Source organism: Ailuropoda melanoleuca, chromosome 1 (assembly GCF_002007445.2).
Source record: "Ailuropoda melanoleuca isolate Jingjing chromosome 1, ASM200744v2, whole genome shotgun sequence".
In the NCBI taxonomy this organism is placed as follows: Eukaryota; Metazoa; Chordata; class Mammalia; order Carnivora; family Ursidae; genus Ailuropoda; species Ailuropoda melanoleuca.
The window spans coordinates 164,884,488-165,028,666 of NC_048218.1; the positions used below are offsets into that span (position 1 = coordinate 164,884,488).

A 144,179-nucleotide genomic window follows, 5' to 3' on the forward strand; every position below is an offset into this window, starting at 1 on the left:
AAAAAATGGTGTCATTTCCAACCTGGAAACGGCATTGCTCATTAAGGTTGAAAAAGTGACTGGGGTTGCTGAATCCTATGCAAATCAGTCCTGATGAGCCCTTAACTAATCTGTTTACAAACCAGACCTGCTAGACAGGCCTCAGTGATTTTCTATCAAAGCAAAGCACTGCTCTTTATGGGCATCTGGCTGTCCCTGAATGGGCAGTTTAAACATAGACTCTTTCCTTCAAAGTAAGATCAAAGGCTTTATTACTCCTAAATGAGTGCATTATTTCCACTTACTACCTTCTTGTTTGCAATTTGTGTTTATTAACAGCACTGTCTCAGGTTTACTTTGTGAATTACTAGTTTCTGAAAACAGTATGGCAGTTTTATGGAGCACGGTATCCATTTGTGCAGATTATGTAGCATATAATACATAGAATGGCCCATCAGATAGGACATCAGGCAAAGAAAATTCTCTACAAAGATGACAATACCTGACCAAGCAGAATTCATTTATGATTTTTTATTTTATTTTTTTTAGAAGAGGAAACCATCTGGCGTAACAGGCTAACACAGGAAGAGATTCCCCAACTCTAAAGAGCTGGAGATTAGATAACTCTTGGACTGCCCTGAGAATTTTCTTTGAAGTTTTGTTTCTTTCGAAGAAAGCAAGTATGTAAAGCTGTCCTGTGGACAAGGGATGCCATCACTACCATTCCCGGAGAAGCACAACGAGGTATTTTCAGAAAAGAAGAAGTAGGGGCACCTGGGTGGCACAGCGGTTAAGCGTCTACCTTCAGCTCAGGGCGTGATCCCGGCGTTATGGGATCGAGCCCCACATCAGGCTCCTCTATTATGAGCCTGCTTCTTCCTCTCCCACTCCCCCTGCTTGTGTTGCCTCTCTCGCTGGCTGTCTCTATCTCTGTCGAATAAATAAATAAAATCTTTAAAAAAAAAAAAAAAAGAAGCAGATTGTTTCAAAGCACAGAAGTTCCAGCATGGGCTAGACCCTCCTCTCGGAGCCGTCAGCCAGCGGCCTGCCCGGAGCCTGTGTGAGGGAGGACAGAGGCATCCGCCCTCCCTAGTCCTAACGTGGAGATTAGAGCCCCGGCCTTCACTCCCATCCTCCTATTCATCTGAGGAGGATGGAGCTGCCAAGAAAACTGCATGGTTTAAGATTTGTGGTGACACAGGTATATAAGCTCGAGGGTGTCGCCGACCTAGAGCAGGAGCCAGGCTGAACTGCTTTGAGTACAATGCAATGCAGGGAACACCCAACCTCGGAAGGGGCAGCTTTTAATGTCCCTAGTTGGGCCAGCCTGAAATTAAATGGGATGGCCAGGAAGGGCCATAATCAGGGATCGAGCCACCGCTCAAACTCATACCACTTTTTCATAGTTTTTTTTTTCTTTTTGACATTGAAGCAAGCATAAATTCACAATGATAAAAACACGATTATCAGAACCCCATGGTCAGATCCCTACCTATCCAAAATGAGTTGGGCTGAAAGTGGTAAGCTCAACGACAGGGAAACTAAACCCATCGTAAATCTCTTTTAAAGAGTCTCTTCCTGCTTATCACCTTGTATGCGTCCTTGATGGCCCAGTTCTGCCACTGCCACATTGGGTGAAAAAAATCAGAGTTTATGTATGAAACACTAAGTGAAAAACCCATTCCTGCACACACAAACAATCGGATTGCAAAGACACCAGCACAGAAATGCATGACTGGCAGACACTGGGAGTCCTGGAGCTCCAAAGGGGAGGAGTTCTGAGTAGGAGGGCATGAGGCAGCAACTGCGGAATAAACTACATTCTCGGTGAGCACATATATGCATCTGTAATGTGGCTGTTGAGGCACAGAGTATCAAGTCTCTCTCATTCTCCAACAGTTTGTTTTTTCTTTCTTTCCAGGGCAGTGTCTGTCTCCTGACTTGCGTGTTAACGTTCACTGTTTGAATCTCCTTTGTCTAAAACATGGACCTTGCATCTCTGAGACAAAGGGTCAGTTCTAGGCAAAAGTAAAAGCCAAATAAATGAGTTAGGAGTTAACTAGTAGAGCACACTTACATTAGCACAAATAAGCTATCAGGTCTCCCTGGTCATCTTGGCTTATTAAAGGGACAAAACTAAATCAAGCAAGGAGAATGAATCATGTTTGGCACTTATAGAGAGCAGACCTGGGGTCAGGGTTAAGGTCATTAAGAGGAGGAGAGAGACAGGGATTGAAGCGACATTTGCTCTTAGAGTCTCTGAGATCGGAGCTCTAAGGTGAAATTTCTGTGAAAGGCCTCAAATAGTCTAAAATGACCATAAGATATTTCAAATTCTATCCATAAATGGAATGAAAATTAAGTTCAACAGGCCCAAAACAAATAGAACAGTGAACTTGATATCATCTGAACTCTCGCTCAGAGGGGCTGAAAAACTCCATCTGGAGGTGGATTAACTCTTTCAGGGCACAAAGCTATCTCTTAATGGTGTCGGGAGGAGTAATTCACCTCCAAAAGTAAGTCACTTCCAGACCATTCATTTTCATAAGGAGTACTGGCAACAATTATGCCCAATTTCATATGATTTAAAGGGAAAATAACGAAGGTTTTTTTTTTTTTTTTTATACTTTCTGGTTTGACAACGTCAGTGAGAAGTTTCCAACTCTAAGATACTGTTGGGTACTGAAGCAATATTTGTTCTAACCTACAATAATCCCAACTCTAAAGCATTTTAGGCATTTATCATTTTTAATGACTACAGCAAATGCCAAATTTTGTCCTTTTGAAGATAAAATGCTGCACTCAAAAAGTCATGGGATTTGCATATACAGCCAGGGCTGGGAAGTACACCCCAAACCTGCCCTTTGATTTTATGAGTCTGGCTGTGAGGAAGGTTTCCATCGTCTTTCCCTCTGCCAATGTCATTATTTTACAGAGAGGCCTGCCAAAATGCAGCTCGTAGCTAAGCCCGCGTGTCAGGTTTATTCAAGTGGCTCATTTTAGATGAGCTCTCTTGCCATCTCTTTACCAGGCATGACGGACCATCATTAATAAAAATGTATTGATCTCTGAATCTATTCCCGGCTATAAAAAAAACCCTAATAAATGAGATGGCTATATGAGCAATAAATAATACCCGACCAGAGAGAGTCCAAAAACTGTCAGCAGCACATGCCTCACATCTTCTCAAACCCTTAACTAAAAGGAATCAGAATTTCAGAGCTAAAACAAACTTTGGAGATCAGTGCACTGCTCTCGTTTTCAAAAGAAGGAAACTATCCACATGCTATTGCACAGGTTGGTGTGGACCTGGGACACAGGTCTCCTGTCTCCTCACCGGGGACAGTTCTGGTAACCCAGACACTGGAAAGCACTCCCTGCAGGCTGGCTCCAAAGTGCTTCTGCTTTACTGTATTTTCCTATTCATGGTCTGAAAGAGGCAAATTCTAGTTAGAATGAAGAAGTCTTCATCCCTTTTAGATATTCTTGAACTATGAAATGATGAATACAATTACATAGTAAAAGGTCATCTTCAATCTCTCTGCCACCAATGAGAGACAATTCCATGTGTGCACTGGTGCGATGGACATGCTAGTTTATGGGTCTGACACCTCGTGCGGAATGTTACAAATCCCTCTGATGTCCTTAAGCTTCCTCTTCAATTGAACTGAAAGATGGCTAAAAACCCCACCCGGGCAGATGACTCCCCATGGGCTGGCCATCCAAGAATGCTCAAGGGTGCGTTACTGTGGCTGAGGCCGGTGGTAGCTTGTGCTGTTTCCCCCCTGAGCAGCAGCAGACTCCCGACAGTAGCCTGGGTGGAATTTATGCACATGGATAACGCTGTCCCGCTCTCTGCTCAGATCTGCTTTTCTCCTCCTCGCTTCCCACTCCCCATAAGAAGTGGACAGATCACACACATTTCTTTTTTCTTTTTTCTTTTTTTTAAAGATTTTATTTATTTATTCGACAGAGATAGAGACAGCCAGCGAGAGAGGGAACACAAGCAGGGAGAGTGGGAGAGGAAGAAGCAGGCTCATAGCGGAAGAGCCTGACGTGGGGCTCGATCCCATAACGCCGGGATCACGCCCTGAGCCGAAGGCAGACGCTTAACCGCTGTGCCACCCAGGCGCCCCAGATCACACACATTTCTGATCGCCTGGAAGGTAAGTCAAGTTCAAAAATTCACGCCACGAGAAAAATGACCAAGGAGTAGGCCCCGTCCATTTGGGGTTCACTTAACGTTGGGACTTAGCTGTGGCTGAGCTTATGCTTCCTTATCATGATGTCAGAGCAACAGGATAGTGAAAGATTCTCCCAAACAGCTAACTGGTCACAGAACACCTTGAATAAGTCAAACCTGTGTTACTATGAAATTCACCTATGCCTCGAGGTCCATGTAGCATGTACAGAGATTACATCTGGAACCACTGTGCTTTATAAAGGGGCATGTGTCGTGCAAGTTGACATTTAAAGTACATAAACAGGGGCGCCTGGGTGGCTCAGTCGGTTGGGCGTCTGGCTCTTGATTTCAGCTCAGGTCATGATCTCATGGGATCTCATGGGATCAGCCCCACATTAGGCTCTGTGCTCAGTAGGAAGTCTGCTTGGGATTCTCTCTCTCTCCCTCTCCTTCTGCCCTGCCCCCACCCCACACTCACTTGCTCTCTCTCAAATAAATCTTTTTTTTAAAGATAAAGTACATAAAGAGACAAAATCTTGCTACCAAGAATGCATATTTTGGGGCGCCTGGGTGGCGCAGTCGTTAAGCCTCTGCCTTCGGCTCAGGGCGTGATCCCGGCGTTCCGGGATCGAGCCCCACATCGGGCTCCTCCGCTGGGAGCCTGCTTCTTCCTCTCCCACTCCCCTGCTGTGTTCCCTCTCTCGCTGGCTGTCTCTCTGTCAAATAAATAAATAAAATCTTTAAAAAAAAAAAAAGAATGCATATTTTCCCCCCAGAAGTTTCTTTCAACTAAGAACAGTTTGTCAAAGTTTCACATTCTGCAAGACTTCTTGGGCAACCGTGTGTAACAAACTGCATCATTTATAACACAGAGTAAAATAAACCTGATCTGCTAAAGAAGAATCTTTAAGAAAGAAGTTCACATGGTTAGTTCACCCAACACAAATGCAATGTCATAGCTTCCACTGACTCAGTCATTCACACATTCAGTGAGCTCTTACTCACATGCAAGGTGCTGAACTTGACACAGGACTCAGAGCTGAACAGGACACTTCGTATGCCCCCAAGAGCTCACCAACTGGTGTGGAAGACAGGAAAGCCAGCACATATAATGTAATAGGGTAAGTCCTATGTTACAAGAGATATCATCAAAGAGCTACCTATGGAAACAGAGGGCAAGTGACTCGGCCTGAGGTGGCCGAGGAAGGCCTTTTAGAAGATATGGTGCCTGAGCTGGTCGATTAGGAATGGAGAAGGGCATTTCAGCTGAAGGAAGTGGCACGTGCAAAGGGACTGAGGTGTGACACACGTGGCATCCTTGAAAAATGGCAAGTGCTGTGGTTCACAACCCTTTGGAACCCCGGGTACCACAAACAGAGCTGAGGGCGACGATGCCGGTGAAGTGTGACGGGAGCTGGAGCCTTCAGGGCCGAGAATGCCACGCTGCAGAGCTCCGGCCACATCCTGCCTAAAGGATTTTCTGCAGGGGAATGACAGGACTGGATGTCAGTCTTAGAAAGACATCTCTTGCAGGGGTGTGAAGGACGAACCGAGGAACCAAACTGGTGGCCAAGAAGCAGCTGTGAATCTATTGAGACAGAAAGATGAGCGGTTGCCTCTCGCTAGAGGGTGGGGTGAGAACAGTCAACGACAGTGAATGGGCACAAGAGACTGGGGAGGGGGGTGGCGCGGTGATGGAAACGTTCTAAAATTGGATTGTGGTAATGACTGTACAACTCTGAAAACTTACTAAAAGTCATTTAATTGTACATTTAGAGTGAGCAAGTTTTACTGTATATGTTCAATACGTCAGGAAAGCTGTTAGAAAAAAAGGAGAGCAACTGCAAAGATGCTGAGGCATCCCAGACAAGGCGTGATGAGGGCCTGAAGCAGGCTCTAGGGGTTTAGATCTCACGATGGAGAGCGGGTGGAGGGAGAAGGGAGTCAGGTATGGCTCCTGGGAACCGGGATGGGACAGGGACCAGTCAGAGAAGCAGGTCGGCTGGGTGAGAGGATGGGGAGCTCAGGTGTCAATATACCACGTTTGAGGTACCCGTGGAACCCACACCTGGCCGGGGTTTCTCAAACTCCGCATTATGGACATTTGGGGGAGGCTAATTCTTGTTGTGGGGCGTGGCCAGTGCCTTGTAGGGAGGTTAGCAGAGTCCCTGACATATACCACTGAATGCCAGGAGCACTCCCATCCCCCTGTATGGCAGCCACAAATATGCCCGGACATTGCTATATGTCCCCTCAGGGCAAAATTGCCCAGTGGAGGGCCACTTAGGAAGAAAGATTGTAACTCATGATATTTTTCCTTAGTTTTTCTTTTTCATAGGGATATAATTCACACACCATAAAATTCACCATTTAAAAGTATACGATTCAGTGGTTTTTAATACATTCACAAAGTCATGCAACCATCACTATCTAATTCCAGAACATTTTCATCACCCTCAGAAGTAACTCCATACCGAATAGCAGTCACTCCCTATTTCCCCCTCCCCCATTAGTCCCTGGAAACCACTCATCTACTTTGTGTCTGTGGGTTTGTCGATTCCTGACATTCCATACAGAATCATACACTCTGCGGCCTTTTGTGCCTGACTTCTTTCACTTGGCATCATGTTTCCAAAGTTCATCCATGTTGTACCATGTGGTAGAACTTCATTCCTCTTTATGGCCTCTGTACGGCTTTGCCAGTTTGTTTATGCAGTCATCAGTGGGGGGACATTTGGATTGCTTCCACTTTCTGGCCCTATGACAAATGCCGCTATGAACATTTCGTATACAAGTTTCCGTGCAGGCACATATTTTCATTCTTGAGTATGTATCTAGGAGTGGAATTGCTGGGTCCTGTGGTAACTCTCTGCTTAATTTTTCGAGGAACTGCCAAACCATTTTCCAAAGTGGCTGCACCACTTTATATTCCTGGCAGTAATGTAGGGTTTTACTTCTCTCCACACGCTTGCCAACACCTGGGATTGTCCTTCACGCATATTTTTTTGTTTCAAGTTTCCAAGCAAGCATTTCATATTCAGCTCCATTGTTTATGACAACTTTATAGATGAGAAAACTAATGGTCAGAGGAAGGCAGACTTCCACATGCTGGTAGAGAGGCCGGTGAAGTCCTTTCTAGCACTAATATCCTTCACGTAAGACACTTACAAGTCTGACACATGATCTGTTTGTGCTGGTTTTTTGTTTTCAGAGATCCATCCCTGCCTGTCCCCTTTCCTCCCCACTAAAAGATACCACTCGGCAGGTGTCCTCTCTTTCATGCACTACTTCTTTCCCTTACCTCATCACCCCACTTCCATCAGCATAGCCTCATAGTACCTCTAATCTTAATAATATCAATAAAATTTCCCTTGACCCCAAATCCCTGCATCTACCCCATTTGTTTCCTCCTACAGCAAAACTTGAGAACTGTCCCTACTCTTCACTTCCAATTTCTCTCCCCATTCCCTCATGCTCAATGTCATTTCCAACACACCCCAATGTCATTTCCAGCACACCTGTCAGAGCCACCAACGACTATGCCAAATCCAAACCATTAATTCTTAGCTCAACTTATCAATAGCTTTTGATACAAATAACCATTCCTCCTTAAAACACTGTCCTCATTTGGCTGCCAGGTCACGACTGCCGTTGTTTTTGTACTGTCACTCCTCCTCCGTCTCATTTGCTGGCTCTGCCCCATGTTCCCAACCACTGAAAGTGAGAGTAACACAAGGCATGGTCTTATACCTTTGCTTTTCCCCACTTAGGTGGCTACGAGGCACCTCAAATACAGGGTTCTTTTCTCTTAAACCTCCCACATCTTCCCCACAGTAAATGGTTCCTCCCTTCCTCCACTTTCCCCACCAACCTTGGCTTCTTCCTTGGACTTCTCCCTTTCTCTCTCATCCTATCCATCAGTTAGTGGAACTACCTTTTATATGCAAGTCTGACCACTCATTTCTTGCCTCCTCCATCATTAACATTCTGGCCCCAGCACCTACTGCTTCTCATCTGGATTATTACAATTCCCTCCTACCTGGTCTTGCTGCCACCCATGCCCCTACACTCTACTCTCCACACAGCAGCCAGAGTGATCCCTTTAAAGACTAGGTCACACCACATCAATCCTCTAAATGAAATGCTCAGTGGGCTGGCGTGACAGGATGCTTGCAAAATGGCCACCCTAATGCCTTTCTTTGTGTCTATACTCTATGTTGTCCACTCCTACGTGGACTCTGGGCTTGGCTGTGTGACTTGCCTTGGCCAATGGGACAGTATACTGAAACAAGCAGAACCCTGCAAAGTGTCTGTTCACTGGAGCTTGTCCTCTGTTGCTACTGAGAGCCCTTCCACCACCACGTGAAGAAATTCAGATTAGCCTCCTGGACCATGTGGAGAGAAGCCCCAACCGTTCTAGCTCTCCCAGCTAAGTGAGGCCAAACTAGACCCTCCAGTTCCAGAGTTGGCCCAGTGTAGAAGAATAATATAGCCAACCTAGAAAATCTGGAAAAATGATAGACATGTGTTATTTTAAGCCATTAAGTTTTGGGGTGGCAATATAGCAGTTAGCTTTTGCTTTGGCTGATACCATGCTAATTTTGCTCAGAATGAAAGCCAAGGGGTGCCTGGGTGGCTCAGTTGGTTAAGTGTCTGACTCTTGGTTTTGGCTCAGGTCATGATCTCAGGGTCTTGAGATCGAGCCTTGCATCGGGCTCTGTGCTGAACGCAGAGTCTGCTAAAGTTTCTCTCTCCCTCTCCCTCTGCCCCTCCCCACCTCGCTGTCTCTCTCTCAAAAAAAAATAAAATAAAATAAAAAAATAAAAGCCAATATCCTAACATAGCCTACAAGGCCCTACAAGATCTGGCTCCCCTCATCTCATGACTTCACTTACAGCCTCCTTGTTATTCCTCATATCTAACATTATCCTACCTCTGTGCCTTTGTACTTTCTGTTCCCCGTTCCTACAATATTCTTTCCTCGGACACCTGCATGGCTTGTTCCCTCACTTCCTTGTTATCTCTGTTCAAATGCCACCTTACCACCCTAACGAAATATGCTGGACACTTCTCAACCATCCCCCTTATCCTGCCTTCTTTCCCTATTATTATCTGACATATGCATTAAACATTTATTTTTTGTCTGTCACACCCCCTCACACATGCACGAGACACCAGAATTTATGGTCTACGAGGGCAAGATTTTGTTCTGTTCGTCACCATAGCCCCGTCACCATGGAATTTTTTATGACCAAGAAAATGATGAAAACTGTAGTACTTCTGCCAAATTTGGTGTCTAGGTCTACCAACAAGAATATTCCTAGGGGCTGTGGTAGGGAAAGTGGCAACTGCACTCAACACTGGGGGACATTCCATTTAATGCAGGCTGAATTCCCATGCACCCACAATGTAGAAAACATTCAAATGAATGCCCATTAAGGATTCAAACAGGGCCCAGCAGGATGCTGACTTGCCACTGCCCAATTGAGACTCCTTTCCTTTTGACCTCCCCTCCCTTCTTTTCCTTCCCACTGTTTCCCCATTAGTCTGTAATACCAGTTTGTCAGATCATTTAGTTGTTCACCAAATGGCTGGGAAGACAGAAAAACTCCAAGGATGTATTATTAGCATAGAAATTTATTTGAATTCAAAATAATACAGTTATATTTAGAATATTGTAATAATTATCTAAAGCAAATATCATCATTGGCTCTGAAACAGTTCTAAAGATGCCATTCTTTTGAAGTCAAAAAATATGTAGTAAGAATGTACAAGGAAGCAAAAATATAAAAAACAAGTTTGCTGAGTATTGGGAGTTGTAACAAGGACACACTAAGGTAATGTAACAGAGTCCAACTTATAAAACATGCAGCAAGGAGTTCTCTAGCCTTATCAACTCCCTGGAAAATCAGTGACCTCAATAGTGCAAGAATACTACCACCTGGTTAACAGGACAAACTTCCCAAGGGACCCAGGTAGTCATTCACCACGCTTCCCCTTTTCTCTACCTCCTTTCCCCACACCAATTTCTTTTCTTTTCTTTCAGATCGGTTTCATCCTGTTGAAAAAATATTTGGTTTTTTCTGTGGAGTAAATAATATCCTGATTGAAGTATGCAACAATGTCGTTGAAGAGGCTCAGGGATCAAACTTTCGAAAAAGGTTCATCAGCTAGCTAGCAGAGACCATCAGTGGCTTGCAGGGAAATAAATTCAGGTAACACGTGTTTGCTAAATAGGTAGAAAGAATAAGCAGTTAAAAATGGGTGAAAAATCCTAGGATTTACTGGGACCTAGACAATCAAAAGCAGACAGGTGACCTTTGATTAAACCCATTTACTTGTGGAGTGAGCTCTAAGGAGGCTCCAAGATAGAGTTTGGTGGTCCAAGAGTGTCCACGGCCAAGGGCAGACTCAGAAGCTCTCCTCCTCTCGTAGAAACTGGAAGACGGACGAGAAGTCTTTCTTTGAGTAACCCTTTGCACACATCATCCTGTAGATCTGATGGGCCTGACTGCCCAGAAGGATTGGGCTCTTTGTGCTGGTGGCAGAGTCTTGCGCTAACCCCAGATCCTAAATCAAACAAGGGCAGGAGGGAACACATTGAGACTGGTAGTTAAGGCCACTTTGGAACCGTGGCTCCTAATGCTTTGGTTTCAAAGAAGGAGAAACGAGGTCTGAAAAAATAGGATACTTACGAATATTGTGGTAAGTTATATATATTTTTATAAGTACTTTCAAATAGCTGCCAAACTGCTCCAGACAGAAATCTTAATTTCTGAGTGTCCTCTCCACTCCTCCACGCAGACCTGTTTGTTTTGTTTTGACTTTGGACAGGGGTTACTATACAGATGAGATCATATAGGGAAATGCTTTTTCAAATCTGCAGAAGCCTATAAGCCTACGACAAACCCCATTATGGAATTACTGAATACCCATTCAATCTCCTACTCAACAAATATTTAGCAACTGCTGTATGCTGGACACTGTTCCCAGGGCTGGTGGTACAGGTACGATAAGACCAAGTCACTGTTCTCATGCAGCTTGGGGAAGATGGACAACAGAACAAATACTAAAATTTCAAACAATGACAAGCACTATGAAGAAAAATAAAACAGGGCAAGGGGCTAGGAAGTGGCGAACAGCAAGGCTCTGGTGGAAGGAAGGGAGTCCTGGTAGATGAAATGTTTAGGGAAGACCTCTTTGAGGTGAAGACACCTGACCTACAATCTGAATGTTAGGGAGTAGTGAGTTCTTTGGAGAGTAGGAGGAAGAGAGTTTCAGGTAGATGGAACAGCAACGTAAAGGCCGTGTGGGGGACATGGCTTGGATATTCAAGAAATAGCAAGGAGGCCAATGAGGCTGAATGAGAGTAAGCCAGGGGGCTGGAGTGGGAGATGAGTCCGGGATGGACACAGGCAAAACACGGCAGCTTTAATACGTTTGGTAAGGAGTCTGGATTTTAAGTGCAGTGGGGCATCCGCCTTCATGACAACATCTCAGTGAGCTAATGCTTCATTCTGAGGGTTTCAGAAAACTTATGGCTGTTTAAAAATAGACAAAAGTTCACATTATAAATCTTTTAGAGTTAAACGGTAGCTAATGAATACCCACTACCATAGAAATGGAATCTTGTCCAAACCTGAAATATCTGGGGTTGATGGAAGACAATGAAGGCTTGGATAATTGAAATAATATCCTCCACATTTCATTTTATTTGTGATTTTATAAGAGCTGCAAACTAGTGGCAAAACCAACTAGATCTTCTTCTTACCATTACCACCCTCACTTCTCCCACCAATGGAAAAGTCAGCAAACGATGAAAGGGGGAAAACAAGAAGCAAGATGAGAAACAGTTCTACTCTCAAGGAACATCCTTGATAACGGAGCAGTTATCGATACCGTCCACTCAAAGGAAAAAATTATTCAAAGAAAAAATAAGTTTCTTGACTAGTATGATCGTATAGGTGCACACAGGATTTTGTGCTTATTTGTATAATTTTCACAGGTAGACAACAGATTTGAAAAAACTGCTTAACCTTAAATTCTTCTATAGCTTCCTAAAACTAAAAAGGGAGTTTGTCACCTACACAGTTAACAAACATACAGCCGCGCTACTGCTCATACCCAGACAAACCTCTCTTGTTGACATTGTTTTGCAGCATATCTGCAAGATGTGTTTGTTTTCAAAAGACGGAGAGAAAATCTACTTAAGACTGCATTCAGCTTTTAACCCAGTTAGTTGGAACAGAAGAACTCGGAGTTAAACAGAACATACCAAGGAGGACACAATACTATCGAGAAGACAAGTCTATAGTTTTTCAAATGGGCAAGTACATACCCCAGATAAAACCTAACAAAACCAAAAACACGGACGGTAAAATAGCTTTGGCGCCTGCTACCTTAAAGGATGCACATTCTAAAGAGAGAAAAGTGATTAGTCTCTCAAAGTCTGAGAGGCCTGTCTATCTTGAAATGTTAGAAAAAGAAGGCATCCTTTGAAGCTTATGATATATAATTTAAAATAAACAGATTTTCCACTTCACTAATCAAATAAAATATTTATGAAGCCATGAGCTAAGTGGGTAGTTCAGGAAAAAATACAAAACAATTGTAATAAGGTTTCAACAAGTTAACGGAGGAACAAGTTGTTATGTTTTACAAGGAAACAGGTATACCGGGGGGAGTATCAAAAGTCGTCGTGTACTGTACGGTGACTAACATAATATAATAATAAAAAAAAAAGTCGTCATGATTTTCCATACGTTGTTCTGTCGTGGCTATCACAGACATCCAGGTTGGAGAGTGCAAAAGAATGTTCTAGTTTTCATATTGACTGTGTTCTGATTATACACACATAACGTGTTAGGATTTTATGATGTAAGACCTAGAACTAAATATACCGGCCTCTACTTCAGCGACACACTAACATCATATACATTTAATGGCAGTTGAGCAGAACATCTCTTAGGAAGTAAAGCCTTGATCTGCCCAAGCAGGTATGGCTGCTTTAATCAATGTGGCATCGATGGGGATTTCTTTAACCTCCATCAGTTTCTCTATATGAATCTAATTAGTGATGGTGTGTTTTTGTTAACAGCACTCTGAAGTGATGGAAGATTTTTTTTTAAGTTCCTAAGTACTCTCATTCCGAGCAAAATTAATAAGTCTTCCTCTTTATAAGAGAAATCACAACTGCGTTTCATAGAGGAAATGAGAATAAAGGAGAACAGTAATTTCCATATGTTTTATTCCCATACTATCTCATGCTGTTAGTTGAGAATGCTACCGTTTATTACCAAGAAAATCGTTTTAAAGGGAAGACTTTAACCGTGGCAGATTCTTCCTGGGCAGAGCCACCTCAGCAAACGGCGAGAGCTCAGGTGTACCACACAGGGGAGACAGCGAGGGCAGAGTCCCCAGACAAAGCCAGCGCGGCAGAAGACCAGGAGGCCAGACCAGCTCATCTGAGCCTTTTGATGAGAAGACTCCCACTTCTTACTACACTCTGCCTGTTAGCTGCTTCCTCTGTTCTGACCATTAGCGGTATTACAGGAACTGAATACGCTACTGGCTCACAACCCACTTCATAGGGAGAGAGAATGGAAACTGAGCATAAATGCGATTCCTCCATTCTGCCATGTGCCCTAATAAATCACCTGCAGCTTCAATGAAAACAGTACACTTAAGGAGCTCCTTCCTGTTTCTAACAACAGCCACACAGCACAATTACAAAAGCCTGTGTGGAAGGTATGCAAACCTAAATACAGGATACAGATTGGCATAAAAATAAGTATTTTCTTAAATGACACATGAGGGGGAACCAAACTGCAAAATAAAAAATAGTTCAAACACTGCTTTATCCAATAAATATTTAAAACACACTGACGATTCGCCAGGAACAGTGCCAGAAGCTGGGATGGAGGGGGCAAGGACAAATGGGGTGCAGGCAGAGAGAAGAGCCAGCCTGGAGGTCTGCGAGTGAGGGATGAGAGGCAGAAATGAGTTCAGTGTGGCTGAAGCGAAGAGCGGGGCTGCGAGGGCAGAAACGAACTGGTAGGACAAGCAAAGGCTAAATCATTGAGGGCTTCATAAGACAACTTTCAGATGGACTTTCATCTACAAGTGATTGTAGAGAGAGAGAGACTTAGTAGGAGAAAAGGCACACCCAGGTTTTTACACCCCAGAGAGCCCGCTCTTTCCCATGATGTAGAAAATGAACCGGAGAGGGCTATGAAAGGCAAGGAGACCAGTAAAGGGCTGATGTGGAATAATCTAAAGGAGGCTCGGCAAGGTAGTGGTAGTGGCAGGGGAGGGGGCTGCATGAATTCAAGGCATATTAAGAAACAGAATGGACAGAATGTCATGGAGAATAAAGGAAAGTAAACTGAAAATGGTGTCTGCGTATAGGCTTTATTATTTTTGTAATGGGGGTTGTGTCAATTATGGGGGCAGGGTGGTGGGTAGGTAACAGCTCTATGCAGAAATCTGAAAGTCTATTTCCCTAAAAAGTATTTTCTAAAGTTGAGATCACAAATAGGAGGAGGTCAATAATTTGCTTTTCAAATGACTTTACACATAAATACACACATGTTCTTAAAACAGGAAGACGTATTTAGAAATCTACTATCATGAGAAAGATCCTCTCTTCTTTTGTGATGGGGGTACCCAAGGTCAATGTATTAAGAAAATTCTTACTGCTTCCATTCTAAGGACTTGGTAATAAAGAAAATTTCTGATGAAGAACAAAATGTTGCCATCTCATATTACAAACAAACCCAAAACCGCACAAAATAAAACCCCCAGCCTATTCTGCTCATCTGAAATGAACAAGATAAGGATTTTTATCGAAGCTAAGTTTTAACTCCTTTCCAGTGAATGAGTGGGTCACTGTTTTAGTAATCCTGCCTTCTAGGATAGACATATGTTTTGTTAAAAGGGGGTGAAGGATTAGACCATTAAGCATTTCTTCCCCCTCTCTTGGGTCGTCACTGCATTTACCATACCTTAGCCATGAGCGTTGCCCCAAATCCGCCCTGATAGTTATTAGCCGACGGAACTCCATCCATCACCCCAGGTACGGGATTGTAAGTGTCGCTTGACCAACACCGTCCTGAGCTCATATTTAGGATTTTAGCCAATAGTTTTGGGTCAAGCCCTAACCTGTGAAAGGTCAAAGAAAAGAAGTGTTAAATGTCAAAATGTACAAGTCATGCGTGACTTACTTACGTATGAGGATGCTCCATCTTCTTTCTCCATTTATTATATGTCTTCAAAAATCAAAGCAGATTGATGAGCGCAAAGAACCCAACCTTAAATTATAGGGCATTAAAAGTGCGTGATTAAACATTTCAGAGCCAGGAAGTTCTGCACTGAGAGAAAACCCCCTGCACTATCTTACTTTTCAGAAACACCACACAATTGCCGAAGTGTTGTTGGTTTATCACACACATGGGTTTTCTAGTCTTTTGGATATTATTGCATTTATGTGTCACATAAGAACCTTAAACCAATGTGATAATCTAAATTCTACATTCTTCACTCACAAATGATATATTTCAGAAATACTGACAGATAAACTATGCATCATGGGAGTCCGTGTGGATGCATTTATATGTATGTTTATTCTTTTAGCTTTTATGAGAATGAAGGCAAGAGATGAGCCATGGGCAGTAAAATGAGCTTAAGAGAAGTTATCATTATGAAAGAAGACCTTTCTTGCAGCAAACTTTTCCTTATTTATTAAATCTTCATTAGATGATCTTGCTTATGAAGCAAGTCTGCACAGAGCTGTGACATATGCTATCTATTCAGAGACATGCATTATAGTTCTGGGTCAACTGCTGATAAGGTTACTGATCCTGATAAAACAAAGCTTGCCCAAGCGGAAACATCATTTGTTCTATCACTGAGCTGATGGCATCAACGGCTGTTCAGTGTGGACCCAGAAAAAAAAGAGAACCAAAATGCTGCAATACTTTGATTCTGAGTACCTTAATGCAGTTTGGGAAGCAGAGTCTTGCTGAGTATCACTGAATCAAGTTTCAAATAAAACTTTCTACCCAGCAATTTATTGGTTTCTTTCATACAAAGAGCCATTATAAAACAATTGTCATAAAAGCTTTCTGCTTTTTCTTAGAACCAACCTCTTCCAGAATTAAAAAAAAAAAAAGACTGAAAAGAGACACATGAAAATGTGAAACAGATTGTGTATTTTGGCATGCCTAAGTTCCTGTTTACTTCCTGCATTTGAAACCTATGTTTGTTTATTTCCCAATGTGAGTATCACGACCAGTACAACATTCTTCCTATGCTACAGCAGGGGGCGAAGGCTGACAGCCAGGATATGTATGGATTTACCACATAATACAACTGTTATATAATCAGGCTTTCAACCAGCAGCCATGGTTCAAGGAATATATATGGCATGCCACATATGTGAATTCATATGGTGGGCCGTGTTATCACAGGGGGTTTTCTTAAGGATTATAACAGAGAAGATTCGCTCTAAATCCACTGCCATACATTCTGTTCAATGGTAGACTGCCAGAAAGGAACCCAACATTCATTCATTCCTTTATAAAAATCCAAGTCTGTTACTGGTCTAGTTTGCTATTGCTGCTTTCTTTCCCCTTTTAAATTAAGTGAGGTTATCAGTATGTTGTTATAGTGGATAACTTGGGAAAAGATAAAGCCAGTGTACATAGGGAATAATAAGAAAAGTAAAACCCTATATATATTAACAATTAGTTAATCTGTATAACTGCAAATATATTCTCTAAGCACAACTGTTCAAGAATGCCTATGTCTAATGTGTTCCGTGAATAGGAGACCTTTTTAAGACCCCAAAACATGGTTCTTCCATTGCACTTGAAATATAATTTAGGTGCTTCTGAATTTAGGTTTTCTTTTAAAATGGCTCATCACATTCAAAGCAGCAGAGATGCTCCTCTCTTGATCATCGACCTGGTTATATTCAACAGTTCCTCACAACAGTCTTTACTGCTAAAGCAATTCATGCTGTCTCTAGTACTCACCAAAATGGTGAGCAAAAGCTTATTATCCTTTGTAAAACCCTACATTTCATTTTTCTTGAGTGTTTGAGGAAAAATACTGGCACCGATTCACGGAACCCTGTTTGGTGAACATATTACTATTCAGAAGCATCCCGAGGGGCACGCAAAAAAGCCAGGTGGCGTTTGTTACGTGCTGGCTTTCAAATCTGATGCTTCCCCACTGTGCTGACTCCCCTTTAGGAGACGGCTACTCCCTCTCCGCTTTTCCTCCCCCGACTGCCCACCCTACAGCAAAGTGTATCATTAAAAAGAGCAAGTTAGAAGTGTTTTGCATTTCATCTTTCTGAGGATTCTTTCACTGGCACATATATAACTGACAGTTAAAATTAGACATAATATTAAAATCAGTTACTGAAGTCCTCTGTCTTCCACTGTGCCTAAGGCTTGTAATGGTCTGAAACCAGCTAGAATACACAGTAATTGTCATTCAGAGAGTCTATCCTAGAACGTCATGCTTCACTGGAGAAGACTGAGTTTCCATTTGAAATCAACAAATTAATCCAAGACAGGTATCTGAAAGGGCAAGTTTAATAGGAAGCAGCTACTGGGCTCTCAACCATGATAAAATGTTATTGCTGTTTCCCTGTAAATTGGCTGGGAACATATGATACTTTCTGCATAAGAGCCCCATTGCTGTTCAGGAGATATACAGCTCAAGCCATCAAAAGGATGACAGTCTGTCAGTCCCCATAATAACTTGCCACTGGATGTGGTTCGAGAGTGTGCGCGTGCATGCATGTGGCTTTACAATTGCTGGAATGTTCTCTGATATAAACAGAGAATGAATTCATTGCTCTGACCGCATATATAATGCAACTCAAATAAACGTCACTGTGTCAAATCTACTCACCTTTAAATCACAAGAATTCTAAATGAACTTTTGAGAGAAGTAAAAATGATGCATACACTGTAAAAAAAAAAATTAAAGAGAATCCAAATGTGCCTTCACTATAACCAGGGCTTTTAAAAAGGAACAAAAAAGTTTGTTCACCTTATAGTCTCAAGAAGTATCTATATTGTCTGGTTTTACGTAAGAACAAAGCAAATTATGTCACTAAACTGAGACGTTTGTATCACAGAAACAGATCTGGAAATGAAACACTTAAGACTATGTCAGTTTTAATCAATCATTCACTTACTCATCATTGTTTACACAGATCTGCCACGTGCAGGCGCTGTGCGTGGAGCCAAGGAGACATAGTAAAGAAGCTAAGAAGAGGCTGTGCCTGCCTTCCAAGAATGGGCCAATTAAGACGCACGCAGGTAACTTTTACCTGAGGCAGGAGAAATGCCTCCCTTCTCTCTCTCTCCCACTTTCATCCACTGAGTACCTACTATGTGCTAGGTATGTCCTTAAGATACAGCAATGAGCAGATAAAGCCAGCCCCTTTCATGGAGCATGCGTTCTAGTGGGGGAGACAGGCAATAAACAAACACGTCAACAGACATGCCAGCGGGTGAGAAGTGCTATGAAGAAACCACTTTACAAGTACAACCAATTCAAATACTAACCACCACCACCACCACCATCAATCGCATCAATAACTACCATGTTGAGCACTTACAACGCGCCAGGAACTGTTTTAAAAGCTTTACGTGGATTAACTTATTTAATCTTAGCAACAATCCTGTAGATAGATACTATTATTTTTGTCATTTTATTGATGAGAAAAGCTTAAGTCTGTGGCAGAGCAGGGATGCAGGCATTGTCAGACACCCAAAATCCCACCATTCTGAGTCTCACTGGGTCATGTGGGTAGTGAACTTAACAGTCAATAAGCCAATACGATGATGTTTTATCAGTTTGTTAAGAAATTTGGTCCAACTTTTATTGTAAACCTTTTGCCACTTGGTATCTATTGTATATGTATATATTAGGTTATACACCAAAGAGGCTTCAGGTCATCATCACCTAAATGAAAATGCAACAGAATCCTAAGGGCAGTAGCCAAGAAACTAAAATTATGCTTGTGGGAAAGTTCTCATCTTGAAAGGCCTTCCAGAAGTTCAACTGTTTTAAGTTTCTTTTAAGGTGGAAGAAGACAATACGGTTGTTGCTAGAGGGGCCTGGTCCCTGGATGGTAATGCAAATGACCTGCTATACCACCAGTGTTGGAAAAAAAGAAAAACAAAAAAGTCAATTCCCAGTGGAGCAAAAATAAAAACATAATAACAAAACTTCCATAATCAACATTGTTCCTTTGTGATACACAGGGACAAAACTTCTCTAATGCAAGCAGGGCACCTTCGGTGCCATAAACCTATGTTCTAAGTCCCAACTAAAACCCAACTGGAAGGTAGAAAGGTCCAATAAAAAAGATTCTCAAAATATATTGTATACCCGTATTTTTTATGCTTTACTTTTTTAAAATAGCATTTTAAAATTTCACTAACATCCATAAAGAGTCACTGTAAAAGATCATAGGGTCAATAAGAATTTTAAACTGTAAGATTTTATTCTTCTATTTTTTTTTAAATGGGAAACAGTGTTCTAGAAAAAATACTGACTTACAAGGATGAAATTAATCAGAAATGATCACTTCATAGGAATAGGTGACTCAATTTGTAAATGTTGACATTAATGCTCTAAAAAAATTTCACTTCAGAGTGAACAGAATATAAATGTGGCTGAGCCACTCTGATGCTGTACTACTTTGTGGGAATTTACTACTTGGGAATTTATGCTTGCTGATGCCAATTTTCTCTTTCACCTTGCAAAGCTCAATAAATCGTGGCCACTCTCTATACTCTATTAGAGAACAATCCTGTCATTTTAAACCATGTCTGTAAACCATGGAGAAAAGACAATAGCAGAAGCAATCATTTTTAGGACTTTCAAACCACTGAGAATCTTTGCAAGATAAACTGATAAAATCCTAATGTTATGAAAATAAGCAATTCATTAGTATGATCTGAAGCACCAGAAGCTCACAAATTATTATAATAGTAAAGTAAAACTAGGGAGTTCCTAATTTGTGTCCATTCTTTATATGTGATATATGCAAATATATAAATACTGATATACATATATATGTATCTATATAGATACATATATACGTATATACAGGTAACTAATGTATGTACAGTTTCAGAAACATTAAACATTTAAAGGTTCATCTTTCTAAACACTGTTTCTATCATAGTGGATTAAGGCCAATAATAAAGGGATATCTATTTGTTGCTTTTGCTCTTAACATTTCTATTTGGAAATTTTATTACTTTTCCTCTTCTCTTTGATAACAAACTCACTGTAGTAGCCAATGTATATATTTCATTGTATACATTTTATTCAATTCGTTTGATTCAAGGGACTTTCATACTATTCTTGATTAGCTGGTGTTTGGAGTTAGACTTCTATAAGCACTAATCATACAAAGATTTCATTTTAGAATAGCAAGTGATCAGCTAGTAAGAGTTTCGCTAGGAAAATGATCCGAGGAAGACCAGAGGATTCATCACTACACCTAAGGAATACCCCGAGATCCAGTGATGTTCAGAGTAAGAAGCAGGATATGAAACAAACTGGCAAAGATAAAGAGGGAAATTTCAGCACAGCATAGCCTTGGTTATCTACGCGTTTGCTTTTTTATCAGATATTCATTTATACCCAGAAGAATGAAGATAGAATTCTAAAGATGCATACGCACACTAATGCTCTAATCCTATTGTCAACACCAATTAATTTTGTATGAAATTTTGGTTCCGGAAATTTACATCTTCCTCTTCCATGAAATTAGCCTAGAGGATGGACATGAAAACAAGGTACTGGTAACAAGTTTTTCATTTATGAGTAAGAGACCCATAGCCTAAAAACTGGCTACGTACAGACATAGCACTCTGAACAGCTTCCTGTATACTACCAGTTTTATTAAGGCTTTGTACAGATAGGCCTTACCATCTTACAGACATTCAATTTTAAAATGTAAATGGTACAGGATATTGATAAACCAATTAGCACTGATGCAAAGCAAATTCCTCTTTTATCTCAATTACAACATGACAACTTAATAGGTCAAGATAGTTTAACATCTGAGACAAGGGCAATTCAATAAACAACGGCATCTTGATATGGTAATTAAGAGGAAATGTGAATCCATTACTGTGTTTTAAAAAATATCTCAAGCACTCAGGCTCTTTTTATTGCTTTTATCAAAAGCTGTGATATGAAACACTACTCTGATTTGTGATATATTTGGTAACCAGCTTGGGGAAGTATGAAGAAAACACCTGAATAAAGCATCTTGCTAATTAAGCATTTTCTAAAGTAAGAAACGTGTATTTATTATCATGAAATACAAAATATTCAAAAAATTAATTAGGTGATTAATCATATGTAACATTCCCAACCCAAAAGATTAAAGGCTAAAATTAAGACATTAACCTTAAGCATCCTGAAGAATGATGATCATCATAGGAGAAGGAAAATTCCTGAATCACTTTAAGCAAAGTATGAATGCCATTTTATTTTAATGGAAAGATATATCCTTAACGTAAAGTAACAAAACCACAAGCAAGTTAAAATGAAAGAATTATGCACGTGAGTTGCAGCTTTATGAATGCCATTCAGTTTATCCCAAGACCAAACAATCAAGAACCCTTTTAGCGTAGATTTTGGAGACTATATTTAAAGTAGATACATAAAATCAGTCATGTGGTAGGATAATACTTGAATTTGCTATACATTAAAACACTGTTTTATACAAATTTGCCCTACACTGCCAAAGTCCGTTTAAATTTTATAGGAAAAGTGTTTCTTGCATTTCAGTACAAGAGAAGAAATGGAGCTCCCATATAAAAAGGATAATGTAACTTCGAACACACAGCACGATACACTTTATGGCTATGGCAAAGAGTATTCATGCTCTCCAGGGTCCTGTTGGTCGTCAAATAAGCAAAGTCTATTAAAGTTCAATAATGAAGTACTTTCAGAATGTTCCTGGATCAACTCATTTATCTCTCATGAACATTTTTTTCAACATCAGAAAATCAAATAGGGAAGCTCATAAAAATTGTTAGTACATGAAAATGTATTTTCAACAAACCTGATTCCAAGATTCATAGCTTCAGCAGTTCCAATCATACTAATAGCTAACAGCATGTTGTTGCAGATTTTTGCAGCCTGAAAATAAATGGAGTACCTATTAAATATCTTCATTTTCAAGTTGTAGCTCACAGGAAGGTGTTCTTTCCCCAGCTCCACAGGTTTCTTTCTAAGAGTCAGAGCGTTTAACTGTTGATTCTCTCAAATGGGCAAAGGAGCGTGGTGCCACATGGCTCCTTCTGAGCCTATCAGGCTATCTGGGAGGAGACTCTTCCACTGGGTAAGAACCCCACAGTGGCGGCCAAGCTCCTCCTGTGGGCCCAGTCTGTAAGGAATACTGATCTATGTGGCATGACTGCTCTTTTTTTCGCAGTTTCATCGAGACAGAGTTGACACGCAGCATGGTATAACTTCAGGTTGTGGAGCACACTTACACATATCGCGCAATGCTTACCATAAGGTTAGTTAACATCCACCATCTCATACAAATACAAAAAATACATGTACATATATAATTCTCTCCTTATGGTGAGAACTCTTACGATTTACTCTCTTAACAACTTCCATATATATCATACGGCAGTGTTAGCTCTAGTCATCATGCCGTACACAAGATCCCTAGCGCGACTGCTCTTTATGGAATGGGGCTTACAATCTAATTGGGGCAAAGGAGTAACACAGTGAAGACAGAGGCAACAAACAAACAAACAAACAAACACTACTGAGTGGAAAATTGTATGGCTACAAGACAGAGACAGTAGGAATTCCAAGTAGGAATTCCAGAGGGCAGGAGCTGAAAGGAAATGGAACCTAAACCCATGTCCTGGAAGCCCAGGCAGGAATTTAAATAGGCAAGAGAGAGAAGGGAGGAGAGCAACGAAAAAGGTGAATATATAAGAGGGATTAAATATATCAGAGCGTGGGATGTTCTTGAGAACAGAAAAAAACAGACTCATGTTTTAATGAATAGTGAGAAATTTGATAGTTAAGACTAGGGCAAGAGCTGTGAAAGCTAGGGTAGAGAGTTAAAATTTGACCTGACAGGAAACAGGCATCTATTCAAAGTTTCAGAATGGAGATGTCTATGATGATAAAAACATGTTAATGGAGTTGGCTTTGGTTACAGTGTTGGGCAGAGTGGTCAACTTGGCATCTAGGGTTTCTGAGCAGTACACAAGGTATGAGCTAATGAGAGATTGGACCAGGTAATGTGAAGAATGGAGAAGACTGTCAACAATGAGAGATACTGAAGCAAAAATCAGCAGAACTTGGAGACTGGACAAGAGAATGGAGACAATAGGTATATCCGAGATAATACCAAAGTCTTGAATAAGATACAGAGGGTGCCAGCGACCAGGACCAAAGATTAAGAGGAGGGGATATCTAGAGTCTGTGTGTTGGTGGGATGGGACAACTAGTTTGATTTCAGAGTTCAGTGTTGTCATTCACCTCCAGCTGATTACAGAATTGATATATTTCAAATGAAAATTATTTGCTTGTCAAGAAAAAGATTAAAGTGTGTAGGTTACTTCTTCCTGACTATATTACAAACAGAACTGTAGCAAGTAAATAGATTGAGGATAACAGCAACTCAGACACTATGAGCACTTCATATGGAAGAAGTTTTAAGAATGACTTCAGTGGTCACTAGGATAATATATCAGAATCTGAATGATGGAACTTTCAATACATTTTTAATAAGTTAATTGGCTCATGCCTGCTTAATTCCAGAAGGAATGATGGAAAACTAATTTATTCCAAATTAATTAAAGAAAATCTGAGCAAATAAAGGGGCACCTGGGTGGCTCAGTTGGTTAAGTAGCCAACTCGATTTTGGCTCAGGCCATGGTTTTGGGGTCGTGGGATTGGGCCTCGAATTGGGCTCCACACTGGGTATGGAGCCTGCTTGGGATTCTCTTTCTCCTTCTCCCTCTGCCCCTACCCACCACCACCACTCCCCCTCCCCCACCCCATGCGCTCTCTCAAAAAAACAAAACAAAACAAAACAAAAACTCTGAGCAGACAAAAAATCCATATATTGAACAGAGTAGGGAGGAATAAGAAATAAGAATGTGGTCAGGAAAGAGAAATAACATTAGCCAATTTTATATCATCAAATCAGTGTCATTAATGTGAAAATGTTACCTGCCCGGTCCCAACAGCTCCACAATACACCACATTGGAGCCCATGCACCCCAGCAACTCCTGGGCAGCAGCAAATTCATCTTCGACTCCTCCCACCATAAATGTGAGGTTCCCAGACCGAGCAGCTCCCACACCTGAATGGTTTGGGGGTAAAGGGATAGAACAAAAGGATACATTTCTTCAAGTGTTTAAGTAGATAGTAAAATAAGAGAAAATCCCAAAACAAATAAAAATATCTTGCCTCCAAACTGTATTTATGTCAGGCACGTATAAGACACTCTAAATCTCTCCTGAAGAATGTGTGTGTGTGTGTGTGTGTGTGTGTGTGTGTGTGTGTGTGTTTAAGTAAGCTCTACACCCAACATGGGGCTTGAACTCACGACCCCGAGATCAAGAGTCACCTGCTTACAGGCTGAGCCAGCCAGGTGCTCCTCTCCTAGAATATTTTAAAAAGTAAGTATTATGGAGTTTAATCATAAACCAAAAGGGACATATAGATTCAAACTCTTATTCTCAATTCATCTCAAATATCTGGCACAATCATGGCATGAGAGATAGGGGACTCTGAAATGTGCATTTTATTCACATGTACCTATTATTCTAAGAAATCTGTTCAGTAATAGAAAGTATATGAAAAAGGTAACTTGTGCCCTGACCAGTGCAAGAACAGCCACAGGGGTCGGCTGCCTGAGTTTGGATCTGGGGGTCTCTGGTCCATTAGCTTGCTCTCTGTATACTATCTGCAGATGAGATCTACAAAGAAGAAGACCTGGCTTTTTCTCCAACAGACAAGTAGGCATTTCAGATGGTAAGAGTCCTTTTTAAGGTAAAGAAAACAGTTGCTTATTTAGACAGATTATTCTGATGTGCACTTTCCAATGTTATTTGATTTTTCTTTTCCCTCCTGCTATATAGTTTTTGAACAATTCATTCCTAGTGATATGAGCAGGAAGACGAAATGAGCTTTGGTTTGGCTACTCCTTCACAGCTCTTAACAAAGGTCTGATACATATTCATGGATTGAAATGATCGGTTAGCACACAAAACATGTCCTAGACTTGTCCTAAAAAGGGGGGGAAGCCTCATTCATCTAAATTTTTTATTAACTATAAATAAAACCAAGAGTAGTATTATTGCTTTTAATATTAGAGAAATTTTAGTTCATAATTTTCAAGTTAGGTTTTGTTGACCAAAACCAGGAAAGTATGTGGAAGAGCTGTATTAGTACAATTTTTGCCTTTACACTTCATTTTATAGTACAGCTAGGAATAAAGAAATCGTAATTGTCTGTGCTATGTATCAAACCTGGCCATTAGAACAGACAACTGCAAGTAATGGCCTACTTTTTAATTTAATTTATTCAATGAAATACATAGTTTATATATATAAAAAGCCCAAGTGAAGAAATCCCTATTTCACTGAAATTGTGAATATTTTGCTACTGCCAAGTCAAGTAGCCTTTTCCATTTTACAGTTAATGCTATTTTAACTAATTATTAAAAGCAAAAGAGGTCAGCACTATGTTAGCCAAATAATTATGGAAGAGGGAGTGCCCATGTGTTATGAAAGCCTGAGATTCTCACACATAAGGTTAAATTACATTATTTCAAAATATTTCAGACACACTTTGGAAATCATTATGTACAAAACCCCAATTATAACAAAAGCTTTTAATTAGCCAGTCTGTGTCCTTTGAACATTCTGATAATGTTGAAGTTTAAGTGACTGTCACTTTGTTAGTTTCTAATTTACTTCACTAAGATGGTAGATCATCACTACTGTTTTACAATTATTTGGCTCAATTTCTATAGCCATTTTTATTCAAACCACATAACTATTCTTACCCTAATCCTGTTGATCTGACCTAGGAAAATTAAGTATACGATTTAAGTCAAAGCTTACAAACAAATCCAGCGCTATCCATCATAGGTCAATAGCTTTGTATCTAGATTACGGATTGCTAAATAGCTTCAGAGAGTCATTTACTAAAGGAAAATTAATGCTGACAATGGTTAATCTTTTGACAGGTATACTTTCTCACTTGTTCAAACACATATTTCAAAAAGAAGAAATAAGTTACTTAAGCAAGAGAAGACCACAGAAGAATAACTCATCTTTTAACTCAGAGATCTGTGGTATTTCCACTCTCCTTCTCTCAATGTGGTGGCATCATTATTGGGACTTTTTCATAACCCACACTCCAATGTCAGGGTCTGACTAAACTGCTAATTCTAAAGGTTCAGCATTCCTTGGGACCAAATCCTGTCTTTCCATACATACTCCTCTACATGTATGACACTATGAAGCCTGGTCCCATTGCAAAGGCAAAATTAAGACCTAAGTAATCCTAAAATAAATGTAACCATTTTGAGTTTAGGAAATAATACTAGGAAGGTGAAACTCCAAAGTTATGTAAGACATCCTATGGATTTCAGAAGACACTGTACAGATTTTGATGACTATCAATAATAAATAATACATTTATTATATTGCCATGCCACTTTAATTCAAGTCCACTTCCTGAAACAGGAAAATAGGGACGCCTGGGTGGCTCAGTCAGTTAAATGTCTGCCTTCGGCTCAGGTCATGATCCCAGGACCCTGGGATCAAGTCCCGCATCGGGCTCCCTGCTTGGCGGGAAGCCTTCTTCTCCCCTCTCCCACTCCCGCTGCTGGCGTTCCCTCTCTCACTGTCTCTCTCTCCCTGTCCAATAAATAAATAAAATCTTAAAAAAACAAAACAGGAAAATAGACTACTACACACTTGTGCAGTTGCTAGAATATTGGGAGAAGTATTTTAACCTTACATTTAAGTAAATGTATGTACAAAATCAAAATACATCCTGTACTTAGTTGTATTACAGCATTTACAACTCGAGTGCTTTTCTCCCATGACTGCAGAATCAGAAAAACTGAACTCGGGGTGCCTGGGTGGCGCAGTTGTTAAACGTCTGCCTTCGGCTCAGGGCGTGATCCCAGTGTTCTGGGATCGAGCCCCACATCAGGCTTCTCCACTGGGAGCCTGCTTCTTCCTCTCCCACTCCCCCTGCTTGTGTTCCCTCTCTCGCTGGCTGTCTCTCTCTGTCAAATAAATAAATAAATATTAAAACAACAACAACAACAAAAAACTGAACTCATTTGTACAGATGAAAAGGCAAATGGCCAAACCATTCAAAATAGGTGGCTGGACTACCCTGTTTTTAAGGGGACAGCCACCTACCACTTGTCCTGGCGTCTGCTTCAATTTCAATCAACCTTAGAGGGGAGAAACACTTTAAATCTAATCCAAGTCTCAAAGTCAGCCTCTCACTCTTTTTCTCTCTCAAAGGTATCACAGGAAGCCTCCATTACCTAAACTGTCTTCCTTCTTTCTTTCCTTCCACTCCTATTTATGGTGGACATAAAAAATTTGACCACTGGAGAGCCATTTGTCAGTGGTTTTTAACCCTGGGAAGGAAGAAGAAATAGTCCTTGTCCTGAAGGAGTTTGAAACCTAGTGTTTGTGGTAGTGGAGGTGAGTGTGTACGTGTATATGGAGATGGGAGAAGAGAGAAGGCAAACGATTATAAATAGTAAAAGACAGATGCATACTACAGGAAACATCTACATACAGTCATCTGGAGATTCAAAGAAGAAAAATATCATCAGCAATTATCTGCTCAGTGCCTTTAACAATTTGCTCCATCCTTGTGCTTGGGAGAATATCTGAAATACAACTATTCCAGAAAGTCCAAAATGTAAGGTCACAGTAGGTATAAAACACAGTCTTTGCCCTCAAAAGGCGTAAAATACAGTTAGGGAAAAGAGACATATACTCAGAAGTAAATGCCAAAAGGTAGCATCATGTACCAAGTGTCATGGATGAGGACAATAGCCACCAAATCCTGATTCCCTCTTTCCTTCCATGGTTTGACCTTCGTCATTGAAAGACTAATGAGTTCTCAGAAAGAGAAAGGGTGAAAAAGGAAACAAATTGTTCTCAAAGAGTAATGGTCTTGCCATCAACTGTGGGTAGGCTTTGATAACTTTGATAAGAATACAGGTATTCTGGGGGCGCCTGGGTGGCTCAGCTTGTTAAGCATCTACCTTCAGCTCAAGTCATGACCTCAGGGTCCTAGGATTGAGTCCTGTCTCGGGCTCCCCACTCAGTGGAGAGCCTGCTTCTCCCTCTCCCTCTGATACTCCTCCCCACTTGTGCTCTCTGTCTCAAATAAATAAATAAAATCTAAAAGAAAAGAAAAAGTTTACCTCCCACTTCCTTAAAAATAAATAAATAATAAAAAATTTTTAAAAAGAATATAGGTATTCTCAATCTATGTGCAGATCATGTTCAGAGCAGTTTAAAACAACATGAAACAGACTTAAGTTTGCTTATTAGACGAAAACAATTACAAAACAGAGAATAAGAATTAAGAACAAATACAAAAATGAAACCATAAGATTTCACAATGAATTTCAAATATGGGTCTGAGTATCTTAGTGGTCCTGGCAAACACTATTTGGGAGAGGAATAAAGTAGCCTCAAGGAAAATGGAGTTTTTCCTTACATTGAGTCACACGGTTTAAAAAATTCTCATTTGGAACTTTATGCAGGAGATGGTAAATGAAATAACAGCCAATCTTCATCACATTTTTATATCAAAAGCAGTAGAAATTTTTTCAAGGTAATTCAATTCTTGTTTTATATCTTTTTCTAATCTCAGCCTGCCTGCAATAGAGGTCAATATTAACAATAATCATCTCAGTCTAATATTTTATGCTTATCTGTGTCCCAATCTGTGGCAGTTTTATTTGTTATAAGAACCAAAACAGGCTTAAGTCTCAAAAATTATGCATTGACACGAACATAACCAGCAGCTGAAGACATTATTCACTATTACTTGGCATTTCTATAGAGCGTCTCACTATTGTTTTCCCTTTCTTTTTATTTTTAGAGCGAGAGAAAGCATGTGCATGCTCGAGGAGGGGGTAGGGGCAGAGGGGGGGAGAGAATCCCAAGCAGGCTCCATGTCCAGCGGGGAGCCTGACGCAGGGCTCAATCTCACAACCCTGAGATCATGACCTGAGCCAAGATCAAGAGTCGAACGCTTAACCGACTGAGTCACCTAGGCACCCCCACACTATCATTGTCTATTAAGTAAAACTTACTCTTTCTGAAGTACTTGTATGTTTATGTTCACCAAAGAAGAACTACATAACTCACTGTATCTTCCCTTTGGTCTTGAGTCGTGGAAAACAATGAACTTTCTTTTTTTTCTCCTAAAATGGTTTCTGACTTTTTAAGTTTTACTTCCCTTGTCAATGGGCTCTAACCACTTCTCTGGTTTTCTTATCTACTCCCTGCAACAAAAACCACCATGCTAGGCATACCGAACTATTTACAGTAGCTGGAATGTGCTATGATTTTTTTTTTTTTTTTTAAGTATCCGTGCCTTTTCTGGGCAACTCCCTTGTATGAAATTCCCTTGTCTTCCTTTGCCTGGCTAACTCCTGCTTATCTTCCAAAGCTCAACTCATGTGAACTCTAAGAAGCAACTCATGATCACAATCTCCTTTTTCTACTTTTATAACATTTCTAGTGGTATCTGTAATAAGAACTTACACTACTCTAATCAATGATTTTTCTGGTGTGTCTTGTAGGGATCTTATGGGCAAGAGCTATTTGAATCTCAACACCCAGCATATAACATGTGTGTGATAAATGTTCATTGTCATTGTAGGAGGTGGGCAGAGAAGAAATCAATGGTTACTAGAATAACCAAGAATACAAATTAAGACTAAGTAAGACAATGTTTTCTAGCTTATCAAAAAAGCTCAGCTTTGGCGCAGGATTATTCTTCATACGCAGTAATGGCATGTTCACTTAGTGCTGCAGAAGCATGCATAAGCACAAGTGCCCATGTTTTTATGTATTTGTTAAAAAGATATTATTATCAAGACACAAAAAATGAAGAATACGTAATCTGAGTTAAGAAGCCTGGAGTGAGGTCACAATTCAAGGTCACCCCACTTGGACAAGTTATAACACCTCTCAATCTTGGTTCCTCCCTCTGAAGATAGTGATAAAATCACTGGCCATACATACTCTGAAGCTCAAATGAAAGAATACTTGGGAAAGGTATTTGACACAGTTATCACACAAATGTTACAAAAAAATTAAATATAACAAGTAAACCTACTCAAATACGTCAAGGTCCATGGCCTAAGAGCAGCAAAGAACTGAAATTTGGAATTCAGCCTTACTGAGAAGCTGAACCAAGGGTTATGACAGAGCCAATAACTTAGAATAACCATTTACAAGTCACAAATAAGGAAATCATTTTCAATTCTATGACTATCAGAAAGAGGCCTTCAAATCCAGAGAGGGAAGAGATTAAAATCTAAAAAGTACAATCAAATTATATTTGTTTTTGATACTGTAAAAAATCTTGCCACCAAAGCACTCTCATTGATATATAGCAAAACGTAGTAAATCACTTAATTTACTCAAAAGAACTTAAATGTTTTAACCAGTCTGCCATCAAAAGAGATCAAGAAGAGGACCAATGGGACTTGGGCTGCAATGTGAGCCGTCTTTAAAATGCAATTGTTCTAATCATTTTCTACAGATGCAGCCTCACAAGGGGCTGCTGTCACAGGGACCATTTACGACTTGTTATGGTGTCTCTATTGTTTACCGGGGACATTCGCTGAAAAAGGCGACAGCTGGGACAGAAAGCTGCTACTCATCGAACAATATAATCCCGTGAAAGTAATCAACAAATTTAAGGGTGTTAATTAACTTTACACTTTATCATGTTCAATTAGTTGTCCTTTCTAGAAAAGATTGCCGTGCACAATCAGTTTAGAGCGTGCCATGTTTGATTTGTAAGTGATCACTGTTTCTGTTTCAGAGTCCATGTCAGATGTTCTCTTGGGTTTTGGTGACACAGATGAATGGCTCTGCACATGTTAGGGGGTGATCTGGTTTAACATAAGCCAGCATAACATAACCCCTTGTTAACACTATTTCTGGCATTATCCATGCTGGAAACAGAAAAGCAAAAACACTCTCAACACTATTCTAGAGTCAGATAAACAAAGTTTAGTTAGTTTTTCCTGAAATAAACACAGACACAAATACATGAGAGAAATAAACAATTTTTCATCATTATTTTTCAGAGTAAGACTTGTCTTTCAGGGGCATGTTTGGGATCACTTCCTCCCAGCAAGATCTCGGAGCTCTGCTGCATTATGCACAAAGCACCACTGTACCCTCATGCTTTACATAATGCAGATAGCCTTTTCCGTGGCAGGTGAACAAATGCTGGGGTTGTGTTGTTAAGTACTCGCTGGTGTTAAATTCTAGAATGTGACTTTTAAATTCAGAAGCTATATTCTGTAAGTGTGGGAAATCTGCAGGAAAGCATATTAATCTACGAATGCAATATGCCTTTTCTCTCACCTTTAGGCACCTGTCCCTACTTGCTAATAGGACAAGGAAAAGCTCATGATGGAGTGACAATATAGTCAATATTGCATTTTAATGAAAGTCACTGAAGTTTCTCTGCACTGATAGAGCTTTTGCATCAAAATATTTCAGAAGTCACTGATGAGGTGAACCAAACCGGAAACCGAGGTTTGGCAGCAGGTGTCTTATCTTTAAGAAAACAAAAGCAGGGGATAGGCATCTATCTCTTAAAAACAAAAACAAAACATCTACACAGGATTCTGAAACATCTTCATAAAGCTATACCTTGTTCTTCTATGACTAGCTGCTTCCTGCATAATATAAATGAAACACATAAATAAACTATAGCTGGTTAGCTAGTTACAGCATGCATAAGGACAAAGCTGAAATTCTTCAAAATAGAAAAGTTGTTAACTCTGAAAGCTAATAATGTCCTAAGTTAAATATTAAAGAAGGAAATTATAGGCTATATCTGAAACAGCTGAAACCACAATACACAGCAGCAGAAAACATTAGTTTTCTGCAGAAGATCTGCAGGGAGAAGGGAAGCGGTCGATAGATCCTTAAATTGGAAGCAATAGCCGTTCTTCTATCCCAAGTTGGCAGCTGCTACATTTGCAGACCTGGTTCATTATTTACCCATAATGACCATCAAGCTGCAGTCAAAGTCAGATCACAACAACTGTCAGCAGCTCTTTTAATTAGCCTTGTTTGAATTCAGATAAATATCACAATAGACCTGCTTATGCTGAAAGCGCAACAGAACGTTCCACATGGAGCTGGGCGGGCTTGAGAAGGACCAGTGAGTGCGGTATGGAAGCCATCAGACAGAAGCAGAGTGGGGTTTTTAGAGGGTAGGGTAAATCAGAACAAAATGGTTTGCTTTCATTTTGAAAATCACTTTAAAAACCAATTCCTGACATTCACCCCAGATGAAGATGGTGCACAGTGTTGGACTGCAATGAAAGTCTAGCTTCTGAAAGCTTCATGTCTGGAGTCCAAGGAGAAAGTTAACTTAATGCCTTCGGAGACTGTGATTTTAAAAACTCCAAATCTTGTAGACAATGTATCTCTCAGCTTTAAAATTAATTTTTAAAAGCCAAGTAAAAAAAAGTCTTTAAATAGCTTGCAATTTTATTAGACTTTTCTATTTTACTTTCTTTAGGAGCTGCATAATTTGCAACATTTTTCTATGATAGGAATCTGCTCTCTTCTATACATTCCTTATGTTCAGCATTAATAATCACAAACTAAAAACAAGGCCAACAACCAAATTTTGAGTAATCCAATCACTGCCATATTCCACCCTGCTCTCGGGCTTTCCCCCCTCCATTCTGCTTGAGAAGAAAAACAAGGGCGATGATCACCAGCCCTCTATTTTACAGAAAAGTGATTGTTTGCATATATTCTGTTACAGCTTTGGGGGTAGGTAAAAAGAAGGGAGGGCTGACACAGAAGGGAGGGTAGAAAGTTAAGAAGGAATAAGATAAAGCAAGATGATAACCTCGTAACAAACCAAAATAAACTGAGGACAGCAAGAAAACTAAAGAGAAGGCTGTGCTAAAAAGCTATACTGAGCAATTATCATCTCTGGAAACCACTCAGAAATCCGTTTGAGAATCTGGACTCTTGCATTTTGGAGTGGGCATAGTTGAAGAAGTGGTGCTTCCAAATAGAAGCTGGACACAGTCCACTCTCATTCTTTCTAGGCCCTCAGTGATTATGTGTTGTTCTGTAACCATTTCTGATGCTGCACAACATAACATTAAGGAAGAGTAGCCAGATTTGCGTGAGGATCAAGGACACGCTGTTTACACAGGGTTTGGATCTCACTTACTATTTCCTTATTGAGTAGAAAAACACTCCTATAGGAAGTAATAAAAAATCATTATATTTGTGGTCGACTTCAAGTACTAAAACCTGTGTAATAAAACTTTTACAAAGTGTTGTGAGACCAAATATGTGATAAAGGCAACTACTGAATGTTGACAATATAAGTGGGGAGAATACTTCACCTGGTTTGCTAAGAATGAATCATAGCAAAAAGGAATATTTCTTGTCCCTTTTTTTTGAAAATAAAAAATAAACCACATACATCACCATCTCATAGACAGCCTTCCCTCCTTACCCTTTAATGCACCCTACCTCCTGACTACATGCACAGCCAATAGTTTAACTTGCTCAGTATGTCAAGTAAAGACAACAATCAACTTATCGTTCCAAGTCTAGACTCTGGCTCATTATATGTGAATCAGAATTTATTCTGTAAGAATACCAAACAAAGCTTCATACCCATTAGGATGGCTACTGTTGGAAAACAGTATAGTAGTTCCTCAAAAAAATAAAAATAGATTCACCATATGATCCAGCAATTCCATTTCTGGACAGATACCCCAAAGAACTGAAAGCAGAGTCTTAAGGAGATATTTGTACACCAATGCTCATAGTGGCATTATTCCCGATAGCCAAAAGGTATAAACAACCCAAATGTCCATCAACGAATGAATAAACAAAATGTGATACATACACACAATGGAATATCATTCAGCTTTAAAAAGGAAAAAATCCTAACACATGACAAAATGGACGAACCCTAAGGACATCATACTAAGTCACATAAACCAGCCACAAAATGACAAACACACTGTCATGATTACACTTACATGAGGTACCCAGATAGTCAAATTCACATAAAGACAAAGAAAGTAAAATGGTGACTCCCCCCAGGGGATGGTGGGAGAGGGGAAGAAGGGGTTGCTGTTTAATGAGAATATAATTTCAGTTTTGGAAGATAAAAAGAGTTCTGGAGATAGATGGTGGTGACAGTTGCACAATAATGTGAATGTAGTTAATTCTACTGAACTGAACTGTATACTCAGAAATGGTTAAGATGATAACTTCTATGCTATGTGTATTTTACCACAATTAAAAATAAAATAAATTTTAAAAGAAAACCAAAACAATTTTTTTTTATTGGTGGTATTCTGATTCTCACATACTAAAAGACCAGAGAGTTTCAGTGAGATGGTGTTAACTTTTAATATACTGATAATGTTCAATAAGATTTTTATGAACCCTTAATGTAGTTATCTAGAGAAAATTGAGGAAAGCCACACTAGTCTTATAACCTCCATTTAAAAAATAACAATTAATAGAAAATAAGCAAATGTATACAGTTGAAGCAAATGGGTAAAACTAAGATCCTCCAATTCCCAGTATTATCCTAACTTCACTAGGTCCCCAAAGACAATATGCACAAATTCTGCTGAGAGGTCATCTAGGAGTTACATTGAAAAAAGCAAAAGACTGACAAAAGCACAAGACCTATAATCAAGAATGGGTTAAACCAAAAGCTTAGGCTAAAGAAAGAAGCAAATGATTATAAATCCATAGGAACTGGTATTTAAACTTAAGCCACAAACGTAGTAGGGGAAAAAAGTCCCAGCATGTTATATGTGCCACAGATACATACACGCCAACATTCATAAAAATGAGATGCCACCTAGAGTCTTGGCATGGTTGGGCTGAAGAGTGGGCATATAAAATACAAGAGGATGTAAAGTGAAGTGAAATGGCTCCAAGATTTAAGAAAAGGCAATAATCTCAAGATAATAACTGGGGACAATGTGAGGGCTGCTGCTCTGCCTAATTTTGAAGCCAGAATTAGGCCAAGAGGCTACAGTTATTTAATTTCCTTTTTCCCTATAGGCATGAGAAATGGTGGTGCCTTTGTATGAATTGTACAATGTTACAATTCAAGGTAGACCAACTACAAAAAGGCAGCCCCTGTGCAGAAGCAAATCAGAAAAAGGCTGTACCCTAAGCAGGCAATTAGAAGGTAGGAAGACCAAGTCTGGCCCGTGGAGAGTAAGCAGCAGCGTAGGGAAGGCACAGCAGACCTCGGTTCAAGCTCCAGTTCTGACACTAACAGTATTATTTTGCGCAAATCGACAGCTTAGAGCCTCACCGCCCTCACCTATAAAATAAATCTCATCTCCAATTCTACTAATTTGTGAAATTGATCAATTCATCGCAGCTAATCCATAAATCCATTCAACTTTACTGAACTCCTACTACAGTACACAGCACTATGCCCGGCAGCTTCAGGGCAGGATGGTATTTTAATAGTCTCTAGGCTTTGTGCGATGGGGCGCCTGGGTGGCATAGCGGTTAAAGCGCCTGCCTTCGGCTCAGGGCGTGATCCCGGCGTTACAGGATCGAGCCCCACATCGGGCTCCTCCACTATGAGCCTGCTTCTTCCTCTCCCACTCCCCCTGCTTGTGTTCCCTCTCTCGCTGGCTGTCTCTATCTCTGTTGAATAAAGAAATAAAATCTAAAAAAAAAAAAATAGTCTCTAGGCTCAAAAATCTTCCAAACTAAAACAAAATATTTCCAGTCTAATGAGGTCCACATGTTCAAACAACTTTTGTCTTCCCATTCTCTCCTCACACAGACCCCAAACTGGTTCTTCCTCCTATGTGTCCTCTCTCAGTTAAGACACTACTACGATTCGCAAGCACTAGAAATCCCATGGCAGCATTTCTCAAGGTCAGTTCCCCAGAATATGACTGTCACAAGGTATTAATGGATGTTTACAGTGATGTGGTAGCCATGTTTTGTTTCCAGCCGATAAGCATTCCCATCCTCCTTCTGTTAACAAACCCAGCCCCTCTGGCCAAAGGGTTGTATTCATGGGCAATAAGGGCATCCCATCCTTAGGGCAACAGGGGCCAAGCAAATCCAACAAAACCGAGAGTTCTGCCCTGAGTTGCTAAGCTATGGCTGCTGAGGGCTCCCATGAAGAGTGTGTGCAGTAAGATAATGAGGTTGACATGCAAAGCATAGCAGAAACAAGCAAATAATAAAGACAGAAAAAAGGAGAGTGTTTTTAGCAGCACCAAGTGCTCAATTCTTGGTTCCTGAAGCTCTTCTTTCCATTTGAAGCATTCCTAGTCATTTCCAAATCCCCACCTAAAAGTCCCTCAATTTGATTAAAGATTTTGTGGTAAAAGATATATAGCTGGCTAAACAAAGTTAAACATCTAAGAATTTAAGAACTTATTTAAATATGCAAATATGCACCCTGAATATTTCCAAGAAGTGGATGGGAAAATGCACCATTTCTCAAATTTATTTGATCACAAAATTCCTTTTTTCAAGGAACATCGTCAGAATTAATTTTCTCTGGGGCTATGCTCCAGAAAATGCTACCTTAGAGTCACTTGACTTCTTCCTATCTTTCTATATCCAGCTACTAATTTCTGTTGATTCTAGTCTGAAATTTCTCTTTCAGTTAATATTTTCTCAGTGGGTTATTTTCTTTCCCTTTTGACATAGCTTTTCCTTTTTAAAGACGTTTGGGCATGTCCATAAAGAGTAGATAGCTGGATTTTTAAATTATAACTTCATGAAATATGAATTTAATTTGCTTACATTTATTGTGATTAATATTTCTAGTACATTTTTTATATTTACTTTCATTTTTCCTCAAAATTTTTTTCCTTCCTCTCTTGCCTTTTGTTGGATTGATAAAAGTCTTCCAAGTTCCTTTTTATTTTCCTGTGGGCTTTGCAAGCTATCGATCACTTTTCTATTCTTCTAAATGATAATCCTCTAAAACTTTAAACATATATAACTATGAATTTTTCTAATAACATCGGAAGTTTTTCAGGATTTCTATTTTCTCTTAAACATGTGAACCTTAGTATGCATTAAGCCAGGGGACATCACTCTACTCCCCCAAACACAATAAATCTTATTGTCCAGAGTTTTATTTTTACCTTTTTTAAAAACACACACAAAAACAGGCTTTTAAAATAGTCAATAAAGTTAAAAATTTGACTTTACAAAATCATTTTGTGCTCATGACTGTTCCTTATATTCTCTTTCTCTTTAGACTGATTTTTTTCTTCTTACTAAAGTACATAATTTAATAATTCCTTAGGTACAGTTATTCTGTTGACTATCTTCTTTTTTATGTACGTAGAATTTCAGTTTGCAGGCTGATTGTGAATAGACAACTTTTTGTTAACTCCCCACCCCTTGCCCTGGCCATCTGTGCTCACTTCTCCCTGTCTACGATTTTGCAGTTGTCTCTTTTGGCTTCCCTGGGCCCCAGTTCAGTACCGGTTCTTACACTGGCTGGGGGTTGGGGTGCCTGCTCTGTAGGGATATTAGGGAAATCACCGATCCCGTCATGGAGCCAACAGATGGCTTGGTTCAGTGCCTGGTCTTACCACTGTAATGTCTTTCCATGTCCTAGGTTCAAAGCTTGCTAAAAACTATAGCCCTAGGCAATGGTCAGTGGGGGATTTGAGCCTCACTGTCTGCCAGCTGTGTGCCTGGGACCAGTCCCCATTACTCACATGGAGTATTTTTTACCCAGGAACAGAAATCCCAGCCACTATTGCCCAGTTCTGGACCCAGAGCTTAGCTAGCTGGTAGCTTTAGCATCATTATTCAATACACTATTACTTCCACTCTGTTTTTGCTCCATGAAGACATGTATCTTATCTTGGAGCACAACAGTGTCCTACTTATTTTCTTGTATAATCTATCACTATATTCTATGATTTTCACACACTTCAAACAGAACAGTTGCATCAAAACATGAATTTACCATCTTAATGAAACATATTTTCTTTTTCTCCCGTTTTTCTTTTCTTTCCATTCCCAGCTACTGGCTCTCGTTGTGCCTCTGCTCATCTCTTACCTAAGATATTGCAACACCTTAGTTGGTCTTCGTCTGCACACTCCCCCTGAACCCAACTGTCACCAATGCCATGAGAACCATTCACCTTATCGGTCTCCTTAAAATCTTTCAACATCTCTAACTTACCTCAAGATTACAAGTTTTTCAGCATGGCATGCAAGGTTCTTCCAAGCTTGATCTCAGCTTATCTTTCTAGATTTATTTCTCAGCCCCTGACACCCACTGCCTGGCATTCTAGCCAAATAAGATGATCTGTTCTTTTCCTCATGTACAAAAGATGAACTTCCTCTTTCTTGCCTTCCTACACTCATGCTGTCTCTTCCTGGTATGTTGTACCCACACTCACTTCCAACTCTAGCACCCATCTCAGGCTCTGCTTAGCTAGCAAAAATCCATTTATTCTTCAAAAGTTCAGCTCAAGTGTCATTTCCAACCTCCATCCCATAAGTACTCAGTAAGTCTGTCTGTGCATCCTGCACACACATTTTATTTGATCACATCACCCTCTATTATAGTTGTTCACCTGTTTGCTTCCTCTAGACTCTGAGCTCTTTGCATAATAACCATCTAATAAATTGAAAGTAAGAAACTTCCAGCAATAAGAGAGGTGGAAGAGGTGTTATAATGTGGAAAATAGTGAATAGCATTTTTTTAATCTTAAAAATTTTAAAAACTTAATTTTTCCCTTGATTTGTTATTGAAAACAGAAGGTGAGGAAAATCATAGAAACCTGTAAAATACGATTTATAAAATACTATATCCAGAATAAACTTATACAACTCATCACCAAAAAACCAAACGCTCCAATTTAAAAGTAGGGAGAGGTCCTGAATAGACATTTTCCCAAAGACGACATACAGACAACACACACATAAGAAGATGCTGAACATCACTAATCACCAGGGAAAAGCAAATCAGAACCACAACGAGACATCCCCTTACACTTGTCAGAACAGCTAAAATAAAAAAGGTAAGAGGGGCGCCTGGGTGGCACAGCGGTTAAGCGTCTGCCTTCGGCTCAGGGCGTGATCCCGGCGTTATGGGATCGAGCCCCACATCAGGCTCCTCCGCTGTGAGCCTGCTTCTTCCTCTCCCGCTCCCCCTGCTTGTGTTCCCTCTCTCGCTGGCTGTCTCTGTCTCTGTTGAATAAATAAATAAAATCTTTAAAAAAAAAAAAAAAAAAAAAAAAAGGTAAGAAATAAGTGTTGGTGAGGATGTGGAGAAAAAGGAACGCTTATGCACTGTTGGTGGGAATATAAATTGGTGCAGCCGCTGTGGAAAACGTATGGAGGTTCCTCAAAAAATTTAAAAAAGAAATACATATGATCCAATAATTCCACTATTGGATACGGACCCAAAGAAAACGAAAACACTCATTTGAAAAGATACAGACATCCCTGTTTACTGCAGCATTATTTACAATAGCCAAGACAGAGAAGCAACCTAAGCTTCCACTGATAGATAAATGGATAAGGAAGATGTGGTATATATATATAAATGGAATATTATGACGCCATAAAAAGGTTCAGATCTTGCCATTTGTGACAACATGTGGACCTAAAGAGTATTATGCTGGGGCGCCTCAGTGGCTCAGTCCATTAAGGAACTGCCTTCGGCTCAGGTCCTGATCCCAAGGTCTTGCTTAGCGGGGAACCTGCTTCTTCCTCTCCCTCTGCCCCTCCCGCCCCCCAACTGGTTCTCTCTCGCTCTCTCTCAAATAAATGGATAAAATCTTTTAAGAAAAAAAGTATTATGCTAAGTGAAATATGTCAGAGAAAGACAAATACCATAAGATCTCATACATGGAAATAAAAAACAAAACAAATGAATAAACAAAAAAACAGATTGAGACCTATAAATACAGATTGACAGAGGGAAGGGGATGGGGGAAAGAAATCATACAATATTTGTCCTTTTATGTCTACCTTATTTCACTTAACATCTTCAAAGTTCATCCATGTTATAACATGTATCAGAATTTTATTCCATGTTAAGCCTGAATAACATTTTATTGTATGTACATATCACATTTTGTTTATCCATTCATCTGTCAATGGACACTTGAGTTGTCTCTTCTTTCTGGACACTGTGAAAATTGCTATTATTAACACTGGTGTATAAATAACTTTCCAAATTCCTGTTTTCAATTCTTTTGGATATATACCCAGAAGTAAAATTGCTAGATCATATGGTAATACTCTTTAATTTTTTGATGAACTACCATACCATTTTCCACAAGAGGGTGTATCATTTTACTTCCCACAAGCAGTGTGCAAGGGTTCCAATTTCTCCACATCCTCGCCAACACTTGTTGTTGTTGTTTTTTTCATAATAGCCTAGATTCAAATGAGTGTGAAGTGGTATCTCATTGTACTTCTGTACATGATTAGTACTTCTGTAATGATTAGTGATGTTGAACATCTTTTCATTTTTTTTTTGAGATTTTATTTATTTGAGAGAAAGAGAGAGAGCACGTGTGCACACAAGCAGGGGTGGAGCAGAGGGAGCAGGAGAAACAGACTCCCTGCTGGCATGGAGCCCAACATGGGGCTTGATCCCAGGACCCTGAGATTATGACCTGAGCCAAAGTCAGACACTTAACCGAGTCACCCACGTGCCCCCATTTTTTCATTGTTTCATTGGCTATTTGTATACCTTCCTTGGAGAAGTATCTACTCAAGTCCTTTGCCCATTGTTTAATTGGGTTATTTTGGTTTTTGTTGCTGTTGAGTTCATTTTATCCTTCAGTATAGATTTCATTTTTATTTACTAATTTTTTTAAAATTTTTAGAAGCTTTTTCTTATAATACACTTTCAAAGTCCATTCAAAATTTGCATACTTTTTCCTAAAAGTCCTGTGTTAGCTGCATCCCCACTTAATATATATAAATATTTTGAGTTCTAAGTATTTTTTTCTTATATGACTAAAGAATATGAATTCTTTAGAAATGTGATTTTAAATTTCAAACATATAGAAGGTTTTTTATTTTTTTTGCTACTGATATCTAATTAAATTGCATTGTGGTTAGAGAATGCAATCTGTAAGATATAGATGCCTCAGTGTTGAAGACTTGCTTTGTGGTCTATGGCGTGGTTACCTTTTAATATTTTTTCAAGTCGTCTTTTTTTTTTTTTTTTTAGTAATCTCTTTACCCAATGTGAGGCTCAAACTCACAACCCCAAGATCAAAAGTCACATGCTCTTCCAACTGAGCTAGTCAGGTACCCCTAATTTTTCCAAGTCTTGAGAAACACTGATCAACTTCATTGTGCATGCTATTCAAATCTATCTTCTTGTCAATTTTTTACTGTTGTTTGATCATCATTTGCTTAGGAGTGGTATACTGAACTGTCCCACGACAATGGTATCCCATATTTGTCAATTTCTCCTTGTGGTTCTATTTTTGCATCTTACATTTTAAGGTTATTCTATTAGGTGCAGTACCTAATGTTTTTAGAGCAGGTCTTCAGAAGATAAATTCTCTTAGTTTTCCTTTAGCTGAGAATATCCTTATTTTCATCTTCATTCTTGAAGGATATTTTGCCATATATGGAATTCTGATTTCAGCACTGTGAAGTGTTGTTCCACTCCCTTCTGGGATTCATGGTTTCTCTGAAGTCATTCCAATCATTGTTGCCCTGTAATGCATCATTTTTCTCTAACTGCTTTCAAGATTTTTTTTTTCCTTTTTCTCTGGTTTTCAGCAGTTTGATTACACTATATCTGGGCATGGGTTTCTTTAAGTTTTCCCTTTTTCAGGCTCACTGAGTTTGTCGGATTTCTAAGTTTGTCTTTTGTCAAATTTGGTGAGCTTTCAGTCATTTTTTTCCTTCAAATACTTTTTTCTGTACCACACTCTCTCATCTCTCTTTAGAACTTCAATTTCACAAGTGTTAGGTCTTTCGATATTATCTCATAGGATCCTGAGGCTCTGTTTATTTTTTTAAGTCTTTTTTTCTGTTTTTCAGAATGAATAAATTCTATTCAAGTCATTTCTGTCTTCAAATTCGCTGACTCTTTGTCATATCCACTCTGCTTTTAAACACATCCAGTGTTTTTTTTTTCTTCAAATTTCTAGTTACTGTATTTTTCACTTACAAAATTTCAACTTGGTTTTAATTGCTTCTTTTACTTCTTAGAACACGGTTATAATAGCTGTTTTAAAGTCACTGCCTGGTAATCTCACGGTTGGCACCTTGACTGTCTTTTCACTTAAGAATTTATCAGACTTTTCTGGTTTTTCCTGTGTCAAGTAATTTTTCGTCAAATCACAGATATCTGGAATATTATACGAGACTCCGAGTCTTATTCAAATTCTATGAAGAATATTGTGTTTGGGGTTTTGTCTGTTTGTTTTACCAGGCAACCAACCAGGTTAGGGTCAAACCAAATTGCAACATGCCTTTTGTGGGCTGTGGTCCCAATGTCAGGTCAGTTTCCAAAGTCTTTGCAGTACTATCTGAATCTGTTCTACACATGCATCAGCCAGGGGCCAGGCTGGTACTTAGAAGGCTGTCTGACCCAGAAAGTTCTTACATCCTTCAGTATGCTGTCTCATAGCACCCCTGTTCCTGCTTCTTAGACTAGAAAGTTCCTTTCTCTTGCAACTCTTTTTGTCTATACCCAAGGACAGTTCCAGAATTCACACAGCCTCTGATTCCAAGATGGGAGACACAAAGAGTAGGGGAAGGATTTCAGGGAGTTGGCAGAGCTTTTGTACTTCAGGTTCTGTTTTCCTTCTCCAATCTACCTGCTACCATTTACTTTTCTGAGTTCTCAAATAGCTGCTCCATGTATTCTGTCCAAGGTTTTCAGTAACATTCAGTAGGAGGAAAAGGGCAGTGTTTTTTACTCCATCTTAACCAGAACTGGAATCTCTCCATCATTCTTGAAGAATAGTTTGGGTGGATGCAAATTCTAATTTGACAAGTTATCTGTCAGTACTTTGACAAGATTATTCCACTGTATTCTGGCTTCCATTGTTGCTCTTAAGAAGTCTGCTATTCACACAAAAGACTACATATTGTATGAATCCCACAGGCATATTTACATGATGTTGCTACCTATTCTAAAATAGAAAAAACTACAGTAATAGAAAGCCATCAGTGATTACCTAGAGCTGGGGGGTTGGGTGACTACAAAGGGGCATGAAAGAGGGGTACCTGGCTGGCTCAGTCAGTAGAGCGTGTGACTCTTGATCTTGGGGTTGTAAGTTTGAGTCCCACGTTAGGTGTAGAGATTACTTAAAAAAAAAATTTTTTTTTTCAAAAAGAGGCATGAAGAACTTTCTGGGGTGATGGAAATATTCAATATTTAATTATGATGATTACATGACTATATCTGATTATCTAAATTCAACACTCTTTAAAACTTAAAATGGGTGAATTTTATTGTACCAAATTATACCTCGGTAATGCTCAGAGGAAGTCTGGTAACAGACTCTTGTTCTTTCATAGGTGACTTGTCTTTTCTTTCTAGCTATTTTAAATCTTTTTTTGTCTTTTACTGTTGGTATTTTGCAGTTTTACAACCAGTACTTAGTGATATATATTTTTTTTAACTCCTATTTGGTCTATCTTGTGCTTCCTGTTTCTGTGGACTTATGTCAATTTTGGAACATTCTCAGACATTATCATGTTAACCATTTTCCCCCATTCCATCTGGAACTCCACTCAGATGCATGTTTGACTTTTTCTTCCTAGCTGTATATTCACATTTCTTAACCTTTCTTTCATATTTTCCATCTCCAAGTTTTTCAGTATTATATTTGGGTTATTTCCTTAGATCTTTCTTCCTAGTCACTAATTTTCTCTTCAGCTCCCATGTGTCATTTATCTATTGATTTTTAAATTTCAATGATTTTTTTCCCAAATTTGATTACTCTTTTCTGATATTCTCTTCTTCCTTGTCCATCTATTTTTAATTCCATCTTTTATTTCTTTAAATGTTTTATATATAGTCATTTCGTATTCTATTTGAGGAACTTCAGTATCTATAGTTACTAGATATTGTTTGTTCCTGTTGACTGTTGCACTGGTGACTTATCTGGGTCTGGGCTTTTTTTCTTTTTCTTTTTTTGGTTAGCTCATTATTTAGTGTGCTGAATATTTGTGAATTCTGAGGGTCCTGGATTAAGGATGATTTTCTCCAGAAAGGATTTTTATTCTTTTTGTAGGTGACAGGCCCTACCAGCCTTACCAACTCAAAACCCCTTAAATTTGGGGCCCCAGTGTGGTTCAGTAGGTTGAGTATCTGACTCTTGATCTCAGCTCAGGTCTTGATCTCAGGATTGTGGGTTCAAGCCCTGCATTGGGCTCCAGGCTGGGCATGGAGACTACTTTAAAAAATAATAATAAAGCCCTTAAATGTATTGGTTGAGTGTTCTCCCAATTGGGTGCACTGTCTAAATCTGAACTCTACATCCATGAGAACCAAAATTACAAAAATTCAGGGGAGACTGATATATTTTATTTCCTATAACCTTTAATCAGCATAGACAGATTTAACAGTTAGTCCCCTTTACCAGCAGCAGACTATCTTCAGGCCACCCTTTTCCCTGAGGGAATGGCCTCTGGGTATGGTGGCTTTGTGGAGGGGGGAAGGGGGATCAGCTTTCCCACTTTATGTCAGCACAAGGCCTAGTTTTCCATTAAACCCATGATCCTTCACCCATGAGTGTCGTTCCTGGAACCAACATTACCCCCAGAGCAGACAGATCTTGGGTTCCTCACTCTGATTTCAGGTTTCTATTCAATTATTTAGTCATTGAGGATTTCCCTTATTTTTTGAGGAATCTGAAATGCATTTAAAAGTATGCTTGTTGTAATTTTTCCAGCACCTGCGTGTTTTATGACAGGAGGGTATTTTAACATAACTAATCCACCATACTGCCAGAAGCAGTAGATGGTTATGTAAAGAAACAAAATAGGCCCTTAAATGTCAAAAGAAAGATTGATTTCCATCTTATTTTTATGCCAGGATATCTTTAACTCTTTTCTGATAATAAAACAGGTTTCGTCTTTACCATTAGTACCTGTATTACACTAAAAATTTACAACAGAATGTTGCTTTTATGGCATATACTTTTTACAAGTGAAATCAAGAAATTTCATCCACCTAGATATAGCAGTCAATCAAGTTTATGAATACTTTCCGTGAAAGTAATCTAAAAGGAAACATTAAGTACTGGGAATCTCTAGATCACTTTAATTTTGTGCTTTACTTATTTAGTTTTGTTTGTTTGAAACATCTCATAGAAAATATTTACTATACACAAATCAAGTATTTACTGAATATCTTCTATATATAAGGTACCCATTCTTGGCTCTTCTGGGTAAATTAAGACAGGATTCTTGTTGAAATTAAGTTTTGTGAACCAAACAAGAGTTATGGCACTATAAAATTAACTTGAATACTAAGAAAATTAATTGCCATAAAAAATGTTCAAAATTCAAAGGAGGAAAACATTACAGCATTTGTGGACTGAAACTAGGAAAAATGAGTGGGCAAAACTTTACTAAAAAGACCAAATCAATGTGAGCCAGGAAAGATGATTAAGATCCTGATATGCTGGCAGGGAATGACTTGGGGCAGAGAGAGAAATTCCAGGTGACCTATGAGAGCAAATACATAAAAGCATAAAAGCATGGGATCTGTTTAGAAAATAGTAAGCAGGGGTACCTAGGTGGCTCAGTCAGTTAAGTGTCTGGCTCTTGATTTTGGCTCAGGTCATGATCTCAGGGTAGTGGGATCGAGCTCCATGACAGGCTCTGTGCTGGGGGTGGAGCCTGCTTAAGATTCTCTCTCTCCATCTGTACCTCCCCCTTTCTTTCTCTCTTGAAAGAAAGAAAGGTAAGTAGCTGAATTTGGAACAATTAAAATTCCAGATATACTGACTGTAACTTAATTTTCTTCAAATACGCCATGCCCTTTTCTAATTCCACACCTTGAAAATTATCTCTTTCTCTTGGAACGTCCTCACCCAACTCCACAATGCATGATAAACACCTATCAGTTCTTTAGGAAAACAACTGGCTTAGAAGTCAGATCCAATAATACAAATAACCCAAACTATAGCATCAATTTATCATGGAACTCATTTATACCTCTTATGGCAATTATCAACATGCACTGTAATGCAGTATCTTTTTCCATGTCCACCTCACTTACTAGAGTGTGAACTCCTGAAAACAAGGTCTATCTATGACTTACTCAACCCATTTATATTATGTGTGTATGTGTGTGTGTGTGTGTGTGTGTGTGTGTGTGTGTGTAAAATCCTCACAAAAGGAATGGAAGAAGGATAGGAGGAAAGGAGGACAAACCTGTAAATTTCCACGCAAGCACTGAAAGAACTTTGGCAGACAGTGAAGAACCACAACATGCCACTGGCTGATGAGGAATTGATGTAACAACAGACTCTAAGGCTGTGCAGTACCCAGGACAGTAGCTATCAGCCACATGTGACTATTGAGAACTTGAAATATAGTTAGTTCAAAATGAGATGTGCTTTAGGTATAAAATACACACCAGATTTCAAAGACTTCTTATGGGGAAAAAAGGATGTTAAAATATCTCAATAATTTTTATAATGATTACATGAGGAAATTATAATATTTTAGATATATTCGGTTAAATGAAATATATTATTAAAATGATGTTAGGGCACCTGGCTGGCACAGTTGGTGGAGTATGCGACTCTTGATCTTGCGGTTGTGAGTTTGGGCCCACATTGGGTGTAGAGATTACTTAAAAATAAAATCTTTAATTACATAATTACAGAAATAAATAATAAAATGATGTTCAACTGTGTTTCTTATTACATTTTAATGTTGTTACTAGAAAACTTAAAATTACCCATGTGGCTTACATTGTATTTCTCTTGAACAGTGCTGTTCTCAGAGTTTGAACCTAAAAGATCAGAAAATTTGAAACTGTGGTACGCTATAATAAGGGAATCAAGAGGAAGAACTGGTTTTATAGAAAAGATGAGCTTGACTTAGAATATGAGGTTGACTTAAGGGATCCAAGAGATAAAACTACAGGTCTAGAAAGTAGAAAAATCTATGATGGGAATACAGAATTAGGAAAACTCTACGGGGATGAGATAGTTGAAATTTTGGAAGAATAGATGAGTCCCCACAGGAAAATTTTAGATCCCTCAGCTTAGAAGGAAGAAGAAGAAGAAATAGGTAGGTTTTCCTAAAGGGTAGGAAGAGTTAGCAACCTAACTGGCCTCCCAAGTTGGATCTCTGAAATCATTACCTGCAGCAATGTGATATTAATAGCATCATAATTTCAGAGTACACTGGGTTGAATATATTTGAGATAAAAAATAGGGACCTAAATATATTAGATGTTGTTGCCAAGGAAAAGTATATTCTGAATTCGAACAGGTAACTCTCCACGTTTGATTTATAAACAAACAAAACTCCTACAAATTAGTTTCTATTATAATAAAGTGCATACATAGGTTTAGGCATGTGAAGCTTTTTATTTATTACTCCTCCAGGACAGATACTTCTCTAATAAAATGGAATTTATATACTACATTCAACCATTGGAAATAATAATTGAAAAAGAGCTGAAAAAAAATAGTTCAAGTTCAAAATCTACATATCCTTCACATTTCTTTTTATTTTTATAGAAACACAGAAATTTGCAGCACTTATAAGCAAAAGGTTATTTTTAACTAAACTCTCAATTTCTTCGACACAGAACTATGCAAATGTAAGGAGATAATTTCAAAGTATAAAACACGTTTTTCTCCCAGGAGATTTAATAAAGGACTCCTGTAGCCCCAGTGATATTGCAAAGTGCATAATCAAGAAAAGCAAGCTGACTCTTAGTTTACATGTGTTCAGACAGAACTCATTTTAATGGACAAAGGTCTATGTTTTGTAAAAAAAATTTCCAGCAAAGGATATCCCATAACTCACAAACATTATAGGATTATAAAATTATTTTAATTTTCCCAGCATAAAATTATAAATCTAGACACCCTGCCAAATGGGCTTCTTGGTTGGGAGTTTTAGTATTTTTAACTTATTTGCCAAAAATCCCTGGACTTAATGGATATACAATGTAGATGAGGAGAGAACACACGTACACACGTCACTACAATGTGAGGCAGGATGGTAAGTGCCTTACACGTAAATAGTGGTTCACAGTAAGGATCACCTCAGCCCAAAGAGGAAATCACAGGCGGTGGCATTTATTTGGGCCAAGTTTGACAGATAAAAAATGAGATAAAAATCCTAGTAGAGGGGGACCTGGGTGGTTTAGTCGGTTAAGCATCCGATTCTTGATTTCGCCTCAGGTCATGATCTCGGGGTCGTGGGATCCAGCCCTGCATTGGGCTCTGTGTTCAGCATGGAGCCTGTTTGAGATTCTTTCTCTCCCTCCCTCTCTGTGCCTTCCCCGTGCCCCTGCTCAACCTTATGCTCTCGCTTTCTCTCTCTCAAATAAAATCTTTAAAAAAAAGTTAAACAAATAAAATCCCAGTAGAAGAAAAGCATAAACAAGAACCACAGACTTGAGTAAATGAGGTACACATTTGAGAAATAGTGAATGGTCCAGTGTGGCTAGAAGTTACAGCATGTGCAGAAAAGTAGTAAAAAACAAGAACAGAAAATTAAGTTGAATCCAGACTGTGGAGGGTGTTGAAGGGCAGGCTGAGAAGACTGGGCAGACTTGGGGGAACAAGGTATCAGCTATGTGCCTGATGCAGAGAGAAGCAAATCCCAGAACAGTGGATATAAGCGCACAGCCCTGGCCATGGGGGTAGTGAAGGCAAGAGGACACAGAGGAAGCCCGAGCAGCAACGTGCCGATGTACCTGCTCTCTGAGCACAGCGCGGTATTGCCTGCAAGAGAAGGAAACCCGTGTGCATGTGTTCAATTTTCCCCTGGTTCAGAGGCCTCCTCTGGGGCAACGGGCCTAGACTTTAAGAAAGAAAACACATTTTATCCCATGAGTAGGGAAATCTGCCTTTTCCTGAACGGATTCCAGACTGGACAGGCTGAGGAGAGCCATCTGCTCACAGCAGAGGCGGTGGCGGCAGGAACCAGGGCAGCACACTTGCTCGCACACATCCGATCTTCCCTTTGCTGGCTGGCTCAGCCCAAGCTGCCTGCCCTGGGATTCCTTTAAGATATGCAGTAAAAGTCACATTCTACTGCTCACTGACTCAAAGCTGGGAAGCTTGAGAGGAAACATTCGGTCACTGAGAAAACAAAGCAGCTGATTCACACTGAAGTGGAAAAGGAACCCCAAGGAGGGAGTTAAGACACCAGGTAAAACACAACATAGCGTGGGGATGGGAGCAAGAGAAACCAAGAATGGACATGAAGACTTGCAACAAGGGAGAGAGGGAGGAATGGACCAGAACCATTACACCTACGATCATGTAAATGCAACTTTCCTTTACAGTGAAACTTTATTTTGAAAAGAACTTTTGGCCCCTGAAAGGGGTGGAGGTGGTAACAAAGTTAATTACGTCTCATAATTAGTCATTAGGACTAGATAACAAAGCCTTCAGCAGTGTACTACTCTAATGATGGAGGTCCAGCATCTGAGAAATAGAATAGTGTATTAGCATAACCACGTATGCAAAATACATAGAACCACTGCCACAGTTAACTTGTCATTGAATGATTAAATATGAATTCATAATAAGAAAAATCCACACTAATTTATTGGCTTTCCTGACTGTTCTGGTTCATTAAAAGTTGATTACTAAACAGTGACCTCTAGTGGCCCATAATTTTCTAATGCTATATTGTTTCTTTTAAAGACTCAGCCAGCATACATTCCAAAACCTATTTACCTAAATAAGGCTGTTACTTTGAAGATGTTAAAATTCCTTTTCCTTATAAAGGGAAATACTGCTTCCACTCATTCTTCTCTCTTTAAAATACATTCTGTGTGACAAGTCACATACAAAATGGTTTAAAAAAAAAAAAAAGCTCTCTTGCTTCCACACATTCATTAACAAATCATGACTGAACCCCTATGTGGTATTTTATTAGTACCTGGAAACCGTATTAGATAATGACAGAATGAACTTCATTCTGTCATTATCTAATAAGAACCTAAGTCAAAATTAACACGGCAGTCATGCTACTATCTAATCACTGCCTATACACACACGGGACCTGCTGAAAACATGTTTTATTTTAAAATTCAAACGTACTGGTAACTTCAGATCACTGCATACCATACTACTGAGGTTTATCTTAAAAGGTAATTGATTAGTAACTGAAAAAAAAAATTTAGCTCATTTCTTAAATTTTTCTTCAAAGTTTTTTTTTTTTTTTAATAATGACACTTCTCAACAAATCTACTTCTATAGCACAAAGCAAACTTTCCAAGCATTATCTCTCCCTGAGTATGATTATCTTTTTAAAGTATTCAAATGCCTATAGTGGTACTTTAAGTGAAACTCAACTTACAATTTTGTGAACATATCTGATTTTATTACTTGCTACCCAGGTATACTCATTATTAAAACAAGTTTTCAGAAAGTCTCACAATATGAAAAGAAGACTTTGGGTATATTATTAAAAGAATTATACGTATATATCTTCATCCCCCTGTATCAGTCACGGTATTGATCCTGGTTCTCTGAAGTACTGGAAATGCTGTAGCTTCCTTAGATAATGTGACTAACTCTCCAATAAATTTAAGATGCAAAGAAAGATATATACTGCCTCATGTCCTATTTCTACAAAGCATGTGGGTGTAGGGTGCCAGTTGTTTCCTGCAATGATTTAAGATAGTAGTTGAGTAATGAGTTATACCTTCTGTAAGAACCAAATCACCATTTAATGCTATTATCAACAGTTCATGACCCACCAGCAAGAAATGTCAACCTGATTAATATAAACACTGCTGACCTCAAAAAAAGAAAAGAAAAGAAAAGAAAGAAAACTTATTCCTGTTATTAACATCTACTGTTCTTTAGTATGAAAATATAAAAAGCCAAATCTTTAGGTAAAAATATTTTTAGAGAATTTGCTATGCAAATTTTGCTAAGTGGGAGTTGGTAAGGTTCTAAAAAGGTAGAACTGAAGACAGCACTTAAATACAGACATTGGTTACAACTGAGGGAAACATCTTTTTGGAGATACATGATTTTTATAAGTTCATTGTTGTCATTTAAAATATTTGCTTTTTGTCCACAATAGCCAAATCATGGAAGGAGCCGAGATGCCCTTCAACAGATGACTGGATTAAGAAGCTGTGGTCCATATATACAATGGAATATTACTCAGCTATCAGAAAGAACGAATTCTCAACATTTGCTGCAACATGGACGGCACTGGAGGAGGTAATGCTAAGTGAAATAAGTCAAGCAGAGAAAGACAATTATCATATGATTTCTCTCATCTATGGAACATAAGAACTAGGATGATCGGTAGGGGAAGAAAGGGATAAAGAAAAGGGGGGTAATCAGAAGGGGGAATGAAACATGAGAGACTATGGACTATGAGAAACAAACTGAAGACTTCAGAGGGGAGGGGGTGGGGGAATGGGATAGACTGGTGATGGGTAGTAAGGAGGGCACGTATTGCATGGTGCACTGGGTGTTATACGCAACTAATGAAGCATCGAACTTTACATCGGAATCCGGGGATGTACTGTATGGTGATTAACATAATATAATAAAAAAATCATTATAAAAAAATAAAATAAAAAAATAAAAAGTAGAAATACCAAAAAAAAAATAATAAAATAAAATATTTGCTTTATCTTTTTAAACAGGCAGCATTAACTAGGGTTAGAGTAAGATATCGTTTTGGTTACAAAGCTCACTGCTAAACTCACTTCTGATACACAAGTTTCAAAAACAACCAAAGATAAGATCAGAAAGATCTAAAAACAGAGAATTTGGAATGTCATATTTCCTTCCATGAGCACAGGTATAAGAATGTTGGTATGAAAGATTCCTTTTTCTCGGTGTAATTGTAGTATATTCACTTGCAATTCAGCCTGTTTCTGCTTTACACAATGAGCCATTTTTGGCTGTAAGTAAACCTGAAAACCTGGAATTTCAGAAGAGATTATTTAATGCCGTCATTTTCAGATTCCAAAAGGTAAGAGAAAAGAACACATCCTATGATCAGGTTTCAGGAAAACTCATTAGTTCACCCAATGGACAGCTGATCTTCACTAAAAACGGAACCAAATTATCCTCATTACAATAAGCTAGGTTTTTAGCATCTACAAAAAGTAACTCAACTCCTGCTTCTTTGTACCTGGTTGACAGGATGGGCCTCTAAGAAAAGCATCTGACAAGAGTCAGAACAAGTCAAGATTCTCTACAAATGCCAAGCTTGTAAAAATTTTATTTACATCAAGTTCCCTATAGTAACCACAAGAGTTTAACCTGAGACCAATATTAAGGAAACAATCCAACAAATCCAGAATGAGGAAAATTCCATTAGATAATTGATCTGGTCTCCAAAACTGTCAACATCATGGAAGACTTGTTTTTTTTTAATTGAGAGTATGGGAACTGCTCTAGATTAAAGAAGCCTGAAGACACATGACAACGAAATGCAATGCATGAACCTTTATTAGACACTGGATCAAAGAAAAAAAGCCCACTTATCTGGAGGATAATTGAAAAAAATATGTATGGGCTCTTTATTAGATGACATTGAATCAATGTCAAATTTCTTGGATGTGATAGTTTTGGAGTTACAGAGGAGGATGTCCCTGTTCTCAGGAGATTTATTAAATATATTCAGGTGTGGGTGAATGATTCAGCCAAAAAGAAAAAGTTTGGGAGGCTGGGGGAAGAGCCTATTAATTGAAATCAGAGACGGAACAATTGATTAGACAGCAGAGCACTGATAAGCATATAAATGCAATCTCTATATACTGATTATTTAGAAATGTTTCACGAATTCTAGTTTTACTGTCTTTTAAAAAGGTAGGAAGTGAAGGAGGAAAAATTCTGACCCAAAGACCAATGTAGATAAATACTTGCACCTTGATTAATAAAAGATACTTTCTTAAAACATGAGTTAAATTTCTATAAACTGAATAATTCTTCATTAATTTACATTATTACATTGCTGAGTTACTCTGTATCTCCATTTTAACAATCAGGTTTATATATATATGCTTTCTCTCTACAGTAGCTCCGAGTTCTCCCTGGCAATAACTTCCCAAGTAAATGAGTAACCACACTAATGGTATTTGTTCTAGGGTATCTACCAGGGCATTATGTATGGAAATTACCTAGCTGAGTTCCATCTGAAGGTTGTTTTACAAATAAAAACTCAACCACCAAAAAAAAGAAGCTAGCTGTTTCTATCCTACTACTATCTGACTCACATTAGTAAAGAAACCTGGAAGTAAGGCTCACCAGCTGTTTCTTCCCTTTTTTTTTATTTAAAGATTTTATTTATTTATTTGAGATAGAGAGCACAAGCAGGAGGGAGGCGGTGGTGGTAGGGAGGGATGGAGGGAGAAGCAGGCTCTCCACTTGAGCAGGAAGCCCGACTTGGGGCTCAATCCCAGGACCCTGAGATCATGACCTAGCTGAAGGCAGAAGCTTCACCAACTGAACCACCCAGGCGCCCCTCACCCACTGTTCCCATGACACGCTGCAAGCTACTGAGTTACAGCTTGTGTAATTCCGTAACCCTTCCATACTGAAACTACACTGCGTGTATATTGCACATGTACACTTTCAAAATGAAAAGAAGTCTATTTGAATAACCACATTTCTATAAATTAGGGTTTGGTGAAAAGTGATATAAAACCAAATTAGAATATATGTGGCTGTTTTTCCTGTGAGTTTTCATGAAACAGAGGTGGCAAGAAAATAAATTCTTTCTGTGATTTTAATGAACGAAATGCAATCAATTTTAGTAAGACCACAGTAGATATAACTCATCACCCCCTGCCTCCTTACTAGATGAGAAAAAGTGACAGAGCAGGCATTTTGCACCCAGGTCTTCTGAGCAGCAGTGCTGGGTAAAAAGAACCTTGGGATTTGTACAGATCCACTCATTTGTGAAACTGCCACCAGTGAAATCCATCTGAAAAGAAAAGCTTGAGCACTTAGAAAAAAATCTCTGCTCTCAGAACCAAAAACTATCTAGGTAACTAGGATTTACCTTGATGTGATTTACCAAATATTTGGTAAATACCAATAAAAATGTATTTACCAAAATATTTGGTAAAAATGATTAATAGGCATGTTTTATGCTCTTCAGAGTTTATACTGTAATTTATATCTTTTCTTTTTAGAAAGATTCATACATCCACTCACTCATCTATCCATTCAACCCAAGCCTGGGTGCCTACTATCTGTTAGGTTCTCATGTAGGCACTGAGAACATGGCAGTGAACAGGAACAAATCTCTACTCTTGTGGGGCTTATATTCCAGCACAGTGGTTAGCAACTTGAACTGCATGTTAGAAACAACTCTCAGATTCTGGTTTAAGTGAGGAGAAAACAAGAGAGGTAGAAATCAGAGTGGAAGTAAAGAGGGTAGCTTCAGAGAAACCCCGACGGCTCATCCAGGCACAGGAAGGCAGAATATACGTAAGCTAGTAGACATGGTCTTAGGATCACGTGGAAGTTCTTTCATAACTGTCTATTTTCTTTGTGAAAGTAAGAAGGAAGATCATCAGCTGACACTGGGGAAGGTTACTAGAGGTTGGCATAGAAAAGAGAAGGTATGAAATATTGTTTAGATAATGGAAAGAGTGAATGAACTGTCAAGCAGTCTTATGGGTCCACTTGAGATCAGTGATCATTCACTTACAAGTGAAACCAGGCCAACATCCATTTACTCCACCATGTTCAGCTACTCAAGGGCAGGTACAGGGTACATGAACTGCTGGATTTGCTCAGGGACGGGGTCTAATTCAATAGGGGGAAAGATGTACAAGAGGGCTGTTTATCCTATACCACGGAACATAAACTGGATAGGAAAGGAAGTGGAGGGACGAGGAACACAAGGATGAAGAAGAGGCTGTTCCATTATTCTGCTTCAGTTCTAGCTCCTTCAGGCACTGCCGTCAACTATAGTGCTTATCCTTTTAACACCTAAAACTCCCTTCCTTTAAAATACTCAATTCTTTTTCTTTTACAGAAGGTAGCTTGATTACTTTTGTTCAAGAATGACCAAACGCAACCTATAATCATAGTTTCTTTTATGTTTCAGGACAATTTAGCATATGCAGATCTTTCAGCATTTAAAGACCAAGACACTGAATATCATTTTTCCACTTTCACCAAAAAAAAAAAAAAAAAAAAAAAAGATTCCATTGTAAGTAGAAATCTGAAGAGACGGACCAATTTAAACAGATTTGGCCTTTTACGGTTTCTTTGATAAAGGCAGATCCTCTAGAAGAAATATGGTACTTGATTTTGTCCCCAGCTTTACTGAAAGTGAAGCACATTTATTTGAGAGAAGATGAAAGAAGAGGTATTTGTTTCCTCTCTTTGGATACAATTAGTATTTGAGATTACGGGTCAAAAGGATTTAGGATTTAGAGTCTCTTGAACACAACTATCACCTGACTATCTCTTCCTCAATTGGTAGGTAACCTATGCTTCTTTATTCTCCTTGAAACATCACTGTATGCCTAATGAGTCCACAATCCTTTTCTTACAATTGTTATATAAAAACCTCTAAAAGCAAAAGGTCTTCTCCTCACTCATTTTACAGCAAAACCTGACCTGAACTGAGGTGAGGTTATTTACAACCTCCATTTATTCTGCTTAGTTTGAATATTCATTTACTTCACTGCAGAAATAATTAATGTGTCTGATTACAGAGGGCTGCCCTGGACCCTACCAGGGATGTTACATAATATATGGTAAATATAAGGTTACTATCTTTTTAAAAATCAAAAACAAAACTCACATGGCTCCAAGAGTTTCAAGTAAGGATTATGGACCTACAGTGACTTTTCTTTCCTTTTCTTATTTTAGGAACAGGAACCCAAACTTCTGGCTTGGTCATAGAGTTAATAATAATAATTCACTTCCATTTACTGAATGATTATGATGTACCAGGCACTGTTTTATATACACTATTTTAATTGATTTGAACACTGAGGAATGAGTCTTTAAATCCGAGATCTTAGAATTTATGAACTTTAATCAAACCTTTCCCCTACCTCAGAATCCACCCAGCTGGTCGGCCAGGGTGAGGAGCTGAGCTAGCCATTCCTTGTGCTCATCTGGTGGTTTTCATTTCTCTTTAATCAGAGGTAGCATATTACATGGGTAAAGCACACAAACCTCAGAATCAGCCAGGCTTGGGTTTGAATTTGTTCCACCTCCACAAATGGCTAGGACATGTTCCTTAACCTCTTTGTTCAATCTTTTCTACATCAGCAAAATTGGGGGGGGGGGCGGGAATAGTACTTACCTCACAGGATTATAAACGAGAATTAAATGAGATAATGTCTGTAAAGCATTCAGCTACTTTACAACAGTATCTGGCTGGGGACTTACGAAATAATACTCTCTCTTACCTGTCTCAACCAAAGACAGGTGTATGATGCTATTTACTTTCTGAATTATAAATGTTATTCAAAGAACTTTTTTTTCACCAAAAAGAATGATATTCACATGATATGTGCTCTTCCTTTTTTCTAAGGATCCTTATTTTGATTTCAAGAGGAGCTTTAGGGGCACCTGCGCAGCTGAGATGGTTAAGCATCTGTCTTCGGCTCAGGTCACGATCCCAGGGTCCTGAGATCGAGTCCTATGTCAGGTTCCCTGCTCAGCAGGGAGTCTGCTTCTCCTTCTGCCCCCACTCGTGCTTTCTCTCTCTCTCTCTCTCTCTCTCTCTCGCTTTCTCTCTCAAATAAATAAATAAAATCTTAAAAAAAAACCAACTCTATCTTCTTTCGCTCAGAGAAAACTGCTTAATACCTTATGTCAGAGAATACATTTGCAATAAACACAGTATTTATAATAATTTTTTACAAAAATTGAGACATATTGTGTCTTGTTTTACAATCTCCTTTTCCTAACAAAACACTTGTAGAATTTTTTCGTGTCAAATATTTATCATTTTGATTCATATTGTTATTTGATCCCTAATTATGATTCCCTCCTGGCCATCAGGTTTTCCCAAGTCATCATTATTTTAAATCAGTAGTTCTTAAGCTGAGGACGACAAAGCTTTTGATTATGTGGATTATATCTGTCAGTATTCACTATACTAGAAATTAAAACTAAGAAAATTTAAAAATATTTAATCCACTTAAAAATAATAAACCACTACATGTTAACATGCTTTCATGAAAAATAACAAGCTTTTCCAAAGCAGAAGAATATTTACTGAGAAGAGTATCCCTGTCTTAAATTTTGCAAATCTCTTTAATTCTGGCTTAATAGGAAAAACAGCTAGATTTTCACATCAGCTTGAATGCAGAAGCAGATATATGTTGTTTTGGTTGAAATATATAAAGGAAAGGCTGACTTCATATGGATATGTGGTAGGCAAGTAGAGGATTATTTTAATAATGTTTTCAGATACCTGCGGATATCTTTGATATTACACCAAAACTCGACACATGGTAGTTTCTTAAAGACTAACTGCACGTGTGTAATTTAAAATTGTTATCAACAAACTTTTTTTCAGTCTGTTAACATTAAAAGCTGTCTCTCTGGCATCTTTTACTTGGGCAGAATCTTATAACATCATACAATGGTCTTTTGGAAAACAGTGCTTCAGTGAGTTATGTAGATCTTCCAAATCCCGGATGTGTGATATTAGGAATTCACATTCTTTAACAGCACAACAAATCTCATCGTAAGTCTTTACCATTAGAAAGCTGTCAGGCTTGTAGCATCAGATACAAGTCTTCAAAAATTCTAATTTTTGCTTGAAAGATTCCATTTTATCACTGGCAACAAATACTATCAGTTGCTTTCCTTGAAGGAAGAGACTCATTTGGTTCTTTTTCTATAAAATGTCTTGTCAGTTATTCTTTTAAATAAAAATGGTGTTCCGCAAAAGTAGATACTTCAGCTGGGAAGTCAATCACAAAAGTACTTTTCCTCACGACAGCCACAGTTCCTACGGTAGCAGAAGTGTTTTGTGCATACATATTCTCCATTGCATCACACAAGATATTAAAAAAAACCCCACATGTATGCAAAAGTCAAGATTTAATAATATTAATACATTTTATTGCTTCATCATGGACATTCTTAAGCGAGACTATGTGTCTCAGTGAAGAATACATTGACACTGTCCTGATTCATGCTAAGGGCTTTAGTTGTACCCACCATTCCATTTGCCTGTAATATTAGTATTATCATGAAAATAATGTTGACCTCATGGTCCCCTGGAGGTCCATGAGAACACATGAGAACCAGAGAACACACAAGGTTCATGAGAGCACATTGAGAACCATCTTAACAATGCTAAAAGTATATTCATATAGCTAAATCTTTATATACATTCTTAATTTGGGGGGATAAAGTCTTAGAAGTAGAATTACTAGAGGAGTTATTTATTTATATACACGTCTAAAGCTTTTGAGGCATATAGCCAAACTGTTCTCTGAATTGGCTGAAATAATTCTTAATTTGGGGGGATAAAGTCTTAGAAGTAGAATTACTAGAGGAGTTATTTATTTATATACATGTCTAAAGCTTTTGAGGCATACAGCCAAACTGTTCTCTGAATTGGCTGAAATAATTAACATCCCCAATAACAGTCTATGCAGCTACGTATTTCCCCTCCCTTTACTCAAGACACACTTTTGTACTTTTGCCAATTTGAAGGTTAAAAATGGTTAAGTCTTCTGGACTGTTCTCACTGCCATAAAGTCCAAGTTGCTCCAGTATGGACTGCTTTGTTTCACTAGAATTTGGTTGTACGAAAAGTGAGCTTGGAGCTTGGAACAGCAAGTTTCTCACTTTACTGGAAAATGCTTCTAAGCAGAGTTTTTCTGTCCTTAAAAAAAGTTGCATTGTCCAGTTACATTTTTTAGAGTAGGAGTGTTATAAGATGGCAAAATTCTCAATTTAAGAACACAGAGGTAAACTTTTTAATAGCCTTCTTCCATGTTTATTCTAATCTGAGAAGACGGGTGGTTATAGAATTCCTCCATGTAAACGCAGTCCACCTGGACACAAGAGGGAGGGTAACCTGGACACACTGACTTCATATCAGTTCACTTTCTTTCTAGTTTATTCTTTAAACAAGTTGTTTTTTCCTATAAGCAATAAACCCAAGATAAATTATTATCACTGATTTCCCAGAAGCAAACATGCCCTTGTTACAAATGTGCAAAGACAGAGGGAAAACATGAAAAGCAATATTCTTTTCCACCTCAACTGATGGTCAACACGGGCTCTCAGGAAGGTGGCCAACCTGGTTTCAAGGTTTTAAGAATACAACGTAACCCAGAATGACTGCAGTCTAGAGCAAACGTGTAAAATCAGGCCTATCGTCTTTGAAAAGGAGGGGAATCACTCTGGGAAGTGTTAGCTTTGTAGACGTAGCGGTGACCACCTCTACTTCCCTGGGACAGATTTCTTTAGCTTAACAACCCTCGCTGGTGACTTGTGACATTCTCCTGCCAGTCCCTGCAGGTCCAGTACCCTGACAGGCCATTATGAAAAGGCTCTCTAACAGGGCCACTGGCTGTCAGAAGCCACCAGCTGGCCTGCCACAGCCCTGCAGTCGCCAGGGTCCAGCTGCCAGTCTGGGCGGTGCTGTCCATGCTGAGCAACGTGCCACCCAGCTGCTGCGTGGTCACGTCCATCTGGAGCTCTCTAGCTAGACAAATCTCTATGCCTGTCAGATCTCTTCAGCAAGCCTTGTTATGCAAATTCAATTACTCAAGTGTGCCCTATTACTGCTGGCTAACTGCTCCTAGAACCAATCTCACACTGACAGTCAGTTCACATTTTTTGCTCACCAAAAAGTACCTCATTTATTCTTGCTTTGCTATTCCCTTGTATCATTAAGCTGAACAGCCAGAGTCCACGGTATTCTAACCTCTCTGCAGTGGGCTACTGTTCTCCACAAAGAGCGCAGAGGAAAATTAATTACAAAAGGAAACCTTCTAATCAGACATGAAGTGGTGTTGAAGCTGCGGCCTCCCTACACTTGACAGAGATGATTTTACTACCAGAAATAGGAAGTTTAACTCTTAATGACTGAAAAGGAAAATCTGGTATAACAAGTTAAACTGGACAAAAAAAATTGAATTATTAGGAGGAAAATGCTGTAGTAGTCCTTTTACTAATACCCACTTTGAAATAAAAAGGGAAGAAGTGACAAGAAATTTCAGGTAAAGTTCATGCTGATGGCTCACTGCCTTGTCTACATTCCCCACTCCCTTGTGCCCCTCCTCAGCCATGTACCCCCCCTCAGCCATGTACCCCCGACACCGCCAACACACACTTCCTCCCTACGTTTTCCTCCCTCCTCTCCTTGTACCCTCCTGACCTCCCCCTTCAATTAGGTTTCTTTCTCTTTTAATAACTCATTTTAACCAACAAATAATTTGGAGATTATATGGGATATGAGTACTCAAAGGCAAATAACCATTTCTAAAGGCAGCTTAGGAGGAAAAGAGTCTAAGTAAATGTTTGCTTATGAATCATGCAATGATACAAATACCAACACAAATTTAGTGAAAACAGGTATTAGAGAGTAAAGAATGATATTTGGACCCCATTCCCTAAGGAATGTTTCTAGCACCAAAATGTTTACACTCTTCACTCTGAAAATAACAATTCACTGTTAACTGCAAAAATGAAAGAATCAAGACAACTGGCCAAGCAAAAGCCAAATCTGAAACATATTTCAGGTTTAAAGCCTATAAGGGAGAGAGGGTTCCTGGTTTTCCCAGTTTGCTTAATTTTCTAAATAAACCTGGAAATAAATAAGGAAAGGAGGTCCAAGGTAAATACAAGGCAAGAAATTTTGTTAAATATATACATATATACGTGTGTGTGTATATATACATATATATAAAACTGTATAATATAAACAGTATTTTTGTATCAGCATGCATACATAGTATTTTTTTAAGATTTATTTATTTATTTTTAGAGAGAGAGAGCACAAATGGGAGGTGGGACAGAGAGAGGGAGAGAGAGAGAATCCTCAAGCAAACTCCTGCAGAAGGTGGAGCCCGCCACAGGGCTGGATCCCAGGACCCTTAGATCATGACCTGAGCTGAAATCAAGAGCCAGCCACTTAACCGACTAGGCCACCCAGGCGCCCCCATAGTATTTTAAATACATATAACAAAATATATAGTACATTCAAATATATCACAAAATCATCATTACCTGATAATTTACTAAATTATATTTCCTTGATTTTGCTTCTAGAAACTAACGTTCTTCAATTATATCTAAGGAATCAACACTCTAAAAGCATAGTTTGTTATATTCTCTACTTATTTTTACTTTTTTACCCTGATCTTGATCAAATATGAAAAAGCATAGTATCTATATGCTTGCCCTTAAACCCCTAAAATCAATTGTTTTTAAAAACTGCTTCTCAGGGCACCTGGGTGGCTCAGTCAGTTAAGCGTCTGCCTTTGGCTCAGGTCATGATCCCAGAGTCCTGGGATCAGCGCCACATCAGGCTCCCTGCTCAGGGGGGAGTCTGATTCTCCCTCTCCCCCCTGCTCATACTCTCTCTCTTTCTCTCTCTCTCTCTCTCACTCATTCTCTTATATATAAAATCTTTAAAACAAACTGCTTCTCAAATGCTTCGTTTTTAATGATTGTTAAAACCAAGTATCTTTTAACTTTTTTTTTTTTAAGATTTTATTTATTTATTTGACAGAGATAGAGACAGCCAGCGAGAGAGGGAACACAAGCAGGGGGAGTGGGAGACGAAGAAGCAGGCTCATAGCAGAGGAGCCTGATGTGGGGCTTGATCCCATAACGCTGGGATCACGCCCTGAGCTGAAGGCAGACGCTTAACCGCTGTGCCACCCAGGCGCCCCAAGTATCTTTTAACTTTTGAGAGGCAAAGGTTTAAAAAAAAATTAATACAAGCTAAAAGAGAAATTATTTCGGGGCGCCTGGGTGGCACAGCAGTTAAGCATCTGCCTTCGGCTCAGGGCGTGATCCCGGCGTTATGGGATCGAGCCCCACATCAGGCTCCTCTGCTATGAGCCTGCTTCTTCCTCTCCCACTCCCCCTGCTTGTGTTCCCTCTCTCGCTGGCTGTCTCTATCTCTGTCGAATAAATAAATAAAAAATCTTTTAAAAAAAAAAAAAAAGAGAAATTATTTCACTCAAATATGTAAAAGTATAAATATGCTATGTATACAAATTGGGATATACTATGTATACTAATTGGGAACCATTCATATTTGTAAGAAAAAATAGTTATCTCACAGTAAGACTTTTTTTAAACGTGGGAATGGCAATATTAGGAAATTAGGTAATACTGAAAATGTGTGTTTTTATTTAATGAAATGTTTTTATCAGCATGTTATATTTCTACTTATAAATTCAAATTAACAAAAAAGGGTAAATAAAGTATATTTTTATTACATTTAGAAATCACTAAAATGCTTATACTTTAATTAGGAAAAACCTAAGATTTTAATTGTTTACTTTTTATGGTGGTGACAGGGTTCAAAACACACTCTCCCAAAATATGATGCCTTGCCATATGATGGAATTCAAGAAACCGCAGATGCAGGAAGGACCCCCTGACCTTCCCTTTCTCCCCTGAAGTAGGTCACAAGACCCTCAAGTGAGGGGTACCCTCCCTATACCTAGAGCAAAGGAACATTCTTATCTCCAAAGACAGAGAAACTCTGAGAGGAATCCCAATGAATAGGCCTTGTGAAGCTTCCCCCAGTTTACTATCCTCACCTGATACCCTTTCGTCCTAACATATTTGTCCAGTTTCCACTCTTCATCAAACTTGGTTCCAAAACAGCTTTAACCATTGGGGGAGGGCGGGTGTTCTCCTCCTTATGAAGACTGCTTATGTAAAACTCAAATAAATGTGTATGCTTTTCTCTTGTCAATCTGTCCTTTGTCAGTCTCATTTACTGACAAAAGAATCAGGAGAGTAGAAAGAAAAAAGTATTTTCTATGAATAAAACCTTTCTCTGAAATCTTTATATACAAAGTAGAAAATCAGTAACTAGGACTCATCATCCTTAAACTACTCTGCTAAGTTCTCAAATTCTTATCAACTGAGAACTTAATTTTTTTTCACCTTAATAATTCCAACAGTGATCTTAATAGGAGTAATTAACACTACTGAGCACATACTACGGATCAGATACTTTTCTCTAAAGGCAACCCTATGAAGTAGGTATTATTTATAATGGCCATTTTGCAGAGGAAGAAACCGAGGAACAGAGATGTTAAATAACTTGCTCAAAGTCACATGGCGAGTTTGCAGCAGGGAAACTAACTCTGAACTCCGCTGTCTCCACTTTATTTTAGAAATTAAGAGAAAACTAGAAATCAACCACGTGGTGTAAGATAATCACCAGACTGTAAATGCAGTCTTGGGAAATATACTTTTGAATATAAATTAAATTGAAGACAGTTATGACAGCTGTTTTCTCTATGGCAGAGCTTGTTTGGTTCACTTCTGGAAATGAATGAACTTGCCCAAGTCTATACCACTAGTAAGCGACTTAAACTTGTGTCCTGAATCCAAAATCCCACAATCCTTGCATCACACCACACAGACTCTTCTCAAAGCACTAAAAGTCCTGTTTTGCAAATCTGAGTTCTTAATTTTTTTTTTTTTTTTTATTCCACAGAGATAGAGACAGCCAGTGAGAGAAGGAACACAAGCAGGGGGAGTGGGAGAGGAAGAAGCAGGCTCATAGCAGAGGAGCCTGATGGGGGGCTCGATCCCAGAACTCCGGGATCACGCCCTGAGCCGAAGGCAGACGCTTAACCGCTGTGCCACCCAGGCGCCCCTGCAAATCTGAGTTCTGATCTGGGTTTTAACATTTTCAAGTAAATAGTAATGTATATTCTTCCACTCTGATTATGTTAGAACATTCTGGTAAAGTCAACCCTGGAGTTGGGGTTTTGGTGAGGGGGGAAAAAAGGGGAAGATAGAAATTCCATTATTTGATTTTCACAAAAAGCAAAGGCCTTAAAAATGGCATTACAGTAAGGACTGTGTTCACACAGGAGACCCAATGGTCATCTTTTTACAGATTAGTGAGAGTTTTTATCTTACATATTATTTCATTTAAGCCTCAAAACAATCAACAGAGATAGACTCAGTACTGATATTCTAACCACTTTTAGTCACAACTAGAAAAGTCAAGGCTCAGAGAAATCAAAAAATTTACCCAAAGATACAACAGGTGTGGGAACAATGGAACTCAAATCTGTCTTCAGATTCCTAATATAAGTGCTTTTTACTATACGCAACTTGCTTTCATACTATTAAATATTCTGCTGCCTGTTGATCAGAATTTCCTTCCTATGCAAATCTGTCCACTTTTCAAAGCAAGAAATACTGGTCTCCAAATTTCTAAATCATCTGAACAGTTTCTTCTTGATTTTTTCAGAAGCAGAAAGAGCAAATATAAAGGTTTCCTGCAGAATGAAGTCAGCCAAAAACAAGCACAGTACTTCACAGACCCTCTGGCTGGCAGGCTTTTAAAGGAACATCTGCTATTACTTAGCCACTGCCCATCTGATCCCTTTAGAGCCCTGCCTCTATCTACACCTCAGCTGTATAGTGTTCTGAAGCTATCTGTTAATTCCTTCAGAGTCCTAGATAAGGATCTCAATGAATTCTGTAAACTAGAAATATCACTTTCTTCAAAGTCTGGTCATAATATTAGCACCTGGAACTAGAAAAGTACTTTCTTATCACACTGAAAACATACGACCAGGAATGGCTAAGTAAAATTATATTTCCAGCCTTTCAGTGAGACAGCCTGGTGGTTTCAATCCTCGAACTATCTCCCTCAAGGAACAGAGAAATGGTTAACAGGAGGCGAAAACATCTCAGGAAAGATGCTAATACTGCAAGAGAACCACATTAGTTTTCTTTTTAAGGGACTTCAATGGTAACACCATCATATTTTTGGTATCAGATGATCTCTTCTGAGACTTCAATTTTTAATTTTAAGCTTAGCTTTTAGCTTTTCTAAACAGAGACACAATATGAATTCTATTAATTGAGTACAGATCACAATTACCATTTAAAAACTTCTCCACAAATCTCAAGTCTCTCCCTGGAAGGAAATTTTAAGTTTGGTGAGGACGTGGGCCCTAGCAGCTCACAGAGCCCACCGCCAAGTTCTGCCTGCCTCCAGTGAACAACACGGGCCCTTTCATCATTTAGTTTTATTATCTGCAAGTGTTTGCACAGGACACAAGGTAAGGCATTTACAAAGACAGTATTTTTCTAAAAAGTACAACTAAATCTGCTTTCTTGAAACTTAGTCTAACAACTTGCTTGTTAGCCTAGAAAAAGGAACATTTTTTAAATGGAGCTGTGGGCTTCCACAAAATAAATATATTGCTACCTTAATTTCTCACGCTATCCTTTTCTACCAACCCCCCCCCAATCTCCATAAACACTTTTCTAAATACAGTGATTCTGGAAGAAACTGCCTGTGTGTTGCCAATATGGCTCATCTCATTTCTTGCTATTTCTCCCTCCCCTCACAACCAGAAACATCAAAATCCAGAAATATCCAACTGCCACACTTCAGCAAAAACACTGTGCTGCTTCATGTTTCTGTGTCCTTGCAGGTGCTGTATTCCTGCGGCCTGAAAACAGGCCTCCTTTTCTCCCCTTGGCAATTTCTATTTATCATTTGTTTGTTTGTTTAAAGATTTTATTTATTTATTCGGGAGAGGGAGGGAGTGCTCAAGAGCGCATGAGGGTGGGGAAGGGCAGAGGGAGAGCGAGAAGCAGGCTCCCCACTGAGCAGGGAGCCAGTGGGCTCCATCCATGAGCTTGATCCCAGGGTCCTGGGAGCCACCCAGGCACCCCTCTATTTATCTTTTAAAATGTAATTTAGACCTCACCTATTCCAAAAAGTGAATCATGAGACAGTTCTAAATGGATCAATAACTTCATTTTGAACGTTGTGTATGTTACATTTAGTATCACGTATTGCTTGATGAATATGCATCTGTGATGATGACCTTGAGGGCCCATTCATCTCTTTCCCAGCACCCAGCAGAGATAGGAAACATAGGAGCTGCTCAATGAATGTATGCTGGATCAATGGATGTTGAAGAATAAAGAATAGAAATATGATGAAAAGGGACTGATTTTTAGTCAGAAAATAAAAAAAGAAAAGAGAAGAAATAGAGGACAAGGATAAAAACAATAAAGCGAACTATTGAGACCAATTTGGATATTTCTTATCCCCAAAACTGTACCTCTACCTGGTTCTATCCAAGCTAGGAGTCTTTGTGAATTTCATAGCTGACCTTATAATGCCTAAATCTAAAGTACTTTAAGGAAAACAACCGAACACACAATCATGTTACTGCTTTTCTCCTGAAACCATGAATCTAGCTCAAGCTACCATCCTCATGCGCCTGGCCTATTGCAATAGACTCCCAGTTAGTCTCCCAGCTTTTAACCTTTTTTAGAAAATCCAAATCTGATTATGTTGCCTCCCTGCTTAAAATGTTCAGGACTTCCCACTGTTCTTAGTACAAAGAACAAAATGAGTAGCATGACTAAAAAGGAGCATGAGAGGCCAGCCCTACCCAAGAAACATAAACTACTAAACCGAAAAACTACTACAAACATAACAGAATTCAAAAGGAAGCTGAGTTCAGGGGTGCCTTGGGTGGCTCAGTTGGTTAAGCATCTTACTTTGGCTCAGGTCATGGTCTCAGGATCAGGCTCCCTGCTCAGCGGGGAGTCTGCTTCTGCCCCTCCCCCTACTCATGCTCACTTTTTTCTCTCTCTCTCTCAAAAAAATAAATTAAATCTAAAAAAAAAAACAACCAGGGAGTTTAAATTAACATATAGAAAGTGACACTTCTTATATTTATGAACAAGAATAAATGGAAATGTTAAAAAAAGAAAAAGAGTTCCATGTATACCAACAACAATAATAAAGATAAAAAGACTTTGGAATAAACTGTATAGGAAATCTTTAGTCTGTACAAGAACAACACTTGAAAATCCTCATAAGAGACATAAAAGATATCAATAACGAGTAAATCTTAAACTTGGTTTTGTAAATATATCAATTTTCCATAAATTAATCTATATACAGTACAATCCCAATCAAGATATTAATAGAATGTTCTGGTAGGAACATGATAAAATGACTCTCATTTCTATTTAGGACAATAAACAAGCAAAAGTAATCTGCAGAGTTCTGAGAGGGAAAAAAGACCAATGAAAAACTATCCTCCCAGGTAGGGTAGACAGGAAAATAAAGCAAGAGAAAGTAAAAATGTCCTACTTATGGAAAAATCAACAAGGAGATATCAATAGAAGAGTACAGAGAGCTCAGAATAGACCCAAATGTGTATGGGAATTGAGTATATGAAATTAATAGAGTTTGTAAAATTAATGGTGAAAGACAGATTTTTCACTAAATTGATTTAAAGAAAAGTTAATCTAGATCTTTACCCTCATTCCCTCCACCATAAAAAAATCCCAAATAAAAAATTTTAATTTTTAAAAATGAAAATGAAATCATAAAGCAAGATAAAAATGCGTAAATCTTTTTTTAAATTTTACAATCTTGGAGAGAGAAACAGGACATAAAAGTCAGAAGCCATAAAATGTAAGACTGACAAGTTCAACGACATAAAAATGCAAAATTTCAATATTTCAAAAAAACAAATATAAACAGAATGAATAAAAAAGAAAGGACAAACTGACCGAAAATATTTGCAACATATATATCTCCCCACACATATTCACACTCCTTAAAACATAAACTCCCGAAGAGCAGGAATGTACATGTGGGTGTGTAGGGGGGAGCGGGGTTCTCTTGTACTTAGTTCATGGTAGATAGGCAATAAATATTTGTTGAATAAATGAATGAGCACTTGACACTCATACATATCAATTAGAAAAGATCAATGCCTAGCACAGTGCCCAGCACACCCTAAGTACTCAACAAATTTCTGCTGAATGAATGAATCCAATAAAACATTTCCAAAGGATAGGAAGAAACAATCACTGGAAAGAAAAACAAAAAACAAAAATATGGCCAGGAAGCATTATTAAAATGCTCTAACTCGTAATTTGGAATTTAAAAAAAAATGAAAGAAAGAAAATCAAAACCATGTCATACCATTTTTTAACTATCAGACTAGAAAAGAAATGTAAAGATAGTATTTACAAGAGCATTAATAAATAGTTCCCTACACTGTTAACGGAAGATTTAACTTTGGTGAAAAAACTAGCAACATCAACCAAAATTTAAAATACATAAACTCGTTGACCCAGTAATTCCATTCCTTAGAATTTCTCTTACTGATAAATTCACATACACTGTACATGAAAAGATCTATGTCCCAGAATATTTAGAGTAGCCTTTCTATAATAGAAGTCTGTCCACTTAATAGAATGCTTTATAATAATTAAAAAGTATAAATATTTTATGTATTAAGACACATTAAATTACATTAAATGAAAAAAATAAGTTGCAAAAAAGAATCCCATTTTTGTTTTTTAAGTGTGCATATGCATATACACATAACAAAATCTTTTAAAAATATTAAGACACTGTCTTCACTTAGAATATGCAAAAGTTTTAAGAAGAAAAGGGAGATAAGAATATTCATTTCAGGGTGGGGGAATGGGATAGGCTGGTGATGGGTAGTAAGGAGGGCACGTATTGCATGGTGCACTATGCGTTATACGCAACTAATGAATCATCGAACTTTACATCAGAAACCAGGGATGTACTGTATGGTGACTAACATAATATAATAAAAAATATTATTATAAAAAAAAGAGTATTCATTTCATTAAAAAAAATTTGAAGGGAAAAATAAGCAAAGAAAATGAAAACAAAGGGAGGTGGAATAAAAGTACACAGAGGAAGATTTTTTAAATAGAGAAGTAGTAAGAAAACCTGCTGGCCCTAGAAATCCATAGTTATGATTCACATCCTTATTTCCAAAAAGGATTCTGAGACAGTTTATGACACAAACACATGGACTATAAGCACTAAGAGGAAGGAAAGCGGGTCTTTTCATGCTCACCATGTATTCCCAGTGCCTACCAGACAGTAAGGACTAAGTAAATATGCGATAAGCTAAAGCTACAAGTGAGAATGGAAACCATACAGAAAAAGGGAAGTCTTGGGAAAGGACGATGATTATCACTGGGTGCCAAAATCTAGCTCTGATCTCCTAGCAGTCCCAGTAAAAAGAAAGACTTGGTGCTGCAAGCCAATAATCTTCCAGCAGGTACACAGGCGACTCCCCACTGCAGGAGGTGGTGCCAGAATTCCCCCAAACCAGATTCATTTGCATACTCTACCTCAGGTACTGTAACCACAGTCAAAGCACTTTAGACACCACTGAGACCACCTAGTACTTTGATGACGGTTCACCACTTTTCCGCAACACTAGTAAGAAGAAGGGGCTCAAGACTGTGGGCACTCCTACTACTATCCTTCTGAACTATGTTGCTTCTAAGTATTAAAGCCAGGAATACATAAAAGCTAGAACATAAAAGATAAAGGAGCTGGAAAAGGGAGTTTCAGATACAAAAACTAGCCAACTTTTAATTCCCTCTATTAAGGAAGTATTAATGCAAATAACTGAAACTGAGGATAATAATTATGTGCAAATCACTCCACAGATTCAGTTCAGGCTACAGTTTTATTCCCAGATTGCATCCAGTTGATCTAGAATGGGAATCCCTCAAGAAAGAAAAAAAACAATGTCTTCACATGCCAGGTAGTTATGTTAGAATTTGTCAAAGGATCTGATCAAACATTCGTTTCAATACAATATCTAAGTGGTGACTAACACCTTCAAACTCCAGTGTAGATGAACCACAGATTAGCATAAAAGCTATTAGAAGTACATGATTACCTAAAAGTTATACTCGTCAAATTAATCAGAATTAAACTAAAAAAAAAAAAGTGTGGCCAAAGAGGGTCATACCTTTTAGAATATTAGAAATCTGCACAAAGAAGTCTTTTTAACAATAAAACTAAGGACAGCTATGCTGTGTGAGACTTCAACACTGCGCGAACACAAGAGAACCGCATAACTTTTTTGCTTCCATTCTTATTTTGCAAAGAAGGAAGAATTCTCCATTATGTAGACATCTCTCCCTGCATGCCCTGAGGGAAAAGGTTTGATTATCTCTACCATTTATATTATTTTAGACAAAATTGATCATTTCTGGGTTTTGTTCCTAAACCGTTGTAAAAGAAGAGGAAAAAATCACAAGCATCCATGAAAAGTACATATTATTACTGCTGATCTGCTGATGGGCTTGTTTCCCCAACAGTTTGAATACTATGATTCCATTTTCTTCAGGAAACTGAAAAAAAATAGTAATCTTTCCAGATCAAACTTCCACCAAGCAGTTTTAGTACAACATTTATCATACCTAGCAAAACCACCAGAAGACAACTCCATCTGCTACAACAAAACAGAGAAAGATAAAGGTCTCCAAACACTTTATAGCACTTTCCCAAAAAAGGGCCATAAACCTAACACCACTGAAAGAGAAATGCAATCTGCACTTTGCAGACCGAGACAGGAATTGCTTCAATACTATCTTTTTCCCTCTTCCTCACCATAAAAACTACCCGCCCCTAGTTGTGATGTACAGATCTACCTCCCAAGACTCTTAGGAGATTAGGAACCCACAAGAGCCAACAAAGACAGGAAACAAGGACTTCTTTCCCACGCAAGCTTTATCGCCATTTTATTTCAATAATTACGTATTGAGTGAAAACTGAAAAGAAAAGCAGAAAGTATGCCCACTTAGAAACACAACCAAGACAATGTAAGTACAACTCAAACTAGACATACAATAACACAATCACCCCTGCCAAACCAAGGTTAGATGCAGAACACCTTAAGAGAATATGAGAAGGATCCCATCCATTCACTTTAAATAATTCCTGGGAAAGAATAATTAAAGCAAACACCATCTCAAAGACATGGGTTCACATATGAGTGGATACTCTTAAGCATCCATCAAAGCTGTGGTTTAGGGTCTGGAGTAAAAATGTTTACTAAATGCCTTCCTTGGGTCCAATTTAAAGAAGGGTAGAAAGGAAGGAACTTACTTTAAGGAATTTCACTGGGAAATGCAGGGAAAAAACAAACAACCAGACAGAAACAATTAGATAAAATTTTCATCCTAAACTTTATTTTGAATCCTTTACATTTACTTTTTAGTTTTTAAAATTATGATTAAAATTCATCAGGAAAAAGTAAAATAATGCAAACAAAATTACTGATGACTCAAAAGATGGGGGGGGGGTTAGGAAAGGCTTTTTTCTCCCTTCGAAAAAGGTTTGCATGAAAAACTGTTAAGTAGATGTTTGTTGGTCCTCTCTTTGTAACTGTGTATACTGTGGTATCATATAAAAAATTCAAGAACATTTAAAATTCAAACATAAGTAAATGGAGGGTCTATCAACCTTCATTTTTGTTGCCAATGGGAAAAAAATTCAGTTTAAGTTACTATGGGATGTGGAGGAAAGAAGAGAGAAAATAACCTCTTATTTCTTAGATGCGAAAGTTTTGTCTTGGCAGGTAGGGGGTAAGTGCCAGGTGAAGATTCACATCCGCACAGATGTACATCTCTGATTCTCAATGGAAAATAAGTGGGAAATAGTAAATGGTTAGAGCGTGAAACCACAAACAGCTCATTTCCATAGTACCTTTTCCCAAAACTCATGCCCCAGTTGTGACCCTCATATCCACATGTCACATTCTACAAATTAAAATAAAAATCAGCAACTCTTTATTTTGGAATTTATTTCGAGTTTATTTTGGTGTTTAACTGTATTGTAAATATATTTAATAGGGGTGTTTGGCATGAACATCAAAATTATTATTCTGAAGTGCCATTTTCCCCTATTATTTTTAGCTTTATATCCACATATAATTGATAATACTTATAAATTCCCCAGTTCTCTCCCTTAAACAACAAAACCAAAAACAGTATTTTTCTTCTGGAGTCCTTATTTTTCTTCACCCTCATCACTACATGTCACCTTCCCTTCATAGAACACTGTTGTATGTTCACATAAACACACTTCCTAAAATATCACAGCTCACCCTTTTCAAGTCACCTCAATCTTCAACAAACACATCACCATGTAAATCTGCTCTACAGATAAAGATCAAGAATTGCTCATTTTTTGTCTGATGAACAATCTCATTATCATAGGCCACTGTGGTTAGAAAGATAACATCACTGAAGTCAAGCAAAACTAAACTTGACCTTCATCCTGTCATAATCAGATGATCCACCGAAGGTCCCCTCCAATAACAACCAAAAACAGGAAAAGAGCAAAAACACACAAAAATAAATTTGGCCAAACTCCAGTTTTCATCATTATCCAGTTGGACAGTTTTCTGACCAGCAATAATCTTTATTCCCTTGGAACTTTACCGTAGTAAAGGCCAGGGTCAGAATATCTTTTTTTTTTTTTTTTTTTTTTTTTGCCAGAAATTTCTTGCCAATATTCTCTGCTCCACCCTTTCCTTTCACAGCAATCCATCCAATAAGCATTTCTAGAAACAATGTGGATACAACAGGCTGGGAATACTGAGAATAAGGACAACAAACTGAAATGGAAGAGGCTTCATATACGGCTACCAGAAAAACCTGGGAACTGGTACGAGGCTCTTCTTTAGTACTCTAAGCTATAGTAACAAGAATGTTGGTTTGTTTTTCCCTATCGAACACACCAACATGAGGTAAAGGGCTTCCTCTTCATTCTTCTTTCCAAACTACTGCCAATCACATGTGGAGCTAGAAATCTATAAGGATGAAACCAGACATATCGGACTATTTAAACACCTGAAATTCTCAGTGTTCTGTTTGTTTTCAAACATGCATTAGCATTTCAAACTCCAGCACACCTCATTTTTATAAAATTCAGAGAAAAACTGGCAAAGCAAAATGTCATAAACATCAGATTTTCTTACCACCTTCAATGAAACCTATGATTTATAAAGTTAGACTATAATGAGTATGGGTTTGTTTGTTCACTTGGTCTGTTTTAAACATAATCTGAGTTAGGTACAGAAAGCATCTTTCAGAAAGTTATCTTTAGGATAAAACTATTAAAACATACACACAGACACACCCCACACTACTCTTAAAAGGCCTCTTGTTAAAAGCTGTTGAGACAGATTTTTTTAAGTAATATGACTGAAGGATTATGTATATTGAGAGGGGTTAAAAATATTGACAAAATAAAAATCATCAACTCCCAACACATTACTATTATATTCAGTAAAATACCAAATGATAGTTGCAACGTCAAATAAGACAAAAGAGTACACTTTATTATCATTATTATTATTGAGCAATAAGCTGTATACACTGTTAGTCTTAAGTCTTAATGCTTAATACTATAAACATATCAAAAAATATAAGTGCTCACTGAAACTCACTAATCTTTTGTAAAGGCCATTTTTTGGTATTTAAAAAGTTGTGACTAAATAATTTATTTTGGAAAATAAAAAATTTAAAACACAAGTTAAAAGAGAAAACGTACTCTAAATAAGATACACTTTGGCTGTTTTTAATACCCAACTTCTAAAAGACCTCCCAAGAAAGTTATTTTAGGTTTAAAACTTATCATTTTCACTTCTGGTTTCAGATTTTCTTGTCTCTTTTATTCCTATAGTTGAGTAGATTCAAGCATATAAAACCTAAAACGAAATTGTTTTAAATTACATATGCGGACTTTTTTGGTCGACTAATAATTCTTTCTATATTTTGATTTGGAGTGGAGTATGTCACTAAATGGTGATATTAATGAGGCATGAAAAAGTATTTCTACTGATTTCATTTTTAAATAAACAAACCAAAGCCTTTTCATTATTCTAACAAACTAAACAAATGCCATACTTGAAGGTATTAGTCCTATACAATATTTTAAAATATTCTACCTAGAATGCCTTCTTTTTTTCCTACATCAGGCTAATTTTTATAATAATTACGTGTTGTCATGTGGTCCCTTCCTAAATAAGCCTCAACTTCCTCACTAAAAAATGAGGATAGTATGCATTTCATGAGGTTGCTGTAAGGATTACAGGGTCTAAAATACATAAACCAAACAGCATAATAGCCTGACACACCAAAGGTATTTAATAATAAATACTAGTTGCCTTCTTCTAGAAAATTCTGTATTATGAAACTTTAAGGTGATTGAAGCAAAGCTATTTTAAATCCATTTATTGATAAGACCATGTGCAATTTTATGCTTTCCAATCTATTAACGCTGTCAGATTGTTTCCCCAAGGAAGCGTGGGGGAAGGGGGGTTTGCCGAGGCAGGGCACAGTAGAGAAAAACTGAGAGAAAAACAACACAGATGTTGTTGCCCTTACTTTCATTCTCTTAAAGTATTTTTTTGATAAGCTTGACTTTTTATTACTCTTATTATCTATTTTTCCAAGAAATACATTTTTCTTAGTTTTTTGTTTTGTTTTGTTTTAAGAAGTCAAGTTTAAAACTAAACAGATATCCTATGACAAAGTACACCTCAAAGCGGGTATCTTGGTTGCTGAACATTTTACAGTATAAGGCCTCAGTCTCTTAAAAAAAAAAAAAAACAACCCTCTAAAGATTATTTAAACAACTAAGTGGTCTCTCACAGTTATGAATTATTTCACACCTCTTGAAGGTTTAACTTGGTTAATTTTATATGCAAACATATTTTCTCATTCTTTACTCTCAATCCTGTTTTCTATGCCGCAGAATCCCCTGATGGCTAAACTCGCTGCAACCCAGCTCACTTCTCAACGCCCCCTTTTCCACGCAAACATCCACCCTTCGAGAAGAGATGCCCGGCATTGTTTGTGCTGAGTTGGAAACAATACACTTCCACTGTGGTTAATTTACATCAGATGCTGCCTGGCCTGGGGAGCAAAGTGCTGTCTTTTTTACCCTCTTTCTTCTCCTGCTCCCGCCTCCCTTTTTTCAATTTAAATTACTCTTTTTATTTTAAAAACTTCCGGATGTTTTATTACCTTGGCAGCTTTACTTTTTCTCTGGACTGACTAAAAAGGTAAGTTTAAACAGTTTTTGCCCGGTTGATGTCTTTCCTTTTTTTACACGTGTATCTGACAACCAGAATCCGTAACGTTAAAAGTGCAATGATGATGTTGCTTTTCTACCACACTAACTCATGCTGGACACAATTTCACTGTTTTGTAATCTAAATATACAAAAAACAAAAATGTTATTTTATATGCAGTTAAAGTGGCTATTCTCTAATCATCTTTATCAACAGCAACACAAGTGCTCCTAAGGGATACAAAGGGATTTGATGCTTGCTTTGCTGTTTTTTGTTGTTGTTGTTGTTGTTTTTTAGAAAACCATACAATATTACACAAACACAGTAAGTCATTGTTTCCTTGAGTAATATTTATAAAGTATTAAAATTATTTAACTTTTGAAATCCAATATTAAAAATACTATAAAGCCAGCATTGCTTTGAAGGCCAAATGTATCCAAAAATATATAGTTTTTAAAAATTTTCCAGCTATCTGAAAAAGTATAACTATTTTTAATAAAATTTATAATTAAAGCCATCTCAGAGACCAAAATCCTAACCTCCCGATCAAATTTCACTGAATTAACTATTTTATCTAAAATCAAGTAAGTTAAACATGTTCCGTCGACGCAGTTTAAAAATAAGGTATGCAAAGACTCCCAGCATATGCAAATGACACAAATAATTAAGAATCACATTTCAAATTTAAAACACTTCCACCTAAGAGATTCCAAAAGTATGAGTACATGGTTTTAACTTTTAACATTTACTCTCTGCACTACTTTCTTTCCCTTCTCAAACTGTCTCCCCTACACACCCAACACACACATAAAATAGATCATTTAGGCCAGTAGTATTTTAGTATATCGCCCCTCCTCCTCCACTTAGACAGTCTTGCCTTTTATATCTATGTGGAGGTTCCCATGGCAACACTCACTTACACCAATACTATTTCCAACTGAAATGAAAGAAGCCAAAATCTAAATGCTCCATTACCAAATTACACACACCCTGAAACGAGTAAGGATTTTTTTTCTATTATTTTTTAATGAAAAAGTAGGTTTCTGGAATTTCTACAAAAAAATAATTATTATTACAGAAATAACTAGAAAAACAGAGTCATTGTAGGCAATTTTATATATGCATATTATTACATGAGATTTGTATGGGCTTTTATTACATAAAACTGATATGCTGAGCCAAGAGGTTTACTCAATTATCATCATGAATAGTAAGTATAATTTTTACTAATCCAGTCTACTGTATCAAATTCTTTTTTTTTTTTTTTTTTTTTTTAATGTTGGCTACATAGCTCACAAAAACCCTGGTGAGAAATTCTAACAAAACAAGCCAAGAAGCAATTCATGGACAGCAGGAGGCAATTCCAGAACACAGGCACAATCTATAAAGAGAAACCACTACAGCTTTTTGATGTTAAATAAGTAGAAATATCAGCATACAACAAAGCTAAGAAACAGACTGTTGTATCAAGTTTAAAAGTAAAATATTCAGGGTCAAATGTCTTGAGTACCTTCGTCTAGACTATTTTCAAAAGTACAGTACTTTCAAATTTTTGTAATTTTTAAAACAAAATTCTCTCTTTGTAATACTGAAGTTTGCATATATTTAGTTTTAGTACAACACACATTCCAATCAAGTTATTCAAAATATATAGAAGAAGGGGTTATGGATGTTGTTGTGTGTGAGAGTGTGTGTGTGCACGTGTGTTTAAAAGCAAGAACATCAAGGTGGGAGGTCAAACATTTGCTTTGAAAACATATACATTTCTTAAACAGGTTGTGCACAATTCTCAGAAGCCTCACAGAAGAGGCAAGAATATAAAATGAGTAAAATTTCATAAAGCTTTTTGATAAATGATCAAAGCTAAGCATTAAACATCTCTGCATGGTGAATGCATTTTTTAAAAGGATAAAAATCAATAGAGTATACACTGAACCTTATTTATTCCGACAACATATCATAGCACCTGGATAGGCTGTATTAAATAATTTGTTTCTGTACAGCTTATTAATATATGTGGGTTCATAAAATAGAACAATATGTATTTTAATTTAAAAATCATACTTTTATAAAATTTATAATGAGGGGATCTTTTTCTTGCTTTTACATGATCACTTTCTTAAAATGAGCTGATTCAAAAGACTATAAAGACTCCCTCAAAACCAGTACAGGAAACTGCAAGAATTTACTTTCCCAAAGGCAGCTTTTAAGACATGAGCATGAACTGCCTAATGAATCTCATAGTTAGGCTTGTGAAAAGGACCGACTTGCACCTTTCAGAGGTCTTTCCCTCTTTTTAAAAATTCCCATACAGTGAAACCTGCTAACACTTTTTTTATAAGGGCTGGGGCGGGTGTGAGTGTGTTGGGGGAAGGGGTAATCTGCAGTATTGGGGAGTTTCTGCAGCATTTGTGAGGGTTTTTATAGGCAGGATTCTCTCTTGAGTGTTTAGAAAAGCAAAACAAAAATAACCAACTATTAAATGTACATTTTACTTAAAAAAAATAGCAATCCTTTGCAAATGTTTCAACATTTTACTTTCATTTCAATATTAACCACCTAAGAGCAAACATTTGCAGAGTTTAGAAATCTTTCCGGGTCTTCGGAGACATTTAATCAACGTTGATATTAGATACATTTTTAAGCCAACTTCAAAAGCAAAATCTAGAAAAAAGTGTTATAACCTCTCTTGAACAAAAAAGAATTTAATTTAAAAACCTTCCTTTATCACAAGCAGGTTTGGATGCAATGCCACCTGGTGGCACAAAAAACTCTTAAGCAGGCTTTGGTTTAAAGAAACTGAGCTGTTGAAGCTCCATCCTTTTTTTTTTTTTTTTTTTAATTTTATTTTATTATATTGTGTTAATCACCATACAGTACATCCCCAGATTCCGATGTAAAGTTTGATGCTTCATTAGTTGCGTATAACACCCAGTGCACCATGCAATACGTGCCCTCCCTACTACCCATCACCAGGCTATCCCCTTCCCCCACCCCCTCCCCTCTGAATCCAACCATCCTTTTGACTGACTACTCTACCCTCTCCCAAACAAGTTATTCATCCCATAGTTTAAAAACAAATGATAATTTTTATTTAAGAACTTCAAAATTTTTAAGCAATTAACTGCATGTGACAACTTCTTCAATGTTTAAATATCAGAAAAGAAGCAAAATATTTTTTCAAAAACCTAAATTATACCACAGCTTTAATTTTTAAAAGATGAAATGTTTAAGAATGGGGCGGGGGGAGGCAGGGATGCAGTAACCAAGCTGCTTTGTAAAATTACACTGTATAATTAATTCCATGGTAAGAATGTTTTTATGGTGTGTTTTGGTGACCTTTTATTACCATCAAGTTCACAATGCTGGTGGGCTGCCTTTTAATCCCTCCGCAGACAAAGGCCCTAAATAAACACAGATCCCTTCCTGGGAAAAAGTCCACTCTGGTTAAATGGTAAGGAAATGAGTAAATCATTAGTAATCTTTAAAGCCAAAGCTATAAACTCAAGTTACCTTAAGTTGAAATGAAAGTGTCCTGCAAGAGTTTCAAAGTTCTGTCACAGATCGAAATCTCCAGCTCTTGACTCCAGACCAGGCGCCAGCTGATAAACAAACAATTTAAGTCAAGAGCTGGAGAATTCCCAGCTTTTTCATTTAATGGCTTTGGCCAAGAGTATTTATTGCCTCCAGTTTTATTCTCACTTAGCTCTAAGAGGAAATTTAAACTCATCATTATCTAAAGCCCCATATGGGTAGCGGTCAGCTCACCTGATAGAGCTCCTCTTACTCTGTACCAGTTTGAGTCTCTGACGAGAAGTGATGTAATAATGTAAACTAATTAACTACAGTTTTAGGTTGACTTCTTAACAGGCTAAATAAATTTTGTTCAATATAGTTTATATTCCCACTTGGGGTAGTAACAATTCCAAAAAGTTTAAGTTTACAGTTTTACTCCAAACTACCAGCTAAAATGGAAAAGGACAATGTAATCTCTCTCTCATTCCCCCACAAGCTCCCGCCCTGCTTCTCTCTCCCTTCCTCTCTCTTGTCCTTGTCCACTAGCTCTTGAATATCACATAAAATAACTTTTCTGAATCAAATATAGACTATTCCCATTAATTTTTAAATATCTAGTGTTGTTCCATCTATTTCCTAAGAAAGCAGTGTGCAAGATTTAAGATGTAAATGTCTTATCATGAAAAGCTGTTGATTTTATACAAGTACTAATAAGAATATAAAAATACACCTCAATTAAAGATCATTAGAAACCATCAAATATTTCTTAATGCTATTTTTTAAGGTTTGCTATTAAAAATTACAGATCTCAAAGTCATCATTGTGCTGTTGCTTTTATTCCTTTCTCAAAATTATCATTTACTTTTAGAAAAAAATTTCATCTCTACTTAGGATTTTATGTTGAAATAATTCTTTTAACTATTGGAATGCTTGCAGATATTTCACAATTACAATAAATCAACTATTCTTCTTCCTCTGGCTGTTTGTCTAATGAAAATAAAATGCTGCAAGAAAATGTTTATATCCTAAAAATAGCTTTATAGGTAAAGGGTTAATAAAATATGGCATTTATGCAAAGAAAAGTTCTTTCCCTTCCACTTCTTAATTTTCAGAAAGTTTTATAAACCTATCTTGGCTGGAAAAGCCAATTAACCATTTCAGTGTCTGCCAAGACTATTTTTCTACTCTTTTAATATATGTACATAGTACATTAAAAATGTTGGCCACTTGAGAAAACGTATTACCCTAACACATAAGAATTAGGGGAAATGAAATGTAATTAATGATAAAACTATTTGTATGCCTGACCTCATATTACATTTCATTTTTTAAAAACCTCCCTATGAACAGTGCTGTCTCAGAGACCACAACAGATAAATGTTCGGATGACCATAACTAACAGTCAATAACTCAATAAAAAAGATGTTAGGGACAAATCTTAAAATTCTTAATACCCTTCTAAAAAAGTCAACATTCTCTCATATTGATAGAGGTAATCTGAGCTAAGTATAAAACACCACCAACAAAAACCCTCTAGCTTCAGGTCAAGATAAAATTACTTTGAGGAAGAAGAGGGAAGGTAAGTCAGTTGCCATGCCTTCACTGGCCCTGATGGTCCTTACTATGAAATGTGCCTTTGAATTTAAAATTTTCACAACTAAAACACCCAAAGCAATGCAAAACAAACAGAATCATACACCATATACAGAGAGAAGATTTAAACTCTACTTAACCTGGGGACACCTGGGTGGCTCAGTTGGTTAAGCGACCGTCTTCAGCTCAGATCATGATCCCAGAGTCCTGGGATCGAGTCCCACATCAAGTCCCACACAGAGCTCCTGGTTCAGTGGGAAGCCTGCTTCTCTCTCTGACCCTCTCCCCTCTCGTGCTCTTTCTCTCCCTCTCAAATAAATATGTAAAAAGAAAACAAAACAAAACAAAACTCTACTTAATCTACTTTTCATCTGCTAACATTACCAAAATAAGAAAATCAGACATCTAGAAAACCACAAATAAGCCTGATAATGGTTTGATGGCAATGACAAGGCCCTTATGAAATTCTTTTTTTTTTTTTTTAAGATTTTTATTTATTTACTTGACAGAGATAGAGACAGCCAGCGAGAGAGGGAACACAAGCAGGGGGAGTGGGAGAGGAAGAAGCAGGCTTCCAGCAGAGGAGCCCATAATGCCGGGATCACGCCCTGAGCCGAAGGCAGATGCTTAACCGCTGTGCCACCCAGGCGCCCCCTTATGAAATTCTTAATTCCATTTCCCACTTTACCCCCAGTGCTATCCAGGGATCATAAGTGAAACAAAATAAAGACATAATACACAGGTATACTGGAACTAATTTCACACTGCTTAGGAATCAACAGATAGTTAATAAAAATAAAAAATAAATTATATATAAGTAACAGCTTCAGGGGATTTATTTGCTAAATATACTTTGCCTTTATATAAATACCACTAGGCAGTTCTGAGCTGTGACGAGACCCAATTGTGTCTGGTCTGACTTACATCCTGAATGGCAATTAAAGGACATTAAAAATACCCTAGGATTACTTCAGACAGGACCCCTGCCTTATCCATGCACTTTCCAGCATAACCAGGTGAAGAGAACACAGTATCCCTCCACCACAGGACAGAGCCTGGCTAGAGCAACCTTGGTAATGGTTACTTAACTGGAAATTGCAATGCAATTAAAACCTGGCCTGCAGATTTGGAGATAGGGGAACTGCAACTGCAAGAAAGTAAATTCTTAGAAATAAACTAGATTGTCATTAGCAATAATAATTACTACTAACAATAAATGATAACAATAACACTGAGTGAAGTGATCAACTTGCCTTCTCTAACCCATTCTTCTGTTTTCTTAGGAGACAAATTATTAAAGCTGCCTCTACTATGTTACGTTGGGCAGTGAGTCAGCAGTCTTCTCTAAACGTGTTAAGAACTCATTAACACCTTATATAGGGACTCCTGTCCATGACAACTGTTGTAGGGGAGACTCAGGCATGCCAAAGAATGTAAAAAGAGGTTTTTTTGGGCACCTCTTCTTAGGGACTAATTTCAAAGAAGTCCCTGGAATTTATTTACCAAACATTTCTGAACTACTTGTGCAAACTGGAGAAAATCCTAGGCAAAAAGGATGCTTACTGGATACAAGGTGATAAGTAAAATTATGGGTAAATGCAAACGGCTAACATAATTAACCCATTTCTGGTGTGTTGGTATTGATGACTACTATGTCATTTTTAACTAAATGGATTTGTCCATGAAACAAAATTAAAGAAAATTTTAATTATTTGAGTTACTAAAGCTTTAAATACCACCAGAGCAGACCAAGGAAAGGTTTACTTTAGCTAATATTTTTCAAGACCGAATAATTCAAGTCTCTCACACAAAAGTGAGTGCCACAAAATGTCTTTTTTTAACTTTTTTTTTTTAAAAGTAATCTCTATGCCCACCGTGGGGCTCGAACTCACTACCCCAAGATCAAAAGTCCCATGTCTATGGACTGAGCCAGCCAGGCACCCCTGCCACAAAGTGCTTTTAAATTTTCTAATAAGTTAATAATGTAAAAAGAACTAAAAATCATCATAGTCATACAATTTTTTAAAGGGAAAAACCCATGAAAATGAATTATGGGAACCCTGTTAAGCCAACTTATTTCAAAACATTAAAAAAAATAAACTCTTACCAAGGTAAGACTAAAATGTAAGAATAAACACCACATACAACACTACTGTGTAATCAAACAACTTGTGAGAACATGAAAAAAGACCTATTGTGTGTGATTGCCCTTCCCTCTCCACACATTATCAAATAAGGCAAATTCAGTTGTACGAAATTTGGTAAAAGAATTTACTTTTGGACAAAAATAGCAATGTTTCAGCCCAAAGCCAAGTAAAATTGCCAAGTTATAAACTTCTCTAAGAAAACGTTTTAGTGAAAATGCCAACACACCCTTAACTATAATGGTGTTACATGCTGAAATAGAAATAATTTTTGTTTTTGTGGTCCCTTTACCATAAATTAGATACAGATCTAGTGGAAAAACAGCAGATACCCAGTTCAATAAGCAGTCAAGGCCAAGACTACACACTTGATTTTAAAAAACAAGAATGGAGTCTATGTGAGACTTTCATTGAAGAACTTAGCAAGCAAGTCTAACGCTCTTAACAAAAACTCCTTAACAGATTTTTGGGCTTACTACTCCATATTCTAAGAATACCTTGAACAAATTACTAAAACTTAATTCAGCCAAGTACAGTATAAAATTTGGTTTCCTGGTAGGGAACTGTTATTCAAACACATACACACCAGTTCGGTTATTTAATTTTGACATTAATCCCTAACTGGAGCAATACGGTTTTAGCAAATCACTGAGGCTTGCCAGCCTGGACAGCCTTGGGCTAACTTCAAGTGCCACTTCAGAGTCACTTCAACTCAAGGCCTCTGTGTAACTCTACAGACATATGAGGCAAACGGTGAGTTTATTCTTCAATTATCCAAGCACAGTTAAGTGCTATAATTATGCCCTTGGAGCAGACTGAACAGTATTCGGTCATTAGTCACAAACAATAGTTTCTAATTTGCTTTATGTCCAGCATTCATTATACAAGAGAACTGATTACACTGGAATGGACCCTGTGGTAGGAGACCCTCTCTCCACACTTAATAAAAAAAAAAGAAAAAGAAAAAAAAAAGCACATATCCAAAACGGTAGGACCAGACCACATGTGACTTTTTTTTTTTTTTAAAGATTTTGTTTTATTTATTTGACAGAGACAGCCAGCGAGAGAGGGAACATAAGCAGGGGGAGTGGGAGAGGAAGAAGCAGGCTCCTAGCACAGGAGCCTGATGTGGGGCTCGATCTCAGAACGTTGGGATCACACCCTGAGCCAAAGGCAGACGCTTAATGACTGTGCCACCCAGGCGCCCCCACATGTGACATTTAAGAAGGATTACAACCTTCATAAAGATGTGATTTACACAAGACAGGTAAACAGATTAGGGCATCATATTTGAGGTCAGGGTCATGAGCTAATTTATATAAAGTCCAGTTAGCTTTACTTTGATAAACACAAACTGATAAACAAAGGCATGGTGTCACACATATGGGGAGTCAATGTAGAGGTGAGTCAATTTAATAAACAGTGAGTGCAATTACCTGCTAAGTCCTGGTGATACAAAGATAAATGTTCGACAAACATACCAAGTTCGTTCCTACCTCAAAGCCCATGCAGAGCAGTCTGTCCACTGAAATACTCTCCCCCTGGAGTTGTGCACTCTGATCTCTGCTTAACGGTCACTTCCCCAGAGAAGGCATCCTGTCCGTTTTATGTAAAAGGACCTTCCCCTTAAGTCTCTGCTTCATTAACTGTTAACTCTGCCTTTTTTTTTTCTTCATAGCACTCATCATTGAAATTATTTTTGTTTATTCTCTCTATTCCTACTAAATTATAATCCATGAGGCAAAAGACTTTGAATATCTTCAAAGCACTACCTCAAATGCCTAGACCATACCCACCACATAAAAATACTCAATAAATGTTTGTTGCATGAAATAAGAATGAAGCATGTCCCCTGCAATCAAGGCATAATAGAAAAGATCAGTGTATATTCAGAAAACAGTATATAATCTTGTAAGAACTATATAAATATAATAATATTAAGTACATTTCATTGAAGGAAAAATGAAGACCTTCATTTTTAGAGTTACCTTCCTTCCCTAAAAGTTCTAGGCTCTCCCTAGTATCAACTGAACTTCTTTGAGTTTATTAACAGAAGTATAACAAAACTGAAACTAAAGGTGATAAGAGAATTATATGAGCTAACCATTTCCTTTCTTCCTTGCTTAAAGAATATTTACTAAAAAACTGTCAAATCTAATTCCAAATTCTACTGGTTCCCCTTGGATGTAACTGGGAATCATTTATGAGGTTTCTAGGTAATCTTTAATATAAATTTTCCATTTCCAGAACTAAAAATTCTTCTGGTGCCCCAGAATCAACTGTGTAAGTCAAATCAGGGGTTACTTTCTCTCTAAATATTCATACAGGTGAATATAAGGTAAAAGTCAAAGTAAGTTTTAATAGCCACCCCAGAAAGGACAAAGACAGTATTTCTTTACAAACCCAGCATGTTGCTATGGTCAAACTGTTTTTTTTTTATTTAAATACAATTAATTAACATATAATGTATTATTAATTTCAGAGGTAGAGGACAGAGATTCATCAGTCTTATATAACACCCAGTGCTCATTACATCACATGCCCTCCTTAATGTCCATTGCCCAGTTACCCCATCCCCCCACCGCCACGCCTCAAACTGAGCAACCCTCAGTTTGTTTCCTATGATTAAGAGTCTCTCATGGTTTGTCTCCCTCTCTGATTTCATCTTATTTTATTTTTTCCTCTCTTCCCCTATGATCCTCTGTGTTGTTTCATTTTTTTTTTAAGATTTTATTTATTTATTTGACAGAGAGAGAGACAGCCAGCGAGAGAGGGAACACAAGCAGGGGGAGTGGGAGAGGAAGAAGGAGGCTCCCAGTGGTGGAACCTGATGAGGGGCTCAATCCCAGAACGCCAGGATCACGCCCTGAGCCGAAGGCAGACGCTTAACAACTGAGCCACCCAGGCGTCCCTCTGTGTTGCTTCTTAAATTCCACGTATAAGTAGTATCGTATGATAACTGTCTTTCTCTGATTGACTTATTTCACTTAGCATAATACCCTCTAGTTCCATCCACTATGATCAAACTGTTAAAAGTTCCCTTTCTGGTTGCTAATACTGGGAAGACTGCTGTGCTACATTATTTTGCACTTTGTAACAATTTACAAATCATTTTATTAATATGTTTTACTAAATTCTAAACTTCTAATGTAAGAACTTTTACTTTAAGTTGTTCTGAATACTATTATACTTCTTTCATCCTACCCCCACCCTTGTGATCATAATCACGCTTCCCAATGGCATCTAATACTACAATATTACATTCGGAACACAGTAACTACTTCTCTTACTGATGTTAGAATGTAGAGGCAGTTACTTGGGACTTCAGAAGGAGGTCGATGATCTGGAGATAAATAAACTGGAGAACAGCTTGGGAGTGAGAAATAACTGCAGGACGGCTCAAAATATTTAACATTAATCCTGAATTTAAAAAATAGAAGATTCTTGATTCAATCAATCATCCTTTATTATATGCTCTCCAGGAGATATATACTGGAGATAGAAAGTTGAGAAAGACATGGTATCTGCCTTCTTCGGAGTCTAGTAGTGGAAGAAACAGGCACACACATAAGCATAACACGGTGGTCCTTGCAGTGGCATAGATACTATACTATGGGGACACAGAACAGGGCCATGGAAAACAGCTTCACTGCCTTCAGGTGTAATCCTGTCCAACTCCATGTCCTTATATCTCAGAACAGATCCCATCCTAGTCAAATTCAAACATGTTAGCAATATGTCAAAATATTACTTTACTTTCTCTTTTTCTGGACATTTATTTATTTGATTAAACAGCAGCAGCCAGTGGATCCAAGACAGGAAAGACCCAACAACCTCTGGTTCTATCCCAAGCTGCCTGCAGAACAAAAGACTCCTAATAGCCAGTTAATAAACATTCCAGGATGGGGTCAACACAGTAAGACTGATCTGATCTCTCCGGAAGTCTCCTGATTTGAGAATAATGTCCTCTCAACCCTTTCTTCTCAAATGACTCTGGAACAGAAATGTTAGGCCCCTCCCAAGTTAGACGCTAACCTCTGAGAGTTAGAAGAGAAGGCAATTCTCCCCTCACCTCCCCACCAAAGGTTTCACTACATGGCAGTGCCAGTTAGCTAGCAAGACAGAGGACTAGCCACTAGATAAAATTGTTAGAAATGGGATTAACAGTAGGCCACTGCTTTCAAAAACAGAAAGACTACCACGGGGTGGGAATAAAGGGAAGAAGGTCTGGTGGATGTTGGGAAGATCCTCAGACTGAGTTGGGAGTATACGATTCTAATTCTAGATTGGCTATCAAACTGGAGAACCCTAGGCAAGTCACTTAACCTCTTTGGACCTAAACTTCCCATCTATAAAATAACAAAGTCAAATTAAATTATTGCTGAAGTCCCTTCTAATAATAAAACTCAATTCTAAAAGCACAAAAGACAAGTACTAAAAGCTAGACATACTATTTAACCCCCAGCAGTCTATGAGAACACCATAATGAGATTTACTGAATTTTTACCAACTTACTTTTCCAGATCTTACTAAACATGGGTATCTCATATCAGCTCCCCAGGGCAGCTACTTAGGTAACATTTAGGCAAACATTCTCTTTTGTAATCAGGAATACAGAGATATAAGTCAGGGACCTGTTTGCAGCAAACAAAACTCTTTTTCTGGACTGGCTTAATAATAAACTTCATTTTGGCAACTTAGTTTTGGCATTCAAGTTGGCCTTTTATGCTAACTACAGTGCTATCGTTCTTCAGAAAGGGTTTATAACACTTAGACTTAATAAGCACTGGTAGCACAGTAATCGATATATTAAGTAACAAACACTTGTACATAATTATGGCAATATCAACTATATTGGCTCCATCAGTTACCTATTGCGCTACATTACACCCCCAAACTTAGTGGGTTTATTTGCTCACAATTCTGTGGGTGAATAATTTAAACTATCTCAGCTGAGCAGTTCATTTGCGGGTCAGACCTGAGGTCACTTATGCAGCTGCAGTCATCTGGGAACTTAATTCTAACTGGATGGTCAAGATGGCCTCACTCACATGCTTGGTGGTTAGCGCATGTCCTAGGTGGCTAATCCAGGCTTCTCTATACGATAGAAGAGTCCCCACGAGAAAGACAGGGCAAGATTCAATGTACAAAGTACTTTTCAAGTCTATCCTTGTATAACATTTGCTAACATACCACTGGCCAAAGCAAGTCCAATGGCTCAACTCAGAGTCAATGCAGCGCTTGGACACACAGAGTGGATTCAGAGATGTGAGTCATTAAAGATCATCACTGTAACAATGTACCACACTAGCTGTTGGCTGCTTTTACCACTGCACTGAGATGATGAGTTTATAATTTAAAAGACAACCTTCCATTTAGCAATCTTTATTTTCCTCTTAGAATAAATTAGAACTTTATAGAAAATAGTATTTCCTAATGCAGCGGAATGTGAAATAAATCTAGTCTTAGTCTTGAGCAAATGATTGGTTTCTTCAGTTCAGCCTTTCTAGAAAGTCTCCAACTAGAAACTAGTCTTCAACTACAAATTACATATGTACGTGTATATGTTTGTGTGCGCGCATGTCTGTGTACCGTTATTTGATTACACAATAATTTTGGAAAACTTGTAAAATTATGGAAAACCATAATACCCAAAATACTACCATTCCAAAATACCTAGATACCTACTACTAAGATTTGATATAATATGCTTTTTAAAATTTTATTAGTGAGAATCCTTGTCCTGATTGAGATGATCATGATTTTTAAGTATGCTAATGTGGCAAAGTAGATTCATAGATCTTCTAATATTAAGCCATTTGAGATATGAGATAAACCTGATTGTAGTGTTTGATCTCTTTTATACATGATAGGATTTAGTTTGCTAATGCACTTTTTAAAAGTTTTTACTTCTGTATTCGTGACTGATATAGACCTAAAATTTTTCTCTCTCATTTCTCTCTTTCTGGTTCAAGTATCAGAGTTACACAGGTCTCATAGAATGAGTTGGGAAGTGTCTCCTTTCTTTCCATTGTCTGGAAAAGTCATATAAAATTGAAATGATCTGCTCCTTGAAACTCTGGTAACATTTCACTTGTAAAAAAATCATCTGGGCCTAAAATCCCCCTCGTGAAATGATTTTTTTCTTCTCAACCACTTCCTCAGCTTCTTTAACAGTTAAAAGATGATTCAAACAGGGGCACCTGGGTGGCTCAGTCAGTTGAGCTTCTGCCTTCAGCTCAGGTCATGATCCCAAGGTCCTTGGATCGAGCCCTGAGTCAGGCTCCCTGCTTAGCAGGGAGCCTGCTTCTCTCTCCCCCTCTGCTGCTCCCCTTGCTTGTGCATTCTCTCTCTCTCTCAAATAAATAAATCTTTAAAAAAAGATGATTCAAGCTAATTAATTACTTCTTGAATCTGTTCTGAAAAGTTAAATTTTCTACGAATAGCTCTAGCCCTACCTTCAGCAATTTGGACCAAAAATTTAGAATTCTTCAATGTTGTGATATCCTTTTGCCTGAATTTAGAACAAGCAATGTATTTTGAGAGTACTAAATAACAAAAGTGAGTTTTGTTTTGTTTTTGTTTTCAATGAAGAAATCAAGACTCCTGTAATAGGTCTAAAAATAACTGGATATATCTTGTGTACCACAAAACTGTAATTGCTATTTCTGACAAATAGAAATAGGTGTGCATAGATTTTGGCTGCCACTTACCACCAGAAACAGGGGCATCCATGAAAACTGCTCCCATTTTCTCAACTTCTTTGGCCAATTCTTTTGAAACTGCAGGATCAATAGTACTGGAGTCTATCAATAGTGAGCCTTTCTTCACTTTTCTAAGTAAATAAATAAAAATAATAGTTTTTTAAATCTCTAGGTTTATAGTTTTAAAAATACAGTTTGCAATTCTGAGTAAACATTTCATGCAACTACCTATAGAATTAGAATATGCTAAAAGCGGCCAGATATCAAGGAGGTCTTTGCTTTAGTATTAAAAACATTATTAGAATTGGCTCAAAATCTCAAATCCATTTTCAGATCAATTAAAGTTCAAAGTAAACCCAAATTCTTTCAAACAAACCTAAATAATCTAACAAACTACATGTTATAAATTCTGGTTTCAGGTGAAATACACAATACCATAATAATATAGGTAGGCAATTTAAAACACCTATTAACTTTAAAAGGTCTATTTGGTAGGATTTAAATTTTTGTTTGTAAAGTAGCTGGGGCTCTTTAAAAAGTATTTTATTTGTCTTTAACAAGCTATGTTGCAAATTTCACATATCCATGTCATTTCCACTAGGTAGAATAAACATAAACCACTGAAATTTAGCCATTTGCTTCAGGGTGGTATACTCTTTAATAACTATAGCTTTTTAAAGATAAAATAAAACATCAAAGGAGCAGAAAGGAAAATAAAGGAATGGACCTAGACATCTCACAGATAAAGTTTTTTTGTTCTTTACAGTAAATGTACATACATGCATTGGCAAAGCAGGGAAACAGTCTTTTCTTCTATCATATTTTACATCAATAGTAAATGGCATTCTTATAAGACGATGTTTTCATTTGTACTGTAAGTGCAGATTATATCTATCTACATGGTTCCCTTATAATTTATGCCTATCTTCACTGGCTAGGAAACTGACCTAAGTTATCATTTATTTAAAGGGCTATGGCTTACCTTTCATTCAAACTTCCCAAAGTCCTTACTACAGATTAACTAGCCCAGATAACACTTAATCGTAATTATGATTGGAAAATTAGAAATGAATAAATATAAATATTAAGGAGGAAATAGAAAATCATTGCTAAAAAAACTATTAAAGAAAAATCTTTCTATAGAAAAAATAGAATACAAAAATGCTTTAAACAACAATTTTAATAAACATATGAATTGATCTGGTCCAAATGCAATGATTGGGTATATTCCACAGAAAAGAAATAGCATGCTTTATTACAGATCACCTCAGTGTGTGGAAGTTTCACTTTATGTAACCTGAAAAATAAGAATTACATTTACCAGTGTGGTGTGACATTAATATTCTTAAGCTCTTAAATCTTTAAGCAAATGGGAAACTGTCTCAAAAATTACCTATGCACAATGTATGGGGAAATGATTTGGACCCCGAAGAAAATCAAGAACCACCCATGAAAAGCAAATTACAGTTCAATGTGAAGTCGCATTCTTTGAAAGCACTCCTAGACAGAACTGCTCTGCTAGTTGGCCACCATATTCCTTAGTAAAGAATATTAATAAACACAGGATTTTGTCTCCACACAAATTTTTAGTAACCTTTCCTTGACAGGCAGCACAAGACCATAATTGGGACTGACGAGATACTGAGACAGCTAGGTTACCTCAGGACCACACACACCATGGGCCTGAGGGCTCCATACAAAATGAGCGCCTTTCAACCTTTCCTGAAATCTAAACATTTATCTTACCAGTTTTCTGCCTAATATCCAAGTGTCTTTTGCTTCCAAGTTTGTTAGTTTTCTAAAGCAATTCAATTCCCAAGAAGCTGATAGTTCATGTATTACAGCTCCATGAAATTAAACCCTTTCTTTTAGCCTTACATATGTCTACAGGGCCTACCAGTTTGTTCTAGCTCTTTACTGAAATTCGACAACAAAACAAGTTAGAAACAGGAACCAGTAAGACCGGAAAATTAAATCAGAAATTCAACCACTGTCATTCTAACACAACCACAAGGATTTGGCAATAGGCAGAAATTAACCAAAAGGTTCTCAAAGCTAGGGAAGCTAAGCACTGGCCAGAAAACTCTGACCTAAATTACATTTTATTTAAAGAGCTACTGCTAACCCTTAATTCCAACTTCTCAAAGTTCTTACTACAGATGTACTAACCCAGAGGACAGACAATAACTTTTTATAATATAATAAAATGTTAAATAATGGTGTTCTTTCCAATGTTTGGTTTTATTTTTCATAGAAACCTTTTCCTGAATTTCTATAAACTATAAGAAAATTATGCTTGTAACATTTGTACAGTTTAAAATGCAAGCTTTAAAAGTCTCTTAAACATGTTAGCAATGAAAGTGTAAGTTTAATGCAAGAGTTAAGGAAAGAAACAGAAACAAAAAAAAATTATTCCCAAAAGTCACATACTTGCTTTCAGTGAAAAAATAAACCCTTTACAATGAGAGAGAAACCATACTATTCACTTTTAAGAAGAAAACTGTATAGAGAGGTTTAACAAACATAATTGTAATTTCCTAAAGTGTTAACAAATGTGAAATTCATGGACTATCATAACAAGAAAATTTCCACGGTTGAGAAATACATACTTTAGAATTCCATTTGCTCCAGAATAAGCTTCTATTGCATTGATACTGGTAGGCAACATTGTAATAATTCTGTCAGCTTTTTCAGCTACATCTGCTGGGGAAGACACTACCTTTAAAAAAAATTACAAAGGCACATTATTTAAATTAAAACGGGAGCAGTTTCTAGAGCACAAGTAGGATCCACTTTTTATGCATGCTGACAACAGTGACAGTGAATAAAACTATTTCTTGCTTCCAAATGACCAAAAAAAAAAAGTTTACTGCCTAAAATAGAGAGTCCATTCCTTATACACATATAGATGCAGTTTCTATGGAATCAAATCTCTGTTTATTTTACAAAGCGTGAAGTGAGTTGAGGGGGAAAGGGCAAAACCCAACAGTCCTGGGAACAGACGTACTTCTCATGGATTCCTCCAACTTGGATTCTTATACGGCATACTCTTTGGTAGATGCTTTGACTAAGAAAAACACTCAAGTGCAACAGGGATGGTAGCTGAACTCCAGGATTCACCAGTGATTCCACAGGCAGCCAAATCCCCTAGTAAATTCTCAAGCCCCAATTACCACCATACCCCAGTCTCCATTTTCCAGGGGAAAAAAGGCAAAAAATTAAGCCTGTACAAAAAGGAAAAGGTCAGGACAAGGATATGAGCACTTCCTGCATTAGCTGTAAGTACTACTGTAAAGGCTAAGCACGTGAGCTACAAGGACTCACATGGAAACTACAGATACAAGACAGACAGACAAATAGGCATCACGCTCTCATTTCCACCCTCATTCCTGCCTTATGATGACCACAGACATACCGTCAAGGAAAGTCACTGTCCCTCCTCTGTGTGCGTGCATGCATGCAGAGATGTACACTCCCTCACTGGCCCTCCCCAAGCCCCTGCTCTCTCACACATGCCCCTTGATACGCCTGGCCAGCGAGCTGGCAACCAAAGAGGTCAGAAGAGACCGGGAGCTCACTTCTTGATTCAAACTCTCCTTTAACAAAAAGAATCCATCACCCCAATTGTCACGAAAGCTTTCTCTCACCTTAAAAAAAGACAAAGGACTGTCAGGGGGATAACTGGAGATTTCTCTGCAGAATGATGTACACATGTATCAGAAATGGACATATTTTCTGCTAGGAAATGTGAACTGCCATGTAAGCAACCTAGAAATGGGAATGCCTTTGCTTTTTGAGCGGCGGGAGGATACCTAACATTTTCTTTTTGTCTTTGATATGCAGGTGATGAAAGTGGGAGAATGGAAAGGCAAACAGTGTGTAATCTAAGTATTATGAGCTACAGGTAATCACAATTCAATTTTCCCTAGACTATCAGCTTTGAAATCATATTCGAGACAAACACAGTTTTAACATCAAGTAATTTCATAAGTCACACTTTAAAATTCCAGGCAATCAAGTATACTAACACTTTGTGTATTAACATTAAATGCTAACATAAAATATCTCAGACCCTTAAACAAAAACAGAGATACTCTCACTTTCAATGTTTCATTCTAAAGGCAATATGGCATTTTAGAGTCTACAACATAGAACATTCAACAGTACATTCTGATACATCTTCAGGACTTGCCCTAAAAATTCTGAAAAAAAAATTTTTTCTGTGAAATTAATCACAAAGAAATACTTCAGTTAAGTAAAAAACCTTTCCTATACCCAAATAAATGCTGAGATTCAAAAAGAGGCAACTATTTGCTTGCAAACAGTTGACATTTACTCAAGAAAAACAGAGCTGAGTAAGATGAGCATAAGATAAGGAAAAGTTAGAGAAGTATTTCTCTACTCCTGGACTGTATCAAAAATATGAGTTACACAGACAGCCTCATCTGTTCGTCCTTCCTTAAATGAAGTAATATATCCAATGCAAAATGATGGCATGCTTTTCAGTGGCCCTTTCCTTCCATCTCAGCTCCATCTCTCTTTTCAGAGATTGCGGTAAGCCCTGAGGTCTAAGAGTCAATTTCAGACTTTCTCTTAGGAATTCGGTGAGTCTCTTCCATTGAAGGAAATTCAATTCCACCTAGATAAACTCCTTGAGAGGTGCCCTCGGGGGCACCAACTATTAGTTCACAGATCTAAGTATACTTCACACCTCCAAGCTTTTCATACCCACAAACTGGCAGTGCCAATTCATGCAACTGCCAAGTGCATGGGGTGCCCAATCAGCCCCCTGCATCCCTAGCATCTGCTTCTTGGGATGCCTGGGTTGCCAGAGTACTGCTAACCCCTCAATTATATAATATATAGTGTCAAAGCTCACAGGTCCGGAAAAAACACACAATGATAGTGATAGCTGGAATGTCATCACTGTATTGGCCACAACTGCTCCATATCTAATGACTCTATACATTTGGTACATTATAATAACCGTCTCTAATTTGCAATACAGAAGGCATGTTTATTAGACCGATACACAGACATGTGTGTCCAGCTATTCAAATCATCTTGACTTCCATGTGATGACTTCAAGACTCTGAAATAATTGACTGACAAAATTTGGCCATGACTCAAAAGCTGGGGGGAAAAAAACAAACCTTGTTGCCAGTCTGACACTAACCACAAAAGCCTTTAGGAGCCAAACTAATTAGAGTCCCTTCAATTACATTTACTAATTGAATGGATAAGCAAAGACAGCATGGATCAGTGAAAGGAACACTAATTTGGGAAGCCAGAGACCCAGATTTACTTGCAGCTAGCCACTAAGCCCATGTGTGATTTTCTGACAATCACTTAACCTCTCTGGCTTCAGTTTCTGAATCTACAAAATAAGAATAGTGATTTGGGTTATCTTTAAGGCTTCTATCTCCAAAGTAGAACGGAAACTCAGGTAAAGAAATGTTTCACTTAAGCTCCAGGAAGGTAGAGCCTCTGAGAAACAGGGTTCATGGGACACGAGCAGCACAAAGGTATAGTATTAATAAGACTCTTCTGCACCTCCGTGTCTGGACAGTCACTGACCTGGCTGACTCTGGGCCACTGCTCTGCTCTGTCTGTCATGATCATCCAGAAGCCTCTCTTGCCAATTCCAACTGCTTCAGTCTTAACTTATCATGAATTAAGGGGACTCTACTTTTCCACTATCTCAATTTTAACTACAGGAGATTGGTTCCTTCGTGTATCATGATATCTTCAGTCTTTGACAATTTTTGCAGCCAGTTTCTCTGGATTTAGATTCATCTGTACGCAAGTACTCATCAGTGGCAGGTATGCAATACAAGGAATAGAAGACTGGATGAATTAAAGACAAAATCTGCTTTGCTGGGTTGGAGGGGGGGAATGGGAGCATCAAGATCCAGAGTAATCTGAAGGAACTGCACGTCCTTTTTACAAATCCACTGGAAGGAGACAACTGTTAACTAGTTGCTTTCCACAAAGAAAAATCTCATTGTCTCTTCCAAATAAAATAGTCACATGAGTTAAGCTCAGCATTGCTTCCAAGTAAGCCAAATGGGTAAGAGAAACCTGCTAAGAAACAAGATGAACGTGACCTTGGTTAAACCTGCCACTCTTGTTTTTTAATCTTCCCAAGTAGAAAAGCACACTGTTACTTCAAAATTACACTACACTTGAAAAACTGACAAATACAGTTTGTGCCTACATCTTGAAACATTTGGTCAACAATGACGGGACCCACTCAGCAAGAGGCTTTTAAAGTCCTCATTTAATAAGACCTGAGTGGATGCCAGCTTAGATCCCAGGAGAATTACTTAACCAAACATGCTCAGCCTTACAACCCAGAAACAAGATAGTTTCCAAGTTTTCAAAGAGAGAACAAAAGAAAAGACAATCTCATTAAGCCTAGTTCAACCAGAAAACTCGCACAGGAATGGTGAAAAGTCCCAAGACTTTTGGCACAGATCAACAGCATCTCCAAAGAAATTCCTAGACAATGAAAATGAGGTACAAGTCATATGCCCTTCACGCTAATGCTTAAAAAGGGAAACTGGTATCTTCTGCAAAATGAAAGTGGGAGAGAAGGGACAATGCAGAATGTATTTTTTTTTTAAGATTTTATTTATTTATTTGACGGAGATAGAGACAGCCAGAGAGAGGGAATACAAGCAGGGGGAGTGGGAGAGGGAGAAGCAGGCTCCCAGTGGAGGAGCCTGATGTGGGGCTCGATCCCAGAACACCAGGATCACGCCCTGAGCCGAAGGCAGACGCTTAACAACTGAGCCACCCAGGCACCCAAATGCAGAATATATTCTTAAACGGGGATGTTATCAAATCATTTTATCTCCTAGTTTGGTTTTAATTTTTACCATCATTCTTTCATTTAAAAATATGTCTATAGTTCTCTTCCAAAGCACTCTGGACTCTGACTCAGCTAAAACAGTGCATGTTTCTATGGATGGTGCAGGGGAATGAAGATTTGGGAGAGACATGGTAGAGATACAACAATCAATAGAACAACAGTAGTAAGAAGACTAATAGCACTATCTAGATGCCAGGTTCTCCAGGACTAAAAAGGTACTATTAAAATCCCCATTTTATAAAATGAGGAAATTTAAGTAGAGAGAGGTTAAATAATCTGTCCAAAGCTACACAGCCAGCAAATGGTAGAGCTGAGATGTAAGCCCAGGCAGTCTGGTTCCAGGGTTTATGTTTTTATACCACTGCATTCACAATTTATCAATTCACGATTTCCAATAAACAAAGGCTTGATAATTAGCTTTGTAATGTAGGCTACCTTCTTAGAAAAGATTCTAAAAGTTGAAATGATGCAACATTGTAGGTTAAACCTGAGTTTCCAACAGAAATAAGGATATAATAAACAGATACTGAGAGAGGAATGCCCACATGTTTTGTGGAAATGACCAAAAGTAACATATTTAACCAAGTACAAATACCCTATTAGAATAGGTGAACTTTTTTTTTTTTTTTAAAGTAGGCTCCATGCTCTCCATAGAGCCCAAGACAGGGCTTGAGCTCACAACCCTGAGATCAAGACCGGGGCTGAGATCAAGAGTCGGATCCTCAACCGACTGAGCCAGCCTCATGCCCCTAAATAGGTTAACACTTAAAGGCATAAAAAAATTGATTAAATACCATCACGCATGTTAAACATTTTTAACATGTCCAAGTTTTTATTTCCTTCATAACCCATATACTATGTTCTACTACTAGACTGGGCTTAAAGAAAACCTCCAGGGTTGGAACATTCTAAAGCATTTCTTCACCTGGACCTGCAGGTGTCTATCATGTACCTTAAGGGGAGGGAGGAGACCCGGAGCAAAGCAGAGACAAGAGACAGACAGAAAAGAATGTGATTACATCCGTGCCCAAAATTCAGCTGTGCCTTGGGTCAGACCACTCCCCAACTTTTTGGTTACATAAAACAATAAATCTCCACTTTTTGCTTTAAGAAGAAAAAAAAAAGCACTTCTTCAAGGAAATGTCCAAAGGTCTTTAGAACCAGATACTCTATTTTGGTACTTTCTCGCCCTACAAATTTCTCACTGGCAACATTAGAAATCAACTAGCCAGTCTATGCTACTGCTGGGGGAAAAAAACCTTGTTTTCTTTGGCTGCCATTTTATCAACTTCACCTGACATAGTAATGTTGGGAGAATGGGGGGACACCTGTCCTTAAAATGGAAGTGTCAACACAAATAGACTCTGAACTGTTGAACCCTCAAGCGCTTCATCACACTACTGTGCACAATGGCAAGAAGTTTCAAGGTTTCCACCTCCATTTTTCCATCCCATACCAAGTCTGGTCTTTGCCTTTTAGTAGTAGAATGAAACTCATTTTTTCTTTTATCCAACATTTTCTAAACTAAATATAACTATGAAATAATAATGCTGACATTTTAATCTATCAGAACTTATTCATCCAAATTGTTACTCTTTAAAGTAGCACTCTCAGGAAATCGCATTTGTTCAAATGACATTGCCACCATTCAAAATGCTTTTTAGGCTGCCAGCATAAATCATTTAACAAATGTTTTCATTTTATTATGGCATAATACTTCCCCTCAGGCCCAAAGCTTTCTTATCCTTTATCCTCCTCCTTTCATTCATCTAAGTTTCACATTCTCCTACCCTCCACTGCTGTCATAATCAATACTCAGAGGACCTCAGAGTCAAGGTCATAGAGGAACCAGAGATGTGAGGAAGAGAAGATGTGGGAAAAGAGGATTCTCTCTTCCAGGCTTTTGCCCCAGTGTGAACCAGCCACAGAACTTTTCCCACCATGTGTCGGGGCAGGGATGGGAACCCTAGACGAGAAGCTAAGACAAGTCTCTACTCTTCACTGATCTGGGAGGAGCAGCTACCCAGAATCCATCTTCTTTCCTTCCTCATACCTACTTCTGTATCTCAAGGAAAAGGAAAATCCAATAACTGAATCTGTGTCCTAGAATCTTCTCATTTCTACTTAGGAATCTGAGAGATCCTGTCTCTACAACATTCATTTCAGACTACCCTATTTCTGTTGGGAGGTGAGCCAAGATTATACACAATATTTTTATAGTTCCTCTGAGAAATGAAAGGACTCTTAACAGTTATAGTTCCCTATCAGGAATGAAGTGACTTTTAACAATTATTATTTTTTTCCTCCTCAAAAACTACTTCAGTACTTTATTAGAGTCAAAATGCAATTTTAATAGAAATTTCCTTGTACTATTATTTAGTCTTGCCACCTGAGACGCACCTAACACTCTGCCACACCCAACTTAACCTGTTTTATTCTCCACAGCACTAGGTGGGCTGCTGGACATACAGTAGGCATTCAGAAGTTCTACCCTAAAAATTCTACCCTATAGTAGAAACCTCTAGAAACCTAAACCTGCTCTTTACTTGGCATTACGTCTCTTAGTATTTACTTCAAGTCTATCATCCACAAGTGAGCTGTTCAATTTTATATTTTTCTCACTTTTTTCTATATTTCTCAGGAAATTTTTACAACTCTCCCAATTCTGGGATTATATTCAGATTCAGCCCTTAGTTACCACTCTACAGCTTGCACAGAATTTCCTTCATATCTCAAAAAAAAAAAAAATGAAACTCTAAATTCAGTTACTAATACACGATCTCCTGTCATGTGAGTTATTGATAAAGTTTAACAAACCCAAACAGGAACTAACCAGTAGATGCTATCATCTAACAGGATATACTTTAGTCCAAAAATTCTTGAAACAAGAATGATAGCCTAAAAACAAAACACTAGAGATCTGTCATAACTCAGCTCTGTACTTCATTATGGCACACAGTGCTACTAGATGTCTCCTGGTTTATGGCCAATAACATATTTATTCACAAAGTGCTGCCATACAGTATTTATGAAGGACATTCACATATATTCTCATTTAAGCCTCATAATCTAATGACATGGGTTGTCACCCTTCCCATTTTACAGAAAAGGAAAACAGCTGAGGTGAAATAACTTGCCCCCAGCAAGAAAGAAGGTAAGTATCTAAGCTGGGATTCAAACTAAGTTTCCTATCCCTAAACCTATTCTTGTCCTAAGACAAATTGTGCTTCTTAATAACATGGGAAGCTATTTCCACCAAACTACCTCCTTTCACAGGGCAATCAGTAAAGTTACTGTCTCAGAAAACTGATACATAGCCAAAGCAAGCCCTTTGACCCAACCTGGGAAATGTTCCCAGTCACCTGCCAAAGTATAGATTGTCTCAATCTTTGTTGCATAGATGAATGTTGGATAAAAGTTAACAATAACTACAATACATAGGTATACACTTGTATGTGTAATATATATAAAAAACAACAAATATATAACATGTATAAAATCAACAATGAAATAGGTTTATAATTCCACTGGGTATACTCCTCAGTTGTCATGTTTATTTTTAAACATCAAAATCTAGAAAAAAATCTAAAGAAAAGGCCTTACCTGTTCACCCGCATCTTGAAACTCTTTGCATGCATCAGGGAACACATCATAAATAATGAGTGGATAGCCATGTTTCATGAGGTTTTTTGCCATTGGATTCCCCATGTTGCCCAGTCCAATGAATCCAACTGGAGTCTTAGAAGCCATTGACCTAGAACACACTGATTTCAATAAATTACTTTCAGTAAGGGCAGTGACGTTTCTTATTGTAAACATTCATTCAATATTAGTAAGTCAATTGTTCCTGAGATGTCTTCTATTTTTAAAAAACCTTCAAAATGCTAGTTTTAAACTAATGATCTACTCAGATTTAAAGACATCAACCATGTACAAACATCTAATTATTTAGATCTGCAGGAAACAGCTATACAATTTTAAGTAATCTCTTCTGTTTTCTACCTCTGTAACATCCCTTTACCATTTTAACAATAAATTTTAAAATGTTCCAATTTCTAAAATATGTTATGTACATTACCTATTATGTGAAGTACTACAGATTCTTCATATCTATATTATCTCCTGTAATAATATGTATAACAAACTGAAAATATTCAATAACACATATATCTTGGACAAGGTCCGAGAATGGAAAAGTTTTTTACCCTCCCACCCCCATATTTATCGAAATCATCCCCTCCAATGGTATAAAAAACATCTTAGTAAAATGTTAGACCAACTAAGTCACCAGTTTATAAACTGGGCTCTAGGGGAAAAGACAGGGATGCTTCTATGGGCTTTAAATGACAAGGGTAATAGTTTCAGTGCCTTGGGCTAATAACAACTCCACGCACTTTCAGAGAAGAGGCATTTCCATTTACAAAAAAGGAATTGTTCTTAAAAAGCTGTATGCAGGTTTTGTTTGATTTTCTTCTTTTTCACAGAAGGACTTTTGAAATCATACTGGGGCACACAATGCAAAGTAATGCTTTTTGCGAGAGAGAGCAAAGGGGCTTCGCATTGCCATGAAAATAACCTTAAACATCATTTCTTCGTTTCTAGATTTAGAACTCCACTCAACAAGTATTTACTGCATGAAGTACTATGACAGAGCCAGAGACAGACATAAGCAAGATACATACAGTCCTTGCCCTCCAAAAAGCTCCTAGTCCACCGAGAGAATAACTCCACTTGCCCCTTCCCCTGCCACTGAAAGCTTTATTTCTCCTTTGTCTTTCAAGGACTCCAGTTATAAAACTGTGTAGTGCACCAACTAATCAGTCACCCTTTTAAGTTTCAGATCCTCTCAACTGATGGATCCCTGCTCTTCCTTGAATTTAATTTAAATGCAGTGAGATTTCCTAAAAGCAAATTATTTGAAGCCCTAAAGCTTAAGAAATAGAGGTCTTGAGGGAGACAAACCGTAAGAGACTCTTAATCATAGGAAACAAACTGAGGGTTGCTGGAGGGGAGTGGGTGGAGGGATGGGGTAACTGGGTGATGGACATTGGCGATGGTATATGTTGGTAATGAGCACTGGGTATTATAGAAGACTAATGAATCACAGCCCTGTATCCCTGAAACAAATAATACATTATATGTTAATTAAATGAATTTAAATTTAAAAAAAGAAAGAAAGAAAGATCTTCTCGGGTGCCCGGGTGGCTCAGTTGGTGAAGCGGAAGCGGTGAAGTGTGCAACTGTTGATCTCAGGATTGTGAGTTTGAGCCCCATGTTGGATGTAGAGATTACTTAAAATCTTAAAAAAAAAGAAAAAGAAAAAAAAAGAAACAGAGGTCTTCTAGGGTTAGAAGCATATTTAATTCCTTTAAATTTGATGACTGACTCTAACATTTCTATTAAATATGGGTGTCATTCTTTTTTTTTCTTTAAAGATTTTATTTATTAATTTGACAGAGAGAGAAACAGCCAGAGAGAGAGGGAACACAAGCAGGGGGAGTGGGAGAGGAAGAAGCAGGCTTCCAGCAGAGGAGCCTAATGTGGGGCTCGATCCCAGAACTCCAGGATCACGCCCTGAGCAGAAGGCAGACGCTTAACGACCGCGCCACTGAGGTGCCCCAATATGGGTGTCATTCTTGTACAACATCACCTTACCAGTGCTAAGTTTAACACCATCGGTATAATAGGAGTCCTGTGTCTGATTCTCTGGTCCACAAGGTGTTCAGTAACAGAGAAATGACACCTAATTGAAATGCTACAATATTAAACAGAATGAGAAGCATCCTTTGTCAGAGAACTCTAGCACTAATAACTAATGATGCTAATAACTATTGTACCAGAGTACGGTATTAAGCTCGGAAAGGTATCATTTAACTGAAAACATTAGAAATTAGGAAGATGGTGATTTAAAAACAGTTAATTTAATAGGCAACTCTCTCTAGGTCAAACAGTAAGTATGGCAAGGCAGAACCACAATTCATTCACACATTCAACAAGTATGAAGCAACCATTATGTACCATGCCAGATGCCACAGAAGACACAACAACATATAGTCCTTGCTGTCAACAAGCTTAAAATCCAAAAGGAAATAAACTATGTACACAAATACTAATACAAGAAAGTTGAAGATAAATTATAAAAAACAATGCTGACATAAAGGAAAATGCACCTGGTTTAAGCATTTAAAGAAGGTAGCATGTGACCTGAGTATTCCAGGATTTCAAATGGAAAAGAGTACGAAGGAAGGGAACTCCATATAAAAAAGAACAGGAGTATATGCAAGGAAATAGGAAAGCCAAGAAAAAATAAATAACAGTAAAAATTATTCTTGGCAATTTTTACTACATGCCAGATACTTACTAAGCACTTTATAAATAGCACTGTCATCATATCCTATCGTTAAGCCTCCTTTCAGCCGAGAGCCTTGACACTTAGTGAATTTATTTATTTATTTATTTTTAAATATTTTATTTATTTATTTGACAGAGAGACAGCCAGTGAGAGAGGGAACACAAGCAGGGGGAGTGGAAGAGGAAGAAGCAGGCTCCCAGCAGAGCAGGGAGCCCGATGCGGGGCTTGATCCCAGGACCCTGGGATCACGCCCTGAGCCGAAGGCAGATGCTTAAGGACTGAGCCACCCAGGTGCCCGGACACTTAGTGAATTTAAATAAAATGCCCAAGACAACAGTAAACTGCAATGCCAAGATTCAAATCCAATCAATCTGACGCTAGGTTCTTCACTTTTAACCACTACATGACACTGCCCTTCATTCTTCCTAGAGGATGCACAAAAAAACAAAACAACATGAATGCAGACTGAAAGAAACAATGTGGGGCGCCTGGGTGGCTCAGTCAGTTAAGCATCCAGCTCTTGATTTCAGCTCAGGTCATGATCTCAGGGTTGGGGGATCAAGCCCTGCCACTGGCTCCACACTCAGGAGGGAGTCTGCTTGAGATTCTCTCTCTGCCCCTCCCCCACTGCATGCTCTCTCTAACATGGATGGACAGATCTCAAAAAAAAAAAGAAGAAAGAAGAAACAATGCAACCATAATGTGGAAGACTGGGAAGCATGCTGAACAATTTGACTGTATTTTGTAAGGAAGAGGTATTGCTGCAGGCAGCAATCTCTTTGACATCATCAGCCTTACCAACATTTTTCTAGATGTCTCCTCAGGCAAGACTAACAACAACAAACCACTGAGACTAATATAAAGACTAATATAAAAGTAACAGTAATACTACCATAGGTCTCTCTTTGTCCATTTGAGCTGCTATCACAAACATACCATAGTCTGAGTGGCTTAACAACAAATATTTATATCCCACACCTCTGGAAGCTGGGAAATCCAAGATGAATATGGCAACAGATCCAGTGTCTGGTGAGAACCCACTTCCTGGCATGCATATGGCCATCTTCTTGTATCCTCACATGGCGGAGAGCAGAGAACAAGAGGGCAAGTTCTCCTGTCTCTTTTTATAAGGATACTAATCCCATTCGTGAGGGCTCCACCCTCATAACCTAATTACTTCCCAAAGGCCCCACCTCCTAATAGCATTGCAGTGGGGGTTAGGATTTCAACATGTAAGGGGGGGGCAAACATTCAGTTCATAATTAAGATCAGAGTTAATAAAAGGTGGTGGCCTTAGAAAAGACAGATATGAAAAATATTTCAAAGGCAGAAGTAAAAGGACATAGCAATAGATTGGATTGTGGGCTAAAATAAGGGAAAGATCAAAGATAACAGCATGCTATCAATAACCTAAGTGGAGAAATCGAGAAAGAGAGCTATCTCCGTTTTAAATAAAGTAACTGTGAACTGTCGGTGAGCTGAAAGCTGTCCCCAGACTTAGAAATATTATAATCAATTAGGATCTCCTCAGAGATAGGATGAGAAAAAAAAGACACATATTTGGTAACAATCTGCTTTAAGGTGAGAACCGAAATTGTGGCAGTTGATAAAATTGCCAAATGAGAGTAAAAGAGACTGAAGAACAAAGCCGAAGGGAATGTCAACATTTAGAGGTCAAAAAGAAGAGACCAACTCTGAACCGACTAAGATATTAAAATTAGGGGCCAAGGATATTAAAAGTTATAATAACTGTAGTCAACATAACTGTAGTTATGTTCCAAAAGTAGAGATATGAAAGATGCCAAAAAAAAAAAGACCCAAAATTGAATTTAATAAGATGAAAACAACCATGTGTAAGATGAAAATCACACTGGATTAAAAGCAGAATAGATACTGCAGAAGAAAGGATTAGTGCTCTTAAAGACATAGCAATAGAAACTATCCAAAACAACATGCACAGAGAGAAGAAAGAACTTAAAGTGAGCCGTGAGACAGCTTCAACTAGCCAAATACACATTTAACTGGAGTCATCAAATGAGAGAAGAGAGAAGACTGAAAAAAATATATGAAGGAATTACAGCCACAAATGTCCAAATTTGATGAAAACCATAAACCCCCCACTATACACACCCAAGAAGCTCAGTGAGCCCCCAACATGAGAAACATAGACACAACTATACCAAGACACATTATAGTCAAAATGCTCAAAAGCATACAGAGGAGCAAAGATAAGGCAGATTTCTTGTCAGAAACAAAGCAAATGAGAATGGAGTACAGCATCATCTTTAAAGTACCGAAACAATAACTGTCAAGGTAGGAATCTATATCCAGTGTAAAAATACATAATTACAAGTATTTGTGTATGTGAAGGGGCAGGAAGAAATTTGGAGGCATGCTGGATATGTTCACAATCTTGACTGTGGTGATGGTTTCACAGGTATATACATAAGTCAAACTCATCAAATTGTATGCTTTATTTTTTTTAATTTGATTTATTTGAGAAAGAGAGAGAGAGTGCAGGAGTGGAGGGAGGGGCAAAGAGAGAGGGAGAAGCAGACTCCATGCTGAGCAGGGAGCCCCGCATGGGGCTCAATCCCAGAACCCCAGGATCATGACCTGAGCCAAAGGCAGATGTTTAACTGACTGAGCCACCCAGGCACCCCAAATTATATGCTTTAAATATGTACAGTTTATCATAAGTCAACTATATTGCAATAAAGCTGTTTTTAAAAAGTCAACATGTTTATAGAATAAACAAGAGGGGTGCCCGGGTGGCTAGAAGTATAATGAAAAAAATCTCCAGGATAGGTTATTAAGTGAAAAAAAGCAAGATGAAGAGCATTATATATAACATATAGTGTATAAAGAGAAAAGAGGGGTGCCAGGGTGGCTCAGTCATTAAGCGTCTGCCTTCAGCTCAGGGCGTGATCCCAGCATTCTAGGATCGAGCCCCCCATCAGGCTCCTCTGCTGGGAGCCTGCTTCTTCCTCTCCCACTCCCCCTGCTTGTGTTACCTCTCTCACTGGCTGTCTTTATCTCTGTCAAATAAATAAATAAAATCTTAAAAAAAAAAAAAGAGGGAGAAAAGAATACCTATGCATTAAATTTTACTGAATTTCTGTAAGAATACATAAGAAACAGTAGTTACATCTAAAGAGTTGGACTGATGGGTCAGAGTTAAAGACTATATTTTTTTAAAGATTTTATTTATTCATTTGACAGAGAGAGACAGCCAGTGAGAGAGGGAACACAAGCAGGGGGAGTGGGAGAGAAAGAAGCAGGCTCCCAGCGGAAGAGCCGATGTGGGGCTCGATCCCAGAACTCCAGGATCACGCCCTGAGCCGAAGGCAGATGCTTAACGACTGAGCCACCCAGGCTCCCCAGAAAAGACTATTTTTTATAACCTTTTGAGTTTTTACCATGTGCATATAACTTTTGTAACTACTTTTATAATAAAATACATGAATTGGCATTGAATGTTTACTAATGTTACATGAGTGAATGACTTAACTGGAGATAGCTGTCATCTAGTGGACACAGACGGGGATAAAGTCAGTTCTGAAGCAATCACAGAGTAAAGACGGTGATTAAAGACAGTGATAAAGCGGATCCAGCAAAGTGGATTCACAACCATTAAACATAGCAGGTTGACGCTCCAATATCCCTTCTTCCCAGACCCAGAGGTAAGTTCCAAATAACCTAAACCGATCATGGTAATGCCATCTCTCTACAGCTGACAGGTTCCACAGACCGGCAGCCCTAAGTAAATGATTTGGAAATGCTGTGGGTAATCTAAATATGTAACAAGGAATGAACTAGAGATTAATAAAAGGATTTTATCTAATCAGCAAATTTCCTTGACTCTCAGTAGTAACATTACTTAAGTGGCAGCCAGAAGGAACACAGACCACAGACAACAGAAGTTACCCAAAACAAGAGCAGGAGGGAGAAAAAATAATACTAAAATGCTATCAAAAACATCACTGGGGGCGCCTGGGTGGCACAGCGGTTAAGCGTCTGCCTTCGGCTCAGGGCGTGATCCCAGCGTTCTGGGATCGAGCCCCACATCAGGCTCCTCCACTATGAGCCTGCTTCTTCCTCTCCCACTCCCCGTTTGTGTTCCCTCTCTCGCTGGCTGTCTCTATCTCTGTCAAATAAAGAAATAAAATCTTTAAAAAAAAATCACTGAAATTCCTGATTATAAATTAGTCTGAGGTCTGAGCTGGATACAGACAAACCTAGAGAGGGACTTAATGAAATGAGGGAGCAGAAAACTATGTCTATGTATTGGGGGGGGGAAACATGGGGCCAAAGGACCAAGTGTAATGATGATGATATACAGCACATTGGTTAACAAAATGGGGGAAGGGAGTGGTATAATACTAACTAGAAGGCTAGTTCAGCTTTTGAAATGTTGGCAGTATAGCAAGCCTTAGCAATGCGATCTTGGAAGAGCTGAAGTAGAGTGGTGATGTTAGTTGTTAAAGTTGAGGCCCAGCTTTGGATGGGCCAATATTAAAGTCAATGAAGACAGTCTTTTAATGATGGGCTCAGTTGCTCTCTTCATTTCATATCTGCTTGTGGCAAATGAAAGAGAAAGGGTAGTATAACTAGATGATTTAATGTCAAAAGAGAAGAGAGTTTCTACTGATGGTGATAATAGTTCAGAACTTCTCTGAAAGATGGCTATATACAAGACCCAGGTTCCTATCCAGGCAAGGTCACTTCTTAGATGTATACCCTTCCCTAGACATTAAGTTTTATCAACAAGAGTCACTACTTCAGGTTACTCAAAGGTACTTAAGGACTCCTTGAGATAATACACATAAAGTGCCAAGCAGTGCCCGGCACATGATAGGTCATTAAGTATTTGCTACTTTTACTATCAGTAGTTAAGAAGAAGTATGGGGGTACAAATCCTATGCCAAACGCCCATTTTGTCCAGAGGGTAAGAGCCACAGTGTTAGAAAAAGGAGTAGAGTGTATTTTAGAAGATGCTCTCTGAGGAAATAGAGTTCTTATTTAAGGTGAAGCATCAGGAGTGCTTGGACAATAAAGAATATACTCCCAAAGAGGCAGAAATTCAAATAAGTACAATAGAATTATGACACTAAAAGCTTTCAAACTTAATACATTTCCTTTAAGTAAGTCACACACATGAATGCGTAGGAATAGAATCAGATAATAGCTAAAATCTAGCTGGCAGGCAATCAGTCAACACAATACAAAGGTGACACTGGTTGACTAGTAAAGAAACTAGCTAGAAAATGTGGCAAAATTAGTTTCTAAAGCTATAGATGTAAATGTATAGGTTATGTCCTTTTTCTCCAGTGAGACAGGGGCAAAGTTATCCATACCTTGGTAACATGTAGTGCTGCCAATAACCAGGCTACTCTAAATATCAAAATGCAAAAATTGTAGAAAACTGGAAAATATGAAAAAGTACCATCATAAGGGAAAAAGTTAATCTCACTACACAAAACTAATCACTATTAGCATTTTGCATAGCCCTTCCAGTCTTTTAAATGCATCTCCTCATTATGTTCAGATTATTGTATACACAACTTTTATCCTATTTTATCCTATTATGTCATAACTATTCTATCTGCTTTAATACTAAGAATTACCAAACTAAGGGTGGTGACTTACTCTACAAAGGCCTTTATTGCTTGAGTCAAGTAATTTTAGAAATAAATATTCTCGGGGCACCTGGGTGGCTCAGTTGTTAGGTGTCTGATTTCTGCTCAGATCATCGGGCTCCCTGCTCAGCAGGAAGCCTGCTTCTCCCTCTTCCACTTCCCCTGCCTGTGTTCCCTCTCCTGCTGTCTCTCTCTCTCTGTCAAATAAATTAATAAAATCTTAAAAAGAGAGAGAGAGAGAAAGAAATATTCTTGCTATGTAATCTCACAAGTCTAAGGTCAACTTCTGGTCCAAGGACCATATGCAGCTTTTCAGAGCTTCATGTGCAACCCTAGAGGCTAATGTTAAGGGGGAAAATGCCATGCATTTTATTTGTACTATGCTTTGCTTTGAAAGTAGCTTTCATATACACAAAAAGGGCCATAATAAAATGTTATTCCCATCTCTGTACATGAGTCTGGTTAATTTTCCCATTCCACCTTTGGGTGGTCATTTTAAGATGATACGATACAAATTATTTTTCCATGCACATGTTGATGAGTCACAATGAATACAAAGGGCCTAAAATTACAGATTTTTTCTTGCCAGTTTAAAGAAGTCTAAACTAACTCTAATTACCTTTTAAGAAAAAATACAAAACTTTTTAATAAAAGGTGATGAAATAATAATATATGTGTAGTTTAATATTTCTTTTATTTTTCTTTTTCGATGCTTTTAATATTTTAGAATTAAGGTATGCTATTAACCAGCAACCTTTAGGTCTCTCTCTCTTTTTTTTTAAGTAAATAAATTGTATGGATCTTTATAATAGTATCACCCATATGATATAAACACCCTAAACATACGATGGAGACAAATATCCCACAGAATTCAGAACACTTAATAATGTTACTATTTGAACATGGTTCTTTCTGTCCCTAGACTCTAGATTTGCATGTAATTTTTTATTTTTTAAGATTCCAACGCCAAAAAAATTTAATGCAAAAGCAAATTTAGTAAACTAAAATTCACAGAAACATTTAAACAATTCCATCAAGTAAAAACAATTGTTGAAGTGTTTTAAGCAATCATCACAAAATGAAATATTTAAAATTTATCATAAATCTATAACCACACATCTTTGGGTCAAAGAACCCAAAGAACAGGATTATTTGCCGAAGTAGTCTAACCAGCACTGTGAGGTACAATTGAGAGGCAACTATGATAGTCTTGGGCCTCAGGCCCTTCCAGCATGAATTGAAAGAACTTTCATAACTCTAATGCGTACATCCAAGGTTCATTAAAATATCATTAGAACACCTTGTAAAACCACTAAATAGCACATATGTCTTCCTTGGCTAATCAACACTGAAACAATAGCACATTCATGTGAAAACCAATGCTACATTTAGTACTGGAAAAGTGACTAACAGATTTAAGTATCTCTAAAGTGGGAGGTATTTTTTTGTAGCTCAATCTACACGTAGCTCAAATAGTGGTTACACTCAAGTTTAGCAGATTCTCTGAGTTTGTATCTTGTTACTGTGATTGTGTAGCAGACATCTGTTCTCTTGCATCACATGGAGCCTAAGCCAGAAAGGAAATTCACTGTTCTGCTTAGGTATTACTGAGCGGGAGGAAGGGAAGCTATTAAGCACTAAATTCCCAGCCTGCTATTTTTTTACGTGATCAGAAAAATATTAATACTAAGGCTTTTAAAAAAAATCCTGAGTATGAAACTGCTCAATAGTGCATTGTTACAACTCTCCAACTTTCACAAGAAAACAATGGCAATGTCCCCATAAATCAATCGTTTCAATTATAGAGGAATGCTGGTGTAGTGGAAACTGCACGAATGAAGAAGAATCAAGAACTACTTTCTAGATCCTGATGGGATACCCCTAATTCACTCATCCAAGGGGCCTCAGGTTCTTCATCGGAAAAATGACAAAGATTAGAGGATCTAAGAACTGCCTCTTCCTAAATCGATGGTTGGCTTCCATAACTTACAATGGTATGCGGGGAGGAACAGGATAGGTTCAGGCACGATTTTGAGGACGCTGAAAGTGTCTTGTTTAATAATCTGACAGAAGTGCCGTCTTCAGGTAGCACAGTTACAAAGAAATGGGGGCGGAGGAAGCACGCCTTGCTGGTCAACGGTGACTTAAAACTTTGCTGAAATGACTTGTCACCTGGTTTGTATAGACGACCACTCGTGTAAGACCATCCTACGCGATTAAGGTGGTTAAACAAAAATCAAGCCCCGCTGCCCGATGGCACGCCCACCAGGGTGCATCCCTGGGGGCGTTGAAAGGTCAGCCAGCGATGTAAGCCTAGGAGTCGCAGTGATAGGTGCCGGGTCGCCCCTGGGGTTGGGCCCTCCAATTGTCCTCGGAGCCCTAATTCCAAAGCAGCACGCCCCGGAGCCAAATATTCCTCCCGTACCCCAAGCTCTTCCCACCCCTTCCTAAGTCCGAAAAAGACGCTGAAAGCCATTCATCTGGATCCCGGGCGGGGTTGATGGGGGGGAAGCCCTAGCTGTGCGAGAGGTAGCCGCAGAAGAGGCCTAGCCTTGGGACGAGCCAAAATTGGGGGTTTTAAGCCCCGACCCAAGCGCAGCGCCTCTCGTGAAAACATCTCTTCGGCCGTCAGGGCGCGAGAAGCGGGCAGCCGGAGGGACGGGGGGAGAAAGCGCGAGGTCCTTACCCGCTGCAAGGCTGGCCGCTGCCGGGCGCTGCCGGCGGCTCCAATACCGGAGGCCGGAGGCGGCTCCACGGAGCCGTAAGGAGGCTGCCATGCTGCCCCCGCCCCGCCTCCCCGCGGTGACCTCCGCGGCTCTCCGCTCACCCACTGACTGCGAGTGTGCGCCACGGAGCGGGCGGGAACCACCGCGGCGTGGGGCCGCGCGCGCACGCGCTCTGCAGCTCGGGGCGGGCACCCACCGACGAGGGGAGGAGCGCGACGCGGAGAGACAGGGGTCGTCAGTCCCCTTAAGGATAGGGGACCAGACCAATCAGGATTCTCGGGTCCCCGCACTTCGCTAACCACCAATAGGAAGCCTCTTCGAACCCCACCCACCTCAAGAGCCCTGGCCCCGCCCCCAAGCTCCTCCCTCGCCTAGCGACTGCAGGCGGGAGTCCCCTTGTTTATCAAAGCGCAGCGGGTGTGCGGGAGGCGGTGGCTGCCACTCAAGACCGACTCCAACGAGCGCCTGACCCTACAGAACCGCCCCCTTGGAGGGTGTAACTGCATGTGCTGCCTCGGTGCAGACAAGAACAAAACTTTGGTTCGCAGCAGCTGCTGTGAATTTTTATGCAAAAGCAGAAATTCCTAGTCTAAATATAGGGACCCATAATTAACTTCAATAATACGTGGATCTCCTAATGTTAGTATTTGTATTTTAAGCGTCTGTTCATTGAAAAACAACAGAAATCTACGGTAAATGTAATAACGTTGAAATTCATTTCATTTTATTTAACACAACAGTTAAATAAATTTGAAAAACAGTAGGAAAACAAGTTGGTAACATTGTTCTCTTCCATGGGTAGAATTACTAGGAACTCTATTCCAACATTTATTTCTCTAATGTTTGAAAATTCTGCATTTTATAAGCAAAAACTAAGGAGAAATGAAAATCCAAAAAAATAGTCTCAGAGAGATTCATTCTTTTGTCTGTGCTTAGTGTACATGTTTGAATCGCTGGACCCTTTGGCAATAATTGCAGGGTTTCCCATCTGCGCTGACCCCATCAAAGCGTTGTTAGCCCTGTGCACTCCAAAGCAAGACTTGCAACCTTTGCAACAAGGTAGTATAGGAGGAAAAACAGGGAGGAGTGTCTAGGGCAATAGAAATCCCAAGGTGTCCACCCCCCCCCCCAAATTCATTCCACTTATTCATTTGCCTGGATTGTGCTCATCCAACCTTTTAATCTGAGTAGCAAAATCAACTGTTTTGACTTTGACCTTTCTTTTTACTTCTGCCCAGTCACTCGTGGAGTTGGAAATGCCTAAAGGAAAAGGAAAGGAACTGGATAATTTCCAAGCAGCTTCTTTAATGTTTCTGGGTAGGCTAGGCTAGCAATGTTTCCAGGAACTAGTACAGAGTGCAAGGTTCACATTTGTAACTGGTTCAAAAACAACTCCCTTCTTCGGCTGTCTCTCGGGGAGGGAGGGAAGGGGGGGAAATTATTTTAGCATTGGGACAGTCTCCTAGATTGGGTTCCCATCTAAATCTATTTAATTGGTTTCTGGAGAATGCCCCACCTGATCTTCTCTCCCCAGTTTGAGTTTTAGCTTGAATAGACCTCCTGCAACCAATAAATGTAGCCCTACAGATTTCTATAATTAACTGCTGAAATGTGCTCTGCCTTTCAACTATGTCAACCTACATAGCAGAGCTATTTACAACACAGGACAACATATCAATTGATCTCCCAGCTCCTAAACTTTATATCCCAGTCCTCTTGAGATTTTATATCCAATCAGATTGTTTTTGTCATTTTTATTGTGAGCTACTGTTTTTTGCTTCTCTAGGTTGTTTATAGAGATCTTTTCTTGAAAATGAGTATTTCTTTACAAAAGGTTGCTTCCTATGTGCAATGTTTTCCTAGGACAGAAAGGGGTAAAGGGGGAAGGGGTTCAGAAAGAACCCTTTTTTAACTAATGTGCTGGCTTTGAAAAAGGAAAGAGCGCATTGAAAATTTGACTCTTTTGCTCAACCAGGACCAGGGGATAAGTCACAATTTCTCCACATCCCTACATCATGTAGTTTGATATCTCCTCCCAGAAGCCCTTTACTGATTCATATATTAAGGCTCTGAGATTTTTATAGAAGTTTATAATAAGCATTATAATTTTTTAAGTAATTACTATTTGAAGGCGCTTGTCAATATTACTGTGTTTGCAAAAGCTGTTACTGCCCATGGCTGGCTTTATTTGATTGCCTTCCTGATATCTTTGAAGGGCATTGTAGCTTTTCCCTAGATCTCTGCCATGTACTTTTGTTTGAAATTTTGTTTCAACACATTACTGCCTCTTTGCTTCTGCTTCTGGGTAAATGGAGTAAGTACATTTTTCTCTATCTCTCCCATTAAGTACAACTGAAAACTCTGGACATTATATATAAAACAAGTTTAAGAAACTCTGAAAGGTAGAGAAAAAGCAGCATACTAGCTAGGGACCTCAGGACCCAAAAATGACCGCAGAGCTAAGTACTTGGGTTTTTGTTTAGCCTTAAGCTCCCATACTGGGTACTAGAGAAGCCAAAAGCTAGAAACCTAAAAATGCCAAGAGGCACAGACAGAACTGCCCCAGTAAGAGGGTACTCTCTTTAGCCAAAGGATGAGAAAGGGGCAGCCTCCCAAAACATCACTTTTACAAAATAACTACTCTGCTATAGAAAAACACCACACAATAAAAACATATGGCCCCCACCCGTGCCTGAAAAGGCCAAGTGAGGAGCCTACACATGCACACCGTATAGGCTATAACGAAGCACCCCAACATCCTAACACCCCAATCCCCCTATACCTCAATGCCGCTGGTGTCATGTCAGAGAAAGCCAACTAGAGGGCCAGAACTTATATACTACTGCTGAGTTGTAACAAGTACCCCTCTACACATATGCCCCATACCTCTCCTCACAGTGCCATTGGAAACTACGTGGGGAGCCTGGACTTCCACCCTGCTTGACAGTAATGAGACACCCCTCCTCCTCCCTGCTGAGATAGAGTCAGAGGAGGGGCCTACTGGAGAGTAAGGACTTTTGTCACTGTCGGGGTGTAAGGAGGCCAAGCATCCCCACTATGGTGCCAGTGGAGGCCACATGGGGAGCAGTAAGGTGGTTCTCCTAACCCTCTCAGCTAGGGAAGTATCAGTGGAAGCCTAGTGGGGAGTTGAACTCCTACCGAAGCCCACCGGTAATGAGGAGTCACACCCCCACCCCCATCAATGTCAACATGGGCAGAATGGGGAACGTTGACTTCTACACTTACCTCCCATTAGCATAGACAATGCCCCTTCTATTCCTTTGCCAGGGCACTGTCAGGAAAAGCCAGCTAAAATAGGTGGTTTAAATAAGATCCAGAGTAAAATAATACCAATATATCCAGGTTTCAACTGAAAGTCATTCATCATACCAAGAATCAGGAATACCTTAAACTGAATGGAAAAAAAAAAAAGATGTCAAGATCCCATATATCAACTATAATAAAAATAATAGAGATTTTTGGCTTTGTTTTTGTTTAAAGAGATAATTACCAGAGGCTCATGCCATAATTTTGGTAGCCTTCAGTCACTCTGATATTTCCTGGTCAGATGATTTCTAGATTTGGTCGAATTCATCTGTGAAGAGTATAGAGCAGGGGTTTGCAATCCCAAATGCATGTTAAAACCATTTTCAAAATACCAAAGCTCCCCCTCCACATGCAGATTCTGGAATAAGTTACAGAGCATTTGAATTTGAGCCCCTGCCATAGAAGGGAAACTATCTAAGGCATAAAAGGTGCTCAGGAACTCATCAGTGACAGTGGGCATGGAGAAAAAGAGACAGTGTGAAAGATATCTGGGAGGCAAAACTGATATTACCAGTTACTTCTGAAGTAGAAGGAGACTTGAAAGAGAAGTTATCCAGATAGAGCCCCAGGTTTTCTGGCTTGGGTGACTGAATAGTTGAAAGTGCCTCCCACATTGGGGAACTGGGTTATGTTGAGTTTGAAGGTGGATGTGTTCAGGGGCAGTTGGCCAGATGGAGCATCCAAGTCAGAGATATGGAATTGGAAGTCATGGGCTAAGAGATGGTAATGTAAGTCATGTCATGTAAGATGGGATCATCATGAACATTTTTTTTTGCTTCNCCAAATGGATGAAAGACCTCAATGTGAGACAGGAATCCATCAAAATTCTAGAGGAGAACATAGGCAACAACTTCTATGACATCGGCCAAAGCAACCTTTTTCATGACACATCTCCAAAGGAAAGAGAAACAAAAGATAAAATGAACTTATGGGACTTCTTCATCAAGATAAAAATNAACAAAGCTGGGGGCATCACAATGCCGGATTTCGAGCTGTACTACAAAGCTGTGATCACAAAGACAGCATGGTACTGGCACAAAAACAGACACATCGACCAATGGAACAGAATAGAGAACCCAGAAATGGACCCTCGGCTCTTTGGGCAACTAATCTTTGATAAAGCAGGAAAAAACATCCGGTGGAAAAAAGACAGTCTCTTCAATAAATGGTGCTGGGAAAATTGGACAGCTACATGCAAAAGAATGAAACTTGACCACTCTCTCACACCATACACAAAAATAAACTCCAAATGGATGAAAGACCTCAATGTGAGACAGGAATCCATCAAAATTCTAGAGGAGAACATAGGCAACAACTTCTATGACATCGGCCAGAGCAACCTTTTTCACGACACATCGCCAAAGGCAAGAGAAATAAAAGATAAAATGAACTTATGGGACTTTATCAGGATAAAGAGCTTCTGCACAGCCAAGGAAACAGTCAAAAAAACTAAGAGACAGCCCACGGAATGGGAGAATATATTTGCAAATGACACTACAGATAAAAGACTGGTATCCAAGATCTACAAAGAACTTCTTAACCTCAATACACGAGAAACAAATAAAGAAATCAAAAAATGGGCAGAAGCTATGAACAGACACTTTTCCAATGAAGACATACAAATGGCTAACAGACACATGAAAAAATGTTCAAAATCATTAGCCANAATCATTAGCCCATCAGGGAAATTCAAATCAAAACCACACTGAGATACCACCTTACGCCAGTTAGAATGACAAAAATAGACAAGGCAAGAAACAACAAATGTTGGAGAGGATGTGGAGAAAGGGGATCCCTCCAAAATTGTTGGTGGAATGCAAGTTGGTACAGCCACTCATTATGAACATTTTAAAGGAACACAGTTGGGATGCCTGGCTGGCTCAGTCAGTAGAGCATGCATCCCTTGATCTTGGGGTCATGAGTTCAAGCCCCACATTGGGGGTAGAGTTTACTTAAGAAAAAAAAATTTTAATATTAAAAAAATTAAAAATAAAGGAACATGGTTGATGATGAAACTCCAGAGAACACCCTAAGGAGTGGGTAGAAGAATTAAAGCTTATGAAGACTGAGAGGGAGGATCCGGAGGAGGAAAGAAACAAGGAGCAGTATCAAAGAAGTCAAAGCAAAAGTTCAAGGAGGGAATATTTCACAGTGCCAGTTATTATCAAGTAAGTGATAAGGTAAGTGCGAAAAGGTCAAGTCTTTATAGGCTCTTGCAACTAAGAGTTAGCGTTGGCTTTAGTAAGGGAGAGCAGAAGTAGTGAAATGGTGGGGCCAGGTCACGGTAGATCGAGAAAAGAATGACCAATGGCAAAATGGGGAAATTCAGACAGTGAATACTATCTGCTTTTCCAAGAAACTTGGTTTATGAAGGGAAGGAGAATTTAAAGGGAAGTAAATGCCAAGGGAGGCCTTTGTTTACTTGTTTTCATTTTAAAGAGGAAAGACATTTGAGTATGTTTAAATCCTAAGGCGAAAGGGTAAAGAGACTGAATTGAAGAAGGGGGTGCTGATAGGTGATAGTGGGGGGTTGTTACTGAACAATCCCTGAGATTATTTCTCTTTAATAAAAAAAAAAATGCTTCCCCATCTAGTTTCTACAAAAGACCTATAGTCTCATGTAGAAAGCCTCAGTTAATAAAGCTGTGGATTTTCTTTCCGGCAACGACACAAACTTAGAACAATCCTACAAACAGAAGCATAGTGAGGTAGAATCATTTTTTAAAATACAGATCAGGGTGCCTTTGTGGCTCAGTCGGTTAAGCATCTGACTCTTGATTTTGGCTCAGGTCATGATCTCAGTGTCCTGAGAGAGGCCCACGTCTGGCTCCACGCTCAGCACAGAGTCGGCTTGAGATCCTCTCCCTCTGCCCCTCTTCTTCCACTCGTGTGCTCTCTCTCTCTAAAATAAATAAATCTAAAAAAATACAAATCAAGTCAGGAACATGTATACATTTAAGGTGTCTACTTAGGGGCACCTGGGTGTCTCAGTCAGTTGGGTGTCTGCCTTTGGCTCAGGTCATGATCCCAGGATCCTGAGATCTAGTCCCGCATCAGGCTCCTTGCTCAGCAGGGAGCCTGCTTCTCCCTCTGCCTGCTGCTCCCCCTACTCGTGCTGCTCTCTCCCTCTCTCTCTGTCAAATAAATAAGTAAAATCTTTAAAAAATAGGGGCGCCTGGGTGGCTCAGTCGTTAAGCATCTGCCTTCGACTCAGGGCGTGATCCCAGGGTCTTGGGATCGAGCCCCACATCGGGCTCCTCCGCTGTGAGCCTGCTTCTTCCTCTCCCACTCCCCCTGCCTGTGTTCCCTCTCTCACTGGCTCTCTCTCTCTCTCTGTCAAATAAATAAATAAAATCTTAAAAAAATAAATTAAATTAAAAAAATAAAAATAAAAATAAGGTGACTACTTGGCAGCAAGGGTTTTAGAGACAGAAAAGTTGCTGCCACCTCTTCTCTTGTTAATGAGTCAGACTCCCTCCATATATGCGTACACAGTACACTTACAATTCTAATCAGAGGGACAAACTAGTTGCCAATTCTTGTTAGCTTAAGGTTCTCGTTTTCTATTACCAGACAATATTAAAATGCCCAGTGGGTTGAGCTAAACCTGTGGTCTAATCAATGACTTTCTACACTAAGTACTCATCCCTTAGGGAAATGAATCTTGAAATAACAATAACATTCTGGTTTCTCTCAAGCATATTGTTCATTCACGCTCTCTGTATAACTTTTGGTCAAGCATATATTGAGAATACATTTATCCATTGCTCCATTTTTTTTTTTGAAAAGCACTTAAAAAAACCATACTCTTTGATCCATAGGTTGTATCAGAAAGAAATAATCATACAGGGTTATGTTCGTAGAAGTGCTATTTATAAATGAGGGAGGGAAAAATAAAAACATACAAAAAGGAAGGACTAGACGAAACATATTCTGTTACATATATACTGTAGAACACTGTCCCCCAATATCTGTTCTTTCCTTCTTCCAGGATAATAGAGTTTCTAGCTGGAGACATGGCTAGTAGCATCAAAACTAAATTTCCCAGCTTCCGTTGTCACTAGGTGTGGTGATATAACTAAGTTCTGGCCATAGGGACACAAGCATAGTAGAAACCCTCCTAAGGAGGCACTTGGTATATAAAATTGTCCCTTCTTCCTTCATCCTATTGATTGGAATGTAGATGTGACAGTTGACATGCTATGACCATGAGCACAAGGGCTACCCCTGAGAAGTGACAAAGCAGAGATAAAAGTTGTGCCCAAGTATATCTTAGTATAGCTGTCATACCAGCCTTGGTTGTCCACTGCCAGATTTTTATGGGAGAGAGAATTTAACTTCGGTCTTGTTTAACTCACTGTTTTCTTGCAGTGTGGGTCACTCACAGATAAACCTAATTCTAATTTAGATATACATGGACATTTATGAAAACATTTAAAATGTTTCCTAAGAAGTTTTGGTAGTATAGGAAAATTCCCATAATATAATGCTAAGTGAAAAGAATCAAGATACAGAGGTGCCTGGGTGGCTCAGTGGTTAAGCATCTGCCTTCGGCTCAGGTCATGACCCCACGGTCCTGGGATCGAGTGCTACATTGGGCTCCTTGCTCAGAGGGAGCCTGCTTCTCCCTCTGACTGCTGTTCCCCCTGCTTCTGCTCTCTCTCTCTCTGACAAATAAATAAATTAAAATTTTAAAAAATCAAGATACAAAACTGTTCTTGCAATATTTTGCAATTTGTATTGTATTGTCTATACATATATGCATAGGAAAACAAAAAATAGGATTAAAGATGCTTTTTATTATCTCTGCTTTTCTTCACCTTTCCTACCTCACCATCCACAAAAATCAATTCCAGATGACCAAAAGACTTATGTATGGAAGACAAAATTGTAAAGCTATTAGAAAAAAATGTGGAAAAGTATCTTTGGAATAGGAAGAATTTTTTTAACAAGTCACAAAAGCACAAACAATAAAGAAAAGTATTAATACATTCAAAAGCATTATAATTAAGAACATCTGTTCAGCAAAATACAACAAATGGAAGGTGAAAAAATAAGCCACTGGGAAAGATGTTTGTAACACACAAAACCATTGAAGGATCGGTATCCACAATATATACATATTTATTTTTATTTTTATTTTTAAGTAATCTCCACCCCCAATGTGGGACTCAAACTCACAAACCTGAGATCAAGAATCGCACACTACACCAACTGAGCCAAGCCAGGTGCCCCACCATAATATATTTTTAAAATCCTACAAATCAGGGCGCCTGGGTGGCTCAGTCATTAAGTGTCTGCCTTTGGCCCAGGGCCTGATCCCAGGGTTCTGGGATCGAGCCCCGCATAGGGATTCCCTGCTCTGCTGGGAGCCTGCTTCTTCCTCTCCCACTCCCCCTGCTTGTGTTCCCTCTCTCACTGGCTGTCTCTCTCTCTGTCAAATAAATAAATAAAATCTTTTAAAAAATAAAATAAAATAAAATCCTACAAATCAACATCAAACATATAAACTGCCAATAGAATAAAAGAAGTAGAAGATATAAATAGGCATCTTATTAATAATCATGAGATGCATATTAAAATCACAATGGAGAGACAGAGGAACAGGAACTTTCTTACGTAGCTAGGAGTGTAAATTAGGTCAACAACATTGGGAAATTCTTTGGCATTACCTGGTAGAGTTGCACAAGCTCAGTAATTCCACTCTTAAATAATCAGCTTTGTGCTGTGTATTGTGTAAGACTGCTGAATCACAGACCTGTACCCCTGAAACAAATAATACATTATATGTTAATAATAACCACAGAAAAAGATGTAGGGACAGTATTCACAGCAGAAATGGCAGTTTTGAATCCAGTGGCCACAATGCCGGTGGGTGGTAGGCTAACCAGAAAATTCCTGAGCTGTGGTTATGGCTATGTTTCTGCCAACCTAGTTTCCTGCCACTTTTTCCAACTGGCTCTCTAAATCTTCCATCGTTTCTATTAGAAATACAGTATCTTTCTAATGACTCCCTTTTCTGCCCAGTTTACCAAACTTAGTTTCTGTTGCTTACAAACAAAAGCCCTGATGATGCATTTGATGTGCACATCAGTGCACATGGAGCCCATGGTTTCCATGGCCTGTTGGACACTAAATTTTGCATGGAAAGTGGAGGGGCTCAGGAAGAAACAAGCACCAGCAATGGTGAACAATGCTTTCCTCCTGAATCAAGTGCTACTTGGAGTTGAAACCAGAAATACGTACTGCTCACTGGAGGCCCACATCAGAATGGCTCAGTGAGTCAAAGAGAAGGGTCTCCTAAATAAGAAAGAACTTATAAGCACCCAACCTCTGTGTGTTTCATGTTGCTCATTTGTAGACATAATAAGTGAAACTTGCAAGGATTTGTGAGACCTTAATCCCCCATTAGATTGTGTACTGTATGGGGTAGTAATCATGTATATCTTGTTCACTGTTGAACAAGGCCACTAGGTCCAACAGTGCCTTGAACTTGGTAGGTACTCTGTAGATATTTCTTGAATAAATTAATAAAATAATTTTGTAGGGAGCCTGGGTGGCTCAGTCAGTTAAACGTCTGCCTTTGGCTCAGGTCATGATCCCAGGGTCCTGGGGTTGAGCTCCATGTTGGGCTCCCTGCTCAGTGGGGAGCCTGCTTCTCCTTCTCCCTCTGCCCCCTCTGGCTCATGCATGCGCTAGCTCTCTTAAATAAATAAATAAATAAAATATTTTTTTAAATATTCAGCTTTGTGAAATGCATCTGCATGTTCATCAGGAGCCCTGTGCAGGAAAGATCATAATGCTACTGCACCAGTGGCAAAAAACTGGAAACAATGCAAATATCCAGCAGAACAGGGAAATATGTTGTGGTATATGCATAAAATGGAATGCCATTTTAGCAGTGAGAGTGAATGCGATATCTCTGCTCTCATTAATGTGCACGACCCTCGAAAACAATGTTGAGTGAGTCACAAAAGAAAAAATACTTTTATATAGAGCTCAAAACAGGCAGAACAAGGTATTTCTTTGGATGACCACATACACGTGTAGTAAAATGATACCAAAGTAAGAGAATGATTAACACCAATTTCAGTATAGAGGTTACCTCTGATTGGGAGGAAGGGGAGGTGGGGGGATTGGGGAGAGGCACACAGGAATCTGCAAAGCTATTAGCAAAATTCTGTCTTTTAAGCTTTGTGATAGATCTGGTGATCATTTTATTCTTCTTTAAATAATAATGTTTTAGGACGCCTGGGTGGCTCAGTGGTTAGGTGTCTGCCTTCGGCTCAGGTCATGATCCCGGGGTCCTGGGATCAAGCCCCACATCGGGCCCCCTGCTAAGCGGAAAACCTGCTTCTCCCTCTCCAGCTCCCCCTGCTTGTGTTCTCTCTCTCTCTCGCTCTTCCTCTGTGAAATAAATAAATAAAATCTCTAAAAAATAATAATGTTTTTATTAAACATGTACATATCATACACTCTTGTAGGTATGCGATTTAAAAGAGTTTTTAAAAAGGAACAACTTGGAGCTAATTTTTTAAAACTAAGCACATAGCTGTAGTGTGCCTAAGAATGTAAACTTGTGAAGGTTAGGACACACTTCATGGGGATCATTTACAGGTTCAGGCAATACTCAGGGAGTGATGGAAAGAACCTGGGTCTCTAATGGAACCTGGGACTCTGCTAGTATGGACCAGGATAACAAGGACAGGCCTGGATATTTTATCTAGACTATTTAAGTCCCTATATCTTGGCATCTTTTTTTGCAGGAGCAGTTTGTCCCTTGACTAATAAAGCCGTCGTCCTTCTTTATGTGCTCCTTGTAAACATCGGCAGAGTGGATAAGGCATGACTCTGACAACAGTACAGTGCTTCTATGGTATTGTCTGGGAAAAAATCAGCTCCTTCCATACCTAGAAATTTTGTTTTCTCATTTCCTAGGACTTTCAGGCCCCGACACACTGGGGCAAATGGGCTAAAAACTCAAGAGACCGAAGTTGACACTAGACTGCAAACTGATTAATTTACTAGGAGGATTAAGACACCCTTGCAGGCATAATTAGCAGCACATTCCATCCCCCGGAATAAAGCTACATGGAAAGCGAATTCATCAGAAGCTGTTTCAGTGACTTGCCAGAAAATTCGTGTGGTAAGGTCCTGCTGCAAGGGACTTAGAAGGCTGCTTCATGATCATAAAGTCAAAGCAAGAGGAAACTGATGAGTTAAATGTATAGTGATTATCCTTTTATTTTTGTAACCGTAGTGACAGGATCAAAATGAAAAGCTAAAATCTCCTATCTTTATCTTCACATCTGAAACGGTATTGCAGCAGAGAGCAAAAACAAGTCAAAGGCAGAAGGTATGGCTTCCTCTTCCTGACCCCAACCCCAGCCCTAATCCTTCCTTTTGCCTGAGCAACGGACATCACCAACGTTTGCCTCTGTGACTCTTCTTTTTTTTTTTTTAATCTCAAGGGCTGGTCCAAGAGAGTGTTGCTGGTCTTGAACAAGATTTTCACCTGTTTGGGGAAAAAAGAAAAAAATATCTCCCTAGATAGTAGACGTTCTGGGAACTGCCTCTGTTCTGAGAATATGCTATTTATTATTTTTTTGGTGGTAAAACATATTTTATCACATGATGGTGGTCGTAGTTGATGGATCTTTTTCGTGTCAGTCTTTGGTAAATTGAAAAGCTGGCAGACCTACCAGGCTCTCCAATTTTTTTTTAAAGAGCCATAAAACCTAAAGGCCTACTACTTGATCCTCCTGGATGAATAGCCAGTTTTTGATTGACACGTTTTTAAGATATGATAATAACTTCAGACTGGCTACACTGAAGTTTTCTGAGCCTTCAAGCTATCCTTCGGGTGATCCATTTTTGGTTCGTTTTATAACTAAACTCCTAGATGTTTTATTTTGTGTCCTTTACCAGTTATCAGGACATGACATGATAGCCCTGAAATATTGAGAATCTCCCATGAATTCACTTTCTAAGAGCACGGTAATCGTGTCTTATAACAGTAATAATGACACCTACAATTCCTTGAGCAGGTGCCAGATGCCAGGCACCATAAGTTCTTTACATGGATTAATTCAGTCAGTCCTTTCAACAACCCTAAGAAATAATTATAATTATTATTTGCATTTTAAGACGAGATGATCGGAGCATAAAGAGGTTATTGATTTAAGATCACACAGCTAATAACTGGACCTGGAACTCAAAACCAGGCAATCTGATTCAAAGTCCATGCTCATTTTGTGTCTCTAAAATCAAGTTGCCTTCTCATTGACAAATTAAACCCCGCTTTTCCGTGAGACAGAAATCTGACGAGGCCTGGTAGGGCTTTGTGTAGTGTATTTTTGAATACTTGGTACTTAAAAAATAATCAGTGCTAAATCTGATCTATCCTATCCATAGTAATACACAAACAGCTTGCATTTTCTAGGGTAGAAAAATGAAAATCCTTCTCAATAACTCCCTCCACCCTTTTTTATTCTTCTCTTTATGAACATCTTCTCCCTAAAATAATTCATGACTGCAGCTTTATCAAGAATGGTCTTTCTTAAGAAGAGGTTTTCCTTTGTACTAACACTAGTTTTCTTTTTATTTTTTCAACAAACGTTCAGGTTTTAATCTACTCTGTCAGCGTGACTGAGATAAGACCTTGTCTCTCTATTCCCTTTTCTGGGGACATGGCCTTGAATTCTGTTTAAGGAGGGTCCTGCTTCTGATGTGTGTGTCTTTTTCCCATACTGAATCCTCCAAACCTTTCTTGGCCCTCTCCACACAGACCTCTCATAAGTGCACTCTGTGTAACCTTTCCTAACAGGTGTCTTTTGAGGAGTCCACATCATCGGCCAATTTTCCACGTATGGTTAGTCTCGGCTTTCCTGCTTTGGGTCTCTCAACCACATTCTGTAAGGTCAGGTCTAGCCAGGGTTTCCAACTCATAACTCTTTAAGAAAGAAAATCAAACCAAAAATCATTCACATTCTATATTACCTAATGTGTCAGGGGTCCCCAAGACTACCCCCAGGTTTGGGGGTTCACTAGAAGGACTCAGGACTCAGCGTATAGTCACACTCATGGCTATGATTCATTACTGCAAAAAGATACAAAGCAAAAGCAGCCAAGGTAAAAGGTATATGGGAAAAATCCCAGAGGAAACCACGTGTAAGCTTCAAAGAATCCTCTCTCAATGGAGTCACATGGGACACAATTCCCCGGCAATGAGTTCTGATATGTAAGATGTTGTCTACCAGGGAAGCTCATTAGAGACTCAGTGCGCAAAGCTGTTTTTTTTATTTTATTTTTGAAGCTTGCTACTCTTGGTTTTTGTTTTTTTGTGTTGTTTTTTAAGATTTTATTTATTTATTTGTCAGAGAGAGAGAGAGCACAAGCAGGGGGAGCGGCAGGCAGAGGGAGAAGCAGACTCCCCACGGAGCAAGAAGCCCAATGTGGGACTCGATCCCAGCACCCTGGGATCACGACCAGAGCCGAAGGCAGATGCTTAACTGACTGAGCCACCCAGACGTCCCATTTCTGTGTGGTTTTTTTTTTTTTTTTTTTGAGAGACAGAGTGCACATGACCAGGGGGAGGTGGGGCTTGATCCCAAGACCTGAGCCGAAGGCAGATGCTTAAGGGATTGAGCCACCCACAGGCACCCCTGAGTGCCCAAAGTTTTTACTGGGGGCTGGTCACATAGGCACCCTCTACCTAGCACAAAATTCCAGACTCCAGAAGGGAAGCAGGTGTTTGGCGTTAGCTGCATCATTGGTACAAGCAGTAGTTAGGTACAGTGAGCCGTTCTTATCAGTGAGGGTGATGGGAACGCTTCCCAAATCCGAGTTCTCAGACACTAGCCAACAGCTAACCTTATAAGGAGACCTTTCAAAGGATGGCATTTGCTCTGCCAAGGTTACTCTTTTTTGAATACCTGTGGAAGTACAAGTAAAGGAGATCTGGTAGAATAGGTCTAAGGCGAAGTCCTTGAGGGAGAGCCAAGAGTCTGAATCTGGAGCTCCCAGACATAGTGTCAAGCCCAGAGGTCTGCAGCCAGACAGTGAATGAGAAAGAAAACCAGAAATGGGAAAGCAAGGCAAGAATCAGACTGAATTAAAGCTCCTGAGGGTTTTGATCAGAGGTAATTGATCCTAAATGCCGCCCTTGGGTACCACTCCTAGTGCACAGCTGAATCAACTGCTTAAACTGTAGAGTCAAGCCTGGCAAATACTCTCCAGATTACTCCCACAACATGGCCAGGATGCATCAGGGAAGGAAGCCTGAGACTGCGCACTGAGGTCAGTTTTGGTGGTAGAGAGCCAAGGCCACGCCAGGCTTCTGGGCCTCATCTTTCCCACTGTCCCAACTTCTTTGGTACCAGCCAGATTGTAATGTCTCTATGGTGTCTGACACATATCTAAGCAACCTCTCAGAGTGTCACAGAGGCTGACTTCTGTGGACAGTATTCCCACAACAGAGAGCCAACTGTTCATACATCTGTCCATGTTTGGCAGAGCTCTGGAAAAACTCTGACAGTAGTGTGATCTGGGAGAAAGGAAGTCCTCCCATGCAACTCTAGCCAGTTATATGTCCCAGCAGACAAAGCTTGGATCCAGGCCTTCCTGCTGTGCCAGGATGCAAACTGAGAGGGCCACTGGGACCCTTTCAAGAGAACTAATTTGACTCATTAGGGAATCTAATAGTCCCATATGCAACATAACTTCTTTCATTAGTCAGACAAATAAAGGATACTCTTGGCCAAAAGATAAGTCAGTGATTCCCAAGGAGCTCTTATTCCTTTCCCTGTCCTCTAAGACTGCTGGGGGAGAGTGTCATACAATTTAATCATAAACCATCTTTTTTTTTTTCCTCTGGGTCTATCTCGGGCGTGATAGGGCCACTGATAAAGATAATTTATGTGTCATCTGTTCCTGCTCACACTTGGCACCGAAACTCAAACATGCACCTGCAACATGCACCTGCAACCACGTACCTGCAAAATGTGGTGGGATAGTACAAACCACTGAACGGTTTCCTTTCCTACAGAGCCTTTACGGGGCCCCGTACTAGTAAGCCCATATTTGTAAGGCATTTTAAATCCAGGTCCAAGTCTATTTCCCCTCACCCCTAAACTCATGGCCAAGAATCTATGAACCAAGTGCTAGAATATTTCAGATTCAGGCCGTCCTCTTAATGGGGCAATTGCCCTTAGTAAAGCAACCTTCACTCTATGGAATTTTTCTGAGTCCATTCAGCCAGCATTTAAAATACCCCTAACAATTATGGGTTTCACTCCAAGTAATTCTCCATTACTCACTTCAGTCACCACTCCAGCAAACTACCTAGAAGAATTCATGCAAGTCTAGAAGAAACGTCAGGCTTTCTGAGACCTAAATGATTAGACTCTGAAGTCTGAAATATAGTTAAACAATAATTGTCTTGGAGTGCCTGGGTGGCTCAGGCGGTTAAGTGTCTACATTCGGCTCCAGTCATGATCCCAGAGTCCTGGGATCAAGGCCCTCATTGGGGTCCCTGCTCAGCAGGGAGATTCAGGCCATTCCCCCTGCTTGTGCACACTCTCTCAGTCTCTCTCTCTCTCTCTGTCAAATAAATAAATAAATAAATAAAATCTTTAAAAAAAACAATAATTGTCTTTTAGGTGGCACACATGAAACTTTTAGCGTTATTTGCATTATACAGCCCTTCAGGAATACCATCTCTTGCTGGGCATACTATGAAAAACACATAAGCCAAAAGATTTAGAACTCTTGTTCCTTCCCTTGAGAGTACCAGTATTTACTCTAAATTGGACTAGATTTAGAATAGACAAATGTCCATAGTAATTTTCGTTTGATCATGCTATTAGCAAGGAAATAGTCTGTTGCTTATTTGTCAGGCTTTTTGTGGATTTCTTTCTATAATTTTTACATTGTTTCTTTGTAGCCAATCACTAGTGAGAGAAAGTTAAACCTAATGAATTAATTCTACTTTGGAGTTTGTAAATTATTGTACATTAACCACAATGATCATTATTCTACAGTCTCTCCAAGCATGATACTCTTGAAGGATGTAGTTCTATTCCCCCAAGGGCTATATCCTAAGTGATAGGATGATCTAACAAATGACCAATTCTATATCAAATAAGAGGGCTTCCTATAAGTCATATCTCTTCAAAAGATGTATCATGATCATTATTGTCAGGCTTTATTCTGTTTGTTGCTGCAGAAGAGAAATTAATTGGTTTTCTTTGACAGTAATTTGATGAACTGGGATGATTTTGTGCAGGCAACAGTTAAAGGGCTTTAGTAACAGCATTGAGGAAGATTAGGGTGGGAATAATGGTCATTGTTGGTTGATACCTATATCCATCTCCACCTTCCGGCCTTATCCTAATTCAGGTAACCAGTATGGCTCTTCACATATGTGTCAGGGGAAACTGTCACACCCCGCTCCGGAGCAAGGCTATATTGAATGAAGGGTAATGCCATCTCCTTCATTACAGTGACTGGTGCTGGAACCCAGGCCTAAGCTTATCTGCAGATGGCATTCCTCTAGTCCCAGGGACTGGTTCAGGAACAACATATAAACCAGTCTGGGCCAATAAGAAATGAGAAGAAACCTGCAAAATCTTCTGAGAAAGAGTTGTCCTTGTTCCCACAAGAGAATCACAGAAAGAAATTCTCGTTCTCTGGACAACAGGGAGCACAGATGTGAAGGTAGCATGAGAAAAGCCAGCAGGAGGATGAATCCAACCAACAGAGGAATAACTGAAACTTACCCTGCTCTGGACTTCCATTATGTTGACCAATGAATTCCCAGTTACATGAGCCAACAAAAACTAGGCAAAGTCTGGTATCCTAATTGAAAAGCTGAGTTAGTTTTAATTTTATTTCACCTTTAAAATATTTTCTTTTTTCTTTTTCTTTTTTTCAGTAATCTCTACACTCAACATAGAACTCGAACTCATAATTCTAAGATCAAGAGTCATGTGCTCATTTAACTGAGCCAGCCAGGCATCCCTCATTTTTAAAATATTGTAAAGCTTTACAAAAAATTTTTGACAAGTATATGATAAAATTCAATCAGTGTAAAAGGACAATCAAAGTAAATGTCCATCTCATTTCAGATATTATTTATCTCTCTAGAGTCAATCCAGAGTAATTTCACACAGGTATATGTGTATGTCCTTTTTCCTATTCAAATAGAAGCACAGTATACACATTGTTTTAACATCTTGATTTTTGGACTTTGTGTATCTTGGAGATCATTTCAAATCATACATAGAGATTTATCTCATTCTTTTTTTAATTCAATTAGCCAACCTATAGGACATCATTATTTTCAGATGTAGAGTTCAGTAATTCATCAGTTGCACATAACACTCAGTACTCATCACATCATGTGCCCTCCTTAATGCCTATCACCCAGTTACCCTATCCCCCCACCCTATCTCATTCTTTTTATTTTTTTTAAAGATTTTATTTATTAACTTTGAGAGAGAGAAAGAATGCTGGGGGGAGGGGCAGAGAGAAAGGAAGAGGAGAGAAGCAGACTCCCCGCTGAGCATGGAGCTTGACTGGGGGCTGGATCCCAAGACTCTGAGATCATGACCTTAGCCAAATCAAGAGTTGGATGCTTAACTGGCTGAGCCACTCAGGTGCCCCATCTCATTCTTTTTAAAGGCTGTGTGATATTCTATTATAAGAACATACCAACATTCACATAACCAATTCTAATTTTTGCCACTATAAATAATGATGAAATGAACATCCTTAATTTAAGGATGTATAAATCTAAGTATAAATCTGAGGATAAATTCCTAGAAATGTAATAAGTGGGTCAGAAAGTACATACATTTTATATTTTAATAGTTATTGTCAAAACTGATAGAACTTCTTTACAAGGATGTTTGGCAGTAGCTGTTAAAATACAAGATGCATAGGGGCACCTGGGTGGCTCAGTCGGTTGATGTCCAGGTCTTGATTTTGACTCAGGTCTTGATCTTGGGGTCGTGGGATCGTGCCCCATGTCAGACTCCACACTCAGCAAGGCGTCTGCTGGAGATTCTCTCTCTCCTTCTCCCTCTGCCCCTCCCCTTACCCATGCTCTCTCACTTTCTAAAATAAACAAATCAATCCTTAAAAAACTAAAATAAAAGATGCATACACTTTTTTTTTTGGACATGGCAAAATATTTAGTGTCTATAGGTGTGCCTCATCCTCCCACTTCTGTTTTGATTTGACATCCTCCCCAAAATGGCAGTACCAGAGAAAACACGTGCACTTTTTCTCAGCAGGATTTAAACACCATTGAGGCCCTAGTTGTCTTGGAAATGATTGCAGGTGAGATCATTCCACAGCATGCCTCAGGCCTCTCTGCTCAAGAAAAATAGTCTCCCAGTTCTACAGGAGCCTGAGGTCTTCTGTTCTTCTGCAGCCTGGCGCTGGGAACTGTGCAGGTAGAAGTAGTAGTAGGCTCGGGCGCAGCAGAGGTCCCCCATACACAACGAGGAGCATCATGGAGGTAGAAAGGTCTTGTAGCCAATGTCAGCTAGTTGTTTGGCAGTTGGCAACTGCCTCTAGGACTCAGCTCCCTGTATGAAAGAGGGCACTGCATGCCCAACACAGCACAAATCCACTCACTGAGCCAGATGCATATGCTTTTTCATATCATAGTCAACTAGATTGTTTTTCCCTATGCTATTCCAATTGCTCAAAATTATACTGCATTTTAGATTGATGAATATTTGGACCACAGCTTTATTTGAGTTTTGTTTTCCTGAAGTTTCTAATTGCCTTTATTTTCTTTATTTTTTTTTCCTTTGAGAAATGGAACATGCCTTCTCCACCACATCCAAATATCTTCCAACAACTTATTTATTCCATGTGTAGCATGGAACTAATTAATTAATTTATTTATTTATAGTTTCCATTGAATACTTGCTCTAAGTTTGGAAAGGCTTACTTCCAGGGGCGCCTGAGTGGGTCAGTTGGTTTAGTGTCTGCCTTCGGCTCAGATCATGATCCCAGAGTCCTGGGATGGAGTCCCACATCAGGCTCCCTGTTCAGTGGGGAGTCTGCTTCTCCCTCTGACCCTCCCCCTTCTTGTGTGCTCTCTCTCACTCAAATAAATAATAAATAAAATCTTTAAAAAAGAGAGAGAAAAAAAGAAAGAGAAGAAAGGCTTGTTTCTAGACCTGTAGCATTAGCAATCATTTGGGATTTAAGACTGGATTAGCTCCATGTTTTCTGCATTCCAGGTCATTTTCTCTCTGATTTACCTCCTTGTTTTTTCTCAAGTATAACAAATAACTTCCCATGAAAGAGAGCTTTGAGTCCTTGAATATCTTTATCTTGTTCTATTGCTTACTTGACAGTTTGACTCCAAGTTTCCAACTCCAGAATAGCTCTGAGGTTCTACTTGGACAGACTTATTCCTACTGCCACTGATTGTATCTGGGTTGTGGCTTCCTTCCCTCTCTTTAATCCATCACACAATTTCATCTCTTTTCTGACTTCCATAAATTAAAAAAAAAAAAATCTTTCATCTGTTGGTGATTCTCATTCTATTCTCTTCAGTCTTGTGATTTTATTTCCTTTTTTGATTTTTGTTCCTTCACTATCATATTAATTGCATCCAGACCAAATAGTGCAGTTTGACATTCAAATGGGAAGTCTTTCCCTAATTCTTCTGATTTTTTTTTTTTTTAGTCTCAAAATAATTCTGTTGGTTGTCATCATGGATAAGAACTCACCTGTCGGCTTTTTTTTTTTTTTTAAGATTTATTTATTTATTTTAGACACAGAGAGAACACGGTGGGAGAGGCAGAGGAGAGAGAATCTCAAGCAGACTCTGTGCTGAGCACGGAGCCCGATGTGGGGCTCAGTCTCATGACCCTGAGATCACCACCTGAACTGAAACCAAGAGTCAGTTACTTAACTGGCTGTGCCACCCAGGTGCCCCTCACCTGTGAACTTTTTCCATGAAAACGTAGCTCACGGTGAGATCTAACCGCTTATGTAGTCATGTAAAGTTGAACTATATGGGTGGGAATAAAATGTCTTCTTCCAGAAATATTAGGCACTTAGCATTTCAGGATGGTTTTAAAATATTACCATAGATGTCATAGGTATTCACTTGCCTATTTACTACCAAAACATGTACGGGTATTCCTATTAAGCATTGGTAAAAGCCTGAACTTTTTGTAGCATTGATAGAGTATGACTTGGAATGAAGTCAGATTAGTCTGAAACTAAGTGGGTGAGTGGAATGAAATTACTTAAATTATTTATATTTTGTTATTATAAGCAATTCATTATAAATATAAAACCTATAAGCAGTGGTGTGCTAGTAAATATTTAACAGCCAACTCTTCAGGGAAAAAAGTATCTATAAATATATGTTTATTATAAATTTATATAATATGAAGGATGTGTGGCATACAATTTACAAGTAATGAGAAAATGATAAATAACAAAACTTGTAACTTCCAGATAGCTAATGGATTCTTAGAGAATGCTTGTATTGATTTTTACTAAATTTTTGTATCTGTAGCCAACATTTGGTTGCAATTGGACTATGATTTGACAAATGGAGTTGCTTCTCAATCTGTTCTTTTCCTAATAAATCTATTATCATTAAATCTGACTTATATAGTCAATTTTTTGTGACAGCTTTGCTTAATAACTAACTTGCAAAATTACTGAAAATTTAACAATCAGCTCTTGCAAATTGGTACAAGCCAACTCTAGTACCCCACTACCTATAACCTCCCATTCTCTGACCTAAGTATCAAAATGAGGACCCGCTAACTTTGTTATCCAAATAATACTTCTCTGAGGTCATGAAAATATCTTTCTTCTCTGTAATCCCTGCTCAGTAACCATTCCCCATCTTCTACCGTAAGGAATCCATACCTCAGGGACTAGGTGGTTAGCCCTCCTTAGTGACCTCCAGAAGAGAACACGAGAAATTCAGCTGATCACTCAAGGTGGTATATTGGGCTAGGGCTAAGCTGTTGCTGGTGTCACAGCCACATGGTGGCACTATTGAAACACAGGTGTCACAGCTGCCTCAGTACCCCTCCACACACTAATCCCATCCCCCAGCTTGCTCTGAGCCTTGCAAAACTTGACAGTGAACCAGCCTACATCTCTTCTAAAAGCCTAGCAACCCTCTCCCCTTGCACACACAGTTCCTTTCAGCACAGGAAATTCCATCAGTGCAAACAAGCCCATTGGCATGCTGCTGGCCTAAGAGTGAAATAACAGGACTTTCCTGTTTCATCTGTCCCAGCAACTTCACTTGTTGACCACTGGTTTCTAGACCTTGTCATTTATATGTACTGGGAGACTCCCTGTCTCAGATTTACCTATGATGTAAGTAAATATTTGAATACCAGTCCAGGGCCTGGGGAAGCTCAAGCCCTTTTAATAATTCATGTGTCCTTACTTGTGTCTTTCTATCTTTCCCTGTCCACTGTACCCATGTGGCCTGCTAGATTTTGGTCTGTATTAGATCTCAGTTGAAAAACTCCATTCTTTATCATCTTCCATAAGAAATTCAACAAAACTCAGCACTTTTGTATTTGGACAACTTCATCAGAGTAGTCCCAATTTCATATAAATATCCCAGGGAAGGACTCTAATTGGTTCAGCTTGGGCATGTGCCTACCATGGGTCAGTGTATGGTCAGGAAGATGGGATAGTGTAACTGACTAGACCTATACCACATGCCAACTTCTGTGATGCGGGGAGAATAAATGGCAGCACTGAAACGTGTGGAGTGAGGAAGTATGATGCGGGAAACAAAGGAACAAGAAAAAGTATTAAATTTCCTTACTACCTGGAGTCCATTGACAGGTCCTTGAAACATGCAGAGTGACCTTCTGCCAGGGACTCCACTGCCTCAATGTTCATACCTTGCTAAGGGCAAAGGCAGTCTTAGCCGACCCTCCAGGATCCTGTAAGTCTACTTTAACATATACAAATTCCTTTGGAAACTTCCTTTGTCTCTACTCCCTAAACACATGACCCACTGATATACATCTGAAGGGTCTCATGATTAAGGTTTTATTAAACAGTAATAAATGGCCTTTTCCCAACAATAGCTAGCCCCCTCAAGGTCCTGGAAACCTTGCTTCCAAATTCCTTAGAGACTTACGCTATCCCTAACCCCCTCTCAACTTGAAACTTTATAATCTGCTTCTCCTCATGACCCCGGTGCAGCTCTTTCTGCCCACTGGTCCTGTCCCTGTGCTTTAATAAGACCACCTTTTGGCATCAAAGACATATCAAGAATTCTTTCTTGGCCATTGGCTTCGAACCCTAACATCTTTCCTACATCAAGTAAAATACTCCAGGGGAAATGGGGAAATAGTATGTGAAAATGAAAGACCGAGTGCTGAAGAAACCAAAGTGACAAACATCTCCTGCCAGTGGAGATCTGGCCCTTCCTGCCTTTCCTTGGGGCTAGCTCTCTCTTTTTGGATGTTTTCACCATTCCTGGAGAATAACAGGGAAAGTAATGCTTTGTGGGCAAGAATTGTAAATTGAACACATATTTAATATAAACTAATGCCAAAGGATGCCTTTTGAAGTATTCTTTTGACATAGTTGCTTTTTTATTATGGGCTAGGTTAGATTTTTGTGCAGTTGGTATTCTCAAAGTGGGGCACAATTTTTGCATGCTTTCAACCCCTCTGACATATGGTATTACTTTGAGTTTTCAGTTAATGTCTATATGTTAATTAATTGAATTTAAATTAAATTAAATTAAAAAAAAGAGAAATCAATAACTGTGGTGTAGAGTTATGTTAAAGAATTAAGGCCTACCAGTCATTTATGATCTAAAACCTGCCTCTACCACTTACTAATTGTGGAACCATGGGCCAATCACTTAAGCTCTCTGAGCTCACTAACAAGATCATGCATAGAATTAGCATGATAACATGGAGTTCATATGTTTGTTGTGAGGATTAGGTGAAATAGAGCGCTTCTGGGGAAAAAAAAAGTTTTCACTTAATGTGATAGAATAATTTAGCACCTTCAGTTGAAACATCAAATCAGAAGATGCCTTATGCCACTTAAGCCGAGGCAAAAAGTAATAATTAAATAATCTCTTTGGTATTCCCTTACTTCCACTCTTCCAGATACATAATGTTGTGTCTTACAGGCTTCCTCATCTCTAGAAATTCTGTATCCAAACATGAGACATAGGCCGTGGAATGTGAACTATTCTGATGATGGGAAGCATTAAAGTAGTTGCCTTTGTCCTACTGAGTTTCTGGAATGCCTGATGCTGTGTGAGTGTCTCATCATCGCTGGAGGGCTATCTTGTAGCTTGCTATCTTTGTAGCATACACGCTTCTCTTCCAAAAAGGGTTTAATGCAGCAGACTGCAAACTGGGTACTCCTATTCCTGGCACACGCGAAGACTCTCCTTTTAAAACTACACAGCGCTTGGATTGTTTTAATGAAATTGATTTCCAGATTCTCAATTTCCACACATCTCTTTCCTCAATAGCCCTCCTCCGGAGGACTGCCAGACCTTTCCGTGTTCACCCTTTTCCCAACTCACAGAACCTACATACATCTCTCCTAACTTGAGTCTTATCTTGGTGCGTTGTTCCAGGCTGTAAAAATCTAGGAGGACCTCCTAAGTGGACAATGAAAGATGTACTGCCTCTCAGGGGGTATCTTCCCCATCCCCACCCCCCAAAAAAGCAATGAAAGCTTCAGGAAAAAGCACCAAAGTCTTATTTTATCTAGGCAACAAACTCTTGGCAAGACTCCACGCCTTCTCTATCTCTCCTCTGTCTCTGTCACATGGAATTAAGATTCAACATGATATTATCCTAATCGTTTAAATTTTAAAATGATAGACAGTAAATCTGATTTAGCCTATCAGTTTGACAATGAAGATTGGCTTCAACAGTGTTTTTTATATATATATATATATATAAATATACTATACTATACTATTTATATAGTATATATAAATATATATATACTATATATATAGTATATATATACTATATATAGTATATATATATATAGTATATATAGTATATACTATAGTATACTATATATATACTATAATATACTATATATATATATAGAGAGAGAGAGAGAGAGAGAGAGAGTCATTCCATAAACCAAATGAGCTAAACCTACAGCTCCAAGGACTTGCTAAAAAGTGAAAGTGTATATTCAAATTACAATACAGCAGAAAGTACATTCTTTACGATAATCAAAACTTAAGGTGCAACATTTTTAGATATCAACGTAAAATATTAAAAGGGATCCAATGTTTTTCAAAATTCTTTCAGGATCACATATGCAAAGAATTTTGAAGATCCCTGGTCTAAAGAATGGAAACTACCTCAGCAATTTAAACTCTTCATTAAGAAAATGTAACCAAATAACTTACAGCTATAATTAACTATGAAAAATGTCCTGTTTAAAAGAAGGATGTAAAATGATATAACATCTTAGTAAAAATTCATACTTAACTAAGCTAACATTTTTCTTATGTTGACTTCATTTTTTTTTACTCTTGAGTCTAATCAAATGTGGGTTTCACCCTGTTAAATATAGAATTTGGCCAGAGGACATACTAAAGCTTTCCCTCGCACCATCTTTCAGCCTGTTTATGCTAGGTGGGAAGTGACTGGTGCTTAAACTTTATTTTCCTGATATTTAAGCCTCCGAAGCCTATATTTGAACCCCCACAAGACCAAAACTTTCCGATTACAGTTCTCCTGGTGGTGGTCCTCCCCACACAGTAAATATCAAAGAAGGAAATAGCAATTTTTCCAGACTCTGGTAGATCCCACGACTTTTTCGACCCGATGGAAAAGAAAATTCCAAAAGCGCTACTAACTTTCACCTTCCCTCTTCTATCTCTGCTGCTTAGATATCCTTAGGGTCATTTAACACAATATGATGCAAAATTAATTATGGAAGTTTGATTCTATTAAATTGCCAGGTGGGTTTACTGACCTAGAGCCAAACTGGTTTTTCTACTAACTCGAATTTTCCTCTCTGTTTCTAATAACTGAAAAACGTTGAAACATATAAAGACATTGTAAATCCTTCGCGGTGCGGTTTTCTCCACAGACATGTCCTCTTATCCATTAATTAGCTGCCAACTGAGAGCAAAATTCAGCCAGGGACAGAGAGACCCCTGAGAGCTGGAGAGGGGGAGGAGGAGAAGGGGTTCCAGAGGGCAAAGGGAGCTGTTTGGAGAGAGGATGAGTGTTCCAGGGACACAGTTCCTTTTGCACAAGCTTGCCTTTGGCCAGGCCAGTCCTGGAGGACAAGGCCTTCTTCAGTCACCACATTTGGCCCACGTAACCTCGGTTGGGGGAGTATTGTCATTTCTTGATATGGATTTGGAGCAGACGGTTCACTTGAATTCTATTTTTCTTTGTTTAATTTTTATTTTCTATCTGCATTGAGAGCAAAGTCCTTATGTAACAAATTGGCCCAACTCTATCTTTGGGGGCAAAGATCTAGTTTTCAGAAAGATACTCTGGCTATTGGATTTGAGGGCTTTCTCTTACTTCCTCTTGTTTTCCCGATACATTCAATGTTCTGTCTGTCCCATGTACATTTTGGATTTGCATTCTGTAAAGATTTTCCTGTCCACTTATTTGGGGACGAAATACTCCATCAAATTTTTTTTTCAAGAAAATAATCCCCAAAGGGTAATTCCATGTTTCTTGGGGTGATAGGAACATTTTCTAGTCTCATCAGCAGAGACTGCCGAGCACAGTCCGTGCACAGTGAATAATTGGTAATGATGACAAAGCCATAAATAAGCAACATTAAGAAGGTGTGGATTCATTATCAGTGGATGATGCGATGGTGAACTTGTTACGGAGGAGAAACAACTTAATTATTCATGTAATATATTTTAAAATGGTAAGAGAACCATTGGTTTGTAGAGCAACTCCTTGCCAGCTCAGATTAAATGAAGATTTAAGTGCAGTTAAGTGCATCCTCACGCACTTGAGAATAGACAGAATCCTTTAACCATCTCATACTAATAAGAACATTGAGGTCACTGGGAACTCACGCAAAGCCTCAAATTGGTCAGTTTTGAGACAATGATTTACAAATCTGTTTTCAGTATCATGTAGGAATAATCTTAACTTATAAATATCAACAGGGCCTATTTTGTAATTCTGCAGCCCTAAGAAGATTCCCTCAATTCCTCCTAAAATATTACCATTGATACTACAGGTATTATTGAAATAAGGTTAAACTAATAAATATTAAATTATGTTCTGGCTTACTTCTTCAAGGTACCAAATCTAGTTTCCCTTTGAAGAGTAAGAGGATGGGGCGCCTGGGTGGCTCAGTCAGCTAAGCGTCTGCTTTCGGCTCAGGTCATGATCCCAGGGTCCTGGGATAGAGATCTGCCTCACATTGTCGGGGCTGTCTGCTCAGCAAAGAGCCTGCTTCTCCCTCTCCCTCTGCCTGCTGCTCCCCCTGCTTGTGCTCTCTCTCTCTGTGTCAAATAAATAAATAAAATCTTAAAAAAAAAAAAAGAATGAGGATAATGCATCAAAAAGCAAATTGCAACCCAGAGCACTGACTAGACATTTTAGCATGATACAAGATGAAATATGGAATAGGAAAGTAGAAGCAAGGGGCACCTGGGTGGCTCAGTTGGTTAAACATCTGCTTTTGACTCAGGTTTGATCCCAGGGTCCTGGAATTGAGCCCCACCTCAGACTCCCTGCTTGGCGGGGAGACTGCTTCTCCCTCTCCCTTTGCCTGCTGCTCTCCCTGCTTGTGCTCTCTCTTAAAGGAAGGAAGGAAGGAAGGAAAGAAGGAAGGAAGGGAAAGGGAAAGAAAGAAAGAAAGAAAGAAAGAAAGAAAGAAAGAAAGAAAGAAAGAAAGAAAAAAAGTAGAGGCGAGAGAAAACAGATGGCTGGGGAAAAGATCTTGTTTGGAAACACAAATTTAAAGCATTTCCTTTGATGAACTTCTGATCAAGATGGGCAGAGTGAGTTCACTCAGAAGGAACATCCGACTGGTACAAACCACCCCCTGCCCTCCGCAGCGTAACAGAATGTTTAGGAAATTCTGTTTAAAAGACACCTCCAAGCTCCGAAATGAGGTGGGTAAGGTGGAATACAAAATATGCAATGACACGTCTCTATGCATGTGTAGAGAAATAAGAAAAATGATTAAGTTAAATTTATATCTTTTGGCTGGTAGAAAAGTTCATGTTATATTAAGTAAAAACAGTAAGTGGAGCGATGTGTATAATAAAATTCTATTTCACAGAAAACAGGTAGACCTAAACATCATTCAATTTCTCTTTTTTCTCTGTGTGTGTGATGATGAACAAGTTACATAGGCTCGATTATACTACAAAATTTGTGGAAAGAGATGTATTAATCTTTTGATGTGTTTACCTTAGACAGCAGGGGTAGAATAGAGAGATGAAATCCATTTGTTCTTTATATAACTTTGCACTGTTTCAGTTGTTACAACCAGCCTGTATCATTTTTATAATTTGAAAAACCCCAAATTAAGAAAACTACAGAAAATTACACGAGGCTCAGTTTTACATAGTTTCTAGTTCAGGATTCATTTGTAAATGTTCTAAATTCTATCTAATTATAAAAGTAATCAATTTTCATTTTAGGATGACTGAAAAATATAGAAAATCACACAGACAGAGAATAAATATCATTAGTAATCCCCAAGCCTAAACATAAACACTCTGAACACTTTTACACAGTTATTTCTGGTCTTTTTTTTTTTCTATGTGTGTCTATGTGTTTGTGTATTTTTTTTAGGTCACATACTGTGCCTAACCCACTTTTTAAAAATCTAAAAAAAGCAAGTTTTCCTAATAATCAGATATCCTTCTTTAGCTGTGATTTAGTGACCACACTTGTATTTTACAAGTGTCACTTAGGATTAGATTCGACTATAACAAAAATGATTTAAATACAAAAGTAGGAAGATGTCTAGCTGGCTCAGTTGGTAGAAAATTCAACTCTCGATCTTGGGGTTGTAAGTGTAAGCCCCACGTTGGGTGTAGAGATTACTTAAAAATAAAATCTTAAAAAAAAAAGAACCCGCAAAAGAAGGCAGAGGCTGACTACATAATTGCAGGGCCTGGCACAAAATGAAAATGTGGGTCCTCTTGTTTAAAAAGTAGGAGAAATTCCATTACAATACTAAGATAACAAAGATTCTTCTTTTCTTCTCGAAACTGTCTCTTGACTTGTCATGGTGTTTTCTTATTTCCTATTTAATGTCATTCTAAGTAACAAAATAAAGAAAAATCTAAATTGTTAGTATGCATTTTACCCTTCATCTTTATATTGAGTAATGCCAGTTTTAAATGCAAATATAAAAATATTTAAAGTGCATGTGGAATCACTAAAATCACATAATTTGTGTATCATAACTTGTGCAAGTGTCTGTACCTTGTTCTTACCAGGACAGTAACAACATTGCACAAAATGAAATCAACTGTTTTTATTTCACTTCTTGATATATACACCTTCTACCAGCACTCTCTACCTTCAGCTTACTGATGACTAAGAAGGACTGAAAGGAAAAGGAACCGTGGGTTACCTATCTTTCCTTTTCCTTCTATGTCATCATTTCCAGGTAAGTTGTTGACACTACACGGAAGCAACATGAGTCAGAAACGATACAGCAGGTTCCTTGATTGTCATGTTTCTAGAAATGCCATTGCCTTCTTTCTGCAGAGCAAGTTCTAGTTCAAATGGAAAGTGTAGCCTCTCAGGGCTGTCAGAGAGCCAGCTCAATCAGTTGTAGTTGTAGCACGCTTTTCTTGAATTCACTGAGTCTTGCTGAACTCCAGCTCATCGTGGGACCACAGGAATCCTGAGCTCTTGAGGCTGTATGCAATCGGAGCGACGAGGAACAGCAAGCAAGCATATTGCCCGTACCCTCTTCTCACGCACATGCTCTGTTGCTCTATCAGACTTCACTTACAAAACACAACTTCAAAGACAAAATTATTAAGAATGGCGACAATAGAGTGTTAGGCCAAGCTGGAGGCCCCCTTAGCAGGCGTGCTGGTTGACTGCACAGCTCGCGTGCCCATGAAGCTGGCATGTTCCACCAAGTCTGAAAGGACATGAATTCCTTTTATCTTTCTGCTCCTTTACGCTCCGTGTGGGGCTTCCGCCCTCAATGTCAGTTCACGATCTAAGTAGGCTGCTGGAGTTCGACATCCGCAGAAGGGAGAGAGGGAGAAGTGGAAAAGCCAACTCTCCAGGCTGAATCTGTCCCCTTAGGGGACCTTCTCAGAAGCCCCACTCTGCTTCCATCTCCTCAGCCACAGCTCAGTCATGGGGCTTTGCTCTAACTCTAGGGGCTGCTGGAAAATGGAGTCTTTTTGTTGGATACCCCGCCACCCTGAATGGAGTCAGGCTGTTACTAAGAAGTAAAGGTTAATTGATATGAAGAGGCAACGAATTGTACTGCCATGCCAACAGAAAGATGTAATTTATTTCATCAACCCTTAATTTTTATTTATGGGGTTGTTTCTGATTTTTCACCATTATCAACCTCATTTACGAACTTTTAAATTGTATAGTACTCTCAACTTTTAAAAACTTATTCCTGGGGCGCCTGGGTGGCACAGCAGTTAAGCGTCTGCCTTCGGCTCAGGGCTTGATCCCGGAGTTCAGGGATCGAGCCCCACATCAGGCTCCTCCACTATGAACCTGCTTCTTCCTCTCCCACTCCCCCTGCTTGTGTTCCCTCTCTCGCTGGCTGTCTCTCTCTCTGTCAAATAAATAAATAAAATCTTTAAAAAAAATAAAAAATAAAAACTTATTCCTAGACAATTGGCACATGTCTTTGGAAGAAACTTTCTGTTTATTAAATCAAACTAAACAATATGTGCTTAATTAAATTTGCAATGGTTACAACAGTTAAAAACAACAGGTTTTTTAATGTAAAAAAAATGAACAATTAAAGGTTTATATTGATATTTAGTCCTGACATAAACACTGCATGGGGCAAGAAATAGCTAGCTAAAGATAAGGAAGACATGTTAAATTACGTGGCTTCTATGATCCTCTGATCTCCGGCAATACTGTTAACTTATGCATGACTTGATGACAAAAAGCAAAACTGATATAAGCAAGTCCTGAAGGTTGCTGATTTTTTGAAGACAGCTTCTACCTGAATCAATCTCCTGTCAATATCAGGACCCATTGGATCATCTTAGGCTAATATTATCTATTTCTAATATTGACTATCAGGATGCTTTCTATAATCTTGTGCTAATGTTATCTAATTTCTAATATTGAGTACCTGGATGTGTTGTGTCATCTTGAATTAATGTTACCTCCTTGAAGCACACCAGAACACCAAACCTAAGTGAGAAGGAGCAATGCTCATTTTTTCGTTAGCATTTGCACAGCATATAATCAGGCTGTCCTTTCATTGGAGAGCTCATTCTCTGTTCCGTGCTAATAACTCAACCCTAAAATAACGTGAATGTTCTTAGCTCATTTGTTTTGTCATATCTTTGCCAAGCTTATCAAATTATTTCCATATGAAATGAAAAAAAGATTTTATTAGCCCCCAAAACATTTTTATTTGAAGTAAATAACTGTGAAAGAATTTACTCAGTCTATTTTTTAACCAATTCTTAAATGACAAGAACTCGTAATTTATTAAACAGAATGGCATCTGCATATTCAGATTCTAATGTGTGAAGCTTTTCTGAATGAATTTGGGTACAATTAGATTTCTTTCAGAAATGGAGCCATTAAAATCTGAGTATTATAAGCAAACTATTATTTATAGAGTATAGTTCTACGTACTCTAACATTTTGTCCTTTGCATATAAATATCTGGGTACATGCACCATCTGAGTGTATAAAATTAAACTACCCCAACACCTTTAAAAAATTAAAGTAAAACATAAAAAGTCTATAAAAAGAAATTCATTAGAGATTTCAAAATATCCGTAAGTGCTAAATAAGGTTTCCAGAAATCAGTGATTATGCTGAAACGTGTCACAAGGGGAACTGTTAACAAGTGTTACTTTGCCAATGGTAGGAAGATTGCCAACCTTTAATTGGCTTTAAAGTTGGTGTTCTATCAATGGTGTATTGTAAAAGGCAATAATGCCCACATTTATGATCTAAGTCTGAAATGGGAACTCTCGATTTGATCGTGGCACTATGCACTAGTCCTTCTAATTAAAAATATTCAAATGCCTGCCTTTTAAATTTGATCAGAATGTTTATTATCATGTTTTTATTAACAACAACAAAACAAAAGATGTTTGTCCATACTTTACGATACACAATGACCAGTCAACCCCCCACCCCTGTTCTGCTATGCATTAACTGTTTTGTTCTAATGAAAATAGCTCTAATGAGAATAGCTCTTTCCGGGCTGCTGGGACAATGGGATTCTACTGAATGACATGAAAATCTGGCGTGGCCTCATTCTTTGCATTCTGTAAGGGAGGGTATCCTCATTAATCAATGCCAATGAGAGATCATATTATCTTTAATAAGCAGAGTCAACAATGCCCTGCCCACTATTGGCTTTTGGATTTGTTTTCTTTTCTTTTTTTTTTTGGCTTCTGGATTTCTGTGAATTCCTAACTGCCTACTGACGCTGATGCTAGGACAGTGTGACCGAACTCTTGAATAACAACGTGAACAAACAAATACAAAGTCAACCTCTGGTCAAACCATTAAGAGGGAACCCCAACAGAAAGATGATGTTCAATATGTGTGAGGCTTCAGAGTGGGAAAAAGATCCAGCAAGGATCTCCGAGGGAACTCTGAGTATTTGGTATTCAGTATTCAGCTGATTAACCTGGCAGTTTTGTCCTGCCGACTTGAATGGCTTTGTGGATTAGACATAGTTTCCAGCGTTTCTGACTCTTGCAGGTTATGGATTCAGCAGACTGCTTTTCCATACCAGCTACTCGGTTTCCACTCTCTAATCTTCCTCCTACTCTGTGTGACAGCACACACTTCATATTTTAGCTCATTGGCCGTAAGAAAGCAGCAAGGCACAAGCAGTGACTGTAGCTGCAAGGCGCCCGTGGCAAACGCGGTTGGCCGCCTTCCCAAGGTCAAACCTCTTCGTCTAACTTCCTCCCTGGCGGGGCTGCCTCCCACAGCAGAGGCAGACAATGCCAAGTACATGCATTCTCAGCCTCTCTTGTGACCCTAATCCTGGACTGTGATACAAGGGCCCATCTGCTGGGAATTTCTGGGAAGGAAAAGAAGAGTTTCTCCCCGCATCCCACCCTAGCCTTTCTGGTTTTGATGTGATTGTGTAGAAGGGGTGATGCTTGGAGTCCAGGAGGCCATCTTGTGACAATGATCAAGAAATTGCAGAAAAGCCAGCTTAGAGCTCTCTAGACTTCCGTTGTATGATAAAAAATAAGCTATTTTTAAAGCCACTATACTTTTTAAAAAAGATTTTATTTATCCATTTGACAGCGAGAGTGAGCAAGAGAGCACAAGCAG

The 144,179-nt window shown here is 38.7% G+C and overlaps 1 protein-coding gene across 1 annotated transcript; it reads right to left on the reverse strand.

Annotated features, from left to right (window-relative positions):
* Window positions 1-9,770: 9,770 nt before the first annotated feature.
* HIBADH (3-hydroxyisobutyrate dehydrogenase) lies at window positions 9,771-111,559 on the reverse strand. The gene is made up of 8 exons (XM_011223440.3): window positions 111,297-111,559; window positions 100,223-100,383; window positions 92,355-92,464; window positions 89,755-89,876; window positions 24,422-24,555; window positions 22,278-22,354; window positions 15,166-15,322; window positions 9,771-10,732 (listed from the first exon to the last, which is right to left on the reverse strand). The coding sequence occupies exons 1-8, from the start codon at window positions 111,385-111,387 to the stop codon at window positions 10,574-10,576; spliced, it is 1,011 nt and encodes a 336-aa protein (XP_011221742.1). The 5' UTR covers window positions 111,388-111,559; the 3' UTR covers window positions 9,771-10,573.
* Window positions 111,560-144,179: the final 32,620 nt, after the last annotated feature.

What these genes read in the sequence shown, in the direction of transcription:
- HIBADH (XM_011223440.3), bottom strand. Translation starts at nt 111,387, where the DNA reads ATGGCAGCCTCCTTACGGCTCCGTGGAGCCGCCTCCGGCCTCCGGTAT. An exon ending in GGATGCCCCTGTTTCTGGTG is followed by an intron (nt 24,556 to 89,754) that starts GTAAGTGGCAGC and finishes CAAACCATTCAG; the next exon opens with GTGTGGGAGCTGCTCGGTCT. An exon ending in GCTATGAATCTTGGAATCAG is followed by an intron (nt 15,323 to 22,277) that starts GTTTGTTGAAAA and finishes GACCTTTCACAG; the next exon opens with GTTAGGGCTTGACCCAAAAC.